Genomic DNA, 118818 nt, shown 5'->3' on the forward strand with positions numbered 1-118818 from the left:
GGATGCAGCAATTACAGGCCAGAAAAAGTAAGGTGGTAATAAGGAAAATGCCAACTTGTGATTCAAAAATGGTAAGTGTATCTAATTTACCATATTAAATTATGAGGATTGAAGAAAATAATAGATTTGAAAAGCTCTTGCATTAACTTTTTTTTAAAAAGTGATAAAATGCTAGTTATAGTATGAATATGTTATAAAGAAAAGAACTACAAAATTATAAAATTATGCAACCCTTCCAAATAGTAGCCACTGTTATCTCTCTTACCGAAGCTCACATTTTATGTATTAGTGAGACAGATAGGCCCTGAAAACCTTCATTATGACTTTAAAGGGTGGGAAAAAGCAAAAGCAGGATGGATCAGAATAAGGACAGTGTAAGAACTAGGACAGGACCAATCAGAACGTTACAGGCACAGCCAACCAGAAAACTTTCTGCACACCTAATTAGCATAGAAATTGAGCCATGCCCTGGAGAAAAATGGATAAAAACCTTAGATGACAGTCACTTCTCTGGCAACCCACTCTGGACCCACCCTTCCTGCGGGAGCTGCATTCTTTCCCTTAATAAGCACTCCTACCTCTGTGCTCACCCTCCCTTGTCTGCGAAGTTCATTCATCAGCTTTCCTTCTTCAGCTTTGTGAGAAAGGAGCCCAGAAAGCCAAACTCTCCCTCTGGCTAACACCTAAGCCAGCAAGGTTGAGTGGAGGCTTTCGGTCCTACGCAAATCTCCCATAACATTAGCGTGTACTCATTGCTGATGTCCAGGAGAACAGAGATGTAAAAGCAGTGGCTCATAGTGATTTTTATCCCTGTGCCCTCACCTTTCTGGGCTGGGTACACATAGAAAACAAGATGTAAACAGAAGGCATTCAGGAGCCTGGGTCTTGAGAGCCCAGGAACTGGGACATAAGAACCACACATAAGATCCAAGAACAGTATAAGTGGGGCTAGAAGAAAAAACAAGAGTTCAGTAGTCAGAGTATCCGAATGGAGAAGGGTGTCCGAAAGGGGAGAGTGGGGCTCTGTCCCTAGGAGCCAAAGCTGAAGGACCAGCCCTCATTCAGGAGCTGGGGAGAAGTCAGAGAGTATACAGCAGCCATTCCTAATCACTAACCCCCCCACCCCAACTTCCTTTGAGTTCTAAATTGGTTGGATAACAAAATTCAAACCTGAAGTTAAGAAGGATTGTGACTAGCTCACATACTAAATAAAAAGCAGTATCTAAACTGAAGAATAATTAATAAAGTAATACAAATTTCACAAGGTCTATTTCCAAGTGCATTTTACTTATCCAATACTCTTTCCTGCTTCTCCATCAACACACAGATCAAACCCTAATGTCCTTCATTCCCCCTTATGAACACGTGTGTCATGGTAGAAGCCTGACTATTGGATTCAAGCCCCACCTTCGCCACTTACTAGAAGTGTACTCGCCAACAGAGTGCTTCACCCACTATGACCCATTTGCTTCTTCTGAATAACGGGGAGTAGAGTGCTGACTTTATAGAGTTACCAGAAAGGTCAGGTAAGACAGGGAAATCACTTAGAGAGTGCAAATACATCATGATTGCATCATACACGGTGCTCTTCAAAGAGAAAACTAATGTTCCATTTTTAACTTTGTACTTTGCACATTCCTTAACACCATGGTTAAAAAAGTAATGAGATAGTCCTTTTTTTGGGCAATACTGGAGTTGAACTCAGGGCCTTATGCAAGGCAGGCACTCTACCACTTAAGCCATTCCGCTATCCCAGAGTCTTTTATTCACTGGACCTCCTCTGGGGAAATATTCTATATTTACTGGGGAAAAAATATTTTATCAGCTAATTGGGATTGAGGGTAAAATATCAAGGTCATGCTTCAGGTAAAAAAATGCTAAATTGAAATTCAAGAGTCAAGTTGAAAATGTGTGTGTGTGTGTGTGTGTGTCTTTTCCCGAGAGAGAAAGAAGAGAAGTAAAATGGGGAGGCAGGTAGAGAGGGAGAAAGAAAGAGGGAGAGAGAGAGAATATGAAAAGAGAGAGAGAAAGCAGAATTTTATGCCAGGTTACCTAGCCAGGCAAACATAGGAGAGCAGGTGTCAACAGTTGTTGTCTAAAGGATTTTTCTCTAAGTGTTCTCTTATTGTCCATTCTCTAGCCAACCAACACAGTATGTCTCCTGAAATACAGACAAGGCAATGTAGGCTTTGAAAGCATAGGGAGGGGAAAGACTTCCGGTTTGAAATACCCAGTTCCAGAGAGGGCTAATACATTTAAACTCAACGTTTCCCTTTCGTTTTGTTTCGTTCAGTCTCCCAACTGCCTATCACTTGAGGGAATGTAATGCAATTTCTGTCAACCCATAAAAGTTTTCTAGAGTAAGTTTGCTTGCTCTGCTGCCTTCCATCAGAAGGCAGTTTTCCATCCGGAATATTTACTTGATATGTGCCTGGTAAAACCATTTCTCTTGCCATACCAGTAAGGCCAGCTGGGAAAAATGAGCCTCTGTCAATTCGTATTTAAATGCATATATCTTTATATTTCTTTTCTGCCTAATATTATACCATTCAATTTTCCCATATCATTACATATTGTTTGCCTAGAAGAGTTTAATAGCGTGCATAATACTTAATTTTATGTACTTACAGTAACATAACTAACCCATGCAGTCAGTGATCACCTTTCTATGGCTTTGGTTACCATCTCACTCAAAATGTTTCCAGTGATAGATTCCTGAGCACACACCCAAAGAATCCTATATTCTAAACTTTCTTGACACATTGTTTTCTATTTTTCGTGTGAAAAAAAAAACCACTTCTTCATCATTTTGCATCTATCTTATTTTCTTTATTCAGTTAAGAATTGCTATTCGCCAGGCGTTGTTATATTTCCTGTACATACAACAGTAAGCAAAATATCTCCCTCCTGGAGTTTGTATACTGAATGGAAGGTGCAGAGACAAATCAAGAGCATGATATAATTTCAGGAAAGAAGAAGAGCTGAAGAGAAATAAAGGCAGGCAGAGGAGACAAGCGCTATTGGGCAAGCCTTTCCAGTAAGGTCACATCTGAGCAGAAGCCAGAAGAAAAGGGAGAGCAAAGTGGGAAAAGAGCACCCCAGATATATGGAAGGCAAGAGGAAAGAACCAGCTTGTGGTGGAGGGGCCTCAAGAAGACCAGTGAGCTGTGGGAAGTATGCGTAGGAGAAGTGGTGAGCCTGGACCAGGTCAAGTAGTGCATTGAGGACCGTGCAGATTGTGTTCTAAGTGGAATGACAAGCCAAGCCAGCTTTAAGTAGTAGAATAACTGATCTGATTGTAGATGATTCTAAAACAACAAGATGCAGTACACTGGATATAGTGTGATGCTATTGTATCAGGTCACGGGGTGTGAGGAGGGTGTTTGTTGCTTTGTTTTGTTTTTGCTCCCTTCTGTTTTCATTGCAGCAATAACCATTCAGACCTTTTAGAAAATTCAAGTGTGAGGAGGGGTCCCTCCAGAGCCAGCTGCTCTGGAGGCTGTGGGGAGGGGGCAGACATGTGCGTTTTGACCTTCCCACTCTCACTGCAGCTTGGACCCCCAGATGAGTTCCTGAGAATAATAAACTAGGTCAGGGTTTCCTAAGCCACCTTATGATCTTTGCCAGAATCAGCATCTTCTGTGTGTTACTCCTTCATTCATTTGTTGGTCCATTCAACCCGGATTTATGGTAGGCCCATCTGTGAGAGGAAAATTCCATCTAGAGACCCATACCCTCTGATGGTTTGGAGTCTGGTTCTTTTTATTATTATTATTATTATTTGTTTATTCACATGTGCATACATGTTTGGATCATTTCTCCCTCCTGCCCCTACCCTCTTCCTCTCCCCCCACTCCCCCTCGCTTCCAGGCAGAATCTGTTCTGCCTTTATCTCTAATTGCAGGTCTGTCCCTTCTGAGAATTAGGGCAAATTATTCAACTTTCCTTTGCTTCAACACCATTTCCTCCAAAAATGGAATTCAGCTCACAGGGTCATTGTGAAGAGTAAATGAAAGACTACATTCAAAGTGTTTAGTACCATGAGTACTGAGCACTTAGCACCAGCTGTTATTTTTCTCCTCTGTTTACTTTTTTGACTAAGTTATTTCTTTAGCCTCAGTCTAAGCTAAGAAGTTTAATAGTTTAATAGCTATTATATTTCTAATACACTTGAAGATATATGCACAACAATTTCACTTGAAAATGTTCCTCACACCCAAAGTCATTTTGGTGACAATACATGTGACACATTCCTTCCAGCATTCAACCCAGATTTATGGTAGGCCCATAATCTGTGCTCCAATGGAACAGAGTGTAAGACCTCATTTTCTTTATGCACAGCTATCATTCCTATTCACCTGAAGAAGACAATCATTAGATGCTTAATAACTACAGTGTTTCATATTCAGAAAACAGCAAGCACCCACTTCTTACCACAAGATCTAAGCCACACCTAGATCTTGCAGAGAGATGGACAAGTATAAAAAATCAGTGCATGGAAAGGTGACAAGACATTTATATGTCACATAAAGGTTGAATATCCCTTATCTGAAATGCTAGAGGTGAAAAGTGCTTCAGATTTCATGGGGAAGGGGCATTTTGGACATTTGCATATACATGATAAAATATCGTGGGAATGGAACCAAGTCTAAACATGAGTTCATTTGTTTTATTTACACCTTATACACACAGCCCAAAGGTAACTTTATACAATGCTTCCAGTGCACCTGTGTTTTGATTGTGACCCATAATGTGAGATCAGGTGTGGAATTTTCCACTTGTGATACCAATTCAATGCTCAAAATGTGTTAGAGCATTTCAAATCTCTGTTTTCAGATTGTAGGTGCTAAGAAGACAAGAGTGAAGCCTTGTGAAGGTGGTGTAGAAGCTCCTTCTTCAGACAGAGGCCTGTGGGCCCTTATGCACCAGGGAACCCTGGCCCCAGCCTTTGCTAGCCTCCTCCCTGCCCCTACATGTAAGCAGCCTTTTCTAAAAAGCCAAACCTTTCCTAGGGACTGCCTTTCCAACCACTTCCCCATCCACAACTGCACACACATATTTCATCACTGTGAGTTACTGCCAGTTATTAAAAACATGATATGGTCATCACACTGAGATGGAAAATCTCTGAAGTGAATGCAGAGGTTTTGTTGAGTGGCTATGGCTAGCCCTATAGGCAATTCAAGAACTCTCTGGACTTTTTGCTCCAACACTACACAGAAGCTACCACCCTCATTCCTTACTCACTTGCCATATATCCAGATTGGTAGACATTTTGGGGATAGGTCATAAGGCTGCATTGTAGTCTCTGCCACAGGCCAATTGTGTGACACTTGAACAAGTATCTCCTGTGTGACATTTTTCCTCTTTTGTAAAATGTTTGTTGGGTGGGACGTCTAAGGTCCCACCCAACCTTGAATCAGGTGTTCAACCTGATTCTAGCATCCTGTCTTCTCAGTGACAGCCTTTCCCATATTTAAGTGCAGCGTTCATGCCATCTCCTCCTCTGCAAATGTTTCCCTTCCCTGAAACATGTTCCTGTCGCTCCTGGTTTCCAGATCCCTCTCTGCTCTGATCATTGTCCCCTGGAAGAGGGCCAGTTCATCAACTCGGTTCAGATAAGGGGCACAGTGGAGCCTGCCTGGGCTTCCTCCAGAGTACCCGCTCATTGCCAGAACCAAAATGGTCTGGCTTAATTAGAGCATCTGGTCACCTTGCTTGTCCCCCGAACCCTTTGACACAACCACTGGCTTCACAGATCTAATGAGTTACATTTAAAATATTGGCTATTAAGAAAATATGAAAAAGCTACCTGCTAATGCATAACCTTATAGTTTCCAAGACACCAATTTAACAAAAAAGAAAAATCCTTGGGGGGGAGGGGCTCAGGGGCTGACATCTTTCATTCCAGCTACTCAGAAGGAAGAGATTGAGAGGACCTCAGCTGGAGGCCAGCCAAATAAAAAATTACTAAGACTCCCATCTCAACCAATAAACCAGGCAAGGTGGTATATACCTGTCACCCCAGCCACGTGGAAAAACTAAAACTCAAAAGAAAAAAGGGCAGTGAGCCTAGGGGCTTGGGTCAAGTGATACAGTGCCTGCCTAGCAAACATGAGGCCCTGATACCAACAAAGAACAAAAGGAAGGAAGGAAGGAAGGAAGGAAGGAAAGAAGGAAGGAAGGAAGGAAGGAAGGAGGGAGGGAGGGAGGGAGGGAGGGAGGGAGGGAGGGAGGGAAAGAGAGAGAGGGAGGGAGGGAAAGAGAGAGAAAGAAAAAGAAAGAGAGGGAGAAAGAAAGAAAGAAGGAAGGAAGGAAGGAAGGAAAGAGAAAGAAAGAAAAAGAAAGAAAGAAGGAAAGAAAGAAAGGCTGACTGCTGGAAATACCGTGATACAGCCCAGCTTCTTAAAGACAGACTCATTCTGAAGGCAGGAGGGGGAAGGAAACCATTTCTTCAGCAGCTAAAGGAAAAACACCCACTGCCAAGAAGATGGTGCTGCCACCGTGTGGCTGCAGTTGGTATAGTAGGTCTCTCTCTGTGGACAGAAAACTGCCATCTAATGGCTGAGAAAATACACCTTGGCAGCTTTTATCAGGAGTCCAGATACAGAGAATGTTGACGGAGACAGCAACCTGACAACAACATCCCAAGATCCCGTCCCCTTGCTCCATTCTTCTCTCTCAGACCACTCATGGCCACTTTAAGATCAAAAGCCACAAGTCCTTTGAACAAGGTGGGTCAGTGTAGCAAGGGTGGCGATCCCCGTCACTACCCACTGCTGACCATTTCTGAACCACACGTGGTGTCATGTAAAGAGTGTCAGGTGTGACTTCTACAACAGCATTACCTAGAGTTGTCCAGGCTGCATGGTGCCCCCGGGGGCAAGGCCACAGCTTCCTAGGGCTGGTTCTTCCAGATTTCAGCTCTGTGTACCTATGTCCATGCAGGTCAGTAGCACTGACTTCTCCTCTCACAACTGTGTCCCTTCTCTTTTGGGTGTCCTTCTGTGGGGCCACGGGGGGTAAGAAAACCTGTACAGGAGCAGGGGACCACAGATATCTGGTGTAGTGCTGTCCCCTGGGGAGGTGAGTTCAGGAAACTTGCCCAAATTGAAATAATTTATTGTCCCCATCACTTGTTCACAAATCCTACTAACTGAAAACAAGTGCAAAATAAGAATGTAGTAAGTGAAACCATAGTGCAAAAATACTAATTTAAGTTTCTACAGCACAAACTGGCATTTTCTTAAGTGCTTTTCCCAGGGAGGATACAAAAAAGAACCATTGGTTTCTTAAAGAGAGAAAAAGACCTACCTATTCTGGCCAAGAGAAAATGAAGGAAAATCATCTCTATAAGAGGGAGAGACACAAGAAACAGAAGCAAAAACAAGACACACTAAACACTCACCAGAAGAGGTGGAGCAGAGGGTGGAATCACCAGCATGTCACAAACCTAATGGGCGAAGAGGAGATTGAGAAACCAAACAGTGACCATTGAAGTTGTTCAGCCTCATACAAGATGCTAGCTTGTGTCACTGGGGAGCCTGGCCTTGTGAATGCCGCCACGCTGCATTGGTCACTCAGTGCAGGGGCGCAAATGGAAGTAAGACGCGGGTTAGATCCACCCCTGTGACAGTGGTTAGTTATCTTTAGGAGATAGAGGTGGGGTGGGGGAGGACTAGGCATAGAAAGGGGTGATTAATAAAAACATTGACTTGTGATATCTTTTTTCCAAAGGGATATATTTAATTACAACTTTTATAATTTTTAAGATACACTAACTGCAAAATCAAGCAGAAGCAGGAGAGACATGAGTTGCACACCCGGATCCAGGTGCCAAGTCTTCCTGTATGATATTAATGTCTGGCTTCTGAAGGTCACTAACACTTTGAGCCTCAGTTTCATCATACATAAAACAGAGGCATTGGCACGTAGCCCACAGGGTTGCTGTGTTGATTGAGACTATAACAGAAAGTCTGTGGAATATAGTTGGTCCTCAATAAATGTTTCAGGAAAGAGAGATTCTTCTCAGACCAGAGAAGATGCAGACTTACAAAGATGGTGGCAAAGGGAATGATGGGAGAAACATTTTACAGACATGACAGAAAATAAGGCACTTTGCCAACAAACCCAAGGCTTGCAATCCACAGCCTCCCTCCTAGATCCCCTCGCTATGCCTGGGCAGCCTTTTCTAGGCTTCAGAATGTTGCTGTTACATGAGAATACAAAGGAGGAAGAGACAAAAAATGGAACAGGGTGACTTCAGGATGAAATAAAGTTCACAGTGACACTTTTAAACATTTACATGTCCCAATTCCCAAATGGCTATTACATAAAGGAACTTGCAAATGCCCCTACTTTCTGTAAATGAGTAGGCGACCCCATCCTGGGAGTAGCCTTATAATAAATATATCTCCAGGGCCAGGCATGATAACAAACTGCTGTGGTTCCAGCTACTCAAAGTAGAAGAATCTCCTTCTGAGGCCACCAGGGCAAAAGCACGAGACATTATCTGAAAAACAAACTTAAAGCAAAAAAGATCAGGGGCCATGGCTCAAGTGGTAGAGCACTCAAGCATGAAGCTCTGAGTTCAATCCTCAGTACTGCCAAAATAACAATATATTTCATTATAATAGTTAATAGCTTACTTCTGTTTCTTCCTCTAAGCCATCCTCAATGGAAATAGTATCAATCCCAAGAAGACAAAAATTGGGTCATAGAAGATGAAAGATCTTACTCTTTAAATGTGTAAGGCACAGTTCCACGTATAGTACAGAGGGAGCATTAGAAAAACCTCTAAAAGAGCTCTTTCAGAAGGTGATATTGAAAAAAAATTTTTTTGAGAAACCTGTGTACTATAAGCACCTTTGGAACAGAGTCTGAATTCGCCTTCACTGTGGTACCCTCCACACCAAGCAGAGAGCCTGGATATTAGGGATTTGTAACAAAACACTGAGGGACAGAGGACAGAAATATTTGCACCCAGGCATCCATTTAGGGCTTCAAACAATGGAAATCATTCAATGGGCTTAAACAATAAACAGCTTGGACTAGCTTCCCTGGGAGTTTGGCAGTGGATGTAAGGTTATTGTTGATCTTGGCCCCTAAAAGGAACCTCAAGAAAAAGGACATCTTCTGGAAACTCCCCTGGACCTCCATGTGTTTCCCCTCTGTCTCATGCCTGACCTAGGTCATATGCTTTTCCAGAGGGTGAAATATCCCTGAGATCTTTTGATCCAGCCTAGAAAGTAGGAAGAGGTTGGCTTCCCCAGAGGCACAGACACTACCCAGTGGCAGGAACATAAATGAAGTCAGGGTTCTGTGAGGAAGGAGGAAGGAAGGGATGGACATAGGTCAGGAAGATTGTGGAGTCCACTTAGTTACTGCTCAGATGTCCCTGACCAGTTTTATTAACAGAAACAGGGGCTGAGCATGGCTCAAGTCATAGAGCACCTGTCTTGCAAGTACAAAAACCCTGAGTTCAAACTCCAGTACCACCAACATAAAACAGAGAGAGAAGAGAGAGAGAGAGAGAGAGAGAGGGAAATAGGTTTCTACATTTTTCACTCCATATTTCACTAGATCTTGATAAACAAACAATTTTTAATTTAGTTATTTTGATTACATTTTCTTTTGGCATGTGTCTTTTCATGGTATGTGCACATTTTATAATGTGCTTTGTTCTCTGATTTAAGCAATGTAAGAGATAGATAATATTGAGGTCCAGGCTATGGCACTTGGACACACTGAGAACTTTGAACTCAAATAACAGCCTCAGAACCAAAGTCTCTCTGTGTCCTCCCTCATGTGCTCTCCCCAACCCCTCTTCTCCACTAAAGTGCAAGGAGGGGCTTCCTATAAAATCCCCTACCTACCTAAAGGCCAGATACTCCAGAAAATCTACAAGTAAGAAAGAAGACTAGAGATGACACCACATCCAGAGTCCAGGTAAACTTTACCCTAGGCTGTTGTCTGCTCTCTAGGCCCATTCATCTCCCCTAAAAATTATTGACTCTTCCTCTAAAATTACCTCTATCCCCCACTTCTTCTCCCGTCAAGAGTGCATTTCACCTTCAGATCTCATTGAGTTTCACTGTCCTTTGAGTAAAACTCACAGGAAAAGGAGCTGGGATGAACTGCTGTGCCTTTTCTCCTTATTCCACATATTGACTATTTATCTCAGCAAACTCAGTTACCAAACCTTTGGAAGGGGAAGGGAAGTTCCCTTTGTAGCTATGATGGACGGATAGATGGATAGATAGATAGATAGATAGATAGATAGATAGATAGATAGACAGATGTGTGGCTATATTTTAAGATTTTTCTTGAGGCAGGAATATGGTATCAGAAAAGAAACTTGGATCAGAAAACTGGCAACAAGGCTATCACCTTAACTTTTCTGGGTTAAGTAGGTGACTTGAGACAAGTCCTTTCTTCTCTTTGAACTTCGGTGTTCTTACTTGTGAGATAAAGAAAAGATTATCAAAGTCCACATGACTTGATGTCTTGTGACAGATTTCTACTATATTATAGTTTATTTAGGTATATTGTGGATTTTTACTTGTTTATTTTGTTAAATATTTTGGTCCCTATTTGAAAATTTGAGCAGATGTAAGCTCTCAATTATTACGTTGTCTTGATAGGAAAATATAATCCATTTAACCACAAACCATGTCATATCACAGTTTCCAAGAGGGAATATTTGTACCAACAGAAGCAGCCTGTCAAATTCAGTTTTAAATGATTACATCCAATCTTTTGGATGGATATGTGGGTGGGTGGGTAGGCAAACAGAAAGAAAACTGAATGAATAAACATCCTTGCTATTTAGATTAGATATAATTCACCAAGGTGACACCAAGGAAATTAAGTGGCAGGTGTATGTCTTTCAGCAATTAAGGATGGCTGGACATTGTCCCAATTCCAATAATAGACCAATGGATGGGTCTGAAGCACGAGTCCAACATAAGCACACTCTATTTGACAACTTCCCAAAGGGCTCACTGGCATTTTCATTAGCTTTTCTGCTCTCTTTCTGTTGACACATCTGAATGGTATGTTGCCTTGCTAAGGGAGGCAAGAGGCAGCATTTAAGTCTGTAATGTCAAGGAAACTATCTGGTGGTAGATACATTTCCCTGGTCCCTTTTCCCCTATGGATCATGAAATTTATAGAATTCCCCTAACAAGTCAGAGTGTGTTTTCTTTTTTATACACTGGTCTACATAAAAATAAACTATTAAATCCATGACCACAAACACCACACATCTGGAGCCACTTGCAAAGGCAGTAAAATTTTGAGAGTCTTAAGATCAGTGATGAATTATCAATATTTCAAAGAAGAGATTTTCTCTAAAAGAACTTTTTAAAAGGTAGCTTTCTATTTGGGGGGCTAATAAATTAATACAATAAAATATCTGTTGTTTTCTTTTTTTTTTTCCAACTAATACAGAAAGCCCAAGTGACAAAATTCATTCTACTGCCCCAGACTCAGAAACTCCGGGCATGGTCACAGTCAACTGAAGACCTCCACTGCCCACCATATCATAACTGCTGCTTCAGCAGCCACTTCCTGCAGCTGTCATCTGGCTGATGAGAAGGAGGAAAGGCCCAGGGTGACAAGCCCTCAGAGCATTTCTCCAGCCCTTTAGGAAGCAGAAGGAAACACTGGGATTCTAATTAAAGACCCAGGAACCACTAAAAAATAGTTGAGGCAGCCTTAAAGGGAAGGGACTATGGTTCTGCAAGCTGATTGCTTCACGTGCCACATCCCACGTTCCCCATTGGCACCTCCCTTTCATTTGAACAGAGTCTCTGTTCTCATCTATTCTTTCTTTTAATTATAGGTCTGAGAGCCCAACCCACGGCCCCATTACTCAGAATTTCCCATCTGCACCAGGCCTCTTAGATCAGCGTTTGTGTCTATGAGGCTCCAGGAGTGGGGCTTTATAAATGCTGGGAATTCAAAGCCAAAGGCAAAATAAAATCTTGCCTTGAAAGTACTTAAAACAGTTGACTCGATACATCCTCTGCCCTGTGCTGATCTATTTCTTTGTCTGCGTCTCTCTCCAGCCCTTTTGTTTATTTTTGTTCAGTATATGCCAGTGGTTAATGATTTAGCCTCTGGGCCCAGACTGCATTTGAAATTCCAGCTCTGCTCCCATCCCTCCTTCTCCATGTTTCTTCCCCTCACTCACACGTTAAGCAACTTACTCATGATCGCACAGCTTTGAAGACCTGGAGCCAGGAAGGGGTAAAGCCATGGATTCCACCAGCTAGTCTGGCTTCTGATTTCATGCACTGAACCTCTAAATGATGCTGCTTCTCCAAAGCTGCATGTTCAAAGATACAACATAGCACTCGGTGTAGCTCAGTGACACAGCCAGTGCCTAACATGTAGGAGTCCCTGGGTTTGATGCCCAGCACTGAAAAAAAAAATGGATAACATATGTATTTCTTTCCCAGACCTTAATATCCATTCATATAATTATTTTAATAAATTAATTATCCTAGTAATATTCTATTTACTTATGTTCATACATCTATGTATGTAAGTGTACATTTATCTATTGTAGTATTTATTATTTATTTGTTTTAAATATGATTTATATCTTTAACCCATCCCCTATTATTGGAATTTAGTTTGTTAGTACTTTTCACTATTAAAATTAGTGGCCATCGTCCTTATAAACACAGATATGTCTATGCTCATTTATTTTCTCAGAATGGATACTTATAAAGAAAATGCTGGCTCAAAGACTCTTCACTCTTTAATACTTTTACTGGCTGACACCAGGATACCCCAGGATGGTCTAATAGTGGGTGTCTGTTCCCCACACCTGTCCAAACACTGGTAAAATTTTTTTTATCAGCTTAAGAAATAAACACTTTGCAAATATCTATTCCTATTGACGAATCACCAAACACATCTTTATTAATTAACTTCCACACATAACTCAATCCTTTGGAAAATGGCCTCTTCCTGTTATTTAATGGAGTTTTGAATTTTTTCTTTATGTGTTAAAACTAACCTTTTGTCCAATATAGTGTTGAAATATTTCCCATTTTGGGGAGAATGGTGGGACTGGTGCTTGAACTCAGGGTTTTGTATTTGCAAAACAGGAGCTCTACTGCTTGAGCCACACCTCCAGTCCATTTTGCTCTAATTTTTTTAGAGATGGGGTCTCATGAACTATTTGCTCAGGCTGGCCTTGAACCACAATCCTCCCGATCTCAGCCTCCCAAGTAGCTAGGATTACAGGTGTGGGTCACTGGCCCTCAGCTATTTCCCCAATTTTTAATGCAGAGGTTTTCACCCAATAAAAGTTAATCTGTGTATATCCATATTGATGGCTCTCTCAACTCCAAGAGTATAAATGTACTCATTTACATTTGCTTGTGGTCTGTTGTAGGCAGTCTCTATTTAAAAATTTTGATTTTCAGGCAAATTCAGGTTTTCATGCAAACTCATGGGTAAGACATAGCTGATATCAAAGGAAGGAAGGCACTGTAAGCAAACCAGATAAAGAAATGACTAAATTGAAGAATTTCTACTTTTTAAATCACAATTTTATAATTACATTTTATAAATAATTTTAAAGATTGGATAAAAGCAAAATATCAGACTGATGAAGAAACAATCCACAGATGAGGGTCAGAGTCTGGGGGTAGTTGAGTGACGTTGGAGGGGTCACAAACAGAAGGATTGACACAAACCATCTGGCTTCAGTCTGAGCTCTCCATCAACAGCTTCTCTGAAGCCAAGTCCTCCTCCATTCTACACCCCTGAGGCCTCTGTCTCCCACACCTGGATGACATCCTCATTGTCCCTTGCTGGCCATAAGGCTAAATCCACCTAGAAGCTGGAGCCAGTGCTGTGGGTGTAGGGAGGTGGCTTTACCTTGGGTGTTTTGATGACATTATTCATCAGTGTTGGTGGCCTCCAGTGCCCTGGCTCAGGCTGGCTACCTCATTTGCTGGGCCTGGTACAACATGAAAGTGTGAGACCCCTTGTTCACAAACCAGGAAACGGCTTTCTCTTCTTTCCCCACAGTTTTTCTCTTGCCCCATGCTGGTGTTTTGAATGCCACAGTCTCATGGGCACCAGGACACTTGCAGGTAAGTGCAGACCCTCAAAAGCACAGGAACCAAAGGTGCTGGGCACATGAAGCACTAGGCCCAGCAAAGAGAAGGTTGGCATTGGTGGGCCATCACTGACCTTGGGAGACAGGCAGGTGGTTGGAGGCCCCAAGGTACCAGCCTCTACTCCATTGTCCAATTTGGACTTCACCTAAAACACACAAACTCAAAGATAAATCACAATTGCAAGAGGACAACCACAGAAATTGGATTTCATGCTCCTTCTGGGTACGGGAACCCTGGGCCTGCTCTGGTCCCATGCTCAGGCAGGAGGCCCCCATCCTGGTTCCTCTCTGTCCATCTAAGCACCTCCTCCCTGTGCTTTGCTCTGTACGCACTGGGCCATAATTAACTTGTCCTAGCCACCCAGCCGGCTGCCCGCAACCACTGAGCCAGTTGAGATAAGGACAGCAAGCCACCATGTCTTTCCCTGTGAGGTCGGCAGGAGCCCAGAGTTCATTCCACTTAATTACCAGGAGAAATTCTCTAGGACTGCTTGGGATACTATTCCTAGGGCCAATTAGCCCTGAACCCTTCATTTAGATGCAGCTCAAAGATGCAAAAGCAAATAACTATGGGACTGTATGTTAGCAGCTTAAACAGCTCTTAGTGTCACTAAAGCAGAGGAGTAGCTTTGCAGAAACACACAGAAGAGCACTCTGGGCCTGACGTATGCAAAACAGCTGTGAAGTCACAAAGGAAGTATCATTTAGGTAGCATGTGCTAATGAGTTGTATTTCAGGAGGGAAAAAAAGTGTTAAAATAATGAAAGTCAGAGCCGAAGTAAAAGCTTCCCTATCTATTTTATTTTATGAATTAACAACTTGATTATCAGTTTGGACATAAATAGGATCTGTTCGGTATCAGCTGGAGCAGCCTCAGCACTTAATAAGGGAATGTATTTCACATCGCTTGCACTTCGCAGTTAGGTAGATGTCACATACATGAGGTTGTTCTACAATTGTGTAGCTAAAACAATAGCTTTTGCTTTCACAACAATACGAGTTAGCGAGCTACACATAAATTATTAAGGCCCCCTAGTTAGAAAGCAGAATTTTCTACACTTGATCTTACCCGAAGGACTGAGAGTGATAGAAAGCCCAAGCTCTACAGATAGGCAGGTGAGTGAGAGGCTTAATTACCTGAAGGCAGGTAAAAGCTATGCTAAAAAAATAGGAAACCAATTTTTGAACATTGTCTTCAATTTTGAAATTGCCTATTCAAAAGAACAACAGACCTTTGTGAACTTTGAATTCAAGCAAACCTTTTAAAAATTAATTCTGCTGTCTTACTTCCCATCTCATTCAAAGATAGTTTTTAAACATTAACTTAATTGATTTTCCACCCAGAGCCCAATCCTAACAAGGCTGATTTTGAATTGCATTCCTAACAATATAAATCCTACGGCAAATATTTCCCTGGGATCATACCGGTTTGCAGGTAAACAGACTGGTAGGAAACCTGGCCTACTTCTGAATGACGCTGGAAATGACCGCATGTATTACACACAAGATTAAGACACTTGGCAGTTTTGAAAGTGCAGAGAGACTCATACTCCAGTTGAAAGAGAACCTAACTTCATTATTCCAGCTCGGAGGACATTTTAATTTAACTAGGGAAGAGTAAACAGCATCTGTGCCTAAGTGGGGCTAATGACGGAAACCAGCACCACTGAAACAACCTGTCTACTCTCCAGCCTAAGTCCTCTCTCCTTCCAAATTGTACCCTTTCTTGACCTCTCTGTAAACCTGTCACTCTCATCTCAATCTTAGTTCCTTTCTTAATTGAGCCCCTAAATAAAAATCAGCCTCACCAACTATTATTTCACAAGTAAAATGCATTATTTTTAACCTACTTTGACTTGGTTTTCTGTATACAAGAAAAAAACAGTGGGTTCCACAGGAGCCCGGTACAGTCAACATGAAATGCACTTGTGTCATTACTTGTCCCCTATTTCTGTACTTGACTGCTGCTACCACTCCTCTCCCTGCATCATACTTCCAGTATCCTCCATCCCATCCTTCAAATCTATTCTCATCCCTTCTTCATTATGTCTGTCCTGCCCTACCTCAGAGGTCTTCAAGATGTACAGGTATTATTACAGAAATTGCTTCCCAGGTCCCTAGCATTCACACGAGCTTTTTATTAAAACCATCTACCCAAGGAAAAGTCTGTGGTCCAGATGTCCTGCTAGTTCTCTGTTCCCATCTCCTTTTTCACAGGCATCTCTCTCCTCCAGAAAAAAAAAGGAAAACATACATCTCACCTATCAGGACTTAACCATGGGGCTTTTTAAAAGTAGAGACACCTAAGATGAAATCAATGTGAAATCGTGATGTTGACAAAGAACAAGGACTCACTGCCTGTTTACAATACTGTGATACCAGGTTTTTGTAGAAAGCAAAAGCTTTTCTTTACTTTTTTTCAGTCTACCTGTAAGGAGGTCAGAGCAGCTAAAAACAAACAAAACAAGAAAAAAACCTTACATCTGCCTCCCAGATGGGTTGGGGAGGAGGATTTATAGGAAGGAAGAGGGAAGAAGGGGCTTACTGATTGACTGGCAAAGGCCGAGAGTTTTAGGGTTCTCTTGCACAGGTGTAAACAGTTGCCATACCTCTCACAGGTCATGTTTGTTTCCATGTTCTGTGAGGGGAATTTCAAATTTGTCATTGACCAGAGGTGCTGGCTTCTCAGCATGTCTGTTCTTGAAAAATCAGTTCCAAACCATCCTTGAGTGGATTCTGGGGTCTTTTCTGAATACAATTTTAAGAAGTTTGTTATGTAGAGAATTTATGTGCTGCTTTGTCCAGGCCTAAGCTGATTTCAATGCTAGTGTTGGGACCCTGAATGAGTCAAATGATGGAGTGACAAATCCTTTTGCAAATCAGGTGACTTCCAATTCTTTCGAAGGAAGAGTTGATAAACCATGTAAAGATCACCATGACTTTGTTAGGGTATGCACTCATGAATCACTTAAGGACAGGGATAGCTGAGAAATGTGGCTTCAGAAAATTTCATCCTTGTGTGAACTCTGTAGAGCGTCCTTATACAAATTAGTGTTAGAAACAAAGTCAGTGGTGGTCTATTTTCGAGGCATTTAACCCTAGCTACTTGCTTGGGTATCAGCTTGCAGATGTTGGGTGAGAGGCAACTGATAGGGGAACTTACACTGGGTAGGGTAAATCATGACAGAATGAGGAAATGGGTCCTGCCACAAAGGAAGGGAATGCCACTGAAAGCCCATCTCTAAAATTTGACCATTCCCAAGAGACATAGTTTACACAACCCAACAGGACATCTAGGCGACCTGGGGGAGGGGTTGAGAAATGTACACTCCATAGCCTTCAGCCAATGAGGAACCAGGGGAGGTGACAACAGAATGATTGTTGTTACTGTTTCTGGTATCTTTGCTCCGCCAGGCACCTGGTCTTGCAAGATCACCATTAAAGTCTCAGTTTCACTGTACTCCACACATCACTGAGTCCATTCTTTGAGTTTGGGCAGGTGAATATACTGCTCACACTAAGATGGCAACTGTGTCAGAAGGTGACATAATCTTATGGGACCACAGTACAGTCTGTCTTATGTCCTTATGTGATGCATAACTGTATCTTGGAGAGGTAAATAGCTTTCCTATAACAAAACTCTCCTCATTCCCATCTACTTATTTTAGTGAATAAAATTACTCAAACTTTACCTCTATTAACATGATGGGTAGGAGCAGAACTGGATCTACCCTATCTCCTTCTTCCCATGAGTAATATTCATCCAGGGGTCCATGAAATAACTTTAAATGCCTACCTGTCTCACCAAGAAATGCAATTCTAATTTTATTTTCATACTTAGTAACTATTAACATTTGTACTGTAATGATGTTAAGAACCGACTAAACTCTACTAGTAATTGTGATGATGACTCAATCCAAAAGACAATCTTTGAACACTTAGGGTCCTACAGTCAAGGAAATTATAAAATCAATCTCAGCTTATATTTTTTTTTCTTCCAGAAAAATTTTAAGGCTTTCAAGCATAAAAAACATGAAATAAAATTTTACTGAAGAGTGGAGTCAAACTATGATTTCAAAGAGTTTAAGGAAAAAGATAACATGAGCTTTCCTTCTCATGTATGCCCATGACTTCTTATCACTGATATTTAGGTTCCACTGAATACATTAAAAATGATATCTCAATTTTATTTCAAATAAAGCAAAGGTGGAAATTGTACATTTTGCAACTATATAAATTTAAGCTAAAGGTTTTTAGATAGCAATTTTTAAATATGCAAGAAATACACAGCTTTTAAAACAATTATTTCAGAGGATGCACAAACAGAAAAGTTTAGAGACATCCACAGCTCCATCTCATTCCCACCCACACCACTTCCAGTCCAGCTTCACCATCCAGAATGTTCTACTTTCAGCTGTGGGGCAGTTCAGGAGCTTGAGCTCTGGGATGAGGAGACCCTAAGTATAGTTTGGGTCTGAGGACCAGGGAAGCAAGTGCCAAGTGTGCAAATCTTGGGACCCTCATCTCAGCCTCAAGCACATGTCTACCCTGCATGTGCACGAACGGGAGCGTTTGCCTCCCTAAATTTTGGGCTCTCACCCTAGTCCTTCCTCGGGACCCCCACTCATAAAATAGGGAAAATAATACCACTGTTACAGAGTCTTAAGGAAGAATTAAAGTAGAGAAATGCAGAGCGCTTGGCAAAGTGCCTGCCTGGGATCACCAATCAATAAATGGCTGGTGCTTTATTCTGACATGGAGGAAAGTATCAATAAACCAATTCCTAATGAGGCAATAATCATAGAATCATAGACTCAATGGTTTTTCATTTCCAGAAAGTTTGATTTTATAAAACACTTAGAAAAACACTGTTTAGTCTCTCTTCTTCCCCCCTTTTTTGTTTTTTGTTTTTTTTGTTGCTTGTTTGGTGGAGCTGGGGTTTGAACTCAGGGCCTCATGGTAGCTCCACCATTTGAGCCACTCCACCAGCCCTTCTCTCTTCTCTTTATCTCTCTCATCTTGCTTTCTGCCAGGGTGTAGGAAAGAACAAGTAGTATCTTTTCCTCATTCATTGCAAGGCTAATGGTTGACTCCCAGACACCCCAATAACAAAAGACAGACTTACAAGAGAAAGTCATGATAAATTTATTTACCCCAAGTTTTACAACCCATGAAAATCCTCAGAAATGAAGGTCCAAAGACTCTCAGTGCCAGAGATCAAAGCGAGGGCCTTGCACATGCTAGGTAAGCGCTGTACTTCTGGAGCTGCACCCTGGCCCAAAACTGTGTGTTTTTATGCTTAGGTGTGGTGAAGAATGAACAGTCAAGTAGAAGTATGACTAGACAAGGGGTGTGACCTAAAGCTAGTCATCCAGGGGGCACTTAGCAAGGCCTTTTGTTAATATTCTTTTTGGCTTCCATATCCAGGAAGGACCCTTGTGGAGTAGAAGGCTAATGGCCTACTTTCAACCCAGGTAGGTCAGGAATTCTTGTTATTTATTTGGGGGAGGAAGGGGTACTAGGGTTTGAACTCAGGGCCACATGCTCACTAGGCAAGTGCTCTACCACTTGAGCCATGCCCTAGCCCCTAAGGTCAGGAAATTTTTATGACCATGCTTTAGAGGAGAAAGCCAAGAGTTATGGGTGACCTTGTGACCTTGCTTCTGCCATTTTCTCAATTGCCAGCATGTCAGATTTTGGGGTTTCATGTTCTGAACCCCCAACAATACTTTCCTTCTTTCCCCCTGTCTGTCTCTAGCTAGCCTCTGTTTACAGACACTGCCCTCTCTGTGCTCAGGAATGTCCCTGTCTTTTTGTTTGTTTGGCAGCACTGGGATTTGAACCCAGGGCTTCATTCCTGCAAAGCAGGTGCTCTACTGCTTGAACCAGACCTCCAGTCTATTTTGCTCTGGTTAGTTTGGAAATGGGGGTCTCACGAACTATTTGCCCAGGGTGACCTCAAACAGCCATCCTCCTGATCTCAGCCTCCCAAGTAGCTAGAATTAAAGGTGTGAGCCACTAAAGGTTCAAGTCTGGTACCAGCTTGAACTTTTGATCCTCCTGCCTAAGTCTCTCACGTGCTGGGATTCCAGGCACACATCACCACACCTGTTACTGAGGCATTACTAATAGTGATGCAAAAATGCATAGGGATGACTGGATCCAGCACACATGTGGTGGGTAATTCTGTGACTTATCTGGTGATTATTTCATAATCTCCTGCCCAGCTGTTAGGATGAACCTGCAAGACCTGTTTCTACCCTCAAACTTCCAGTTACCAAGCCCTGAGTGGAGATGACACAGGGCAGTACAGAATGCCAAGATGAAGAAACACAAGGCTCGCCTGCAGCAACTACCTTAATGCTGAGAGGATGTATGATTTCTTCTCTGGACTCTTTATTTTCTCTTTTCTTGTTTGTTGTTTGGTTTTGCAAGCCCAGAGTCACAGGGGTACTAAATGTCCATTCAGCCCATCTATCTAAGAGAATTTCACTCATTGAAATTTATTTAACAAATATTTCAGAGTACCTAGTCTATGTCAGGCAATTTTGCAAGTGCTGAGGAGACAGAGAAAACAAAATAGGAAAAATTAAAACTGCTGTTAAGATGGGGTGAAGGAAGTATCGCTCTTGATAAATTAAAACCCAACCTGTCTCTCTCCTGCCAACCTCCTACTCCTTGGGCTTCTCACCATCACCACCACCATTACTTCTGCTGATATTTTTCTGAGTCCGTTGGCTGGGAAGCTAGTCAGGCACCTTTAAGGACAAACTCCTATATTAATGCATTTTCCTTTATTTTAAACTAATGGTTTTTATGATGTAGGCTGAGCATGCCCAGGGACATTCCTGTCCACCATTGTAACCTTTCAGACGTGTCTCTGTGACCTTAAACCAAGCATCCTCTTACATTGTGGCTTCACATTGAGCATGCTGAACAATGTGCCTGCCCCTCAGTACTTCCCTCTGTGAGTGTGCAGAAGTCGCTAAATGAAATCCCCACACTTCCTTTTTTCCATTGCTTTGGAAATAACTCCTATGATCTTCTTGCCTGCTGCAGGTCATAAGTCTTTCTCCACTCTTTTATGTCATGACCATTCTTGTTTGGCTTTGTACTTACCAAGGTGTGAACCCAGTGCATCCAGTTACAGGCCCTTTAACTATCTATAACCTACCAAGGCCTGAGTCAAAGCCAGCCTATAGCCTGAGTTTGCAAATAAAGTTTTATTGATACCCAACCACACTCACTCATTTTTGTGTTGTCTGTGGCTGCTTTCTCTCTACAATAGCATATTTGAGTAGTAGTGACAGAAACATTGGGCCTGTGAAGCTTAAAATATTTACTATCTGATATTTTTATGGTAAAATACTGACTCCTACTGTAGAGGCCTAACCCAAGCCTGCCCCTTTCCTTGACTCCAATTAGCATATGTAAAAAGTCTCAAGCTTTCAAAAAGATTTTAATGAATATTACAGAAAACAAAATGAAAACAATTTCAGAGAATAAAATAAATGCCCAAACACGCTGACACTGGACTTTGGTATCTGGCCCTGTGAGAGCTGCCTTAGCCCAGCCTGTCTTTAGTCTCTGCCTTCCAATCCAGCCCAATGGCAGACCCCTCAACACCTGTGCTCCTGGCCTGATTCCATCTCACCCAATGTCTTGTGACCCTCTAGTCAAAACCCCAACAGACTCCCATTCCAAGGCCCTCCTAGGATTCTTCTTTTTTTAAGCACTTATAGGTTCACAGTGAAATGGAGAGGAAGGTACAGTGATTTCCCACATAGCCCCTGCCAGCCCCTCCCCCACCCTCATCAACTCCCCTAGCAGAGTGGTGCATTAGGTACCACATTGCAATGCAATGCAATGTAGGTGCATTAGGAACCTACATTGATATGACGGCATCACCAAACCCACAGTTTACATTAGTGTTCACTCAGTACTGAACATGTCATGGGTTTGAACACATATAAAATGACATATATCCACCATGAGAGTATCACAAAGAGTATTTTCATTGTTCCAAAAATCCTCTGTGCTCCACCTGCTATCCCTCCCACCCTCTTACCCCTGGCAACTACTGGTAATTTTTAGTGTCACCATAATTTCGCCTTTACCAGAATGTCTTATAGCTGGCACCATATAGTATGTAGACTTTCAGACTGGTTTCTTTCACTTCATAATATGCATTTAAGTTTCTTCCAGGTCTTTTCATGGCATATTGCTCTTTTTCAGTGTGAATGATATTCCATTGTCTGGGAATACTACAGTTTTTCCATCACTTACTGAAGGATATGTTTGTTGTTTCAAGTTTGGGCAATTACAGTAGAGCTGCAACACACATCTCTGTGCGGGCTTTTGTGTGGAGTACCTAAATACTCCACTCTCTTGGCTAAATACCCAGGAATGTGATTGCTAGATAGTATAATGAAAGCATGTTTCATTTTATAAGAAACAGCCACACTGTCTTCTAAGGTGGCTGTACCACTCCTCATTCCCACCAGCAATGAATGAGCTCCTGTTGGTCCACGTCCTCACCAGCACTGCGAGTTGTCAGCGTTCTGGATTTTCCCCCATTCTAACAGGTGCGCTGTGGTACCTCATTGTCTTCATTTCCGTGTTCCTGGTGACATATTACGTGGAGCATCTTCTCATATGCTTTTTCATCACCTGTAAGTTTTCTTTGATGAGGTGTGCATTCCATCTTTGGCACATTTTTTTATTGGGTTGCTTGTTTTTTATTGCTGAGTTTCAAGAGGTTTTTTTGTACATTTGGATAACTGTTCTTTAGAGATAAGTTTTTCAAAAATTGTCTCCCAATCAGTGGTTCATCGTTTCATTCTCTTGACATTGTCTTGCAGAACAGAGATTTTTAATTTTAATGAAGTCCAGTTTATCAAGTCTCTCTTTAGTGGATTATGTCTTTGGTGTCTCATCTAAAAGGTCATTATCAAACCCGAGGTCATTTAGGTTTTCTATTATGTTACTGTCTAGAAGTTGTATAGTTTTCACTTTATGTTTAAGACTGTGATCCATTTTGATTTGGTTTTTGTAAAGGATGTAAGGTCTGTGTCTAGATTCACTTTTCATTTTGAATGTGGCTATTCAGTAGTTGGAAAGAGTATCATTTCTATACCATATTGCTTTTGTTTCTTTGTGAAAGCTCAGTTGACTATGTAAGTCTATTTCTGAGCCTGCAATTCTGCTCAACTGATGTATTTCTTTACTCTTTTGCCAATACCACACTGTCTGATTACAGCATCTTTGCATATGTTTTAAAATAGAGTAACGTCAGTCCTCCAACTCTTCCTTCAACCTTTGTTGGTTATCCTGGGTCTTTTGCATCTCCATTTAAACTCTGGAATCAATTTGTTGATATCCACAAAATAACTTGCTACTGGGACTCTTTTTTCCTCGGTTTTCCATAAGCATCTAGTGCTATAATTTTGCCTCTAATGAACGGCCCAATCAATGGTCTTACCCTTCAGAAAAGGGCCTGTTCAGACTTCAAGGTCAATAATGTAAAAACTCCTGATAAATCACTATTCCAAAGAAAGGTTATCTTCATGTGGCAGTAGACAGTTGGTCCCATCACCTCTCAATCTCAGAAACTAATCACCTAGGAAATATATAAATGACCTGAGGAAATCAAACCTATTGATGAATACCACTCTGAGAAGAACTTGACAAGAGCTCACAAAGGGTCTAAAGGTAGCTGCTGAGGTTAGGGGATGAGAGAATGGTCAGAGGAGGATGAAGAAGAGGCAGGGGAGGTGAGGGAAGGAGATGGAAGTTGAATAAGTGCAGGATAGGAACTGCCAGGGAAGACCCAGGTTACTAAGAAGCTGTGCTATGGCTTTGCCACTCTCTATTGTCTCCTCTGCAGTATGTTCTCTCGTTTAAATCATCTCAGTAGCAATGGTATCAGCTGAGAGTGACTAGGGACCTAGCCACTGTAGAGGTGTTAATGTCTGTGTTTACTGGGGACAGAAAAGGAGGATTTGAAGAGATCTTAACTCTGGGGAAAAAATAAGCCTTGGTAATCAACCATAAAAGGGAATTTGTTCAAATAATTACTGTTTAATTCCCATTTTATTAGTAAAACACTAACTTAAAAATGGAGGAAGTCTCTGACTAAAGCTATATCTGTAAGAGGCTTTCTCTCACTTAGGCAAAATGAATTTTTATGATTATAAGGTAGCTGCTTACCAAACGGATTTCCACAAAAGGCACAAAATTTCCTCAGTGCCATGTTCCCCACCCAATGACATTTTTTAACTCAGTGCTTTTTCTTCCTCATATAGTCATGGAGTAAATATTCTTTTCCTTATAAATTAAGTGGATCTAGACTTTGATGTAAAATAACAATGAAGGAACTTATTAATAAAGATAAGATTAAGCTTAATCACTAGCCTTTGGGTTTTTATCTTGCACTTTGTATTATGTCTCTCAGAGAAAACAGATGGGGTCAAACACATTACACCCAGCACTTACTTTGCTTCAAAGGACAAAAAGTCTTAATTTGTGCAGGATTGTTGTGCCCTGGGCAGCATCAGTGTCTTGCTAATGGGCACTCTGTTCTCTGTTTTATAATTTTGATTCCGTGTATTTCACTTTGATGCATTTTGCAAAAAAAAGATTCAAATGACGTGTTGTTTCTTTTAAGGGTAATATTAAAATCCTACTCTGTGACTCTCTTCTAGGTACTTTATTAAAAATTTTAAAAAGTCATCAACTTTGTTCTAGCCATGAAGGTTTATGGGGGGAGAGGCTGGAGGAAGATGAAGGGAATGTTTTTGGGATAGAAAAGCTGCCAGGCATATGTAATGTGAACTTGTTTCAGAAGAATTCGAAGGAAAGAGTAATGGTGGGGAGGAGTCTAACTTTGTGGGAGGCAGACTCAAGAGATTGCTCATACTGACATGTTTCAGATCTTTTGACACGGTCACGCAAGCAACAGAAAGTTATATGGTTTTTAGTCTCCCAGGTAGCAGTTAAAATGATAATGTGGGTGGATCAGGAAAAAATGAACTTCTCCTCATTTTTTATTTAAATTACTTTTGAGCTAGTTCTAGACTGTGGAGGAGTTGATAAACCTCCAGCTCACACACACTCACACCACCTGACTCCTCCACAGCCCTGCCAGAGTTTCCCACAGACTTGCTGTAGCCAGACCATATTCACTAAAACTGTATTTATGCAGGCACTGATCCATGTGGACATTGTGTTTAGCCCCAGAAAAGATGAAAGAATGCATATTTCTTGCCTCTACTGAGAAAGTCAGACCAGTAAACAAAAAAGGACAAACATTGCAAGAAGTCTATGGGGATGGGTTGTGCAGAGAAAGACGACAGCCTTCCCAGTGGAGGTGACAGCTCTTCTGGCATTGAAAGATGGATGTGAGTTGTTCAGGAAAAGAAGGGACGTTTCTGACAATCTTGCCCATGTAGTTCTTAGATACAAAACGTGTCATTGAAAAGTTAGGCTTGGAAGAGAAAGCAGGGACAATCCCAACATGTCTTGGAGGCTTGGACTTTGATCTGAAGCAAAGGAGAAGCAATTAATAGAATAATAAAGAGGAGTCCTGTCATTTGCATTCACAGCAGCCATATTGTGCATATTGTCACTCTCCCCGCAAATGACTGCGACCAGGGCTAGCTGGCCATGATAAAGGGCAAGAACCAAAAGAATATGGACCAAGAAACACATGGGACTGAAAAGATATGTATAAGACTGACACCTACCAAATGTGTTGATGGGCTGGCTGCAGGGAGTGAGTGGGAGCTGAGACATAGCTGATTGTGCAGATCAGGGCTCCAGAGAGCAAGGGCCTCACAGGGGAGGAAGAAGCAGGGTAAGGGCATAGGTGGGCATAGCTTGGGTGTGATGAGTCACCTTAGTAGAAATATCCCGTGGGCAATTAGCTGTAAAGATTTGGAACTCAAGAGAGAGAGCAAGGGGGCCATTCATGGGTAGAAGTCACCGATGAAGAGGAACTGGTTAGGGAGAGATATGGAGCCCACCAGAATTTAAGGGCCCTTGAAAAAGAGACAGAGAAGGATAGAGCAGATGGACAGAATAAAGACCATGCAAACACAGTAAAAGCCCAGGAGAGAAAGGCATGTTAGGAATAGAGCGATCAACAGCAGCAAATGCCTCAGGGAAGTAAGAAGACCACACTAAAGAAGGGACTTGGCTTTTGTAAGCATGCCAGGCTTGAGGACATAGCAGAGTAATTTCAGCAGAGTGGAGAGGAAAGAACCCAGATCTCAGACTCAAGACTGAATGGAGATGGAAAAGGAAGAAACAGCCATGTAGACTCCAGCTTCAAGAGGCCTGATGCCAGAGACAAGTCAAGGGAGGAGTGGGGTGTGTGTGTGTGTGTGTGTGTGTGTGTGTGTGTGTGTGTGTGTGTGTAACTGAGAGAGAGAGACAGAGAGGAGTTTTCTCTTAAGAAAGATAGACACCTCTGGGCTGCGTACATAACTTAGTGGTAGCGCCCTTGCCCAATGTGAATGAAATGCTGATTTTGATCTCAGTACGGCAAAAATAAATAAAATATGCACGTGTGCATGTACTATCTCTCCCCCTTCTCTTCACTGTTCAGTCAGAATTCTGGCTTAAATGTAATTCTCTAAAAAAGAATGGTGTGTGTGGCTCAGGAATCAGTATTTATGGAATGTTGATCATGTATCAGAAATTCCATTATTTTTTCCCTTCCAACTTACAGGGATACTGAGTCAGGAAGTTTCTCTGGTTTGCCTAAAGCCTGCTGTCAGGATAACAGCAGAGCTGAAATTTGGTTCCAGGTCTATGGACTGAGGGGCCATGGTGCTGGGGATTGAACCCAGGGCCTTGCCTGTGCTAGGCAACTGCTCTACCATTGAGCTGCATCCGGGGCCCTCTAGTTCTTTAATTTAAGACACTGGTGCTCTGGGAGTGAGAGTCAGCTATACTCTAATAACTTCTCCTTGGGGACCTTTTTCCTTATCTGTGAGATGACAATGTTGGGTTAGAGGCCACAATCTCAGTCCAGACCCAAGTGTCCCACTGAGGAAGCTACCCAATGGTAACAGACCATATGAAAATCCATCTATTTGTCCTCTTGTCACTTTAACGCCCATCTACACACCTGAGCACACAATTCTATTATTTTCAAACCCTAATTTAAGTATAGGGGAAATTGGGTTAGCTTTAGAACCATGGCTGCTAGCTCAGCATGTTGAAGGCTAGTACATTAAACACAAATGCCATTCCTTGCCAGTTCCTGGTAAAGGGATTTTAGAAATTTCTTCTTTATATCAGTCTTCTTAATTACTTACATTTTAACTCTTTATTGATATGTAACATACATTCACAGCAATGAATGATCCTAAGTCTTTAGCTTGGTGAATTCACCAGATAAGCGAGCGCATCCATGTAACCAGCATCCAACTGGTTGACTCTTCTTGAAAATAATTTGTTCTTTGTTCCCACAGTTACAAAGCTTACTTGGTAACTCAACTCTACCTCAGAGTGAATTTAGAAGGGCTAGCTAATTATAGCTTTAAATGTAAAACACTCTGACAAACTTGAAGTAGAGAACTGCTTAAATTGATTATAATGTCACATGGTTTCTACTTAAATTATTTCACCTGGGAGAATGTCAAACTGTCCTCATTAGCAGATCACGAAAGAAATGTGTTTGAAATTCAATTTAATGGAGTCTTGTGAATTTTTTAAACTACTGGTGGCTTGTTACCTGAAATATTTCTATTTAGGTTCTCTGAGTCAGCCTAGTTCCCTTCCCATAACATCCTCTGAATTCCTTTTTCTCCAGCATTGGTAAACTCTGTTTGAAGGTAATAGTGGTCTTCCAGACCTCCATGTCTTACACACTAGTCATACGGCGGCGAGCTATTACTGGTCCCCAGCCTCAATTCTTGATTTCCAGGCACTATTAACAATGCTCTTTACAAAGTCACATTCAGAGCCTAACCTCTCCAGGCACAGGCAGCCTGGGCTTGTGCTAGGTTCTTTCTAGTCTGGAGGGGCATAGTCTAACACTGCCCAGGTGGACTCTTCCCAGAAGCAAAAGGCAACTGGTCCACTACTTTGCTGGGCAGCAGAGGGGAGAAGAAATGGGCCCTCTGTGACACATACTGATAGTGAGATCTAGGGCCAGGATAAACAGCAAGAAGGAAGACTCACTAAATGGTCAGGATTTCCACTCCCAAATCACAGGACAAATATGGAGAGGAAGAATCGTGTATGCTCCTCTGGCACATGAAAGGGGTCTCCTTAATATTTCTAGTGTTTAGTTCTACTGTTCATGTCTATTCATTCCCACATGTCCAGGAATTTCTGGAATGACTGGTTCCCTTTCCGATAGCTATTTTGACAAATCTAGTCATTTTATATGATCTTTGAGAAATTTACTTTTCTTCTACTTTTCATCTGAAAGAGTGTTGTTCACAATGTAGATCTGTATCCACTTGAAACAGATCGTGCTCATTCTTAAGTCATGGGCCTCCAGTCTTTCAGGTGCAGAGGTCTACGAAGGGAGTAGTATTTATTTATGTTGATTGATTGATTGATGGGCAAGTTTGAACTCAGGGCCTCATACTTACTTGGGTAGACACTCTATCACTTCAGCCATGCTCCCAGTCCTCTTTACTTTTATTTTTCAGGTAGGATCTCACTTTTCTTTTTTTACCCAGGGTGGCCTGGACTGTGATCCTCCTACTTATGCCACTCACACAGCTGGGATGACAGGCATGAGTCATCACACCAAGTTTTTTTTTGTTGAGGTGGGGTCTCACCGGCTTGAGCTAGTCTTGCACTTCAGTCTTTCCAGTATCTGCCTCTCAAGTAACTGGGATGACAGACACAAGCCACCATGCCTGGCTAAGTGGTGAGATTTAGCCCAGCTTTGGCAGCTATTAACTTTATTCTCTGCCTTGGATAAACAGCCAGAGTTTGCAAATGAAAGGTCTGCTGTTAGTGTTTTGTTTTGTGTTTGGTTTTGGCTTCTGTGCTATTTTGAGTGCTTAGATCATTTGCCATATACATATGTCCTATCTTTCCAAGGAGAATGTTAGTTCCCTTGAGAGAAAGAACTAAGTCTTCTCTGTATGTTCAAAGAATCTTCCACAACATTGCGCTAATAAATATTTAGGTGGTTGGTCAAGGAAAAATCCTCATAGGTCGTATGAATTTTTCATGTAAGAATATGCTACATTATTTTGAACTGTCATTGTAATGATATGAAACACAGACTTTTAAACTTAAACCACTATGCAAACAATAAGCAAACCATCAGAGGTTGATATTAGAGACAGCAGCACCTTTCCTTTCATAATTCTATTGATTGATAACTTCCTCATGAGAGGCCTATGGCCAGTTTTGACCTATCTTAGAAAAGGTCTTTTCCCCCAGGAGCAGCTAACAAAAGCATCACACACAAGCTAAATGCTTCCCTACAAAACTTCTTAGATTACATTCTTATTCCCAACTCTACCAACTTGTACCATCTCAGGAAAACACTTAACATGTCGGACAATGAAATCTATTTTCTTTGTAAAGTGCAATGCCCCTCTTAAACAATTCATGTGAGTGAAATGTACCTCAGGATATGTGAAAATTAACAATGTAGTGACTTCATTGACCTTCTCAGAGAAGACAGTCTTTAAAATCCTGAATAGTGGTATTATTAAGTACTTCAAATGCAAACTATGATTTATCTGTTTTGCTCATTAAGATGCCTGTTCAACCAAGTCTGCAGCACCTCATTTAAATAATTGTCTCATGAAGTATATTGCACTTGCATGTTGTATATTAAGGGTGTTCAATCAAGAGAAACTCCAGTCTGCTTAGGAATGTTTGTTAATTAAAAGATTTGGAGATTGAAATGGAGTACCTCCAGTTTTGGGAGATTCCTCAAAGTTAGGTCAATAAAAGATATTGCTTTTCCTGTTCATCTGGAACAAACAACACTCTCAGGCAGGCATTTAGTGGCATCCTTAACCACATAGAAGTAGCTCCATTGAAGGGGTCACTTTTAGAGTGCCACCTTTGCTATCCTTCCATAGCTGGGCTCTTCCTGTTTGTCAGCTTTGCTATGTCCCCAAGGAATATTTTTCCATTACTGAATCTGAAAATAAAGCAAAACAGCAAAAATTTTGTGTCCCTAACTGTCCAGCTTATGTAACAATGTCTTGCTCAGTTTTAAGGATAACCTAATTTGCCATAAAGAGATTAATAACCAATTTAATAGCAAGAGATGAAGCAATTAGATGTCTGGGCTGTAATTTGGTTTTAATATTTTGACAACAATCCAAAAGCAGAAAGGGTTTTGGATTTCCAATGAGTCTCCTTTTCATAAGGTCTGCGGTTGAAGGGTACCCATGTTGCTGGTGGTTTGTTCATTTTTCATGATGAATGTGAAATTTAGGTTATTTGGAAAAATAATGTTGATTAATCTAAAGATGTTTTCAGTTCAGCAGAGCAGATTCCTGCTTTGAGTCACCCCTTACTAAATGCCTACAACGTGCTAGAAATCAGAGTCACAGGAATACAAAGATGAACTAACCCAAGCTCTGCTCTGTGGCAGCTCAGGCTAGTGGGACACAAATACATAAACATAAATAAAAATGAAACAGAAGATGCAAGTCCTTTAGGCGTTGAATAGACCCATCTAGATAAGCTGAAGGGAGTTGGAGAAGCTCTTCAGAACTGCAGCACCAGCACCCTACTTAAAGGAATTGTGTTTAGAATCCTTCTACAAAGCATGTCATTAGACATGTTTGTTAGTTTTTCATGCATTCAGCTTCACAAAAGCAGTTGCAAGCTGGGATGTAACTCAGTGGTAGCGTGTTCACCTATCACACATGAGGCCCTGGATTCAATATCCAGCACCACAAAAGGAAAAAAGAAAAGAAACATTAAAAAAAAAGTAATTAGCAATTGAGGTATACTCATCATTTTATTAAAAAAGAAAAACCTATTCCCGAGGCTGTTTGATCCTCCCAGTTTTCAATATGAAGCTGAAGCTGAGGCCACCCAAGGTAAATCCAGAGATGTGCTACAAAGTTCCTGTTCCTGCATCCAGAACAGCTCTAACTTCCTGCTGACATAACTGAAGGCTTGGTGATATCCTATCTCTGCAAGTTATCAGTTGTCGTCTAAAGGGAAGAACATCCCAAACTTTTCTTGTAGAACCATTAAACTTTGTCATTTTTTTTTGGCTGTACTGAGGTTTGAACTCAGGGCCTCAAGATTACTAGACAGGTGCTCTACCATTAGAGTCATTCTACCAACACTAGAACCATTAAACTTACAAATCTCCTCAACCAAAACCAAATTGCCTACCATATGCACATTTTTGTTGCATTTGAGTTAATGACATTTTTTCCTTTGTCATTATTTTTAATCAGATGTCTCCTGGGTGTGACTTAGATCACACTCCATGGCACTAGTACCAGTAAAAGACATCATTGGCTTCATTGACTCACTTTTTGACTGTCCTTATAAAAGGGTCCCTTGCTTTCTGCAGACTCACCCTCTTGTATGGCCTTTTCTTCCCTCACACTCAGTTCACATTCTTGCCATCTCTTTGTTCTTAACATTCTCCTTAGACATTGCCTAGTTCTGCTTTAACAACTCAACACTTAGTAGCTGCTAACTGCTCTGTTAAGACCCATGTTTCTCCAACTTGGACATGCCCAACGGCTATACCAGCAAATCTTCTACTGTTAGAGCCCCACTAGGGAGGCTGCTGGCCTCCCGGAGGCCCAGTCTAGTCATTTCCTATTTATTAGTTATATTGATCACCACCCCCAGAGGAATGACAGAAACTCTGGCACAGATATTAACTCTAAAATACAGAACAAATTTCAGCTGCCAAGAGCTATTTCAAACACTGTTCAAAAGATTAAAGAAAGGCCAGAACAACTTCTCCATTTTTTGTCTGACCTATTTCTATCTTCCCTGTCTGAATTGTTAACAACGTTCTATATTATTTTTCAAGACAAGCATTCTAGCCAAAAGAAAAAGTTTCTTTATGAACATTTTTTATTGGATTGAGCCAGGGCAAGTCTCCTAAAATCTGACTGCAGGGAGTCCCTTGCAGTCAGGGGTTGCAGGGGCAGTGCTGGGCTAGGGCACTTCTTGCTGCTGAGCAGAACTCCAAACTCTGCACCAAGCCATCCTGCTCTTTTGCCTTTCAACAGACTGAGACACTGCTCAGTCTGTTCTTGCAACAGATTCAATTTATAGCATTTGATTTTCCAAGAATGGCACTATAGGCAAACCAGGCTTTCCTATTGGGTCATCTTAAAAGGAGCTTACAACCCACTGTAGTTCCCAACCGAATGAGAAAAATGAAGTTGTGCTTCCATTTCAAGACTTCAGTGTCTTTTGTCAGTGAGCCAGCTGATAGTTATTGAAAGCTAGACCAAGTCCTAAGCACAGTGTTGGGCACAGGAAGCACGAGAGCTGATAAGACAGCTGGAATGCTGCGTTTGGGAGATGTGCTGTCTCCCTTTCCACCATCATCTCTTCTTACGGTTACAGAGTTAAAAAGGATGATATTTGCTTACAAAGTCATTCATCAAATGAGAAAGGCGGGCCATCCTATGATTGCAGCAGTCCTCTGGAAGTCTTAGGTAATATTAAGCAAAGTGAATTTCCCTTTATATCGTGGCAATGACAGTAAGTGCCTACAGAAATGGCTGCTTACCAAGTCAGTAATAATGTTTATGAAATCTATTGCAGATTTTGGAAGACAGCCACTAGGTGAATTGCAAAATGAAAAACTTTTCGTTCTTTGCCTGCCCAATTCATCTGAAAACTGATCGTTCCTCCTTAAGGAAGAGCAGGAACTAGCAACTTGAAGTGGGTTGCTTATTGTGGGTTGCTGTAAGAGTAACTGGGCATAATTATTGATAAGGAAGGATGGTAGTCCTCCCTAGAGCTGGGCAATCAGTGGGAAAGCACTCTACGCACAGCCAGGACTATTGGATTTCAGTCATGACCTGCACTCACTGTGGCTGAGCCAGGGCAGGGTGTTACCCAGCAAAGATTTATAGCTGGTGGTGTTATATTAAACCACACAATAGATTAGCACTCTAGTCAGAACTGTACAGAAAGCCATCCCCAAGATCAACAGCACTTTTCATTCATTAAAGTGATTGATCTTTAATATAAGGAAACACTCAGAGACACAGACACACTCACACTACACACACGCACATTCACTGTCTACTCGAAGCCAAGTAGCAAAACAAAAAGCAACAAATTTGCTCTACTCTCCAGATATCCCTAAATTAGGCTTTTGGCATCAAGTACTCAAACCATAAAGATAAAAGGGTTTTTATACTTTTTCAATCAAGTGTTTTGGCATAAGATGATTAGAATCAAATTTTCTTTTTTCTATACACCAAAGAAAGTTGATCCAGGCGCAGGAAAGGATCAAGCATATTTGGAATTATTTCATGCAGACAGACAAAACCAAAGGTATGCTCTTTGCTGATAAGTAATCATTCTTTCTATGGCAGAAATCTTATTGTATAGATTATTTTTAGAGCATATCATAGAGGTTAATCCACCATTAGATTCCCAAAAAGTTCAAAGATCTACCAAATTCATTTACAATAAAGAGGGTTTGAGAAAAATGATGGTTTCTATTCTTTGGCTTACATGTGTTAAAACCTTTTCTGTAGTAACATAAAAGAATCAATGACAAACAGGCATGACTCACATGGGTTTTCTGATCTACTGGTATAGCTAATGGCAGAAGCCATGAACTAACTTCTATTTGAGTCACACTATAGAATATTTACTCATCTAAAATAGCTATTAATGCAATCAATGAAAAAATGAAATAGTAGTAGCTTACCTTTATACATAATGCTGTGCCTTCAGCAATTTGGTAAATTAAAAGTAAAATTCTGTAGAGCTACAGGAAATGTGGGTTGCTGGGGGCATTACTGATGACAAGCTGAGAGTGGTCAGTAGGAGGGAGGGAAGGGGCTATGGTTTGAACATGGTTTGTCTCTTCTGAAACTCATGGTGAAATTTGATTGTCATTGTGGTGGTGTTGAGAGGTGAATCCTTTAAGAAGTAATTAGGACCAGTGTCTCATATCTGTAATCCTAGCTACTCAGGAGACAAAGATCAGGATGATCACAGTTCCCAAGGCCAGCCCAGGCAAAAAGGGAGACCTATCTCAAAAATTCCCAACACACAGAAGGGCTGATGGAGTTCCTTTAAAGGTAGAGTGTCTACTTAGCAATCTTGAGGCCCTGAGTAAAAGAAGCGATTGGGTGCTCTGCCCTCAAGAATGGATGAGTTCATGCATGGGTTAATGGCTTAGCAGGTTATTTTTTATTTTAAAACATTTTATTAGCATATATTATCAGATGTATTAGTTGTACAGAGGGGGTTCATTGTGACATTTCCATATATAGTTACAATGTTCCTTGGTTGGGTTCATTCCCACCATCATTCTCCCTCATTCCTCTCCCTCTTACTTTAATTGATTTCGATAGGTTTCATTGTTCTAGTTTCATACAAGTAAATAAAGTACATTGACCATATTCACCCTCCTTTAACCACTCTTCACTCTCCCTCCCAGTATTCCCCAGCCCCTAACGACCTGTCCTTCATTTTTTAAGCGTATATTCATTGTTCAAAGGGGTTTCACCAAGTTATTTCACCTGTGAATATATTGTATATTGTGACCTCCTCTATTACTCTCCCTTGCCCTTCTCCCCTACTCCTTGTTATTCAACAGCTTTCAGTGTGTTTTATTATGTCATCTTGCTACACAGATGGAATGTACTTCAGTATTATTCACTAACATTCTCTTTTCCTCTCCCTTCTCCTCCGAGTCCCCTCAAACAGTGCCACTATTTGCAAACATGTTCTCTCTATTTATGTGTATATGATCATGTTTGTATTTGTGTACATTTATCTTTTGGGTCTATCTTCACATAGGAGAGAAAACATGCAAACTTTGTCTTTCTAAACCTGGCTTATTTCACATAGCATGATGATTTCCAGTTCCATCCTTAATGGGTATTCTGTCACAAGAGCAATTCTGAATAGCTTACTCCGTCTCACCACGTGATGCCCTGTGCCAAGTTATGATGTAGCAAGAAGGTCTTGAAGATATTAACGCCATGCCTTAGACTTCCCAGCCTCTAAAATGATGAGCTAAGTAAACCTCTAGACTTTATTGATTACCTATTTTGGGTATTTTGTTACAACAGTAGAGTTGAGGCAAAAGAAGCCTCAATTAGTGTCTTTTGTTTCTCAAAATCATTGTCTTTTTCATTAAGAGAATTGGGGTGACAGGAAACTGGTTAGAATACTGGTTAAACTGCTGAACTGAAAAGAACCTATATCCTAAAGCTCCAAGACAAGAGTGTATTTTCCTTCATTATAGTCTGAAAGTAAGCTAAGGGTAGATTGGTAGAAGGCCTTATTTATAGGACCTCTTAGGACACTGGTTTCATCCTGATTTTCCTCTGGTGTCCGCTAGAGCTTTTTCATGACTGTGTTAGTGTCAGTACCATTTCCACCATTGAGCTGTGGGACCAGAAAGGATGGAAAAGACAAGCAGATATATTTTTAAAAAATTTAATATCTTTATTAACATATTCACATACCATACAATTCACCTTTTAAAGTGTACAAGTCCATGAGTGTCCTGCATTATTAAATTGTCATTTTAACCATTTTTAAGTACATAATTCAGTAACACTAGTTACATTCACAATATTGCCACCATCACTATCTACTTCCAAATAAGCAAATTTATTTTAAATTTTCCCTGAACCTTCCATTGCTGAGATTAGTTACATGGCTACAGTTAATATAGGGTGATTTAGAGAGTGCTCCTCCCTGGTTGGAATCCAGGTGCCTACAGCGTGTGCTCCAGAACAAGGAGGAAGAAGAGAGAAGGAGTGCCTAGGGCAAACTGCGGTTCCACCATATTTATCCCAATCAAAATCTTGTAGGTCACAATCAATGTTTTGAATTATTTTCTAGAAATTTATTTATCCTCTCTACTTTGGGTAGATTATTAAGGAGCCACCATCCAGTCTTTGATGTCTTTCTTATCAGGTTCATTTCTATTCAGCAGCAGCAAATAAGCAGTAAAATTTCATTAAGAACCATGTGTCCCAGTCCATTTTGGGCTGGCTCAAGAGCGTAGCACTGGCCTCTGCTCAGTTTTAATGAGGGCCTCATGCAGATGGCATCAAAATGATGGGAGCATTTGCAAGAGAGATCGTATGGCAAGACAGGAAGCAAGAGACCAAGGAGGAGCCAAGCTCGTTCTTTTATTACAACCCACTCTTATAGGAACCAGCCCACTCCCTAAGATCAGCATTAATCCCTTCCAAAGATGATGCCCCATGGCCTAATTACCTTCCACTAGGCCTCACCTTTTAAAGATCTTGCCATCTCTTACTTAACACTACCCCTTGGGGACCATACTTCCAGAAAACGATACTTTGGGAGACACACTCAAACCATATCCAAACCATAACACCGTGGAAGGAGGATTTTGTAGATAAACACATCTTACTCTTCTCATAGTGGGAGGTAACCATCTTTTTAAATTATTTTTTTGAAATTGAGTACATAATTTACAGGACATAAAATCCAAAAATGACCAAGAAGTACCACGTGTCACACTCCAAGCCCCATATCACAGCCACTGGCTGTCTTTCTGTAGTGACAAACATTATTGCCAGTTTCTTGTGCAGTCTTCCAGAGATATTATTCTATGCATATGGTAATATAGCATTTCTCTTTGTGAACAGGTAATTGCATACATATGTGTTTTTCTCTGCCATACACGTTTTCTTAACATCCCTAAACAGAATGTTGCCTTTCCTTTTAAAAGGATAGAGACATTCTATTGTTTGGTCATATCATGAATTATCTAACCAGTAGTTTTTAGATAGAAATTAAAGGTTATTTTGCATTTTGATTGGCAAACAATGGTTTGGTCTTGAACATGCATTATAAAATACCTAGACTGAATCACTGAGTGAAATTGTAGGTTTACTGCTGATTACCACACTTTTCCCCTACAGGTCACACCAACATGCCTGCTCCTGAATAAGTCACAAGTGTTAAAGTCCCTCAGCCACCCTCCCTCTAAAGCTGTTCTCACTGTAGCTTAATCGGCTTCGCTCCAACCTAAATGAGGTTAAGGATCTTCTCATGTGTACAAGATCACTTGATTTCCTTTGCTAAGAAAGTTTCTGTTCATTTCTTTGCCTACTTTTGGAAGATTTCTTGTTCTTTGTGTATGGGGAGGAAGTCTGGGGAATGAATTCAGGGCGGCATGCTTGCAAAGCAGGTGCTCTAATACTTCAGCTACACCTCCAGTCCACTTTTGCTCTAGATTATGTTGGAGATGGAGTCTCTCAAAGTATTTACCAGGGCTGGCTTTGAACCACAGTCCTCCCAATCTCAGTCTCCCAAGTAGCTAGGATTATAGGCCTGAGTCACTGGTTCTCAGCTTCTGGTTCCTTTTTTTAATGCTCTTGGTGAATACTGGAATTGTCCAGCTCCATCTTCCAGATAAACTTAGAAGAAAGCCTTAAAGTTTGCATTGCATTGCATTGCGAAACTAGTGCTTCTCATCAAACTTGTCCTTTAGGGGGTAAATTTTGTACATTTAAAATCACTAATTACATTTACTATGAAGATTGTTTTTGAAGTGGAGCTGTGAGCACATGCTTTGCATGTAAGTGGTGGATGTGTGGGTGGGAGCAGATGGATGGGTAGATGAAAACTACGGTGTCACAATGGGAACAAAGTTTTGCTTTTCAAGTATATTTTCTTTTTGAAACAAGGACATTACAGGAGGTGGAAGTCTCTAATGCCTCAGACATGACATGGACCCCAACTTCTAGCCACACTACCACAAAACCTTGCAACTGAGAGGCCCGTTTGCCTCAGTTCCTATTAGTCAGTATATCATCTGACTTTCAATAACAAGAAAATTTTTAGGCACACTAAATGCTAGGGGAAAATAGGGTGAAAGAGACAAAGCAAACATCCGAACCAGACTCAGATATGATTCAGAGTTTGGAGTTATATGACAGGAAATTTAAATAACTGATTAATACGTTAAGGGCTCTTGTGCAAAAGGCAAATGACAAGCAAGAACAGATTGGATAACATAAGCAGGGAGGTAGAAACTATAAGAAAGCAACAAAAGGAAATACTAGAAAAATTTAAAAACAAAAAACAGTGTGACTGAATGAACAGTTCCTTTGATGGACTCATCCACAGACCGAGCCTAGTCAAAGAAGGAGTCCATGAACTTTGAAAATGGGTTTACAAAAAATTTCCCAAACTGAAATGCAAGAAAGTCTTCAGTGAAGGACTTGTAAGTTTACCCCGCTTTTGCCTTCCATGTATTACTATTAATCACCTGAAGAATTGGACTCTGTGCCAAGAGACAGCTTTTGCTGGTCTTCTGGTTTTGTAGGAGTTCGATCACTGCTCAGCAGAGCTCAGTATCCTCCAGTGTGCCCCACGGCTCATCCGTGCAGTTCTAGGCCCATAAAGCTAACTGATCCACGCCACGGTTACTAGTAGAGGACTAGATAGCAACTAGAGGGAGGTGCCAGCAGCACAGCTATACTAAAGTCTATCTGACATCATGACTGTGGTCCAGAGACTGGTTCCAGCTGAAAAGTGACAGGTGAGCCTGAGGCAGAGCCTCCATCCTGAAGAACCAATGGGAACAGGTTGTCACAGCAAGGGCCCAAATTGGGTACACAGTGAGGAGGTTATCTCAGAACCAAGGGATCCAAGTGATCAGAAATGGGGCACCAAGACTGGATCAGCCAAGAAAGAATGGTGAGTGACTTCCAGTGGGTTCTATCCACAGTGGTGCTCTGCTGCTTGCCCAACACAAAGTCTTGCCAGAGTGCAGATGTCAGGGTGTGCTGGAGTCCATCCATGGTCTGATGAGATGCTGACAGTGGAGAATGGCTGAGAAGCCAAGACTGCTGCCACCTGCTTGTACCTTCTGTGAAGGAGCCCAAGCTTGGCTCACAGTCCACCCTGGGACTTACATTCTTGCTCTATGTGGAGAACCCCAAGTTTTGTCCAAATAAAAGGGTGTGGCAGAACTCCCACTGTTCATCTCTTGGGTGCTTTTTTTTATCCTGTCACCACACTGCCTCCTGTCCCCTCACACTGTAAGTGTCTGAGACAGTTGCTTTCATGTGTCAGCTTGGCTAGGCTGTAGTGCCTAGCTGCTTGGTTAAATAGCAGTCGACAGACTGCTCTGGGGACTTTTTTTTTTTTTTGGTGGTTTGGGGTTTGAACTCAGGGCCTCATACTTGCTAGGCAGACCCTTTAGCAACTGAGCCACTTCTCCAGCCTTTGTTTGTATTGGATATTTTTGAGATAGGGTCTAATTTTTTGTCTGGGCTGGCCTTGGAACCACAAGCCTCCTGATTTCCACCTCCCGAATAGCTAGCATTATAGGCATGAGCCACCAGCACCCAGCTTGAGAACATTTTTAAGATTCGATTAACAGGGCTGGCAGAGTGGCTCAAGTGGTAGAGCACCTGCCTAGCAAGCTTGAAGCCCTGAGTTCAAACCTCAGTACCACAAAAAAAAAAGATTCAATTAACATTTATAATGAGTAGATTTTGAATAAAGCATATTACCCTCTATAACATGGATGAGCCTCGTCCAATCACTTGAAGCCCTTAGGGGCAAAGAATGAGGTTCCCAGAAGAAGGAATTATGCCTCAAGACTACAGCATAGGGCCCCTGCCAGAATGTCCTACCTTATAGACTTACCAACCTCCACAATATCACTAACGTCTTAAAATCTCTCTCTCTCTCTCTCTCACACACACACACACACACACACACACACACACACACGTTCTGTTTCTCTGGAGAATTCAAATACAGAGCCTCTACAAGTTTGTTGGCAGGAAAGAGTTTAACCTTTTTGCAATAAATGCAAACTCACATTTGTAACCAAAGGGGAATTTCGTTCAGCAAAAAGCAATCATTCTATCCACTTATCTGACAGTGATATTAAAAATAGACTCTGTTCAACTTTGCTGCTTTCCGTTAATTTTCAGTGTCACGTTGTTGCAGCAGGGCATAGCCCTCCAGCATGTCAATGTCAAAATCAATGGTTATCTTAAAAAAAAAAAGCTGTTCTAATTCTGGCCACTTCTAACTGCTGCACTGCGAGGGCCCTGAAGAGGCCCCAGTGGAAGCCTCTTCACCGGGACCAACCACATAGCACACTTCACTTGCTCACCAGCTTATGGGGCCAAACTGATGGATCCAAAACTTCAGGTTTGCTTCTGTTTTGATTTTTGGAAAAGAAAGAAAACTATAAAACACCATCATCTGAGAGTCCCAGGAATGTGCCAGCAAATGACAGCAGCATGGTTGTCAAAGTACCTCTCCCGAAGGAGCTGACAGAGGCCTCTCCTTTGGTGGATACCACTATTTATTTATTTTGTCTCAACTTCCCTGTGAACTGACTTCCGGTATGGATGGCTTTTATACTTGCACGTAAGAAGAAATGTGGGTTTTTTTGTTGTTGTTGTTTAAAACCAAAGTACCATGTTAATTTAGAAAGTTCCCAGAGGTTTGGCACCTGAACACCAGACACTACACACCACATGTGGAAGGCAAACCCAAACTCTATGGCATAAATAGAACATAAATGTGTTTAAAACCACTTTCTGACAATGTATCTTTTAACAGATAGACATACTTTATTTTGACAAATTTGAGATAGAAAAATATCACAATGTGAATATAGCTGTTGTTCTTTTGGTAGCACAGTTTGGAGTGTGCAGTGCAATTTAGGATTGGGTTACAGGATGGTCTGTCTCTTTTCTGGCTGGACTGCAGTCAGTACTGAATTATTCAGCCACTGAATTTGCTTGAAATAATATTACATAGTAAAACTGATTTTTAAAAAGGTTATGGCATTCAATACTAAATATTATGAAGCAAGAACCAAAACAACTCAAGATATTTTTACAATTACAAAAAGCAAACTCTTACACTTCACAATTAAACCTAAGAATTTCTATTTTCAAAATAGCTTAACATTTCCTCCCAATATATAATAGAACAACAGAACATTTACTTTAAAAAAAGTGAATTAAAATTAGAGTAAACATGATATTGCATTTGACTCTAAACAGTAAACAATTCAGTGTATTTATAGATGTCATTTCAACAATCTACTCTGCCCAGCTGGAAATAAAAACCGGTTCCTACTATCATCAAAAGTGTGCCCCTGAAGATAATCTTTGAAATTATCAAGTGCTGCCATCATTCCTTCACTTATATCTGGAGAGGGGTGGCTGAGGGACTCGGTGCATGCATATATTTGTTTATGGCTCGAAAGACAACAAAATAAATGAGCCAGGAGTCTGAAGCTGAATTCAACTATCTGACTGTGCTAAGCACCTTCACCATATTTTTTCTCTCTGATCCCTCAGGTAAATAATTCACACGGGTGCTAACTTTGTGGGCTATTAGTTCCTTTCAGCTTCTTTCTTTGCTTCCCTTCCCCACTCCTCAAAGAATAAAACTGGGAGGCCCATCATTAAAATGTTACTTCTAACATATAAAATAACTGTATGTACATATGCACATACACGCATGTCCTTTTCAAGGACTGGGTAACTCTTCATTTTCTATCAAATAATCCTTTTTCATGTATTTGGTTCCTCTAACTAACCTCCATACTTCCAGGTAAGCATCTTTCAAGGACCTCTTATTTCCTTCTTCAGAGCAGTCTGAGATTGGGGAGCTCCTGGCCACCAGCGGGACCCCTCGGGGGCTGCCCCTGGACTCTTGCCCACTCTGTTGAGCGGAGCCACCTGCTCCCTCCCCACCCTCTGACACCCCATTTCCACCCTTCCCGGGCAGCTCCTCCATCACGAAAGGCAGCTGGGCTCCACTTGGCTGCCTTTCATATTCCGCGGGCTGCGACTCCTCCAAGTCTTCGTAGTTGCTTTGCCTTCTGGTCTCCATGAATTTGGCCACGCAGTAAATGATGGAGCCCAGGGTATTCACCACGACGCCGGCAATGAACAGAGAGGTCGGCTCCACATCGTTGAAGGCCACCATGCCCACCGTGATGGTGGCAATGCTCTTCACCACGCCCACGAAGCTGGTGGTCACCGCTGAGTTGATGTAGGTACAGTGCAGCGTGGTGAAGTTCATAGCGCAGCCGATTACGATGCAAGCCACAAAGATGCAGACCATGGCCGGGTCCTTCCAGCCCGGAAAGGCCCAGGCGTGGATGGAGTCGGTGCTGGCGAAGGAGCAGATGACCAGCAGCGGGGTGGCGGAGACGGCGATGACATACTGGGCTGTGAGCGGCCCGTGCTCGGTGTCGGCGCTCGCTTTCTGGATGAGCACCAGGTAGGCGGCGTGCACCAGCACCGCCAGCACGCCCGTGACGTACCCAATGGGGTCGCCGGTCAGGTCGCCGGCTCCTGGAGCGCGGGAGGAGGGCGGCCGAGCCAGCACGGGAAGAAAAAAGAGAGAAGACACGGAGTTGGCGTGGGTGGGTATCCACAGGGGTGACGCGTCGCATTGGAAGTAGACGGGGTTCTCGCTCCAGCTCTGCCCACCAACTTCCTGAGTGCCCAACCGCGACAGCCAAGCTCAGTCAATGCATGGTGCGCACCAGGACAGGTGTCTTCCCTGACTTGTCTCCAAGTCACCCATGACAAAGGCCAACGGACAGCGCAGATGCCCTCGGGGTAGGCGCTGTGGCTTCCCTGAGTTGGCACCGAGGTCACCTAGGCGCGCGGTACCTCTATCCCCCGCCCCGTGGGGCACTAGAAGGAAGAGGGAGCTCCAGCTAGTGACCTCAAATCCCGAGCGGGCCAGGCGCGGGGCGAAGGTCGCTTCTCCTACCTGGCCTCGGAATGAGGGCTTACGATGCTCGCGACTGCATATCGCTCAGCCCGGCCCGCACCTAAGTCACAGGCTGGCGCCCCTGCCTAGCGCCTGCAGCACCCCCGCGCGGCGCCGATCACCCCAAACTAGCGGGGGAAGCCCAAGCTTCGCGCCCACCCCTCCCCCATCCCAGCCCCGCGGAATCCAAGGAAGTTCACGGCCCCCCTCCTTCCGGCTCAGTCCCAGCCTAGACCACAGCCTCGGCTCCTTTGGCACTCCCACCCCTCCCGGTGGAAAGGGTTGAGAGGGGAAGAACAGGGTGGGGGCGGCGGGAAGGGCGTTACGCGGTGCCACAGGGGCGGGGGTCGGAAGCCTGGACACTTGGTGGGGTGCCGCGAGGGAGGAGGCCATAGCGCCGAGCAAGGCTCTGCTGAGTCTCAGAAGAAAGTCCCTTTCGCAAGCCTCACGACCACTCTCAAAGCTCTCCGCCTCTCCCTGCCTCAGTCTCCCCAAATGGAAGTGATCTCTGCGGGCTCTGCCCGGTGGGGTGGGGTGGGGGTTTGGGCGCGGGTCCTGCTCACCTGCCAGGGCGGCGCCGCAGGTGGTGATGAGCACGGCCGCGAGCACCCCGGGCGAGGGCGCGCCGTTCTTGAGCACCAGGACGCCGATGAGCATGGTGACCAGGGGCAGGCAGCGTTTGAAGACCACGTACATGGGCAGGCTGAGGCCGCGCAGGGACCAGAGCGTGAGGCTGGACTGCAGCGTGGAGAGCACCGCGACCCCCGCGAAGGAGCGCGCCAGGCTCAGGCCGAAGGGGGGCACCGCGATGAGCCCGAGGCGCCGCAGCAGCTCCAGGCTCAGCGCCGCCGTGGAGCTGGTCAGGCACTGCACCAGGGTCAGGAAGGAAAACTGGTAGCGGCTGATGAGGAACTTGAGCAGGATATTGAGGGAACCCGAGAAGACCCCATGCGCGATGGCCACCGAGATGCCCAGCACGCGGCCCCGGCACAGCTGCCGCATCGCGCCGGCCCCGCCGCACCCGCGGTGGCGGAGCTCGGGGACCTGCGGGAAGAGAGCGCAGGGGAGTGGAGCGAGGGCGGCGGGGGCGCCAGCCCCGGGCGGCGGCGGAGGTCAGGGAGCGCGGGCTCGGCGGCACGGGGCAGCTCCTGCCGGGTGTCCTCGCCGTTCGGCAGCTCCGCGTCCGACTGCCCGGCAGCTCCGGGGAGGCAGGGGCGGGGGCGGGGGACTCCGAAAAGTGGCAGGGTGGGGGGACGGTCTGGAAGGAGTGGCGGGAATCCTAGCGACAGCGATTAGTAAGTGGGTGACGAGCCGCGATGGGCTGTGTCCCGCGCAGTTTCCCCGTCTGTCCGGGAAGCCCAGCGTAGGGAAGCGGGGCAACTGGGTTCACTGGTGCGGCTGGCACAGGGCAGGACCGGCCCGCGCCCCTCGGGTCTCCCGCGCCCACCCAGGGGCGCGGCTTCTTTTCTCTTCCAGCAGCGGCCAAGCCTAGGGGCGCGGGCTGGGGGACCTCGACACTGCTAAAGAGGATATTATAAACGACAGCGCTCGAGGAACGAGCACCATTTATTGGTCGCAACAAGTGACGACTGCCCAGCCCGGGTGCCCGCGTGCCGCAGCGGATTTCCACCCACGGTTTCTCCCAGCGCAGCAGCGGGAAGCGACACCCGTCGGTGCCGGAGGGCGGCGGAGCCCCTGACACTCAAGATGCAGGGCAGATCCCGGACATCGAAAGCGCCCCTGGCTTGGGGGTGCTTTAGAGCCCCCCTAAGCGCACCGAGATCTGCGCGCCTTCCAGGAAGGGTCTAGGGAAGTCACTCTGCTGGTGGCTTCGAAGGGCTGCGAATCCTGGGGTGGAGGCACGCATTTAAGTGAGGAGAAGATGTAAAATAAGCAAAAGGGCAGAAACTAAGTCCGTGGTGCAGGTAGTCACTACCAGTGCAGGAGAAGCGTGGAGGCGACGCTGCCTGAGCGATGGAAGAGGAGGCATTAGATGCCCCCAGGAACCGGGAGTGTGGGAGGAGACAGAGGTGAGGTGGGGACTGGAACCCCGGGCTCTCCACCCTGCAAGGAGCTCCGCGTAGCTTTCTTGGATTCCAGGGAACCGGTGGCAGCCTGCGGGACAGTCATGGGCCGCTTTGGGGAGCAGGACGATGAGAGATGTGGGTCCCACCTTCCTGGGCCCCGCGGGACTTGTGCATTGTGTACTTCCTGCATAGCAAAGAGTAAAAGGGCGCAAGCCCAGTGAGTATGATCTGAATTCACTTCCCAGGGAAGTCGTGCTCTGCCCCGCGAGAGCTCAGCAGCTGCTCAAGCGAGTTCCATGCTGAACGCCAGACACAGATACGTGAAATCTGTGGCCAAGGCCAAGGTTCATGGGTGCGAGGAAGTGAGATCACTGCACTCCTCCGCTTTTGGTCACTGGGAGCCACCAGTAGCAACCTCCTAACCCTTAACCGCCCCACCACCTTGCCTTGACACACGGGAGCCTTTTCTCTCTCAATTCTTCTTTCTGCTTACAGTCTCACCTCGGTGCGGATCACAGCCAGGTGTTTAGGCTGTAGTTATTAGCATCGCAGCAGGAAAAAGATGCAGCAGGGATTGCAGTCTCGCTGCAGTACTTCTTTCTGAACCAGCTTTGTCTGATGTGCGTGCTGATTTGGTTGAGTGGGAGCTCCGTCTTGACCAGTTCCTTAGCACACGTGCTCAGAGCCTAGTAGGGCCACCTGCCTGTCCTGCACAGGAAAAACGTATGTGAATGGCCCAGTCTGCTAGCTTTCCAGGAATAACGCTGGACAACATTATACAGAAAACCCATGCTTCCGGTTCTCCTGGTTGCTCTTGTTTTTATTGAAGTTGTGGTTACACACTACAGGCTATTTAAGGGACTTTTTTTTTTTTAAGGGTTTATGTTATTTCTTTAGGCAATAAAAAAGCATGAAGCAGCAGTCAAATTATGGTTTAAGCATACATTCAAAATATACACAGAGATAAAAACTGAAAAACAACTTTTTAAAGGCATCAAGAAATAGATTTCTGTTTCTAGGGACCATTTCAATTAAAGGCTGACTGCTGTAAGCCATCCTGAGTGAATATTACAAAGTGGCTGCACAGACCTAGTTTTGGAATGATTCATTTCTGCCAGCAGTTATAATTGCTTCCATTTGCCATCCTAACATCAGGTGGAAGATCAGAGGCTGACTCAGCTACCTTACCCTTCTCATTTAGGCAAGACTACTTAGCTTAATGTTTGAAACCTACAGTGGCAAGACACCCAACACATTTTCTCCACTTTATTGCATCTAGTTCTTTATTAGAGCTTTAAAATTTTGTAACCTCATCTCCCACAAAACCAGCTACTAGATAAGTTCCTATAGAAACTGTGGGTGGGGGGAGAAATAAGAATACTATGTTTAGCACTGTTAATGGAACAAGCTTGTAGATCTGAAGCCAAATAGCTATCTGACCAACTGGAATCAAGGTATCAACCATGCAGACGCAAGCTCTTTATCTTTAGAGCTACTCAATAAATATTAGTGGCATGAAATCAATCTTTCAGTTCATTCATTCAGCAAACACACAGAGCAAGTATTTTGCTAGGTAGTCTGTTAGCCAGGAGGGGGTCAAAGAGGAGCATTCAGTAGGTTCTTGGGTATCACAGATGGGGGTGAGGTAGCACACAGAAGCTAGTGGGACAGTGAAGTCGCTGCAGGAAACAGGGAAGCACCCAAGAGTAGCAGAGTCTGGCTAACAATCCAGTCAGCGTGACAGGTAGCAGAGAAGGCTTCCTAGAGAAAGAAATATGACCTTTTAAAATGTTTATTATTATTTTTTTTATTTTTGGCAGTGCTAGGGCTTAAACTCAAGGCTTCCAGCAGGTGCTTTACTACTTGAGCCACACACCCTTTTTGCTTTAGTTTGTTTTTAGATAGGATCTTTGCGTTTTGCCCTGCTGGCTTGAGACCAAGATCTTCCTACGTCCATTTCCTGAGTAGCTGGGATTACAAATGCACTTGGCCCCATTACTTCATTATTTTTTAAATTAGTGTATGCTAAGTTGTACATAGTAAGGGCTTTCATTATATGGAAATATGTGCATATGATGTACTTTGACCACCCCTGTATCACTCTTAGCACTCCTTTCTCCCCTACATTATTTTTAATTGTAAAAGTAACACATACTCATTCATTGTAGTACATAAAAGGAAAACAAACTTTATAAATAACATGTAAACATGCCATCTTCAGTGTTCCCCATCCTCCACCCCCACTGCACACAGCTGGCTACCTTTCAGTCTTCGTTGCATTGTATTTATACACGAATAGACTCCCTCTTTAAGAACTAAAATTAGGAGTTGGGGCATGGATCAATTGGTAGAGCACCTGCCTAACAAACATGAGGTCTTGAACTCAAATCCTAGTACCACCAAAAAAATCCAAATATCACACACATGCCATCTGTACTTTGCTATTTAAAAGCATACTGTGGTTATCAGCTTTCAATATAGTCCCTAATGACCCCGTTTCCTCATACTCAACTCTTGTTAGCTTCCCACACTGTAACAGGGTTGATCTTTGGGACCAACAGAACCTGACAGAAGTGAGGGTAAGTCACTCCTGAAATTCAGTCATAAAAGGCTGAGGATGCTATCTGGGAGGAAGCCAAAGGCCACACAGTGAGAACACCTTGGATAACCTGTGGGAAGTCCCTCGTGGTGAGTAGCAGAGTCTGGCTAACAATCATGTGACTGAAGGGAAGCCAATCCTGAGGCTGAAAGAGGCGGCTTACCCAAATGGCACAGAAATGCTGAGCCTGAGCAAATCAGCTAAGCTGCTTGTGGATTCCTGACCTACTAAAACTGTGAAGCAATGAATGTGCTTTAACTGCTAAGTTTTGAGACAATGTGTTATGTTGAAGTAGGTAATATGACCGTCATAGTCAGGATAGCTTATTCTTTTAAATGACTATTCTATAGTATAAACTTTCTCTTGTAGCCAGACATTTAGATTTTCCAAAACAATGAAATAATATGTACTCTTGGATATTTATTCTTACACATACTTCTTTGAGGATCTGGAAGTGGAACGGCTGGGTCAAGGGTAACTTATTGGCTTATTGCCAAATTGTCTACCCAAACTGTGTAACAGTGCTCTCATTTTAACTAAAACTGAATACTATCAATATTTTCAATGTTTGTCAAACTGTCGTATTAAAAAAAAGGGTTCAGTCTCATTTTAATTTGTAATTCTTTGTCAGCGTTGAGTCTAAATCTTTTTGGAGTATATTCACCATTTGCCTATTTCCCTGAACTGTCTATTGACATCCCTTGTTCACTTTTGTGTTTAGTTCTGTTGGTGATGTTTAAGAGCTCTATAAATTCTGGATTTAATAAAGCCTTCCATTACAGCCTCTCCCTCCATTAGCTTTGTTGATGGAGTGCTTTGCTATTTTAATTTGTATGTTGTCGATCTTTTTCTTTAGCCATTTCATGTCACTTTTAAATGATAGGAAAGAACTTGCCAGGCCCAGAACAGGGCAGCTGTACATAGTTGCTGATGTACATAGGTGAACTTTAGCATAGATAGGAAGACTGTATGATTTCCACAGGGCATTTGTGGGCACACTGGTGTTGCTTGAGAAGTGCAGCAGTGCCACAGAGAGAGGCAGGGACTAGCCCAGAGAACCCTGGTTGCCAGGTTAGTGAAGTTCTTCCTGTGGGTGACCCTACAAGCAGAGAAAGGCTTCACACTGAATTTGGGATGCTCAGATAGCATTGTAGATCAGAATCTGGCAGCTCTGTGGAGGAGGATGGCTGTGCGGGCACAGGACTAGTAACAGACACGCTGTTCAGGTAGCAACTGCAGCTGTCCAGAGGAAAGCTAACGATGGCTTCAACCAGGCAGCAGTTCAGGGGAAGGGACAGAATGGGTAAGTATTTTGGGGGTAAAAGGGCCAGGACCTAGGGACTAAATTGTGTACAGATGGGAATGGGGGAGGATGGCACTTAGGTCTTTAGTTTGACTTACTCTAGCATTTGGCTTGACTCTTCGACAACCAATGAAGAAGCATGTGCAGCAGGAGAAGCTGGTTTAGTGAACATGACTTTGGCTGGAACAAAATGAGTGCAAAGGCTGTGAAGCCCAGGTTGGGAAAGCCAGGTGTATTCAGCATTCCATATACATGTATAGAAGTAAAAAAAAAAAGGTTAAATCAAAAAGAATTAACCTAGAAGGTAACACACACGCACAGGAAATTAATGTGAGTCAACTCCCTGTATAGCTATCCTTATCTCACCCAGCAAAAACCCTTGTTCCTTCCTATTATTGCTTATATTCTCTCTACAACAAAATTAGAAATAAGGGCAAAATAGTTTCTGCTGGGTATTGAGGGGGTGGGGGGGGAGAGGGAGGGGGGTAGAGTGGGGGGGTAAGGGAGGGGGTGGGGGCAGGGGGGAGAAATGACCCAAGCCTCATATGCACATATGAATAATAAAATTAAAAAAAAGAAGTAAAAAAAATCATTTAAATGGACTAGCACATCCAAGAAGAGGCCTATTAAGAAATTGCTAAGAGCTCATTTTTTGAAAAGCTAAATTATTGCTAAGATGAACAATTAAGAAGTGCCAAAGACAAAAAGAACAGTTGGCCCTCAGCCTGGATATCCCTGGGAGTGATGGACTTAGCTTCTTAACTCTTTAGTCTTGGGAATTCCGTTTTGCCAGTTCTCTCAGGAATGATCAGGATCTAGTCATCAGAGTTTCACATCCTGACTCCTGCTCAGTAAGCCAATTTCTGCTATTCCTAAGGAAGCCATGTGGCAGCACCAAAGGATTGGATTCAGTCATTCCAGACTTCAAATCTGGTTTCATTACTTCCTGACTCCTGCAAACCTTGGCTTCCTTGTCTGGAGAACAGGGAGGACTGCCTTGCGGGGAGGTTATAAACATTAAAAGGAATAGCATGTTCTAAGCATCTCACTGCACCCCAGGCCTTTTTCCCTCCACCCACTCCTTGCTGCTCTTCTCACTGCAGGTGCAGGGGCAGCTTGGGAGGTGGACAGGATGAAAGCTAAGAGCCAGCAGCCAGGAGACCAATGCTGATTTTCCCAACCTGGAAGGAATGTCCAGAAGCTGCTGAGCTCATGAGCTACCAAGAACTAAAAAACTTTGCACATTTTCTTTTAGGAGAGAATCCAGCTCTGCTCTTTCTGGTTTTCCAATATTAGCTCCAGAACCAACTAGATAATCGGTCAGCAACATTCTTTCACACTGACAGATTCTGGAAGCTGAGTTAAGTATTAAAAAGTCAATGCTCTAAATATTTCTAACATCTCTGAAATATAGGAAGAAATGAAGCCAGGGAGACTTTGTTTTCTTCTGAGACAGGGTCTTGCTATGTAGCCCAGGCTAGTCTTGAGCTCGTAATTCTCCTGCCTCTTTCCCCTGACTGCTGGGCTTACAGGCGTGTCTATAAACTCCCTGAATTCAATCCCCAGTACAGAAAAAAAAAAAAAAAAACCCAAAAAACTTAAGAATTTCTAACATGTTTTAATATATAAAATGTTATGCAAAGTAGCTTTTATTTATTTATTAAAAAGATCAAAAGACCTGCTTTATGTAGTCAGCAACAATGAATTTTTCAAGGACCTTTAGGGTGGTAGCAAGGAGGGGTTTGTGTTACTTTCATGGGCAACAGCTAGAAGCCTTAGTAGGATCTAAGACTTTGTTTAGCCCAGGCTGGCCTTGAAGTCACAATCCTCCTGCCTCAGCCGCCTTAGAGCTGGGATTACAAGCATGTACCTCATGCTTGGCTAAAATTTTTGATTAGTAGAGAAGTGGACAGAGAAAAATATAGTCATGGGTAAAATATCTAAAAAGATTTGAATGAATGTTTTTAAAAGTAAGTTCTTAGTTCACAAAATTCCATGTTCTTTTTTTTTTTACTTTCCTTTTTTTTTGAGACAGGGTCTTGCTAGATAGCCAAACCTGGCCTTGAATTTGAGATCAACCTGCCTCAGCTTACCAAGTACTGTATTACAGACATGCACCACCACACCTGGCCCACTACCTGTTTTTAAAGCATGGCACTGTTCCTTGAGAGAACTTTATCAGGCTATATGTCAGACACATAGTAGATACTCAGTAAATTAAATCTATTTAGCGTCCGTAAATGAGGTACAGCTTTGGCTACATAGCATACAGTATTGTGTTCACACATGCAATATATTTTTAAAAGCACTCTTATTGGGAATGCCATAAAATGATAAGTGATCAAGAGAAGTTTATTTTGATTTATATCAACAGCAGTGATTATATTTTACATCAAAAATGAAAAATTAAAAATGAAACATATCACTATCCATATAATCTATATATCTCCCATATTTTAATCCATTTTACAATAGAGATTACATTTTTCCAAATATTACAAAATATACCTTAACATCAATGATTCCTTAGCATTTTAAGAGCTATGGCTTATTTTAAGAGGTATTAGGTTTACAGAGTGAGCCAAAGTATTTACTAGCTGCCTCAAAACTGATGCCAGGGTAAGTTTGAACAGCACATAAATGTATGTCTATGTTTTCAATAGTTGATTTATTTGCTGGTAAGTAGTTCTTCAACTAACATCCTTGTTTCTGAGCAGAACTATGCATTTCAAGCAGGAACAGCAAGACATGCAGGATCATATATCTTTATCGTTTCATCCCAAGAACAGTCAGCTACCTATAAAACAAAATGAATTAAGAAGAAACATGTTTAGGTGCACAAAGATTCAAAACAGGCAGCAAACATCCCCATCCCGTAGTGTGCAACAGTACCTCATCCACCAGTGAACATGTTTTTATGTAGGAAAAACCAGGGGCATGGTTCTGGTAAAAGGCCTAGTTTTCCTTTTCAAGATCCATTTTGGGGATTGGCTTCAATAGCTGAAATTGCCTACAAGGATTCCCTTCCTCACCAGAGAGCTACAAATTCCGTACCTCCTGACAAATGTTGAAAAGAATGACTGTGAACTAAGACTATTTTGCTTAATGGATGGTTTAAGATTTTTCTCATAGTAAAGAAGTAGAAAGAGAGAAATATTGCATCATGGGCACAGTATCTAAAAATATTTGAATGTCAGAAAATGTAAGCTGGAGACAAGGGGATGGGAAGGAAGATAAAGTACAGCTCTCCCCTTCACAAAACTGCTTATTCCAAGTTGAGTGTGGAACCTGTGCTAGAGACTCTCAGAGACAGGGATTGTCTGATTCCCTTGGGATCAGGGTTAACAGCCTTCACAATGCCACAGCCTTCACACTGGAGCAGCAGAGCCAGAATCAGCTAAGTGTCTCTACTAAAAGTAGTCCCTCATAAAAGGCAAACTGCCAATCTTCATTGTGTCCCAATTCACAGGGGACACAACGATGGTTGTGTTAATTTACCCCTAACTCATCTATGTGTATTTTTTCAGTATGTTAGTGTCAACTATGATGGAGAAGAGAATCAGAGAAATAAGACAGGCTTCTAATGCAAGGTATCTGTAAATTATGCTCCTGATCCAACTTTTCCACTCCAGTTTCTTATTTACTCAGGTCTTGTAACTGACAGATGTCAAGGGCCACTGAATTAGCGAATGTTCATGTACCTATACTTGATTAGTATACAAGAAAGTTCTAAAACTATAATGATATAGAACTATGAATATAGTGATTCAAATTAATGCAAATAACAAAGACATTTCTCTATTAGTTAAGTAATTAAATCCCATCTAGTTCTACAAATTTGAAGAAGTTTACAATAAAAATAATAAGGTAGAAAAAATATGCTTTCTGAACTAGTAAAGAGACTCCACAGCGGACCCTGGGAGGCCCCTCATAGAAAAGACACTGTACCACTGCCCTTTTGGGAGTCTCTTTTTAATTACCACCACTACCCCCAAAAGCCTCTGGCAGTACTGCCTTTCCTTTAATTCTAGGTCTTGGAGTCAATCAGGACTCTCTGAAGGCCACATATAGTTCCCAATTGCAGCCAGCCTAAAGGATATTAAAAAAAAAAAAGACTGTGCTAAAAATAAAGGATGATGAAAACACAAACATTAAAAAAGAAAGACTGCTAAAATAAAAAGTGTTAAACAAAAGAGAAAGCAATGGCATGACAGTAAGTAGAATCTTTCCCAGCTAACCTCTTGCTTCCTCATGACAAAAGTCCTCTTTCCTTCTCATCCCTACAAGGAAACACACTCCTAGCCTCCTTCAAGGCTAGACCCAGGGTAGCCTATGAGATGACAGGGTATCTTTGTGACACCTACCTATGATCCTCTTTCTCAGTTTCAGTCCCCTGTGTGAGGACTTGCCTCCTTTGCCTGTTACCCTGCTGTCAGACAACTGTGAAAGACTAAAACCAGCAACGAGATTACTAGGTGTCCTTTCAGTGAAGCACTGGTATAGACTTAGGGTCCTTCTGATTTTATAGGGGTCTATGCCTTTCAGTCTTTGACTGGTCTATTTTACAATTCTGTAAATTATAGAAAACTGTTCACAATGCAAATGATTCACATCCATAAAGGTTGCAATGAATAATGTCCTCTCCCAAGAGATGGCTTCAAATCTTACATTTTATTGTCCTGTAGATACTGACCAGTTTTGCACTTGTTAGTAAATACATTTCAGCATTTAGTGATTGCCTTTATGTGCCTGGTCTTTGGTTCCTTTGAGCTAGCTCTAAAATCTTACCTGAGTTACATAAGTGAGTTAAATAAAAACCTTTGACACATGTTTATACTATGTTTCTATGAGAGTCATGATCCTCATTTTAAAATTCATCCTTTAACATGTTTACATGGGATATATGTTAATCTGCCTTGACAGGGTAACCATTATCTCTATAGAACATAATAACTCTTGCTTTCTATTTTTTTAACCCTTGCTTTCTAATAGGACACAACACAGTAACAGAAAAAGATATTTCAGTATAAGAACAAACATCCTGAGATGGAGATAAGGGCTAGATTACACTAAAAAAAAGAGACTCATAATAACTGCTAAAATTAGGCATGAAATTAAAGGCAAATAATAATATAAGATACACAGATACCATGATTAATTTTCCAGTTTTAAAAGTTTTTCCTAGTACTTGAAATACATGCCTCCATTACAAAAATCATTCGATGTCAAAAGAGTGACTATAAAAGATAAAATGTCTTTCATCATATGTTGTTTTTAAAATCTCGGCCCTCAAATAGGCCAAGTTACAGGAAATGTAAACTGCAGTTTCCTGGAGGCGATGGTCCTCGAGTTTTAGTGTTCATCAGGATCACCTGGAGGTGACACATTGCTGGTCCCATTTTCCTAGCTCTGGTTCTCAGAGCGCGGTCTCAGCACCAGCATCTCTGGCATTACTTAGGGCTGACATGCAGCCTGTAGTCTTTAAACTAAGATCCACAGATGGGCTTCGGAAAGTTCATGAATGTAACACTGTGTGTGCACATACATTTTTTAGGGAGGAATTCATAATTTTCTTCAGCTTCTCAACCCCTGACCTCAAAAAATGTTAACCCAGAGCATTCTCAACTCAGCTGTGCATTATAAGTACATAGACAACTTCCTAATAAGCAGCTAGAATTGAGAACCTGATACAGAGCAGAATGTATCAATTTTCTTAATTGGGTTTTTTCATGTGTACTAAGATGGAGTTTTCTGAGAGTACTTTATATACAGGAATATTTTGTTATTGATTTAAAGAAATTCAAAATTTGGCAGGATTAAGATATTCTTAAGGAAAAATCCTCTTCCTTTCTTGATCAGAAAAAAGCCACAATGTAATGGAAAGCACCTTGTGCTATACTTTCACATTTTTATTTAAAATCTAAGTTTCAAATTTGGTGGGTTGATTTGTGGTAGCAAGAGAGAGCTGGGAGGAGAATTAAGAAAGAGGAAACCAGGTGCAGTGGTATATGCCTGTAATTCTAGTTTATCAGAAGGCTGAGGCAAGGAGGTCATGAGTTTGAGGTCAGCCTAGGCAAACTCAAATAGTGAGATCCCTTCTTAAGGGAGGGTGGGCGGGAGAAAGGGGAAGAGAGATAACATGACCAAGCTATATTCACATAACCCATGCCCTCCCTGGAGCATGGCTAAACCAAGTCTATGCAGCTTCCTGGTTTTGTTCTACATAATCCAAGATCCAGAATTTCTACTTAAAGACACGAGAAAACTCTATTAAGTTATTTAAGCTATAGCTAATAACAATATTGTTATTTACTTCACTTATCCCTGTTGAGTTCTAAATGGACTGAGGGGGTTTATAGATTAATCATCAAAGTCAAATAAAATAAAGATTAAAAGCCCCAGACCAACAAACCCGAAAATCTGCTCTGAAGGCAACTAAAGGAGCACAAGCTTTCAGAGCCAAGCACATCACAGTACTTGCACAACAGCTTCAGCCATATGCTTCATACAGCTAAAAGAAAATGGAAGCAAACTGGATAGTATTGTTGGTTTTCTAGTAACATCTACATATGGATGTAAACACTTCTATATAACTAAAGCCTATAGGATTTTTTTGTTTGTTTTTTAAGAGTCAGGGACGTGATCAAATCTACAAATCTATATTTTCTTCTATTTTGTACACAGTAAACCTTCACTAGATGCTTGTTGAATGAATGAATTAATGAATGAATGAATGAATGGATGGATGGATGGATCCATGTATGAGCCTGGTTTTCCTTCTGCTAAGATTTTAAGTAGACAGCCTTCACATAATGAAGAGCACTTAATCAGATGTGCAGTCAGAGATCTGGGCAAAATAAAACCAACAAATTTTATGGGATTTGGGGCATATATGGGATTTTTTAGTGTCATGAATATTATTTTGAGGAGTTTCTTTTATGTCCCAGGAGCTGCTAGTCAAATATTCATCTGTATTACAAAATATATAGAACATTAATTCATACATACCTATATTCATCCATTTATTCAACAAATATTTATTGAGAGCCTCCACTGTGTCAGAAGTATACCGAGATGACAACACAGCTCCCTGAGCCCAGTGGAGAGAATGGCACAATAGAGGAATCATGGGACCCAGTAAAAGCAGGACAGGGACAGGATGAACTGCTATCTAAGCTGCAGCTTAAAGGAGAGGGCCTTAACCCAAGAAGATGTGTTGTCATGTGTGGGAGAGGGGCACAATGGAGAAAGGGAAATGCTCAGGCAGGGTGTACGGAGACATGAAGAAGATCCAAGCGTTCCAGAATAAAGACATAAAGCAAATGAACAACTTTGTAATTCCTTTGGGGGGAAACCTTAATATTCTGAGAATACTTCTTTCTGAGTGTACTCTAGGGTTTCTTGAAGGCTGGCTGCCAAGGCATGTCTGGTTTGGTCTTCTTCCCTTCCAGTGTGAGTGTGCATGTTGACACTGAAGGGTAGGAGCCTCTAGGCTCCACTGCTTCTGCCCAAGGAATTCAAATGGAAAATTTATTCCGTAACCCAATAGCTGCATACATTCACCCCTATGCTCTTTTGAATTTCCTCTATCTTTAGACTAATGTGCAAACCATCTCATCACAACTCAAAATTAATATTAGCAACACTGTAGGCAAAATGGTAGCTTGTCAAAATATTACATTTCTGTACTTAATGTGAAGTTTGAAGAGAGACTCAATTTTCACCATTAGTTCTAAAAGCTGCTATCTTCTAGGGCAGTGAAAAATAACTAAACTTATAGAGAATAATGTCTGTACTCATATAAGTTTCATTTTTAATTAACTCATTTTTACTTTCATACAGATTTTTCTAAGGTATTTCTAAGTTTTAAGAAAGGCATATTAATTAGAATGTCAGTTTCCTTAAAACCACAATGAAGCATTCTTTAAAAACTGAATAGAAATTATTTCTAAATACAGCCATGGCACCTATATAATGACATCATCACAGACAGAATGCTTGAGGTCAACTCTATTAGACTAATATGTCAGCACTTCCTATTGTGCAAAGTACTGGTCTAGATACTATACAGATCCAACGATATTAATGAAACAAATACATTCAATAAGGAGTTTGTGATAAAAATGTATCATTGGCAGATCAAATCAAATATGTTAGAGGATACCTTTAATAATAATAGTCTTATAGATACAGCTTTTAGAGAATTATATATTAATAATGAAAATTCCAGACTCAATACATGTGAAATTTAGAAAATGGGACTTATATTCTCTAATTTTGTCAATTCCCTCCTCTTTATTAAAATGCTTATATGAGCCACTGATAAGGCAATTCATCTTAAATAGCTCGATGTGGCTGTTAACAAAGCAGTAAGACATGTAATTCATTGACAAGTCTTCCATTTCCTATGTATCATTGTACTCTTTTCTGTCAGTTTTGTGGTCAATTGCTTCTGCCCTTGAGAAACTTGCTCAATATGCTGCAAGATATAGGCTCTTAGCAAGAATGAACAGAAGAAATAGGCACAAAGATTTACAGAGAATGATTTTTGAAAATGATCTAATAATAAGTCTAAATCTTGAAAAAGAACGCCCATTATATTGCAGTATATAAAATTTGGAGCTGAAGAAAGAAAAATGCTTTACTTACTCAACTAGCTTACAACTGAAATTACTACAAGAGAGAATGTTAGGTTTACACAAAAGTAAGGAACGAGGTGACCCATTACCAAAAAACCCCTTTACATTTATTCATTTATTCCTTCAATATATTCTTAGTACATATGTATTAGGGATTAGGGACTACTGGTTAATTCATCAATTATCTTCTAGCATTCGAAATATTTAGTAAACACTCAAAATAAAAAATTTTAAATATAGTTTTAGAAATAAAATTTTAAAAAAGGAGGGGAGAAGGAAGAGAATTTGTCCTGGATTCTGAAAGGCTGAAATACACATTTATATAAAGCAGAGGTGGAGAAGAACAAGGGAAAATGGAAAAACAACAGAAATGACAAATAATAAGATGTAATTCGTCTGTAACAGAGGATTACAAAGAATGGTGAGAACTAAACTTAGAAAGGAACACAGATTAAACCCAGTATTCTAAGCAAGATTAAAAGTTCAGACTACCTTTAAGGTTCCTCATACTGCAACGTTTCCATACAGAGAAAATATAACAAAAGCAACAACTTAACAGTGCTGATTTGCAAATTAAAGCTAGTGTGTCACACAATACTACGATATGACAACTCCTAACATGCAGTGTGTCAGGAGTGAACAGTGATTATAAAGCATCACAGGAGTGCTGACTATGAACCTGAAAAAGAGCCCTGTTAGGAGGCAAAGTAGTATCGCTATTCAATGAGAAAGGCCTAAAAAATGGCAGTAGTAAGAAGAAAAATGTATTCTATTATACTTGGTGGCCTCTTAGCAAGAATGAACATGGTGATGTCTGGCAGTCTTTTTTTTTTTTTTTAACGTGATCTTTGGTATCAAATTCAGGGCCTTGTATGTGGTAGGCAAGGGTTTTACCTCTGAGCTTTATCCCTGGCCTATTCTAGTCTTTTTAAAGGTCTCTTAGTAAAGTGACATCATTGTCATCATCTAGGGTCCTACACATTTTAAATTTTTATTCCTTCATGAATTCTGTACATGCACATGAGTTACTATTACCACGTAAAAGTAATTTTTTGTTTTATTTTCTAATTGATGATTGCCGGCATATAGACAGATAGGCAGACAGATAGATAATAGATGGCATTTTGTATTTGCTTTTCCTGACCTTATTGTCTTATTTAATTAATTAATTTATTTATGTGGTACAGGAGACATGCTTGGCAAGAGCTCTACCATCACTTGAACCGTGTCCCTGTACCCTGACACCCTTTTGTTTTGAGACAGGGTCTCACTAGCTTTTCCTAGGCCCCTTTAACTCAAGAGCCTCCTGCCTCCACCTCCCAAGTAGTTGAGATTACAGGTGTGTAACAATCAAGCTGGCTCTCATTATTTTCAATGGGTTTAAAGTAGGTATACTTGGATTATTCAAGTTGATAATAATATTATAATGGGAACAGATACCTAAATATGCTCACAGCTGTAGTTTTAGGTTAGTTAAGTAACTAAATCATTTCACTAGCCAGTATGACTTAGCTCAATTGCTCAAATTTGATATTTCCTTTCTTTGCTTTTTTCCTTCCTCCTCCTATTCCCCCATGCTGGGGTACAGCCACCTTCTGGGCCATCACACTCCTTATCTTCAGGCCAGGGAGACTGGCATCAATTACCTACAGGATAAACCCCCAGAAGCTCAAAACTGGGCTTTCCCTTAAAAAACATTCCTTCCCTTGTGAAGGAATCTGTAATTCTTTGGAACATCTGTCTGCTGCAGTCTTTTATTTCCTAGAAAATGAATGAACCTGTATCTCCTTATCCCCCAAACCCTGCTCTCATTATTGTGAAGAGGCACTGAGTTCAGGGACTGAGCTTTCAGTATTAAAATAAAATGCAAGAAGTGGTGGTAATTCTCATCTCACCTCTGCCTTTTATGACACCAGTGATACCTTTCAGGTTAAGGACTAACAAAATCAGATTTACATTATAGGAACCTCTCCCTGGAAACACTGTTGAGAACCAATGAAACAACAGAAAGAGTTTAGAGACCAGTTCTGAGATTATTGCTGTAATCCATGGGAGAAGTAGAAGTAAGGTAAAAAGAGGCCTGTTCCAGATTTCAGAGATACTGAAGAGGAAAAAGCATAGACATGATGCCCACTTGAATCTGGGGACTGCAGAGAAACAGGTTTCTAGCCTGGCCCCACCATGCAATCAACTGAGCAGGTCAGGAATACAAGAAGGGAAAGCAAGACATCTAGTTAGATCACATAGTGAAGGCAACTGGATAAATGGGCCAAGCATCACTAGAATGAAATGTCAGCTTCAAGGAAACTTACACAAAAGTAAGAGCACTAAGGCTGAATACTGAAGAGTATCTACATTTGGAATGATGGTAAAAAAGAAAGTGGCAAAGAAAATAAACACATTTAAAGATGTAAGAAAGAAAAGGTTAGCATGGCAGCATTAAAATAATAGAGGAAGTTTTATGGGAAGACAGAAACGGGTTAAAAGAAAGTGTAGATTTTGAGAAACAAAAAACAACAGTTAAATCTACTCATTTTAGATGTTTAATAACAGAAGAGAAATAAAACTCAGTGGAGACAGGATAGTGGGTTCAAGTGATGATGGACTTACAGATCTTTGAAAATAAAGAGCTAACTACAGATTAAAAATTGTGAATCTAATTAAGATTCACAATAATTAAGATATATTGTAAGCACATATGTAAATGTCATAATGAAACCCCTCTGAAGAACCAAAAAATGCTAATTAAAAAAAAACTGTGGATAGGTAAGGAAGGAAAGACCTGGATGAGGGAGCCAGTGAGAAAATTAGGAACCCACTAGAAGGAAAGGAAAAAAGATAAAGAACATAAATGTTTTGAGGTGACAGAAATGGAAGAAGATACTCATTCTTGGGAACTCAATTTTTATAGTAAGGTCAAATATCTAGTTACAGAGTCTGAAAAAGTCTGAGAAAAGATACTGTGAAGAATGTGCCAACAAAGCAAAAAGAGGATTGGCTCAAGTGGTAGAGCATTGTTTACCACGTGCCACACTGGGTGGGGGGCATGAGGGGGTTGGAGGAGGTGTAAATTCAAAGGTAAATATAAGCTGCGTAGGACTGGAGTCCAAGTGAAGTTTTAAAAAGTAATTTGCAATGTGCCAAGTAGTGTATTTGCTTATTTTTTAGCAGTAATGCTCCATAGCTTAAAGAAAATAAAAAGGCTAGCATGTCACCAGTTATGGGAAGTGTCCTTGCAAGGGCTGCCCATGGAGTGCAGAGGACAGCAGACACAGGCCAACCCCATCTATCCTGGAGCACACTGAGTTCCTACAGAGCAGCACCTGGGGATGTTTCATGGCTAGGGAAAACAACAAGCACTTGCTATACAACTTTAAGCTAGAAAACTACACAATTATGAAAGCATCAAAAGGAAACAGCAGAGACTAATGCCTGAGGACACTGAATGCTTCTGGCCATGTTCTTTTCAACTCCAGAGCTAGTCTGTGACAGATGTAGAACATCACCTGAGATAAACGGTGGGAAGGACACAAACATCCTGACTACCAAAATGCTAAGTTCCTTCTAAAGTCTCAATTTCTCAGACTCGTATGGAGAATTTAAAAATATCTTTATCCACTGTCAACATTTAACCTGATATCTAAGATTATGGGGCTAGATTTGGAACTAAATATGAGCTAAATTTTTAAATGATATCTAATATTTTTAATTAAAAAAATCAGCAAAGCCAAAGACACTTTTAAAAACATATCAAAAGAACTAGTTTACATCATAAGCATCTTCCCCTGAACAAAGTGAAAATGCATAAGACTTCTTTGACCCTAGTTTCAGGCAAAGTCTCTAGAGTACCTGCATGTTGCTAACATGGACAGATAACGATACTGAACCTTAAAGATCATGCTTACCACACACATTTGGGAGTTCTAGAAGGTAAATTCACACATGTAGTATAACTACAACTTTGAAAAATATCCATACATAAAGAAAAAGACTGGAAGAGACTAGTTACTGTTGGGAAAGAGGGAGGGGTAAGATTTGGAAGGAAGCTTCTGGAATGTTGGCAGTGTTTTGTGTCTTAACCTGGATTGAGGCTACACAGGTGTAAAACTTGCTAAGCTGTACATTTAAAATAAGTGCATTTTTCAATATAAAGGTTACATTTCAATTAAAAGTTTTTTTTCTTTTTGTGGTACTGGGGATTGAACTCAGGGCCTCATGCATGCGAGGCAAACACTAAACCACTGAGCTATATCCCCAGCCCTGTCTTTTTTTTTTTTTTTTTAAAGGATTGAAAAGAAACATATAGTATGGGACCATCGATAACCACCTAAAGTTTAATTCCCCAAATTTCATCATGAGAAAAAAGTTAAACTTTATTAAATAAATGGAGTTGATATTTTGGGATAAACTGATAATGTCCCCTTTAAAATACATTAAGCAGAGAATTAATTAGGTACCAAAAGGAATGTATAATTATATGTGAACCAGTACTCGGCTTATAAACACTAAATATCAGTGAGTACTCAAAACAGCAGGATTGACACCTCAGGGCCTAAAGTCAGAAGTTCTAAAGAGAAATTAATACAGAAAAGAAAGTCCAATTATATAAATAGGTATATTACAGGTCTATCACAAGCCTAACATCAGAAAAGGGCTACCAATTTAGAAATAAGGATAAGGGAAATAGGAGAAAATGCTAGGACTGTATGAATCATGATCAGAGAGAAAAAAATCAAAGAAAATTTTTAAGTGAAAGGTAACTTTGGCCTAGTTAACAAGAGAGGGTGTGGAAGATTTCTCAGCAATTATCCTTAAAGAATGACCCTAGAAACTTATTTGTCAAATTTTAAACCTTTTAAAGACATGATCTTACATTCAGTCAAGAAGAAAGGTGGTATAATATAAAAATGCCTTTGGACATATTTTTTCAGATCTTTAAGAAGGGAGAGGCTAAAAAGAACAAGGATTATAAAAAAAATAAGGACTCAGATAAATCTCTTATAAGACAGAAAATATATTAAGAGAGAAACATGAGATAACACTAGCAAGATCTTCTAGCTGCCAAGATCACAGGAGACAATAGTCTTTTGAAAGCAGATGGAAAGATAGTAAGAGGTAAGAGAATAAAATATAACGAACGGTACAATTAAATTAATGTGCAATCAGTAAATCTGTTCACATGCTGTGAGGATAAAGGATTAATAAAATATGTCAAAAACAATTTAAACCTCAAGTATACCAACAAAGGTTAACATGGCAGTTTTTACACAGCTCAGGAGCTGGCATCCATGTCCCACTCTCTGGATTGTGGCTGACCACACGACTTGCTTTGCAACAGAAAGAATGGTGCACGTCTTCCAAGTCTAGTCCTTAAGAAATCTTGGAGCTTTGCTCTTGCACCCTTGAAAGCATACAATGTGTAAGCAAAATCTGGACTCAGGGCCCTTGTTCTATTTTTGCCATACATTTGTCCCCTGAGGTGAACAAGCCATTTCTAACCACTTACTAGACATCCCATTGAATATCTAACAGCAGGGATCTCAGACATATTCTTAATTGTTCCTGTTCCAGACCTCCCCCTCCTCCTCCTCCGGCTCACTAAATCAAACCATTGCCCATCCTCTTTCTTTCATGGCCCATTTCCAATGGGTCAGAAATTTCTACTGTTGCTAGCTTCAAAATGTTAGGTTCAACAGTATAAAAGTTGTAGCTACTTAATATGATTCAACTTAATGTATTTTGAATCTTCCATCTCTCCATCTCTAAGACATCTCATTATCCTTTCCCCAATTACTTTAAGAGACTCCAAGCTGGCCTCCAAACTTTGACTTACCTATAAGTTATTCTCCCATGACAACCAGAATAATCTTTAAAAGAAAAATCAGATTCTATCATTTTTGTGCTCTTAAGCCTACAATGACTTTAATATGCAATTAGTGTGAGAATCAAATACAGTATGGTCTACAAGGCCCTACAGTTTGGCCCCTACTTACTTCCTACCACTCTCCCTCGAATTCTCTAAAGTCCAGCAATATTAACCTTCTTGCCATCCCTTAATCATACCAAACCCACTAGCACCTCAAGGACCTAACATTTGCTGTTGTCTCTCTCTCTCTCTCTCTCTCTCTCTCTCTCTTTTTCCCTCCTTCCCTCCTTCCCTGGCTCTCCCTCCCTTCTTCTTTCCCCCTCTCCCTTGACCGCATGAAGACACAATGACAAGGTGGCCACCTAAAAGTCAGGAAGAGAGTCTTCGCCAGAAACTGACCCTGTCAGACCTTGATCTGGAACATCTAATCTCCAAAACTGTGAAAATAAATTTCTGTTGTTTAATGGGGTATTTTGTTATGACAGCCCAAGCAGATTGATATAGAGAAAAATATAAAATTTGGTCTATAATCTCAACATTTCATTTCTTAGAACATGACAAGTAAATCAACATAGATTTTAAACATTCTACCACTGAATACTATACTACAAACCCAGAAAACACATTCATTCTCAGGTATAGCCTGCTCCTCCATCACAGGGTCTGTGGCATACCACTGCCTTTGCCTGTGGATGATTTTTCTTCTGTCTGTTCATACCACTGACACCTGCTTACCCATAGATCTCAGATAAGCCTCACTTCCTATGGATCCTTCTAGGGATAGCTTACATAGGTCAAGTACCCATCCTGATTATGAACCCTCAAAGCACAATGCACTCTCCTTCATTGAGCTTGTAACATTTACATTCATTTGTGAGATAATCTGATTTAACACTGGACTAAAGGCTTTATGAACACAGGGGTCATGTTTATTTTTATTCCACCCTGAATCTCCAGTACCTACTACAGGTCTGGCATATGAAAATATTTGTTGAAAGAATAAATGAACGAGAGGGAGTACTCATATTTCTAGAATCCTCCAACCTCAAAATTACATTGATTATAAATAAGCTCAGAGATTTCTGGCACATTTGAACTATGCACTATGCTGCTGAGCCTCCTGCTTGTTTACAACTCAAAGACCCCCTACTTCTCCACTCCTTATTGCTCTCAACAGCAACTACTTCCTTAGTGCAAATGGAATTTGGTAATCCAACTGGAAGAGACAGATGGCAATCACCATGCTACAGACAAGATAGACTGCCTTACCATAAAATCTCTTATTTAAGGATATATGTCATTGATTAATAAATTCTCTGGTCACAAGATTCCTTTTAATAAGGTGGGTCTATGGAGGATTTTGAAAACACCTGGTATTCTTCAGACCTAGTGAGGAACTAACACAATTGAGGAAATGGAGGAGCTGTGGGAGCTACCACAGTCCCAGCCTGGGTTTCACAGAGCACAGGTAAGAAGAATATGTAAGAATGAATATTCAGTGTGTGTTTACATAGCATCCTTTGTTTGGTACTGCCATGTTTCAATGGGTACATTGAAACTTTTCAAAACTAGAATAGAAAACAGGTGCAATCAGCTTATAAATTATCAATAATGTAGTTCACTTAAAGCATACTGTGTTTATATAGAGATAATTTTATTTCACTTTTTCTTCTTACATGTTAAGTCATTTTTAAACAATTATTTTAATGTTAATGAGAATGTTCTAAAGTTTAAGACTATTTTATTTTCAACTTAGAATTATGTCATAAATTCCTAAAATGAAACCTATTTTATTTAAAGTATATAGTAATGTAAAATGGAATTTTTGTTTAATTCTAAAATATATAATAAAAGTGTAATTCCTTTATTGTACTCTAGAATTTCAATGTATTATTTTGTGTTTCATTGATAAGATTTTTTTTACACAGTTTGTGTTATAAAATGCCTTATAACCCAATATATTAGTGTTTTTGTCATGAATTTATAATTTTTGAAACAGCTTTAAAAAATCTGAAGAATATTTACAGTGTAAAACATTTATTCTCAAGTTTTCAAGAAAACAAAAGAGGGAAAATATAGTTTATTCATTATAACAGAAATTCTCCTCTTCTACTGTGTTCTCCCTTGGGGTATGCAGCCCAAGGCCACAGTTCAAAAGAGGGAAATGACCTGATCATGGTCTCAACTCTTAACAAGGAGTATAAGACTACAAACTCCTGGCTTTTACCCACCTCTGGGAACAGACTATCCTCATTCCTTCTTCCTTTTGTCACTCTGTCTACTGAGAGAAGCTGATGCAAAGCCTTAGGCATGCCGCCTCTTGGGAAGATTCCCTTTCCTCTCAGAGAAGTCAATCTTTTAAGAGGAGAGAGGCTTGCCAAATATCTAGATACCTTTTACTCCCACTATTTCAATGTGCTCAAACACTCAAGTTCATATCGCAAAGGAGACCAGGTTAATTAAGTAATACACTTAGCTCATCCTAAAGGCAACACATTCCACATACAGAGCTACTTGTAGACTGTGTACTAGAAGAAAACAACGTGAGATGATACCCATTACCTGAGTGGGGCTCTGAAGACTTAAATCTAAACCGCAAGTAAACTCTGTGTGATGCTCCACTGTATCAAGAAGAGGGTCAGGCTTTGAAAAGTTCCAGAATCTATGAAGATAAAAAAGAAAGACTTTAAGTGCTAAAACTGCACCCCAAAAATTTATATTAAGGAAAAAATATTTGACATAGAAAAGATTTTATCAAAATAGGCTCAACCGATTCATAAATGCATTACTGATCTACATTTATGCATTAAGTAATGCATAAATGCATTACTGATCTACATTAAGAAAAATGTGCACTCCATCCTCCTTGATCAAAACACAAAACAGAATTATCCATCAATCCACCCTTGTAAAAGATTATTATATTTCCATTAGCACACCTTGTAAGATGGAAGCTTAACACGTTTTTGTTTAGAAAAAAAACCCCAAAAAACGTGGAACTCTAAAAGGACATGTGAGATGAGGTACTTTGCCTTTGAAATGGTTTTTAAAAGCATTTATGCCCATAAAACAAGAATATTGGATTAGATGAACTCTTAACATTTTGTGATTTTAAATTCTACTTAATTTCTCAACAAATGACATGAAAAGATTTTAGGTTTAATTTACATTTCAACAGCAATTCAAATTCTTTAAATCTGTTCTCTTATGAAAATCTATTTAATTCTGAAACCTTTCTTTCTTTCTTTGAGGCACATCCTTTCTTAATTCCAGAGTCAAGAAATACAGAAATGTGTTTTCCTGGGCCAATACTATGCATTCTATTTCTTCTTTATAGACTGGAAGTGAAAATATTTACCATAATATAGCTCTGATTTCTACTGTTCATAGAATTTGGCTCTATTTTCAATATATAAAATAGTACTTTAGCTTCCTAAAGCTTTATCTGTTCATCATCTTTTATACTTGATTCTAAACATACTTTTTAAATGGCACATTCAGAATCAGAGTCATGGCCTAATTCAGCTTTTCTAATGATGTACAACATGGCACACTAAGGTTGGGCAGAGCGCTTCAAAAGAGTAAACACATAGAACCAACAGTCACAGTTTGTTTAACCTGGTGGTATTACTTCCCTAATAAACACAGGGTTGGCCCTATTAAGTTTTGAAAAGGACTGTTGCTATGGATAATCCACTGTGTGGGTACCAGAGAGACACTGAATAAGTAGCTCATTCATTAGGTTACTGAGATCTACAGAATATTTAGGAAAAGTATTTTACTTCTGAAAATGTGCCTTTTCAAATAAATGAGGGAACAAGCCATAGACCTTAGAATTCCTAATGGTAGTTTCCATTGTTTTTGCATATTTGTTAGTAGATAGTAAACTGTATCAAGATGAAATTTTCTGGATCTTGATAATGTTTATATTAGCAAAAGTAAACATGTAATTGTATAATTTCATTTATGAAATCTGGTTGTGTACTGATTTGAATTATTTGAAACAATAATCAAATGATTTTACATATATCCAGTACGTTCCAAAAAACTCAATAGTTTTAAAAACATGCAAATTAATATGGCAAAAAACAAGTTAAAGAAACATTAAGGGTAGGAAAGTTAGTTGGAAGCTTCAATGAAATTGGTAAAAAAAAAAAGATATCCCATGAGTCATATGTGCTTGACAAGGGAGAACTTCAAGATGCTAAAAGCTTTCTAATAGCCAAAGGAAAAAAAGACACAACAGGCCATGAACTCAGTATCTATAACCACATTGCTCCTAGGACACTCGAGGAAATCCTCCATTGGGAGTTTACAGAAACCCTATGCTTATGTAATGAAAACCATCATCAATACCACCTAAGTACACACAGAGATGATGTGTCACCAGCTGCCATTTGTCAGTCAATGGCATCACCTCAAAGGACAGGTTAGAAGAATAGTTCTATGGGGAGGTCAATTTGATGTAATCTAGGTATCAGCTTTCTGACTTCATTTGGGATTTAGATTTATTTCAGAAAGAATGAGCAGGCTAAATCCTCTTTAGGCAAACCATAAGAACTGAGTTCATTTTAAGGACAATAAACAGCAACAAGTTCCCGGAATGCAGTTTCTGTTAGTGTTGTTTTGAGCCAGTTAAGGAAAGGCTGCACCCATAAAAAGATAGGGGTCCTCGTGAAAATTAAGATGCTTAACAAGGACATGCATGTGAAGCCATCCAAATCCAGCCTCACAGAATTCTCAACCTCAGAGTCAGGGCCATCATCATTTTAACCTGGGAAAGACTATCAAGTGTCTAAGTGCATTCTGCAAAAAATCCATTAAAAAAAATGCAGGTTAATACATTAAGGAGATGCTGGTAGATGGAGTTAGTCCAATGAATGGAATAAGATTGCTATTGGTCATATACCACATCACATTTCTGACAGAAATTAGTGTACAGTGCAAAAATTATGGGGTTCATTTCCAATAGAATGGTCCATTAGGTACCCAGAAAAATTTAAAAACAAGCAAAGATCCTAGATAAGACATAAAATCAAACAACTACCATCACAAACATCACAAAAAGCATCCATGAGGAACACTCAAGTAAAAACTAAGTGAAGGGAATTAAAGACAGAAGGACTGTGGTTTGAAGCCAGACCAGGCAAAAAAAAACATCAGCAATACCCTGTCTCAGAAACAAAGCCAGGCCAGGCACAATGGTTCATGTCTGTAATTCCAGTTACTCTAGAGATCAGGAGGATCTCAGTTCAAGGCCAGCATGGGCAAAAAGTGAGTTAGACCTCATCTTGGTGTGGTAGGATGTGCCTGTCATCCCAGCTATGTGGGAGGCCTAAACAGGAATATCTTGGTCCAGGCTGGTCTGGAAATAGGGCCTTGGACCCTATCCCAAATATAACAAAAGCAAAACAGGACTGGGGGCATGGCTCAAGTGGTACAGCACAAGACCCTGAGTTCAAAACCCCAATAATGCCAAACTAATGAACAAAAAACAAAGTCAGGCATGTTGGTGCACATTGTAATCACAGCTATTTTGAAGGCAAAAGGAGGAACACAGTCCAAGGCCAGCCTGGGCAAAAGTGCAAGAAACACTAAAAGCAAAAGGACTGGGGATGTGGTTCAAGTGGTAGAAAGCAAACCCTGAGTTCAAGCCCCAGTAAGGCCAAAACAAATTTTTTTTAAATTGCGGGGGGAGGGGGGAAAATGACCCAAACATTGTACGCACATATGAATAAAAAAAAAATTAAGTGAAGACTAGTACCCAGAGCAGTAAATGGTTTAAGCTTTTTTCCTAGAAAGCATTTTCTAAACATGGAGACCTGAAGCTTCATAACCTCAAGGGGATCAGGAGCCAGGAAAATCAGAAAAATCCGTATTAATATGTATGATTTAAAATATCTTCACTAAACTAAAATATCTTATTAAAGTATCATTAGATACAGTAAATTACACAAGCTAAAAAAGTTGAGAAAACCAAAAATTAAATAGTATGTCACTCTACTGAAATTTATTTTCAATTCCAAATGAGTTTTTAAAAACAAAAGAAATACATGTTATTTCTTCCTTCTATTCTAATTGAACCACTGTTAACATATTGGTGCGTTCACTTCCAGAATGCTTCTGTACATCTCCATTGAAGTTCCACCGAGAAAGGATGAATTGTAAGGAGGAACTGGGCGCTTCTCCAGGTTTTCTCACTTTCCAGTGAAGTGAGTGAGTAAGATCTCTCCTTGAGCCTTCTAGATGCAACAGTCTCCTAAGAGCTATATAACAGAGGGCCTTCACACGCCTATCATGTACACAAGTAAAATGGGCTCTGATCTATGGAGAGAAGTCAGACTATGCGTATCATTAAGTGGGCAAATAAGGCATGTCATTTTTAAGTGACATGTTTGTTTTGGCATATATACAGCTTGGTAGCTTCTTGTCTCTTTGTTGATCAAATCTCTGACTATTTAAGCTCTCTCATAGGAATTCAATATACTGGACAGGCCTCCAGGGATTAAAAATATGACAGAACTGTAGGAACGTTTTTCATTCAAATTGGAGACTATAATACAATGTGCCTTCTGACTATGTAATTCTTTAACAAAGCAAGTATGCAATACTGTATTAAAATAAATAAATATTTTAAATGTAGGTATGAATAATGTGCACCAATTTAAAAACACTATTTCAAGAATTAAGCTGAAATTATTTTCTACTTCATGAAAGGTAATTTGAAATCTCACTTTTGATATTTAGCCAACAGACAAATTCAGCAGAAAGTTTAAGATATTTTAAAAAGCTCTTCCTTTTTCTCTTCCTGTTCTCAGCTTATGAGTTAGTCAATAATTCTTTGTGGCTCTTTGCTCACTACAAAAAAAAGATACGGAAATGTCTGGCTGTATGTATTTTGTGCATGTTGGAGAGAGGACTGGGGTTTGAATTCAGGGATTTGTGCTTGCAAAGCAGGCTCTCTGCTGCTTAAGCCACACCTCCAAGTCCATTTTGCTGTTGTTATTTTGGAGATTGGGTCTTGTGAACTATTTGCCAAGGCTGGCCTTGAACCACAATCCTTGTGATCTCAGCCTCCCAAATAACTAGGATTGCAGGCATAAGCCATGGGTTCCCAGCTTTGGCTCCTTTTCAATGCCTTAGATATATATTAATTTTAGTTGTAATTTAATAATTTTAAGTCAATTGCACCATTATAAACCCCTTCATTTGCACTGCTTGAGTCTCCAGTCTCTTAAGTTATGAGCAAAAATGTCACAATGCTTCTTTCCTCTTCACTTACCCATTCATCAACAATTTGTAAATCCTACCATGTCAGGTACTATACTAAATAGCATAACAAAAATGACATGGCCTCTGCTCTGCTCTCCTGAAGCTCACAGTTCAGTAGAAAGATTGAGTTAAAAAAAAAAAAAACACCAAAATTGGACTGGGTGGGGGAGATGTAGTTTGGAGATAGAGTATATGCTTCTCATGCATGAGGTCTAGGTTCAATCCCTAGAACTGCAAGAGATAAATAAATAAAAATGCAAAAACCACCAAAAAGACAAATTTAATCACAGTTGACAAGTGCTCTAAAAGACAATGTAGGAGAATATAAGAATGGTATATTGAGGGGGCTGGGCATGGTAGAGCACACCTCTAATCCCATCTATTTGGGAGGCAGTAGTAGGAAGATCCCAGTTTGAGTCCAGCCCAGGCAAAAGTGTGAGGTCCTATCTGAAAAACAAACTTGAAAAAAAAAAAAAAAAAGGGCTGGGGTGTGGCTGACCTAGTAGAGCAGCTCTTGCCTGGCAAGAGTGAGGCCCTAAGTTCCATCTCTAGTACTAAAAAAGAAACAAAAAGAATGACGTCTCTCTTTTTTTTTTTTTTGCAGTAGTGGGACTTGAACTCAGGGCCTACACCTTGAGCCACTCCATCAGCCCTTTTGTGTGACAGGTTTTTTTCAAGATAGGGTCTTATGAACTATTTGCCCTGGATGGCTTCGAACTGCGATCCTCCTGATCTCTGTGCCTCCTGAGTAGCTAGGATTACAGGCATGAGCCACTGGCACCCAGCTAAGAATGATGTCTTAAGAAAGTGGTATTTAGTTGAGATCTGAAGGCTGAGGAGTTATCCAGGTAGAAAACAGAAGAGTAGATCACCCCTGGTCAAGAAGAAGCCTGGCAATAGGTGATTGGGGCTAGAACAGGGAAAAGGTGCTAGCACAGGGAAAGGGGAGGAATGTCACTAGAGGGTAAGCAGGACCAAATCATGGGGGTCTTGCAGGTCATTTGGAAAGTTTGGATTTTTTCATAAAGTGAAACACACATGCACACACACAGAGCAAATTTGTATGGTCAGTTTTCCTAAAATTTTTTCAGACTACAGGCATAGCTCTCGTGGTAGAGCACTTGCCTAGCAAGCACAAGGCCCTGAGTATAATGCCCAGTACCATTCAATTTTTTTTCAATAAGCTTTTTTACTTTAGCAAAGTTTTAAATTTAAAGAATCATTGTGAAGATAGTACAGAGGGTTCCCATACACCCAAGCAGTTTATTTCCTCTATTCTTAAAATCTTTACTCAGTATGGTCAGCTTTGCCTTTAAAGGTGTCTCTGGCCACTGTGAGAAGAACAGACTTAATGGTCAAGAGTGATGACAGCAGCATGGACTTAAGAGTAGTGTTAGCAATGATGAGAAAGGCTGATGGGCTCGAGGTATATGTAGGTGGGAGAATTTCTAGGACCTGGTGATCAATGGAACAGGAGAATTCAGGAATGATTCCATGTTTCTGGCTCCTAGCATAGTCCTTATAATATTTCCATGCAGTTATTTATTTATGGATCTATCCTTCTCTGCAAGACACTAAGTTCCTTGAATTCAGGAACAGCATTATATTCTTCTTTGTGTTTCGTGCATGCACGTATAAATGTGTCTGACACATGGACACCCAAAGAATGCTCATGGATAAACAAACAAGCAAATAAACAAATGGCACATTAAATACAAGACAAATGATAAAAGTCAACCTCACAAATAAGGTAACTTTTTAATCACCTATAGACATAGTTCCCAAATAATGGACCAAGGATTCATTACATCAGACATTCAGAAAACAGAACATTTCTCACCCTGTGCCTGAAACTTCCAATTGAATAGATGTATGTGGGGTTTTCCCAGGTTGCTCCTTCTAGGGAATGCTGATGCTCAACCAGCTAGACTTGGGAACCACCACCTAAAGCAGTGCTTCTTAACCTTATCTCAATAGCTACAGATTTGATAAAATCCCATCAGCCCAATTAAAAAAGTCCCACTTCTGGCAATTCTGACTTAACTGCCCTGAGTTCTGCATGGGCATTAGGAGGTAATTATACAGCCAAGACTGAGAACTCTAACCTGGGCAGGTGGCATTCCCCACTAATTGAATCAATGATCTACACTAGTAGTTTTCAAACTTAAATTTGCTCAGTAAAAACAAACTCAGAAGGTCTAGAATTGCCCAAGAACTTGTATATGAAGCAGTTCCCAGGTGACACTGACGCTGGTGGTCCCAGGACAGCACTTTGACAACCACTGTCCTAGACAGTTGTTGCTGATAAGAATTTATTAATACACTAAGCATTACACCAGCACTGAGAGAAGATAACACCCTGGGGAGGTACCAAGAATAGGCAAGACTTTCACAGTATTATTTAATGTAATTTACCTCAGCAAACTAGATAGAAAAGGCTGCTATCTTTTACATTATTGATACAAAGAAAACCAAAAGGACAACACCATTAGCTCGTACTTACCAGTAATAAAGATGATGCAACACCGAGTTTCCCACTTTACTCAGTCTACCCTCAGCAAGAAAGAATTACACACTTAGCACTTCACAGTTTGGTGCTTTCACATTATAAAACTGTTTTTGATCATCACAAAAACTTTTGTGGTAGATATACAATAGGTATAATCTCATTTTAAAGATGAGGGGACTAAGCTCAAAGAAATCAAGCAATCCATGGTTATATAGCTAATAAATACCAGCCCTAAAAGCACACCTCTACTGACATCTGGCCCAGGACTTCTAACATGCTGGTACTTTCTCTATGCCTGGGCCATCTCAAGGAACTCAGAATATAGGTAGGCAGAAGAATCTGGGATTCTTCAGGCAATTTTGATTAACATGCTAAAAGTTCAAATGGGAGTGCATCAAGTCACTTTCCCCCTAGCTTCTCAAGCTAGATAGAAAATTTGATAAGCCAAAGCCCATGCCAGGTCTCTCCAAGTCAGAGAACTTACATTCAAAACCAATACCCTAAGGAGATCATGAGCCAGACTGAATGTGAACTCCTATGGCAAGGAGTTTAGGAATTCCTTTTCTCTTCTAATATTTTCTAATGCTTTCACTGCCTCCCTTTGTCTACCTTGCTGTCTTTTCCTAATTTATGTACCAGTCAGCTCCTTTAGTAACCAACCACAGATTCCCAGTCTTGAAATTTAGTGTGAAAGACTGTGCATCTATGTGGTTCTTAAAGGAGCTGATCAGTTGAGTGATATATAAAAGCTTGGCCTAAAACACATGGCTTATTATTTTACTGTCTGCATCACTTTTGGAGAGCTTAAAAATAAAAATTGTAGGCTAGCAAAACAATTTTGTGAAGAGTTAAACTTATTTTCAATCATTCACTCAATATTTAGAGTGCTCATTTATCTCCCTGACTGGATTACAGAACTGTTTCGTTTGTGGTTTTGAACTTAACAATAAAAATAAAGCTTAAAACAGAAAAGTTCTGTCTGGTAATAAAGAATAAATATATCATTCATTTTGAAAATCTGCTGAACAATTTTCAAAGATGACTTTTAGAATACTCAGTCACAAATGCCCAGAAACCACACCATAGTTACAAACTTTCAAGGTTAAATATAGTAAAATTCTAGACTTAGCTTCTCTATCAGAATGAATTAATTATAACATTTCAATTAAAACTGCAGTGAGATCAATATTTCAGAGGGGCAGGCTCTACTTCATCACAATAAACAGTAAGTCCAGGAATCACACAGCATAAAGTCTAGAGTACTTTGACAAATTAAAGAAAACCATTAGGCTGATGGAAGGCTTGCTCTGGGAGTATTTATGGCTGAAACCCACAGAAGTGCACATGATTTTTTTGAAGTATGTCACATCTCAACAAGAGTTAAAGAAAAAGAGAAAAACTCCAGTATGGTTGTTTATTGTTTACTGGTACAAATTTAAAGAATCATGGATTTTTGCAGTTTAATTCTGAATATTTGATTTGGAAAGAAAACAAAATTAGAAGAACTCTCTTCATAAAACAGTGTTATTAATATCTTGATAACAAGTATCAATAAGAACAGAATATGGACATTTGGACTGTAACTGGCACCAAAACGTGGCTACCTAGAGCTAAAAAGCATTTCAGAGAAGCACACATGGAATAATGTCAGGCAAGACTGCCTTAGAATGTCACACCTGATAGTGAAAACCATTGGGCTTGCAGCAGCAGCCTGTCTGCTTTGTTTCCTCATTAGCTACCTCACATGAAATGCTTAAGTAAACCCACTGGGGTCATCAGGTTGCGGAATTCTGCACGGCTTTACTTGACATCTCTCTCCTCAGCAGTGGATGGGTACAGAGACAAGGATGTCTTGGGAGGAGACAGATACTGACAAAGAAAGAGAGAGAACAACAAAGACTAAACCATTCTGTTTCTTTTCTTTTAAATACAAATGATAGCTTGAGGAAAATAAAGAGAAAAAAATCAGTCTACAGAAAGAGAACAATGAAGCAGGTATCCAGGGTAAAGCAGTTCCAGTACCTTCCTAGACCCTGTTGTGCTCCTGCCCCAGGGCACTGAGGGACCCAGCTCCTGAGAAAAGTCTCCCTTTTCCATTTAAGCTAGCTAAAAAGGATTTCTGTTTACACACATGCATATGAAGGCATAACACACACACCCCAAATAATACAAAGAGAAAGTTAAAGGATTCTGCTGAATGTTGTCTATGAATAATTATTGTTTTTAGTCTCTGTATAGTTCATTCCATTAAGTCGAATCTATATCCTAGACTGGAGTTTTGGGACAGGGTGAATTATTCAGCTCTGATTTCTCTGAGAACAGAGTAAACTATGACCAGGTGACTGGTAGTGCCCAGTTGATCTAAGTAAATAGGCTCACTGTCTATGTGCAAATAACTAAGACAAGGGAAGACCGAGGTTTTCTGCCCTATTATCTTTTTTCTTAAAAACTGTAATTGCACAGATTAGGCTTTTAACAGAACAGCAGCTTCCTGTAGCAACCTCTCAACCCTTCATCTCAGAGGCAACCACTTTAAATTCTTTTTATTTCTTCTGATATTTTATTCTACATTTCTAAATAATATGCTCATAGAATTCATTGATTTTTTTTTTCATTTTCAGATATTATCTTTTGATTTCCTACTATAAAAAATGAAGCAAAGCAACATCTATTTAAGAAAATACAAACATAAGCAACAAAATTCACTCAGTGGCCTTATTGAATCTACACAACAGAATTTTTTAAAATTATAATGCAAATTAAATGGCAAAAATCCATGAATTTTCTGTTGGAACTAATCAGCACAATTCAGAGTTTGAAGCACCAAGCTAAGGGTTTAACACTCCTCACTCTGCTTAGGCCTTTTATTCATGTGCTACACTAGTTTATGAATTAGACATGGGTCTGGCTTGATTCTTAAAGAAAAATGTTATTATTAAATAATTCTGAAAATGTTCTGCAGCTATAAATCAGGCTGTTTAAAGCCAAAAGTTTTACAAGTCCTTCTTAATTAATGTATGCTCTTTCATTTATAGGAAATTATTTTTTCACTTGGCATTTAACTTACAAAATTACATTTCACCTCATGAAAAGATCTTTCCAGTACAGTAACAACTGACACAAGAATTTTCTAATTTAAACAAGTCAAATGGAAAAAGTCTCTGAGGAAATATTTAAAAAGTTAACATAACAAACTTGGGAGTTACTGCTTCATATGTACAAAGATCTTACCCCAAAAGTATATGAAGGTTGAAGAGATTTATAAGTATATTGTCTACTACAGTTAATTATAGAAAAAAATTTAAATGTCTACTTGTAACTTTAGCTAACAATCACAATGCCAATGTAATTGTTCCAAGTTTGCTGAGCAGTAAAACTCTTATCTAGGCAGCAAGATTTCTCCTTGGAAAATATTTTATCATCTAAATAGGACTTTCCACATTAAATTCAGTTTATTAATGACTACTTCAAGCTTAACTAAAGTGAAAACATATTAAAATATAATTGTCGCAAGTTTTTATAAGCAGAGTGATCAAAAGGTATCATAGCCTTTCACCTAATTTAAATTCACTTACATTTGGAAATATTTATTCAGCATAGCCAAGTCCCCAGTGCTAGGGAAAAAACAACAAAACAGACCAGTTTCACTGTCTGTAACCAGGCAATGTGCTTTATTAACACAAAATATACTCATTACTAAAATATTCTTACAAAAATTAAACAAATATGGGAATGCAAATATTCTCCATCTTAAAAAGTACACCAAAGACAGCCACACTGAGGTGCCTTTCTAGCACAGCAGTGAAGTCTGGAGAACCTGTGCTGCAAAGTAAAATATGTGCTAGGGCTGAAGAGACGTTTATATTTGAGATATATGAAAGGTGTAGAGTATTAAACAAATCTTTGATCATTTTAAGAATTCAATCATAGTTCTCTAAATGTTAACAATCAGTATCAAGCACTAGCCACAAGACTTCTTGTGGTTTGATGGGAAAAGGTAGAGGAATTAAAAACAACTATCTTAAAAGATGAATCATTTGAAGGTATCTTGGAGCTCAGATTCAGCTACATTTATCTATTTACTTTGACTGACCTTTTTTTGTGGGTTAGGGGACTAGGTAAAGTTGAAACGAAAGGTTTGTGAGACAGAGTACATATTCAGCTATACTGTTTACTTTGGCTGACCTTTTTTATGGGGAAGGGGAAGAAAGAGAAGTATCTGCCTGTGGAAATCTCTGCTAATAAACACAAGGATCAAAAAAGCCCATCAACCCCACCAAAGTTAAGACACTGACTGTATAAAGGCAGATCCTACAAGAGTGAATGTGACAGAGAGAAAACATACTCTGCATCTGCTGTTTTGTTAAAATTCTAAGTTGCCTACAATCCAATTAAATATCACTTTCTTGCTTATGCAATATAATAATGTTATTTACCTTATGCTAAATTAAATATTAAGAATTGTACTATTAAAAGGCATTAAGAAACATTTTCAGTGCCTTATACAGTTTTTCTCATGTTTTTATTTTGAAAATTACCAATCCACATAAAAATTCAAAGAATAATACGAAGAACACCATATACCTTTTGTCTAGTTCACCAACTGTTAAAATTTTACACTTGTTTTATTCTTCTTTCTCTACACATACACATGTAAAATATTTTTGCTGAGTCATTTAAACATAACTCACAGACATTCTGCCTTGAGCATCTCTGTGATTCTGCTGTTTTTAAAAAACATTTTGCTCATAAATATAAGAACATACACTTATAGTAATATGGTACTAAATATTAAGAATACATATATATGGGAATGAAAAGAAGAAGGAAACTAAAATTTATTGAGTGCCTGACATAGGCCAGGCACTTTGTGAATAGCTTCCATATGTTGATATTTAAGTGTCATAAAATACATTTTAGGATGGAAACAAAGACTCAGAGATTAGTTGACTAATCTAAGAGATTAAATAATATAATTTAATTTTATATTAAAGCTAATATTTATTATACATAAATGTAAAATACAGCTGGTAATGGAAAAATCTCGGATTTTAAGCTCCACCTTTTTTATTATATCATGCTGCCTCCCTAAGAAATAATTTTTTAACAAATAGGTACTTAATATATAGTGACTTAGACTGAAATGAAGTGGCATGGTCACTTGGCTATGGATTTGAGCAAAATGCCCTAGGTATGTTCAACTTTCCATGGTATAACCATTGTTCTGGTTCCTGGTGGCTGCACCAGATTCACAGGTTGCTTCCCCTACCTCACATTCATAGTGCAATAAAAATTTCTACTCACAAAGCTTCTTAGTGGCTTTAAGAAATATAATTATCTCATTAATGTAATGCTAGGTAAGGCATGAATTATTAATACCTTAGCTCTCCCTGAGGTACTTACAGTTTAAAATAGGAAGCTTATTATTACTATTAGTATTCACATTTAAAGCATCTGCTATTTTTTAAGCACTAATTATGTGCCAAGAACATTTACATATACTACCTCATTGAATCCTCTGAACATCCCCACAAGGTAGGTATCACTTCCTCTATTTCAGGGCTTTAAATGGAGGAGGGAGCCTTCCATCTTAAGTCTTCTTGACTCAAGAGTCCACAGCTTCACTCTATTACATAAGAGATGTCTAACTGAGAGAATGTTCCCAAAGTTCTCTAAAGAGAAACGATAGGAAGGCTGATTCCTGAAAACTTCCTACCCCCACTGTGCACTTTTGCTAACTGGTTTAGCTGCAATAAAAAAGATTACTTCATTCTTGAAGACTAGAGCTAAAATGGGCCTCAAGCCCAAACAGATGGTCTTCTATCACCACCCATTCTTCCCATTAAGAGTGACAACACTAACAAACTTACACAGCACTTACTATGAGCCACACGCATGTATAAGAACCATCACAACAATTCTGCATTATACTCTTACCTCCATGAACCAAACGTTTTAGAATAACTTGCCCAAGCTTATATAGCTAGTAGAAGGCAGTCTGGTTCCATGATCTGTGACACCCAAGGATATGTTAACCCCTAAATAGTGCACTGAATATGTCTTCCATTACTCTACTCTATATTTGTAATTACATAGACTTTCACTACTCCAACAAAAACGGACAGGCTTGGGGTTCCCTTAAACTTGCTTCTACTTCTCTCCAAACCTTTATTTTAAATCACTTCTTCAGCAAGACATTCCAATTTGTCTCTTACAATGGATGGCAGAAAACATTCTAGGAATATACCTGAATTTTAAAGCAGTGTATAGATATATAATTTTGTAACTGAAAAGTAGTTTGAGTTGAAATATTAATATTGCTAGTAGAGGCTGAGAGAGACTCACATCATACAAATTGTGGATTGGTATCATTGAAATTAAAATTCTTTTATTTTTCTTGTCAAAATATAAGTTAGTCTTAAAAATTAAGTGTTTGGTTTGGTTTATTACTACCAAAGACCATGATAAAAATACTTTAAAGGTTAGAATATTTATGAAAATATCATGAACCTAAAGAGTGTTAATTCTGAGGCTAAATGGATGGTTTTGGCTTTATCAACATATGAAGGCTGTATCTTTAACTACTTGAGAAGTATTTGCTATAATATAGAAGAGAAAATGCTGCTGTTCCCAATGAAAACACTTATCTATGTAGCAGCTTTACTTTTGGTTGGTTGTCACACGTATCTGGTTTACTAGTTCTGTTTATGAGATGATCTACTTAGTATGAAACCAAAACCATGCTATCAAAACTCAAATCATCCCATGCATGTTGGAGTACGCTTGTAATCCCAGCTACTCAGGAAGTGGAGCTCAGAAGCATAGCAGTTGTACGCAGTCTGGGTCAAAAGTTAGTAAGATTCCCGCCGCCCCCCCCCCCCCCCCACAATCTCAACCAAAAAACCAGGTGTGGTAGCATGAACTTATGGTCCCAGCTACATAGGCACTGTTAGAAAGACTGAGGTTTGAGGCTAGCCACAGGCAAAAAATGTGACTCTACCTGAAAAATAACTAAAAGGCAAAAAAAGGCTGAGAGAATGGCTCAACTGATAGAGTCCTCCAGTAAGTACAAGGAGCTGAATTCAAACCCTAGTACTGCTAAAAACAAACAAACAAACAAACCCCCTCCAATTATAATTATGCATGGCTGGCACAGCAGACATGGATAGACAGGAAGAAGATGTTACCTAATGGAAATCATACCAGGAGAAAGACAATATGCTAAAATCTATATGATAATATTCATATACTATGAAACATTTTGGACTTGGAACTCTTTTTCCTTTCTGGCACTAAAATATCATCAATCCAGTACAAGTTTAACTCATATCACATGGGGTAAAAATTGACCAAGTACACCTTTCCTGACCCTTCAACCAGAGGTCATCAAATACAGATGATGAGCGGCTAGAGTCACACAAGTCATCATTAGTACAATTTGTCTTACCATCAATGTGCACTGAGAGTCAACCAGTGTATATACATTAAAGATGAGAGCTTTTCATGTGATTTTGTTTTCCTGTAATATTTATTTTCCTTTTATAAGGATGTTTTTGAAAATCCTATACTGGGGTATATAATTACTAGCCTCAAGTTACACTCAGTATGAAAGGGAATATAGCTACAATGTATGTTACAATTAAATTTTTATTTCTGAAAAATAATGTTCTCTAAATTGCCTGTGAAGCCCTTGGTTTAAGTTTTTTACTCCACACCAGGAAAATATTTATTAATTTTTCAGAAAAAAAAAGGAAAATTCCAGGTTTGGGTTTTCTGACTAGCAACAATATTCCCACTAACTGAATCAAAAGGAAGAAATGAAGGATTCATGTAAGATAATGCCTGTTGGAACATCAAGATGGATGCCTGTGAATGCCTGCAGAGCTGAGTGTGCTCTCAAGAGAAGTCGGAGCTGAAAGCAGGAGGGAGCAGGGGGAATTATCCCTCAGAATGAACTTGTGAAGGAGCACTAAGACAAATGCAGACCACCAAGTTCCAGAGGAGACTCCACGATGAAGCATAAGGACTAGAGGGCAAGAGGAAAAGCATACAAAACAAAAGCAACAAAAAGCCATGAGATTTCTGGGACAGGAAGTTTCCAGAAGGAAGGTTTGATCAACAGTGCACAACAGCAGCAAGGTCCAGCACAGTACATGCTGACAATAGACTGGATTTGTTACCAGGTCATTGGCGGCTTTGGCCAGAGCAGTTTCAGTGCAGAAGTGGGGCTGAAACCAGTGTGCATTTTGGAGCAAACAGAGACATAGCCATAAATGCCTAAGCCTAAAAGCTTTTACAGGCTTGATGCCTCAGAGCTGAGAAATTAAACATAATTTATTAAATTAACTGAATTTAAAATTAATAAGTTAAAAATATTAATTAATAAAGTTGGTCTTCAGAAACATTTCATTTTGAAAACAATTTCTCAGATTTTTTTTTTAACCTCACAAGAAATCCTGAGTGAGCACAATGATTGCCAGGAAATAATAATCAATCATAAATTAGACATTCTGCCAAAGCACTTCAAAAGCAAATCATAAAAACCTCTTCAATGTAATTCGCCCTGTTTAATCAGCGATGTAGATCCATTTTATAGGTTCAAAGTAGATTACTCTGGGACAATAAAGGTCCTGAAGTGGTCCTGCTGAATAGGCAAAGCTTTAGGGGACATGAACAGTTTGGCTAAGAAGGCAAGAGACATGTAAGAGAGGGATTAACAGAAGATACAGGAAAGGGTGAAGTAGTAAGCAGATCATCAGTAGACTGTTGAAAAGGAGGGAGAAGAGGTGTCTTTGTGGGATAAAGTCCTCAAAGAAACAGGAATAGAAAGGATCAAGAGCATCCGTGTCCAAAGGTTTCAAACAAGAAAGGTAGAATGGAGAGGGCCAGGTATTGTGGTGTACACTATGATCCCAGATACTCTAGAGGCAGAGGCAGGAGGATCAAGCTCCAAGTCCAGTCGAAGCAAAAGTGTGAGATTCTATTTACCGAGCAAACTAAAAGCAAAAGGACTTGGGGTGTGGCTCAAGTGGTAGTGCACTTGCCTAATAAACTCAAGGCCCTGAGTTTAATCCCCAGTACCACCAAGGTAAAAAAAAAAAATGTAGAAGGACAGCTTTAGATAAACCTGCAGGCATGGGTAAAAACTGAGACTTGTGCTAGAGGCTATTAAAAAAAAAAAAGAGGTAAGGTCTTTTGCTGAAAATGTAAGGAAAAGGGTTAGGAATGGTAACTAAGAATTAATGCAGGGCTGTCAGAGTGGTTCAAGCGGTAAAGGACCTGCCTAGCGGGCATGAGGCCTGAGTTCAAACCCCAGTACCACAAAACAACAACAACAACAAAAAAGAATGATCCCAGTATTTCGAGTACAACCTCTTATGTAATTTTTATAATCACCTTGGAGCTTAGTAATTTCCATACTACACATAAAGAAACCTGGATTCTAAGTTACATAGGGTAATCATTTATTCAAATATATTTTTCAACTAAATGTTAAAGATCTCTTATTATTCTACAATCTCCATTTTCCTACATGCTTACAACAATACACTTGTGACATTCTGATCTTGTAGCATGTCTACTTTTTAACCCAGGCCATCTGTCTTCAGAAACGCTAAACATCTCTCTCCCAACCTCTATCCTCCACAGGGTTCAAGAAAACTCCAAAGCCTAAGTCTTCAAAGCAGAGAGCACAGTGAGACTGGGAACCAAAAACTGTGATGCTTTCTGAGCATGGCTGGGTACTGATTACATCCAGGTTCACCAGTCCAGAAAACCAAGTTAGGGCATGTAATTTCTCTCATGGCATTGTTATAATCTGTTTTATCAGAAGCACATTTTACATAAAGAAAGTTATATATATATATATTTTGCCATATCAAATACTGAGAAATAAAGAGAGGTGTGGGTAGACAATAAATCAAAATGTTTACTGTGTCCTCACAAAAACCAAGACAGATTTAAAAGTACACTGGAACAAGGAGGTTGGTTTAAAAAGTTAGTATTTTAAGAGAAAAGAAGATTAAAAGGCAGGAAAGGTAATTTTAGTAGTGAAATCAATACAGTAGTTTTCAGAAAAGTTGCAAAGACGTACATGCTACTTGGCATTTTACAATGGAATACATTAAAATCCACCGTACCTCACAGTAAAATCATAGGAGCAGGAAGCCAGCACTGAAGCATGAAATGGTGAAAACTAAAAACAAAATTTGAAAGGTCAGCTATAATTATAACATGCTATTTCCTATGGTCATTACATGAACATTATAATACATTCACTCAGGACTGTCGCTTAAGATTATGCTTTCCCAACCTTATTTGCTTTGAGTCAAAATCTTTTGGCCCTCTAAGTATCCATTTATAGGAAAAACATTTATTTTTGCATTCTCCAAAGAAAATCATCCCTTGAGCTTTGTAGAGCTTATTTAGAGTAAGTATTCCCAGAAGGCTGCTGTTCTGAAAAAATTAAATACAACTTCTTACTGGCAATCCAAACAGAGTCTACAAAAATAAGGAATTTAAGTATGTGATAGTATATACATATATAAGAATTACAGAATTTATCAATTTTATGTATACATATTATGATTGCTATAAATAAACATCAAAATAAACATTTAAAAGTTTAAAACACCTTTAAGTTAAATTCTGTTATTTGAATATTACAGGTAATGAAAGATGACCTATCAAGTAACACTGTCAATTTAATAAATATAAAGACTGCCATTTGCAATTATATTCCTTCAGAGTTCATCTTACTAGAACTTTATTTATTAATTTAGTGTATTACTTATTTAGTTACTTACTTATTTAGTGTGTTTGGTGGTAGGGACCAAAGCCAGAGGGACTCATACATGGTAGGTACGTTTTCTACCACTAAGCTACACCCCAGCCCTAACAGCATTTTATAGTTATGTAACTGTACTTACAGTTTGCAAAGTATTTTCACATTATCCTATTTCATTCTCAGAATCATTCTAAAATACACACAGAAAATATTTTCCAACTAATAAAACCTGTCTCCATAAGAGCACCACTAAAAAATAAATGAAGCAAGAGATACAGTGTCTCATATGTTGTGTTGTAGCCAATAAAATTTAAGAAAGATTTAGAATTTTAAAAATAGGAATGTTGTATGATTATCTTATTGAAAAACTCAATATGCTATTTTTTAATCTTTAATGTTAAAAAAAAATTGGGAGATGTCACTTAATAAAGTGTTTTCCACAGAAATGTATCAAAACTTGCCATGCAAATTTCTCGGGAGCATCAATAAAATGTTACCTCATTCTCTGGTGTTCACAGAGTGGACCCCACACATTTGTGAATATTCATATATGTCATCATGTGAGAAAAAGAAGAGATTAACCATCTTTCTATTACAGCAGTTTCAAAAAAGTAAAGATTTTCCTATCAAATGGAAAATTATAAAGAATATAATACTAAAATTAAACTACTATAGTTAGAAAATAATTTTACAAGAAACAGTAGATTGAGGATCACAGGGTAAAAAAAATTTCTTATTAAATATCTTATGTATTTAATGTTTTCACTGTCTCAACTCATTCAATAATTATTCAAATATTTAGTCTAACTTTAGTTTTCAAAATTCATTACCACTTTTTGGGTGACAAAAACAAGTAAAAAAGAATCAGTAATCCCAGTACTTGGGAGCTAGAGGCAGGAGCATGGAAAGATGCAGGCCAGCCTGAGCTACATAGGAAGATCCTGTCTCAAAAACCAATGCTGGTGATGTAGCTCAGTGGTAGCTCACTTACCTTGCACCAATGTGCAAGGCCCTGAGTTCAATCTCCAACACAGAAAAAAATCAATAACCCTAACCCCAAACACAAAGGTGCACTTCTTTTATATATGCTTCATTGATTACAATTACATTAAAATTTCATTCTACATAAAAAAGAAAAGATAAAATCTTACTTTCACCCTCCTAATGGCATAGGTATGACCAAGAAGTTCAAACACTGGTTGTCGTACATTCCTTAAATCCCAGCCTCTCAAACTACAATCAACTGCTCCTGTCACCAGCAAGTTCTGAAAACAATTCAGAGAAAATCAAGCTATGACATCTTTGCAATTAAGCAGTGGATATGTTTTCCCACCAAGAACACTATCACTTACTCTAGTAATTATTTAGTATGGACCCAGGACCCATTCTTCGGAAGTTGTGTAACAAGTATAAAAAGGAATCAAAGTAGACATTACATACCAAAACAAATTCACATAACTCTAGTAGAAAGAAACTCAATATACTTTATGTATATGATGGAACACTACACACAGTATACATTTCACCTATGTTCTTCAAGGTCAACAAACAATTGTGGTACATAAGTAGTATGTTAACACACATTTAATCCATACCTATTTTTAATTCGTATACTTACGTGATTAATTAAAGCTTTGCAAAAAGTCACACATGGACCCTACTATCTTACAGAAACATGAAAATTAGGCTTAAGGAAGATAAAAGAGAAAATTTAAAAAACTGATAGACTGTCAAATTAAAAATCAAGTTAAAAATAGCTCAGTGTTCTGACTAGCAAAATGAAAAAGAAATTAAAGCAAAAGATGATACAAGGAGGCAGTGTTAAGAACAATCACACACATTAAATTACATAAATTATAAAGCCAGTCCCCAAAACAAAGAAAGGCTACACTTTTGAGACATTCTGTTTCTTATTTTGCATATTTTATGAGCACTTAAATCCAATTAATGCTAAGGCAGGTCAGTCACAATTATTAATTAGCAACGAAAGGGCCTGAATTTAGCTTAGTGGTCCCACAACACCAGCAAAGTCCACACAAACGAAGATCACAGAACTGATCATTTCACCACTTGGAAGAGCAGCAGCTCACCTCATTGTATTTACACCAGTCACAGCTCAAAATCTCTGCCTGGTGTGCTGGAACCACTATTCTGATACCTGCTGCTCTCCTATCCCAGATTCTCAGAGTCTGATCACCTGGTGAAAGAGGGAGATTTGATCACTTTCTATCACACAACTTGGGTGCTCTGTGACAGATGAGCTCATAGTGACAAATCATGTAAAATATTCCCACTGTTAGAGTATCACCATCTTTACATATTTTTAAAGGAAGAATTACTAAAAGTGAATGACTACAAAAAGTAACACACCACAATATTGCTTTTAGACCTATTCAAAGAGGAAAATTTGAATCTCACACTGAGATGGCCAAAGGGAGAATTTTCACTACCAGGTTGTTTGTTTGTTTGTTTGTTTTGGTGCCAGGGACTGAACTTAGGGCCTCAAAATGCTAAGACTTGCTATACCACAGAGCTGTCAGCCCCTACTATGTTTGCTTTGATATATACTAAATTTTAATGGACCAGTTAGTGGTAAATCTTTTCTCCTTGGGAAAAAACACCTCAAAAAATTTGAAGATTATACTTTGCATTATTACAAAAATGGTTTGCATTGCCTAACTGTATAAAGTCGCCCTGACTAAACGTTTTACATGCTGTTTGCCTTCAAAAAAAGACAGGATAAATAAAATCTAGAAATATATACATGTACCTCAAAGGTAAACTAAGAACAAATGATGGTGGCCAAAGCTATCTGGTATGATGAAGAACATGCAGTCTCTTGTGTGGAAACAGGTATGTGCTGGAATCCCATTTTGAAGTTGTTTGACCCTGCACAGTGAACACAACATCTGAAAATGATTCCTCATTCCTAAAACAGAAACAGAAAAGCCACACATGGTGGCACCTGCCTAAAATCCCAGCATTCAGGAGGCTGAGGCAGGAGGACCAAGGCCAGTCTGGGCTACATAATGAAACTCTGTATAAATAAGTAAATAAATACAGAATGCCTACTATTCAGGGCTGTGCTACAAGAATTTAATAGAATATAGGTTCTGTAAAGCAATGGTCTCTAGCACACAGTAGACACTATAATACATAAAATCTAAAAATTCTGAATTTAAAAACTGCCCTTGCTGGGCACGGGTGGCTCACACCTATAATCCTAGCTACTCAGGAAGCCAGGCCAGATAGTTCATGAGACCTTAATTTGAAAATACCCAACACAAAAAAGGGCTGGCTGAGTGACTCAAATGGTAGAATACTTGCCTAGCAAGTGTGAGGCCTTGAGTTCAAATCCAGGTACCACCAAAAAAATTGCCCTTTATTTACTTATATATATTTTCAATATATCTAATTCTAAATCATATCATAGGTTAATTTTAGCTAGTTTAGACAATTTTCTCCTTGATTTCTTTGGAAGTCACTTAAGAAACTAAAAGAGTTAAATAATTAAAGAATTTAATTAGTAAGAATTAAATTTGTTGATAGTAATGAACGCAGAAGTTAAGGACAGGGGCTTTGAGGTGAATATGGGTGATGTACTTCTTGTTCAAGAATGAATATAGAACTTTTAAACCTGTTAAAATCACCATAAGAAGGGGACAAATATAGAAAGGAGAAAAATAGAGGAGATACAACCAATTTGGGTTATAATACATAAATACATGGGCGTGTCACAAGGAAACTCCATGTAGAGCTATCTCAAACAAACAAAAAAGCCTTTTTTTTTTTTTTCAAAAACAGAACAGGAAGGTAAAACAGGTCTTGTCTGGGAGTTTGGACTGTGGAGAATATAAGGGTAAAGGAGGATAAAAGGAAATATTATGTACTCATGTATGAAAATGGAAAAATGAGACATGTTCAAACTATTCCAGGAATGGGGGGTAGAGGGGATAAAGGAGAATGATGGAGAGAGTGAATTCAACTATGATATATTGTAGGAACTTTTATAAAAGTCACATGTACCCCTAGCACAACAACAAAAAACAAAAAAAAGAGAGCAGGGTCTTTGGGTCTGGGATTTAGCTCAGTGGTAGAGCATCAGTCTAACATGCACCAGGTCTGGGGTTTGATCGCCAGAGCTGTAAGTAAATGGAGCAAACAAAAAAGATCAGGGGCTCTGAAGGTCCAGAGCTTGGTTCTAATCCAGCTGAATCATTTAGTAGTTGTTGACATTTAAACAAGTTACTTTACTGCTCCTCAGTTTCCTTATTTATGATAAAGTATCTAACAGGTTGAAATGAGATAAGGTAAAGGAGCTAAATGAAGCAACAAACATAGCCATGTTTAGAAGTCATTCCTGTCCCAACCAATAACAATAACATAAATGATAACTAATATTTACTGTATTTCTTACATGCCAATGGTATTCTATTTTATAAAACATCACAATAACTATATGAAGTAGGAATTTTGATAATATATAAAGAGCAATTGTTATAGTATTTTGCAAATGTGGAAACTGAGGCATATGGAATGAAATAACTTACCCAGGTACTAAGCAATGGAACCAGGACCAGGAATCAGAACCCAAGTGGTCTGGCTCCCTAGCAGGTATATTTTACAGTTACTCTGTGCTACCTGGTATTGCTGGAGGACAAATGCCACACAGTCAATGCTGTCTGATTCTTGAGGAATTTCTCTTTTATCTGTTACATTTTCTATAAATTGGGCCATATTCATTCTCTCTCTCTCTTGGAAACATTTTGTCAGATTTGCCTGGGTTATTTTAGGAAAACAACCCTTACCAACTATGGATAAAGTTAAAATCTCTCTTGTATTTCCAATCCCAGTTTCCATCCTCCCTGGCCTAGAGGCCACAACAGTCACGACTTGCATGCATTCCTTTAGTCTGTGTTTTGCAATAATTTTGTTACTTTTGGATCTACAAGTATATACTACTGCCTTTGTGTGTCAGATTTTTTTCTTTTCTAATTAAAAAAAAGTTCTGGTACTTTAGGTAAGGTTGAAAAACACTTTGATAGATAAAGTAACTAGCATTTTTGGATCTAAAGACTATAGGGATGAAAGGAAATGATGAGTCTGAATGCACCAAATAGAAATAGTTCTAAACTGATACAGGCTAGAGCTTTTAGGGCCCCCAAAATAATGACTGTCTTTTGGACAAGAGTTGGCAGAACTTGTCTCAGAACTCCAAGTGTCTTTGAGGGAATGACCTCTCCTGACTTTCCCTAGCCTTCGGTGTCTATAGGAGGTGTGTATAGGAGGTGTGTATAGGAGGTGTGTATAGGAGGTGTGTATAGGAGGTGTGTATAGGAGGTAGCGTGGACGTCAAGAGTCTGGTTCACCTGGCCAACATCCTTCTAGGAGCGGCACATCCCCACTCACCAAGTGATCCTAAAAAGACCCAGAGCTACGCACAGGCTCAGACCATAGCTGGCAGGTCAAAGGTGAGTACTTGGAATTTTTCTGAACTATAACTGAACATAATATATCAGTCCTTCTCTTACAGAGAATTTGCAAATCATAACCTTCAGGAGCCTCTGGTGACCATGTGTCTCAATGTTTGGAGCCTACCGAGTCAAGTCACCAAGCAAGAACAAGTCCAGATGAGAGGCACAGAATGTGTCCTGGAGCAATAGAAGCATCCCTTCTTTTTCTGGGGTACGCTTTTCAACAAATGTTACAAAGACGTAAGACAGTTCTAGTCTTATCACTTATAGGCAGGGGAGGTGCTTACCATCATGGAGGGAGTGCACGGTAATCTCTCCAAGTTTCTGCCTCTAAAAAAAGTCAAGCCTCTATTCATCATGAGGCTTCCACTAACACATAAAAAAATGCTCACGTGATTGTCACTGGCTTTCAAAAACTGGTACTTGGTCAGAAACTCTAAAGTCTGCCAGAGACATAACTAAAGCACTGTCTAAAGTCTAGTGAGCTTATTTATGTTCACCTGATAACTATTCACTATTCACACATGAGTATGTGAATTGATTTAAAGAGCCAACATGTTACAATGAGTGAAGACTAGGAAATTAAGAAGTAACCTATTTTAGCACTAATACAAATAAATCTCACAAGACATATGGTGAGCAAAAGAAAGCAGACACAAAAGTATACAAGGCAATGTTAATCTTTGCGATTAGAAGGAAGACACGGTCACCCTGAGTACAGAGGGTGGCAGGGAGGAGCAGTGACCTAAAGAACAGGACAGGGCTCTCTGGAGTAATACTGTTACTTTATTTCCTCCTAGTACGGGGTTTAAACTCAGGACCTCGCACTGGTTGGGCAGGCACTCTATCACTTGAACCACATCCCCAGCCATAATTCTGACTCTTGACCCAAGTGCTGTTTATACAGATGTGCTCATTTTGAAAATCCACCAAGTTGTACACTTAACGGTAGACACCTGTTACATACGTGTACAAAAGATAAAAAACAAAGGTTGGGTAGATGGTTACTCTAATTCTCTGACACGATACTTTAGTTCTGCAACACCACATTCAAGCAACGTTTTTTTTTTAAAGCCATGGCTTAGGTTTTTCCCCTCCTGCCACTAAATGGAGGGACACAAAACTGTGAGTAATGCTCTACCAGAGCTAGAAATTCCACTCCCTTGAAAGACACACACATTTGGAACTCTGCCCTCATCACCGTTTCCCAGGTAAGAGAGGGACCTTCTAGGCAAGTGTACAATGACTCATCTAACTCTTTCAACCACCAGCACATCTACATTTACGTTGCTTTTGTTTTTTCTTTTTTAAATCATATCTTCCAGACACCTGGCCTTTTCACTGTCAGCCAGATGTTTACTAGGGCCCTGTGATGGCGCCATGGCAGACCTACCATGGCAACATAACCCACTGAATAAGAAGTTCTGGCTGCTACTATGTCTAATTCCAAAATGCAGAAAACAAGAAGTTGGTAAGAACAATGAGAGTAAACAGAGTCTGAAATTGTGATGTTAAATGAGTACCAAAAGAGTACTTTGGGGCTCAAATAATTAATAGAATTGAAATGCCAGATGCCTGTCAGAAATAATGAGCTTCATACAATAGAATAAGGTTTATTTTAACTGCTGCTAGACCTCACACATTCAGGAATGGTTATAACTGGTGCAATTACATGGAGTCTGTAATAGCAGTAATTTAGTTTTCATGGTTCAAAAGAAAGTTTACTTCCTATTAAGCCCCTTTATATAAAAAGCTCACACAGTCTTCCTTTCTGTTTCATTAAGTAGACAAAACACAATGTCTTTTGGGAATTCTACTATAGGAGGCAAACCTAGATCTGCCTCTCTAGAAACTCCTCCTTTTTTTGGTCTTAAATTCACTAATAACAAATTTGCTTCTAGATATGTAAATACTATACAATCTTGCAGGTGACTAAATTCTAAATGCTATGTTTTCATATATTATCTTAAAATGCAAGTTGCTGTTAGGCAGCTTTTACAGAGAATTGGCTTGGCTAAGACCTTGGGTAGAGGGAGGAGAATATATAAATATAACCCATGTACTATATATAATACATAAGTTGCTCTAAGTAATTAAATGATTTAATTAAACTACAGTGTGACACAGGATTAAACATAAAAATACATCTTGGTTGCTTATCATGTAAGTTTTTCCTGTACCATTAAAAACAAGTATTTAATAACTTTGGGTTCCATAACCATGAGCAGCTTTGAAGTCGAGATTGTTTTTATGTGAAGACTATGGTATGTTTTATAGCAAGCCTTGTCTGTAAGCAAAGCAAGATAATTGTTAAAGACTCACTAACAAAACAGAGAGAAAATAATGTAAGGAGTTCTCAAACTAAAGTAACTACTTTCACTCTGAATTCAGAATGAAGCTACTCTGTGGATTTTTTAAAAACATATTATTATATTCCTATGAAAACAGAACATGGAAATTACCATAAACTATAATTTGGTATCTCAGACAGAGCTATTCTATAGACTAGTGCAACACTTTCCAAATCGGGCTGATCACTTGATTCAGCTGTGAAGAACAAATATTACCTCCCCAGGGGAATTTTGATTCAGCAGGACTAAGAGCCAGAATACTGCTGTTGCTGAGGCTCGCCAATGATTAGCAGCTTTTAGAAATACTGGGTAGTATGCTGTACTACACAAATGTGCATTCCGGAGTCTGTATAGAGCAAACTACTTAAAACATCTATTCCCAGTTTTAGTTCTCAGGTAAGTACTGTTTATTGTGACAGCACAGAGCTGTTAAATATGCTCTGTTCTCTCCACTTCTCACACCTTGCTTCCTACCTCTCAACTCCTAACTCTCACTTAGACACTATTTCCTCAGGGAAGCATACCTGAGGGCTGCCAATCCTGACACATTCCTTTATGTGTTTTCACAGAATTCATATTACAAAAGAGGTTAACATTTTTAGAGTCCTTACTCTATGTCAGGCAGTGTTCTAAATCCTTCATGTACATTAACTCAATCATTCTCAAAATTCTATGGTATGGATATTATTATTGCCCTTATTTTATCAATAATGGAAAGAGAGAGTTTAAATAGCATGACCAAAGTCACACAACCATGGGGGAAGTAGAACTCAATGCCAGGCACCCAGCTCCAGAGTCCATGTTACTAACTACTGTACTGCAGTAACTCTCCTTCAAAAGGAAGTCAGATCCCTTACCACCATATGCTTCTAGTTTTTCTCTTAGCATCTCTCTTTGTTCCTCTAGGAGGGTAGGAGCTCTGTTTTCCTCCTCACTGACCCTCCAGTACGCAGCAAATGGCAGGCATTCAATGAATATCTGACAATGTCCCTCTCAACAATCAAAATAAATGTTAGATGTGTTTCAAACATTTTAGTAAGACAGTACTCCCCTATCTCATGTGATATCACTCAAAAATGTGGTAGTATTCAGCTATGCAAGGTATTTAAATATATAAAAGAATGTACAATACTATAGAAAATATATGAAAACAAAACAAGAGAATCTGCCAAGTAGTTAATTTGCCTATTAATGCACTATACATGGTATGATAAGCAATTTTCTTGTCTCCCTTGAAATAGTTAAGGCATAATAAGAGTTTTAGAGTTACCTTAACTTTTTACTATAACATAGATCCATCTATCTTTGCAGAGTGAAAGAAATTTTAAATCTTTTCAAACCTATGAAGTACCTAATATTTGAAAATCATCAAGGAGTATTTTAAGAAAATGGAAAATGTTTGATAAATCAAGTTTTCAAGAATTCTATACAGTCTTTCTGTATCCAATTTCACAGGAAAAAATTAAGGTTCTTTTATTTTGTTTTAAGGAAGGACTTTATAACTAGCAGGTCCAGTGCTTGATTTGATTCATCAATTTCCTCTGATTTATTTTAAGCCTTATGTGTATAGAGACAATATAATGAATATTGGCCCCCTGGAATCTATCCACATAATCAAGATTCACTCTTTCCATCCTCAGCAGGTGTAGATAGGACATTCACCCTCTCCCAATTACAGGTGCTAAGCTTGGCCTAGATTAATCAAACTATCACATTTCTCTTCCGCAGGTACAATAATTAGTTCAGGAACAACCATAGGGACCCATCAGAACCAATAAGAAAATAAGGCTTTTCTAGATGTCTGAAAGGGAACCTCTTACTTTTCCTACCCGACAGAAACCAGAGAGAATGTAGGAGTTGAAGCTACTGCCATCTTGCCATCATTATGGTAACTGATACTGAAGCCACCACAACAGAAGAAAGAGCTCTTCATCCAGCTACGCCTCTAAGGCTATACTTAATTCTAGATTTGGCACCTATGTCAGCAAATAAATTTATCTTCTTCCTTAATGCAGTTTGGCACACAATTTTTTTCACTTTTAACAAAGAAGTCCTGGCTGATATGAACACTATATTTCTAACATAATACATGAAGATAATGTAATTAAACAGATGCTCTCTTCTATGAAAGCAAATGGTCATTCCACTAATAAAACACCACTTTTACATATAATCCACTTAGAATGTACAGTTTTAAAAATTGACTATTATGACACTTCTAGCTCTATAATTAATCTTTTCTGCTATTCAGTTTCATATACTGAATATTCTATATGCAATATCCAGATCCAGTACTGTATATGCATGCTATACAAAGGTCAATGTAAAAGGAAGAGCTATTTTGACACAGCCCAAATAAAGGACTAATACATATAATTCTGTCTGATTAAATAGATGCAGTTGTTCATGATTTTGTCACTAGATTTTATATTTGGCCATAGGCATAAAAAATGATTGCATATGCTTAGCTCTACAAGGTTCTAGGTTCAAATTCAAAATATAAAAAAGAAAGGAAGGGAGGAATGCAGGCAAATGAAGGCAATTTTAGAACCTTAAATAATATCAACAAAACGACATACAACAGCAAGATAAAAGAATTTTTTTTGGACAGTACTGGGGTTTGAACTCAGGGCCTCATGCTTGCTAGGCAGGTGCTCTACCACTTGAGCCCCATCCCCAGTCCAGTAAAAGAATCTTTTAAAACTGATCAGTAATTCAAGGACTTTTACTTACCAATACTTTTCCAAGTATGTAAAATTATACTTATTAAATTTAATTCATGTTGTAAATGTTGCCAACCAGGGTTCAGGCAGACATGCCTTCCCTGGAAGGGAAACACAAGCTATTCAACATCATTAATTACATCCAGGATTTGAAATGGATAACCCCTTTAAAACTATAGGATATAAGACCAAAGGGGATCCCTCTTTTAGAGGAAAATTATGCTAATGTGAATCTGATTTATACTTTTATAAAAATTTTAATTCTACTTGGACTAAGATTCTGCATTGGGCTTTTTACCAATGGAAAAAATATAAAATGATAAAATTAGAACTACTAAAGTGAACTGTGGCCATCTTAGAGACCTGACTAACTACAAGCGTAAAACAAGCATTTGCATTAAATTAAAACCATAAAAGATGATTAACTCTAGTTTTATATATATACATATGTGTGTGTGCATGTGTGTGTGTATATATATATTATATATATATGTTAAAGGGCTAATGTCAAATTAAGTATATTTATATTGCTACTATTTACTTAATACACATCCACCTTATGGTTAGCTGTGCCACAGAAAGATAAAGATCAAAAAAGAATTTAGCCTAAGAAAAAAAGATGTGACTAGGAAAATGTATTATTGGTCTCATCCCAAAAGACTTGATATTTTGGGAAAGATTAAATTTAGATTATGGACAATAAAACTATGAGCAAGACAATTTAGAATTTTAAAAGTAAGCGTGTTAATTTTTGACAGCATTTACTGTTCTTCATTTTAGAAAGTAATGCTGTTAATTCATATTAGAGAACAAAATGTTTCTTAAATTAACTATGCCTCCATACATAGATATCACCACTATTTACTAATAGGATCTCAAAAAGTTACATAATCTAAATGGATATATTTGTTTGTATATAATTTATTTGAAGATTTCCATTTGAGTGTCTTCAACATAATGATACTTGCAGAATTCAGGGACATTGGGTTATTTTTAATTTTTAGAATTATAAGAAAATAAATTGACAGAAAGGATTTCTGTGACATTTTATTTCCTTTGGAAGCCAGTCAATATAATTCAACTCAGGACACTGACAATTTATTAGAAAGAAAGGTACACTTGCCCTACCTAGTTCTTGCCTGTGTTTGGATGCTGAATAATTAAGTGAGGAGACAATACTAGAAGCACATTACCTTCTCCTCTAGCTATTGCCTCTCTCCTTCCCTAAATAACTAACTGTACAAAAGTTTCCAATTCTTTATCTTCCTTCAAGGTTCTATTCCAGGGATCAACAAACACTTGCTGTAAAGAGCCAAAGAGTAAATATTTTGGCTTTGTGGGTCATTAGGTCTCTATAGCAATTATTTAATTCTACAGTATGAAAGCAACCATAGACATGGTTGTGTTCCAATAAAGCTCTATTTACAAAAACTGTCAGTGAGTCATTTATCTAAGAACAATACTTTGCCCGCCTGTCCTATACCCTACAGTTTCTTCTATTTTATGTTTCCTACGTACACTGATTTACTGCAACAGCTTTAGTTACAATTATGAGCCAAGAACACAATTTTTATTCACAAGGCCAGATTTCTCAGCTCCAATCTCAACCTGCAAAAAGATCTTTTCTTTCAAATATACTTCTTATCTCAGTTGTGATATTACCATCCACAAATATGTCCTTACCAAAAAACTAGGAGTTACTCTTTGATTTGCTAAAAAGTAATTTAGGCCTCAGCTAATTCTTGGCAAGAGGTTGGTAAAGAATGAAAAGTCCTTAGAACACAAAAGAATAAGAGTACACCTCTGTTTTCTCTGAATCTATGGTACACAGTGCCACCTAATGGGAAAAACTAAGCCACCCTTCACTACAAGTAAGGCTTTTGGTAAATTCAGAATTATTTACCTGAGGCCGAAGCAAAACAACCAGGGATGTGTGGAGACCATATTGTGCTATAAATGACACTTTCATGGCCTCTAAAGGTACACAGAGACTTTCCCACAGTTGGGTCCCACTACAAATAAATGAAAAAAATCAATTAATAGATAAATTCATATATATGCTCTTATATATACTGAATACACAATATGCTATATATTTGCATGTACACATACAAATTACATACATATCTCAAGGATTTTAAAGATCTATTTTTGTATAAAGCAAGATGGTGTTTAAGGGGCCAAGTAATCAATGCTAAGCTAATTATTTGTTTATACCCAAAAGACTAGAAAAAATTTAAATTCTGATGTTTTAATGTGTATTTTTGAAAAGAAAATTAATTGTCCAATTGTAAAGCTACAGAAGAATACTCTGGAAAATAAAAAATTCAGTGGATGCTCTCAAAAGCAGTCTTTGTTTTAAATACAGTAATGCTAACGTACCACTTTGACAGTTCGATCCCAAGAGCCAGACACCACCAGCTGTTCACCTCTGGTTTGGCTCCAATCAACACTATACACCTAAAAACATTTTAAAGCATTCAGAAAACAAACAAGACAGCATCAAGTTCAATGTTACATTTTATAACAGTGATAGTCAGTTAGAACAAGTAATTTACTTAGTCAAAACATTAAATAAGTTGGAGCAGTGACTCAAGTAGTACAGCACCTGCCTAGCAAGCATGAGACCCTGAGTTCAAATCCTAGTACCACCAAAAACAAAAATCAAATAAAGTCCTACTCATCTCAATATGATATCTGATAAATGGAAAGAAATCTTGCCCATTCCTCTATACTTATGTCTTACATATAAGACTCCATTCTGCCTTAACTCATTTTACAGAATACTTCCAAACCTTCTTCTCTACAAATAATATACATATTTAAACCTACCAACAAATCACTGTTTTTAACACCATGAAGGAATGTCAAAGCAGATTAGAAAGCCAGCCATAGAAAAAAGCTTATCCAGTCAATGTTTATCAGAAAGCATTAAAATTCAATTAATTTCCTGATCTGGCCTTTCTTAGAAAAAGCTTATGGGAACCAGTTGATCTTTCAGATCTCGTGGTAAACAGGTTGAGTTATCCAATACTGCTACTCTAATTAATGTTTCTCTGCTGTCAGTGAACCATTTAAAATGAGCCAGTTGAAAATTTGTAGAAATAGTTTTCATTCTGTCATTTCACACAACAAATTATATACTACCATATCTACTATACAGATCACTACTGTAAGCTACATTCAACAAAATGTGTACATAATTATACTTTATGACGGCAGTGCTGACATAGACCTAAGCATATGTCATTAATGTGATCAGCCAGCACATTATTCTGAATCTTAAAACAACTCCTGCATACACGTAGGAAGTATGAGTGTACAGGATTTGCTGTGGCTTAAGCAAAGGTTACCTGCTCTCGATTACCAGTGCTATGCTGAGATGTTATAGTCTGCAGAGTACAAATCAGTAATACTGATCCTATCTTTATTTAAAATGTTGATGATTATCACTCAGATGTGGAATCCAAAAAAGCCAAACTTAAGAGAAACAGACTAGAATGGTGGTTTCCCAGAACTTAGAGGATAAAGGTGAAGGGGAGTCGGAAATAAGGAAATGCTGGTCAAAAGGTATAAATTTTCAGTTATAAGTAAAATAAGTTCTAGAGATACAATATACAGCATGGTAACTATAGTTAAAAATAATGCACTGTATACTTGAAATTTTCTAAGAGTCCTCAACACACACACACTCACACACAAATAGTAACTATGTCTGGTGACCAATAAGTTAATTAGTTTGATTGTGAAATCATTATTAAAGGCACACTTATTTTAAGACATTGTTTTACATCTTAAATATATACAATTTTTATTTGTCAATTATACTTCAGTAAGGCTGGACAAACTTAGCTTAGGCAGGGCATGGTGATACTCATCTGTAACTCCAGCACTCAGGAACTAAGGTAAAGGATCACGACTTTGAGGCCAGCCTTAGCTATAGGACAAGACCCTGCCTCTCCCCCACAAAAAAAGTTGAAAAAATTTTAAAATAAAATTATTAAGATTCTAGAAAAAATAAGAGTGAAGATTTTATATTTTGTACATCATGGAGTTTTTGCATTTTTTTATTTTTTAAAATACTGTACTAATAGATTATGGGGGCTCCCCTTAAATTGTGTACCAAGTGAATGCCTCACACACTGAACCCTAGTCCTGGCCCTCCTTCCACCCATATTCATGCTAGAGAAAAGAGCATTTGGAAAAGTAAGGGACCACAATCCAGCAGAAGAAAGCAGGCCGTGCAGTAAACAGCAGGGAGTGAAAGCTGGTGCTGCTGGGTCATGTGATAGTTAATGGATGGGGGAAAAGAGACAAGTTTGGAAGCAACCATCAACGATTGTGAGAGCTAAAGAATTCGATTTTATCCTCTAAACTTCTTCTAAAAGACCAAAGAGTAGATGGCAAATTTCTTTTATAAAGGGCCCTACATTAAATATTTTAGACTTTCTAAGGTTATTTAGTCACTACCATAACTACTAAACTCAGTCTTATAGCACACAAAAGCAGCCATTTCAATGAATGGGTGTGACTGCTTTCCAATAAAATTTTATTTACAAATCAAACATTGGGCTTGGTACAGGCTGCAGTTGGCCAACTCCTGCTCTAGGCTGATGTGAACAGTCAAAAATAACAATAAGCTTTTTTTGCTTTTTTCAGTACTGGGGCTTGAACTCAGGGCCTGCACCTTGAGCCACTCCACCAGCCCATTTTTGTGAAGGAACTTTTTTGAGGTGGGGTCTTGAGGACTATTTGCCTCGACTGACTTCAAACCATGATCCTCCTGATCTCTGCCTCCTGAGTAGCTAAGATTACAGGCAAAAGCCACTGGCGCCTACCTACAATAAACTTTAATAACAACAAAAATGTTTATTGAGCACTGCATGCCAGATATTCTCATCAGTACTTTATGCATTTTTTCTCATTTAATCTTCCATAAAGTAGAAATTACATGACAAGGTCCAGAGAGGGTAAGTAACTTGTACAAGTTCCCAAAGCTAGTAAGATGCAGAACTGAATTCTGAATCTAGGCATCGAACCAGGTCCTCAAGATTGCTAGGTGAATGCTTTACTACTGAGCCACATTCCCCGCCCCTCCAGAACTCAGAGTTAACTCATGCTGCTTGAGAGTACTGCTGAGTTAGAACTTCCTGGTTATCTTGAGTTCTGATATCCACGAACGATATCATTTTTACGTGCTATGTATATGTTAGATGTATAAAATATCTCTTAACAAATTTAAAAACAAATCTGGAATGTCTTTCCATTGATCTTAGCACAACAGCCAAACCTGCCCTTGCCAGTATCAACCTTCAGTGGAGTAACATTTGGGCCCAGACTGATTCCATTCTGTTTTCATGAATTATTTACATCCAAAAACTTACAGCCCCTGTCCACTTGTGAATTCCCATGGTTTCTCAAGGTGTGGCCACATTGCATCCTTTATGACCTGTGCCTCCGCTCACAAGCCCCACAGCGAGCCATTTACACCCCTCCATGTACTCTGCCAGTGACGTATAGTTACTTCTAATCCAGCATTTACCATATTTTACTAAAAGTAATGTTAAATAACTACTAGGCCCACTAGATTTTAGACACCCCCATGAACAAAATCATTGTGTCTTGAGTATATCTATGCTCATTATAATAAGACAAATGTTCAACAAATTGTTGGCTAAAATCATCTAACCAAATTTACCCTCACAACCTGCATCATTGCTAAGTACATACAGAAAACTACTAACTAAAGACTTAACAGCTCTAGCTCAGACTCCACAGCCTCTACACGCTTCCAGGGTGATACAAGAGTCAAAACCTCATGACTTCTCATCTCTTAACACTACAGGAGACTCCATGGGCTCAGAGAGAATACAGTGTAAAGAGAACAGCAGATGGGAGGTAAGAAAACTATGCCAAAGGCAATACTGCTGCCCACCATACATCTTACTCACCATACAACAAAGTGGCAAGCACGAAGTCTCTAGGACACACGTGGTTGTGAGATTAAAATGGGATAATAAAGGAGGAAATAAAGGTGACGCGATCAATAAATACTTTGTTTTGCTGTGTTTAAAATACTAGTGACATGGGAAAGGACGTAATAGGCTGGAAGAGCATGCTTAAAAAGATAAGGCTGGGCATGATGGTTCATACCTATAATCCCAGCTACTCTAGAGACAGAGATCAGGAGAATCAAAGCTCAAGGCCAGCCCAGGCAAAAAGTTAGTAAGACCCCACATCAACCAATAAAGCTGAGTGTGCTAGGGCATGCCTGTCATCCCAACCACATAAGACTCTTAAAATAGGAGGATTACAGTCCAGGCAAGCCAGAGCAAAAAAAAAAAAAAAAAAAAAAATGTGAGCCCCTATTTGAAAATAAGCAAAGCAAAAAGGGCTCACTTACTAAGCCCTACTACAGACTAGGCATGGAAGAAGGGGTGGTTAAAACATTTGACAAGACCAGTACTCATAGATCTTATATTTTAGATCTATAAATATATGTACAATTTCAAGTTGATATTTTAAAAAAACCACAAAGAAAAATAAAGCAGAGTAAGGAGAGTAAAACATAATAGCAAGGGTAGAGGGTTCCTTCCCAATACAATGATTAGGAAAGACCTCTGAGCAGAGACCTGAGTTCAACAAAAGACTAGATTCTGCAGATCTGAGAGAAAAGGCTTCAGGTAAAGAATAGAGCAAGACTTGCAGGGCAAAGAGTCAGGCAGGATAATACCCTAAAGGGCTGTGATTAAGAATACGTAAGCCCAAACTAGATGCCAGTGGCTCATGCCTCTGATCCTAGATACAAGGAGGTGGAAATCAAAGGATCATGATTCTAAGCCAACCCCAGGCAAAAAGTTCTCAAGGTCCCATCTCAATAGAAAAAGCTGGGCATGGTGGTGCATACCTGTCATCCAGCTGCAGCAGGAAGCATAGAGAACTGCAGTCCAGGCTGGCCCAATGAGAAAGCAAGACTTTATCTCCAAAATAACCAGAGCAAAAAGAACTGGATGTGTGGCTCAAGTGGCAGAGTGCTAGCCTAGCAAGCATGAAATCCTGCATTCAAACCCCAGTATTGCCAAAAAAAAAAAAAGTAAGCTGGGCCTATTCCTATAATCCTGGCTAATCAGGAGGCTTAATTAGGAGGATCACAATTTGAGGCCAACCCAGGCAAAAAAGTTCGCAAAACATCAACTCAAATGATAAAAAGTTGGGCATGGTGGCACCTGTCATCCAGCTACAAGAGAAGTATAAACAGGAGAACCACAGTCCAGAACAGCCCAGGCTTAAACATGAAAACAAGAGACCCTATTTGAAAAATACCTAAAGTAAAAAGGGCTGGGGTCATGGTTTAAGTGGTAGAGTGCCTGCAAAGTAAGTAAAAAGCCCTAAGTTCAAACCCTAGTATTACCAAATAGTCAGAGACTTCAACCATCAACTATAAGCAACCACTTAGATTTTAACATCCTTTAAACTGCTCTACCAATCCATTCTCGTTTTCTTTTAATTCATTATCTACATTGCATAAAAAATATTTTGTAATCCCAGCTACTGAAGAGGTAAAAATAGTGGTTTGAGGTCAGTCTACACAAAAAAGTTAGTGAGATCCTATCTTAAAAACAAACCAGAGGGCAAGGTATTGTAGTGCAAAGCCTGTGGTCCCAGTTACTCAGAAAACAGGTAGATGAATTGTGGTTGGAAGCTGGCCTGGGCAAAAGTGAGAGATCATATCTGAAAACAAACAAAAAGCAAGAGGACTGGGTAGAGTCCTTGTTAGCATGTGTGAGTCCCTTAATTCAATCCCCAGTATGACAATAATAATAATAATAATAATAATAATGGTATTTGTAAATGCAGATTAATGTCATTCTCCTATATAAAGTCTTTCAACATTTCATAGCTCCCGCAGTTCATCACCCTCACTCAGTGTTACATGAGGTTTTTTTAGGGTACAGCTCAAAAAGAGTGCTTACCACGAAGCCAGTACCCCAAACAAACAAAAACAATGTGCAATTCATTCATGTTGATTCATACTTGATCAAGGTCAAAATTATACAAAACTACAGGACTACATATATTTACATATGTTGTAAAACTAAAATACGTATGTGTTTAATATAATTAAAATAGTATAACTACATATATATGTAGTAAAACTAAAAAGAAAAGCAAAGAAAATATAAATACACAATTGAGGATATGATTGCTCCTGGAAAGAAGACAAAAAGGAAGAAAATGATTAGATAGAACAGATGTGCTGTTTTATGAAATCTGAACTTCATCAAAACCAGTTCTAGAAGACATTTTATTACTGAAACCAATTCCCAAAGAGCACGTTTTTAATCTACTGTACAGTAGTACCCTTTTACAAAGTTGATCTATTTAATTAAAAGCCGTAAAATAAAAACTATGTTCCCAATTTTCATATTTACTTGTATCATGCAAAAAGGGACACTAATGTTTAATTACTGAGTGATCAGAAAGGGCTACATATTTCTTTTAATGTGAAGCTTTAAATTTTTATTATGGAGATTTTAAAATATGTATAAAATTACAGAGAATAGTACAACAAACCCCAGGCACCATTACACACTTTCTGTATCTATAAACATTTGCCCATCTTCTTTCATCTGTCACGTTATCGGCCAATTGACTGACTGCTAGAGAATTTTAACATCGCATCATTTCACTCCTAAGTACTTCATCAGATTAAGACTTTTTTACATTAACTAAAGGTCACTTTCACCCCTAACAAGGCTAACAATGGACCCCTAATATCATCTAATACTTACCATCCATTCATATTTTCTTGATTATCACAAAAACATCTTTTTTACAATTGTTTTATTTGTATCGATAGCTAAATAAGAATTACATTTTACATTTAGCTGTTATGCCTCCTAAATCCCTTCTAATCCAGAACAACCCTTCTCCCCTTTTCACCCCTTGCCTTTTCTATCCCCATTCCCATGACATACATTTGTTGAAGAAACAAAGTTACTCATCCTGTAGAACATCCTACATTCTGGATGTGCCTAATGGTTTCCTCATGGTGGTATTTAACTTCTTCCTCTACCCTTCCTATTTCCTTTAAATTTGAAACTAGATCTGGAGGCTTAATCAGATTCAGTTCAAATTTTTTAGCTTCCTATTATATTAGCAGACATATAATTTCTGATTGACCCACTTTTAGTTATCCTTGATTGTTCAGAGAATGTTTCCATCTTAAATTAATGGTTTTAGCATCCACAGATGACCCTCACCAAGAATCATTATTTCATTAGGGGCTACTAAATGGTGATTTTTCTGTTATTCCTTCTACATATGTTAGGTAGGATTCTGTTATTAAGAATTTTTTAATTCACTTTTTGTTTACTCCACAATAAAATTTTATACAGAAAAGGCAAGGTAAGTGTTTTGTTTCCTTCCCTTAATTTGTTAATTTTCACAGTAGTGAGCTGATTATCCTATTAATCTTTAATGATTATCAGTTTTTTTCTAATTACAATTTCATGTAAGGAGTGAATATATATGTAGATATACACACCTATATATTAGTGTATGTCTGTGTGCATGTGTACATGTGTAGTGCTTCCATTCACTGCTATCATTCTTCATGCCCTTCAAATTGTCCCATCTTTGGCCAATGAGAACATCTTCAAGTTGTCTCTTCTAAGCTGTGGGCATGAATCCAATGTCCTCTCATAGCTTTCTTGCTTTCTCTCAGAAGATTCATCTTGTATACTTCCCACCTAGTCCTAGAATAAATGATTTCTCTAAAGACAACTGCTCCTTTAGAAGGAAATAGTATTTAGAAGCTATAACCTAGATACCAAGGATTAAGCACTGGTACAGAGTTGTCATTACTTCTGTCTTTACAGTACAAAGACCTAGGAAATGTGAAATGTGGAACTTGTTTAGACACAGAAAAAGAAATAATGAGTTTATATGGGCCATTCCAATTTAGAGATTAAGTGCTTCTACTTACCTACTTTATTCTCTTAGAAACTTTATTCATTAGAAACTTTTACATGATTATTGTTAAGTTTTACCCTACTATATATATAATATATATTATATATATATATAAAAGAGTTTTAAATGAATGCAGTTCAAATTTGCTTTCTAATTCTTTGCTTACCAGAACCATCCCACTAGGGGTGTACAATTACAATACTGTATTTTTAAGATCACTGAAGTAATTATTTTCAATACCCAGTTATGGTACCATTTCACGTGTCACTTTATCAGTTTCTGATTGTTTTCACTGTTAAGCACTGCTTTTTACTTTCTGATTTAAATTGTGATTTCTAACTCTGTAAAATATTTCAATGGCCCTAAGTAAAGAAATCTTAGTTCCATGTTTGTCCTCATTCTTCTGCTTTCTTCCTGTCTCTTCTCAAAGGTAACCCTTAAAGCTAACCATTTTTATTAGTTTTTGTATTGTCTTTGCATTATTTCTTTTTGAAATTTATGTATCTGTATATATAAACCACATATTTAGAACAAATATAAACAATGTGTCTGTATTCCTGTTTTTTAAAAAACATTTTATTAGTATATGATCCTGTCTTACATAAAACATAAATATATGCAGACATATTTAAATAGTTCTATCAATTAATCCACTTCATATGAACTTGCAACAAAACTAAAAATAATTGCTAGTTTCATATTTAAAATTATCAACACACCTATAATCCCAGCAGTGAGGAGGCTGAGGCAGGAGCCTCCAAAGTTCAAGGCCAGCCTGGGCTGCATAGCAAGTTCAAAACCAGCCCCCTATCCTCAGGATAGTGGCACCCTATCCTCAGAGTAAGAAAAAAAAAAATTGCATAATTTTCCTACATAGGTTTCCTAATGGATTCTAAAACAGGAGACACAGGGTTGTGATTCCTGCCTGTGGTTCACTCACTAGCTTGTTTGGAGACAGGCATAATGTTGACACCTACACCAAGTGTATGAGAGAGATGACAAATATAGTAGCAGCAATCATGCATGAAAGTCATCTACTTGAAACCACATTCTATTAGTTTTCACCTATTTAAAACTATTGTTCTCTTCTTTAAAAAATTTTAGAATAATGATTTTTCAAGATAAGTTTTTTTAATTTACATTTTGACTGTTATAATCCCAAAATATTAGACAACATACATATTGAGGTCATTAAAACTAAATGCCTGTGAGGTTAAAGCAGTGGCTTTCAAACACTACACATGGGAATCTTTCAGTAATCCCTTTCCCCAACCCCCAGACATTGTGACCTGGGCATGAAGATGTGTTAAAGCACCCCAAGCAATGCTTACTGTGCACCAAAGTTTGAAAAACACTCAGTTAAAACAAGAATTTGCACATCTTTCTTATTTTAAGTACTAAAATTTCAAGTGTGTGAATTATAGTCTACCATCTGACAGTTAACATTTGAAGAAGTAGATTATGTGGAAAATGGACAACACGTATCCATGTATCACCTGTCTTCTGCCTAGGGTGTGGCCCCAAATTTATACGATCCATTTTTCTCTTGTATTTCCAAAGCATAAACTTCAACTCTCTGGCCACACACTGGAGGCCCATCAGGAAATGATCCTTACGCACCTTCCATACCTCATCTCACACTAATCCACCATACATACTCTGTGCTTCAGTCACACTGTAACTGTAAGCCCTTTCACAGATCCTAATCTAGGCAGAGGCTCATCTCCATCAGACAAGATCTTCCCTTTGGGCTTTCTAGCAAACTATTAGCTGCCCATTCAGCTCAAATAGCACCTCTTTTGTGACAGTCCAGTTGCTCTGTGTACTTTCTACACATTTCAACACTGACCATATTATTTCCAATGGTTTGCTGCCATGGTTCAGAACTACTACTAGAGATGAGTATGTAAGTCTTATTCATGCCTGCACTTTAATGACTAACATATGCCTGGCACACAATATGTACTGCTAGTATAGGCAGGTTCAGCTCTTTTAATATAAATTCAATTTTTAAAATAGTAAACAATGCCAAAAAATGAATGCTTTTAAAGTTTAACAACTGAAAAGTGGAGACAGATATTATATGCTGTTGGCAGTAAAATCCAAAAAGGGAGAATTAACCCAACTGGTACCTAACAAAAAACCTTTTTTCTCTATAATCACAAAAACTTTAAACTGCTATTTTAAATGGTAATAAAATCTGACTGTAGTAACCTACTCTAAATGGCTGAGTGTATCTAAATATGCAAAAGGAAACAGATGATGTCCATTTGCTTCCTCTAATTATTGCAATTGTTTTAAAAAGAAAAAAAGGGAGTGAGGCTATAGTTTAATGATCTAGTGCTTACCCAGCACGCACCAGGTCCTGGGAAAGAAAGGAGAGAAAGAGCCAGAGGAAAGGGAGGGAGGGAGGGAGGAAAGGAGGGAGAAAAAGAGAAAGAAAGAGAAAAAGAGAAAGAAACAAAAAGAGAAAGATGAAAGAGGAAAAAAATTCCCTTTAGTTGTGCAGTTCTAAGCGTAATTACATATCTAAAGGGACCACGCTGGTATTAAATGAATGAATGAGTTATTCTATATTAATATTTTTATTGGCACTCATCATTATACACTTCTCAGCTTCTACCATTATCAAAGGGAAAATAATTAATTCATTTTTAAAGTAAATACTAAACCATATGGCATATTAGTACCACAAAATGTACAAAATACATTTTCTCTACAACAGGATACTAAGAATTGCATGCTTAGTTCAAAAATTAATTTTTATAAGAAATGTTCAAAACTTTAATGGACTACAAAACTTATTTTAAAAATTCCAACAAACTGATAAGCCAACTATTCAAATTGTAATAAGAAAACTGAAAATGAGAAACTGAAATATTAAATCAATTCCACAGCATCTTTAAAGATACTTTAACTCATTCTTGACAGCAATGCTTTAAGTAGGGGAGTAGAGAAACAAAATTTTCAGCTCACCCTCTTGCTCCTCTCTACTCACATGTGACTAACCACAGCAAGAATCAGATTCTTCCCTGTTGTTTAACTGGGGATTGCTGAGCCCAGTACATCTCTTTGAGCTGAGCCCATGAAATGCCTCTGGCTTAGCCTGCTGCTGAAATTTGTAACAGGAATGCAAAAACAGAAAAATATTACAAAGTGAATGAGCATAGACAGTTTCTATTTTTCATCAGTGTGTTCAGAGAAGCTTTATCATAAAATATGGAACAAGAAGCATGGGCTATTTTCTCCTGTGAGAGAGACTAACACTGACCCTCGATAAAACCTACTATTATGCTCAGTTTGCAAATGAAGAAACAAAAAAAAAGAAAGGAAACTTATCCAAGTGCACACAGCACTAAGTTACTGTAAGACTCACACCCACGGTTGGCTAAAACCATAATGTTCATCCTTATTATATACTTTTTCTGGGAAAAAATGCCCATTGTTTATTGTTCTTTCATAGTGCAGCTTCTCTGAACACACTGGTGAAAATAAAGAAACTGAGTATCTCATTCATTTGTTAACTTACTCAATAAATATTTGTTAACTCCTTAAACTCTCAATTGACCTGAAGCCCTTTTAAGTGTTCCTTAGTATCTGGTATATACAGTGGATTGAATCATCCCCCAGAAACTCACATGCTGAAGTACTAACCACCAATCTCATGCTAGTGGGAGGCATGGCCTTTGGGAGGTAATTAATTAAGTCATGAAGTGGAGTCTCATGCATGGGATTAGTGTCCTTATAAAGGGACTCCTTTCCACCATGCGATGATACAATGAGAAGACAACAACCTGCAGCCTGGAAAGTGCTCTCACCAGAACTTGGGCATGCAGGCACCCTGATCTTGGGACTTTCAGCTTCCAGAACTGTGACAAATTTCTGTTTATAAGGCACGCAGTTTATTGTACTTTGCTCTAGCAGCCCAAACTTTCTAAGAGAAGTCAGTATCAATAAATGAGGTACTGCTGTAATAAATGCCTGAAAAGGTAATCTTTATTATTTCACATAACCAAGCAAATTAATAAAATGTAATAATATTAACAGTATTCTAATTTTTTTTTTGCAGTGCTGCACATTGAACCCAGGGTCTTGCATATGCTAGGCAAGTGCTCTACTACTTTATATAAGCCCCCAGCCCTTTTGTTTTTCATTTGTTTTTGAGGCAGGTTCTCATTACTACCCTTTGCGTGGGCTGGCCTGGAACTTACAATCCTCCTGCCTTTGCTTCCTGAATAGCTGGGATTTGAGATGTGCACCACCATGTCTGGCTAATAATCTAATTGTTAAAGACACTTTTAATTGAGTTTTTTATTACACCAACAGACAACTGATATAAATGCTTATCAGAAATTGCATTTGAAAAGAAAATGAAGGACAATCTAGAATAGTAATCTGCAGAACAGATATAGAATAAAGTATGTCTTCAACTTAAAAAAACAGTTTCATAATTATAGAATATAAACCTGGTTTAACAACAGCAGTTCAAGTAATAAAAGATATAGGTACTTAGTAGTGAACTCAAAGTAACCCAGCCCTATAACAAGGCTGAGGAAAATGCATGACCATTTCAGAGAATACCAAAACTAGAGATTATGGTGGCAGTCTTATATAGCTCAGCACTGATAATCACATTTGTGGAATAGATTAAGTATACTACATTAAAAGAGACACTGAAAAACAGGAGAACATCAAAGGATGGTTACCAGGAGAGTGAAGATGTAGAGACCACATCATCTGAGGCCAGACTGAAGAAATGCCAAATGCACAGTCTGAAAGAGGGCAGACTGAAAGGAACATGGTGACTATTTTCAAGGCTTCTCCAGCATAAGAAGGGTGTACTTAGTCTTATCATTTCTGAGAAAACCATGTGAAACAACAGTTGGTTGCTAAAGAAGGTAGGCTTGGACATAAGAAAAGCATTGGAGCAAAAAAGAAAAAATACCCCAAAAACCAATCTAATACATTGCTGAGCCATTAGAGGAATCTAAAAGTGAAGCAAGTTATCTCCTAAGATAGTGAAATTCCTATTCACTGAGATGAAGTAAAGACTGAGGGATACCCAACAGGGACACTGCAGAACAGTACTTCCCAGAGAGCATGTACACACCACTGGTTGTACAAGAAATTATTTTAAATTCACACATGCATTTATGTTAGTCACTGTGTATTTATTTTTACATACATTAAAAACAAATGTGCACACTAAACTAGCTATCATTCTTATGATTTCATGAGCATTTTTATTTTAGAATAAATGAACAATTTAAAGTTGACTTAAAGGAAAACATTAAACCAATATAATATAACTAGTTATATTATTTTATGATCTATTAGTTCCATCATAGAATTTAAAAATAAAACAATGAAATGCAGAAAGTTTTTTAAGAAAAAGAACTTCTAAGAGGACAAATATTTTAAAAGAAAAGAAAAACATTATGACTGGATATGGTGGCACATACCTGTAATCCTAGCACTTGGGAGGATGGGGCAGGAAGATCTCAAGTTCTAAAGAAGCCTGGGTTACATAGTCTGAGGCCTGAGCTACACAGCAAGACTCTGGCTCAAAAAATACAAACAAAATGAATATATACAAATTAAGTCATTTGTAGTTCAACTGGTATAACACAGCAGAAATCATGAAGATTCCAAAAAATGTCTGAATCTTGGACACATTGCTCTGTGGGAATCTGTTCAATGAATAGCCTAAAACTAAAGTTCCTCCTTTGCCAAAGTTGTCTGATATGTAGTGATCCCTACATTTATTCAAACAGCCAACATGATTATAATAAGAGTAAAATTTTTCATTATATTTAGTACAAATCATAGAAATACTAATTTTTAATAGCTCTAACTATACCCAGAAACATTTTTGTCATTGGTTTGTTTGTTTTGCAGTGCTGGGGATTGAACCCATTCACATATGCTAGGCAAGTGCTCTACCATTGAGCTGCATCCCTAGCCCAATAGTTATAACTATAAAATGATAATTGGAACCCTCCATAGCTAGTCTTTTATCATAAAAGATTAACATTCTTACACATGATAAGTACTTATTGATGGCCTAGTATGAGACAGGTACTCTGGCAGATAAAAATTTGAAAGTAAATTTGCAAGTTTTCATTGGAAAGATCTATTGCTACCTTGAGGAAAAATTTAAAATATTTAAGGTAAGATGCCAAAAGAGAAAGTCTTCCTTATCATGTTCCTTTAAAATATGTATGTATTTTGGTATAACTAAAGCCCCAATTATTTCCTATGCTACACATACACACATAAAAATTAGACACACAAACCAGATGTAGATTTAAGTTTTCTATGGCACACTGACTCATGTTTAGTATTTGCTGCTGTTGCTCAAATATATTCTGAAAATGCTCAGGAATTTTGCTGAAGCCTAAGGACAATCCCATGGTATCTTTGTGCAAAGCCTGACCCCCGCTCCTGCCTTAAAGCTTGCATGGCAGGCATCTTCCCAAGTCATAATGAAAGCCATGGGCCTCTATGGAGGAAATGGTGCCACCTTCCACTACTGGAGGCACATTCATTGCCTGACAAGAAGCCTGACCTTTTCTTTTCTTTCCCAGCTCCTTAAGCTATCTATGCATGAATAATAACTGTAAGTGACATCTAATATGTATAAGAAACATTAAAGTTTAAACGTATCCATCTGCAAAGAGATTTCAACTAAAGTCTAAGAAAGAAAAACAGTCCCGAGAGATTCCCTTCCTACCTCCTGAGAGTGTTCTTTATAGACCTGTAGTGGTCCTGTGGCTTTGGCTGTGTCCCAGAGCTGCAATGAGCCATCACCACTACAGGTGACAAGGACATGTTCGTTGTTCTCACTCCAGGTCACGTCAAACAAACCATCGTTCCAGTCAAAGCTACACCAGAATAATTAAAAAGAAGAAGAAAGAGGAGGAAGTGGTGGAAGAGGAGAAGAATAAGAATTATATAAACAGCTGAACAATAAGAACAAAAAAGAATGAATAATCACAATTTTACAGTTATGGGGTCCTTTTCTTAGTTTATCATATATTTTAACACACATTATTCCATGTGGTCTTCACAATTGTGGGATATAAGTAAAGAATCAGAAATAATCAGAAAGCTGAAAGAATAGACCACGTAATACACAAAGAAAACTGCAATACTGGATTAAAATTGGATTTCCCAGGCAGGGCATGTGGCTCACACCTATAATCCCAGCTACTTGGGAGTTATAGATAGGAGGATCTCTGAGGCCCACTGGACAAAAAAACACAATACCTTACCTGGAAAAAAAAAAAAAAAACTAAACCAAAAAGGCCTAGCAAGCAAGTCCTTGAGTTCAATCCCCAATATGGCTAAAAAAATTTTTTTTTAAACTGGGTTTCCCAACTACCAATATGAAGTTATTTACATGAGGGCCTGCTGTCATACCTGTGACACTGCCTTCTGTGACCAGCACTTGAAAATACTAATTTAGAACAGAAATTTTAAACTTCCCCATAAATGTATCACCTGAGCTATATAACACTCATGCACTTCACCCGAGCTGTGAACATGTAGTTATTTTCTGACAGAATTTCCTTTCTTTGCTGTACCTTTGACTAATTCTGATAGAATTATTAATTAATTAATTATTAAGTCCAACAGTCACATAGGAAAAACAGGCACGGAAACAAAAGAGGAGAGGCTTGACAATCCACAAGGGGAGTAATTAGCTCCTGTCTGAGGAAAGAAAGACAGGCCATGTGCACTGTACACTAACTAGTTCACCATAAGTTTGAATTTTATCATTTAAAGTGAACACTAAAAAAACAAGCTTGAGAAGAAATGTGACATAATCACAACTTTATGTCAGAAATCATTTCTATACTATGTAAATGCTAAAGTTCCTTTTGTATTGAAAATTAAAACATCTTATTGAGCAGAAGATCTTATTGAGCAAAAAGATCTTAAACTAATTCTATTAAAGCTTTATAACAACAGAGAATATATTTAAGTTTAATATTAGAGCCACCTTACCTTCTAAAAATCCCAAGCCCTGATTCGTTTTGATCCAATATTAGCAGGGTTCCACAACCTAAAGAAAAGAAAAAAACAAAACAAAACACTAAGGTCATGCTGTTGAAGCTGCCAAGAGAACAGCCAAGACTGAAGAAGTTATGTGCCTCACTTTACTACCACAAATTTCCCAAGTTATTGGGACCACAGATACAAAAGGCTTAGAATTTCATATTGTGCTTTGATCATTAAATATTCAACTTACCATCTCGACCCTCTAGAATCCAGACCCAGCTCTACAAGGGAAGAAACACCTGAGGACCTACTCTGAGCTTGCCAGGTGCCAGGCACAAAAACCTTCCAAGTTGGTGTTATCACCCCTCCTAAGAGGCTCCTCAGGCTTACGGATATCCTCAGGCTGTGATCCTTCTACTAAACCGCCCTGCCTTGGCAGTAAGTGAAAAATATATGGAATACAGGAATTTAAAATGAAATGTAGAAGAGGAAATACCACACACTTGGCAACAAAATGTTAAAAACAGTATTAGTATTACTCATCTACCAGCAATAAATGATTTTGCTGAAGGACTAATGTATTTTAAAAGTTACATTTACAAGATGGGGAGGGAGGAGAGAACTCTTCTGTTTAAACATGACTGATTTTTAAAAAGACAACTCCTTTTAAGGAGATTTTGCAAAAGATTTAAAGTAGTATATTACAGGCTCATTAGTGTTCAACCTAACTGGTGGGCAAGCATTGTAAACCTGAAGGTGCAAGGGCTAAGAGCTACTAAAGAAAATATAAGGAAGGAGGTACCTCCCTGTGAGTTGTAGAAACCACATGTTTTCTATTATAGGACTAAACAAATATTATGGATTGCTTACATTAACAGTTTGCTACATATCCTTCCAGTGAGTAAACAGCCAGGGCATGAACTAGTCAGTAATTGCAAAAAATAAAATAGAAGCAACATTGAAGCCAAGTATGGTGGGTTTTCTTTCTTTTTTCTTTGTTAAACCCAGTAAATGGTTATTTAAAGTTGGTTTTAAAATACCAACTTTTTAGCCAGATTTGGTGGTATGCACCTATAAATCTGTAATCCCAGCTTCTAGGGAGGAAGATGGAGAATTCGAGGCCAGCCCAGGCAAAATTAGTAAGACCATGGCTCAAACAACAAAACACAAACAACAGGGCTGGGGGGACCCTGGCTCAAGTGGCAGAGGGCTTGCCTGAGTTCAGTCCCCAGGACTGAGAAATAACAAGCTATTAAACAAAGCACACTGATAATGGATCTTTGTCTCTCCACCTAGTCCACAGCTGAACAGAGCTTGAGCCTCTAACTGCTTGCAAATTTATGCATTCTGCGGGAGACAACAAAAGGTGAAGACACAACTTGCTACCCCTAACTTTTTTTTTAACAGAGTAGCCCAGGCTGGCCGCGAACTCATGATTCCCCTGCCTGAGTCCTCCGGGCGCTGGGAAGTACGTCCTCCTCAAGGGCTGACTGTGGGAGCCTGTGAACAGGAGGCAGCACTGGGGTGACCCACGATGTCCGGCAATCCCTGGCAGTCGGACCGCCACCCGCACAGGGCGTGCACCGCGTGGGCGTCGTCAGGGGGCTGTGGGGACCACACGGAGCCCCTGGCTTAGCCCGCGGGGAGAGCGGAGCGGCCGCTCCCTCTGCTGCCCCCTGGCGGCGGCGCCTCCCCACGAGCCCCAGCCCCGGCGGCGCGGCGCCCGGGCTCACCCGCTATGCCGTAGTGCTGCGCCGCGGCGCAGGCCAGGCGGCCCGCCAGGTACGGGGAGAACTCCGCGGCGTAGCCGTGGCGGCCCGGAACGCGCAGCGTCCGCGCCGCATTCATCCAGCCCACCGCCTTCGGCCTCGCCGCCCGGGAGGCCAGGTAGTCCCCAGGAGGAGGACGGTGGCGACTCACTGACAGAAGTTAGAAGTCCCGGAAGAGCAGGCGGAAGTGAGAAGGGCTGGGCTTTGAATCCTACGTTCCGATTGGTCGGCAGTGGAAAGGGCGGTGACTCCAAGGGAGACCATCTTTGTTTTGGGCAAAGCGAAATTCTGATTTGCGTTGGAGGAAAAGTTGCAATGCTAACTGGAGAGTGATTCAGGTTGGTTTTTTGTAGTTGCATCTCACTGCGAGGCTATCTGAGTTCTCTTTTATTAATCATCTGGAAGACTGGCATCCAGAAGTTTTCCTGATGATTAAAAATGCAACAAGCTACAGCAAGCTCTGAAACCATTTAACGAATCCAAAAGGTAGTGGAGTGCTGTGTTGCCTAAGGTAACTTGAAGCAACGTCAAGTCAGGCAACAGTGAAGTTAAGGGGAAAAGACCATCATAAGCAAACTAACTTTAAAAATAATCTCTAGGCAGGGCACATTGACTCGTGTCTGTAATCCCAGCTGCTTGAGAAAGAGATAGGAGAATGGAAGTTCGAAGGCAGCCAGGGCAAAAAGCCAGACCCTATCTCGGAGAAAAAGCCAGTCATGGTGGAAGTCTCAGGGAGGTGAAGGTAGGAGGATCACTGTCTGAGCCCACCTAGACCCTATCTGAAAAATAAAGCAAAAAGGGCTGGGGGTGTGGCTCAAGTGCGAGAGCACTTGCAGGAGGCCTTGAGTTCAAACTCTAGTACCGCCAGCAAAAAAAGAGAGAGAGAGAAAAAGAGAAACCTCTACACATAGTAAGATTATACACAATATAATACATATTATATATAATATAGTAATAAGTGCTCAGGCATCAGGACTAATTCATTCATTCATTCATTCATTCTTTCAAACATTTGCCAAGCGTGCATAAATATAATTTATCTGCCAAATCAAACACTTTTGAGTGTGAAAAAGGTTGTAGTTAATAACTAAACTGATCAACAGGTACAAACCAAGTCATGGATCACCTCAACTGGATACCAAGCACAGTGCAAAGCACTTAGGATTCATAGCTCTAAGGCATGGGCCATGCCATCGAGAGACTAGAGTCTTGTCAAGAGAAGACAGGTAAGCAGTTCAGTGTAATAAAAATACTGTAGGTGCTGTGAGAAACATGTGGGTGTTTAAAAAAGGAAATTGTCAGTGCTAGAAGTGGGAGGATGGCAGGAAAAGCCTCAGAAAGGAGGTAGTCTTTGTGAGGAGTGCATACAGATGAGTAGGTTTTGTTTTTTTTTTTAAATAAACCAGCATAATCCATAGGGACTCATGGCTACCAGGATTCAGCCTGGTCAGGTGGAAGGGGTGTGGTGAGGAGCATATGGGGTACAGGAACTAGAGTGTTGGACAGGAGCTGGATCATGAAGAGGAACTGGATATCTACTGTAGTTTAAATAATGAGGAAAGACAATTTTCCCATGTGTGACATTAAATGACTAAATTTTCTTTTTAAAAGATCTTCTGGCAACACTTATCTGAGGCTAGAGGTTGAAGATGGGGTTGCCCATTAGAGACCTATGCAAGAGTTCAAGCAAAAGATGGTGAGATCTTGAAAGGAGAGTCTTTGTTCATGAATTATGGTAATGGGCCCTGGATGTGGTGGTGCACACCTATAATTTCCAGCTCTCAAGAGGCTGAGGTAGGAGGATTGTGAATTTGAGGCCAGCCTAGGCTACATAGTAAGACCCTGACTCAAAATGAAATAGAAAGAATTGTGATAATTGGTGTGGAGAGTAAGGACCGGATGAGGTTTTAAGGCAGTAACTCATAGTACAGAAGGAAGAAGGAGGAGTCCAAATGGCTCCCAGGTTTCTACATAGGTTCCTACATAAATGCAGAGACTATTCACTGAAATAAGGACTGTGGAGGGAGAAGCAGGTTTGCAAACAAAATGAACTCCAGCTTAACATGTCGAGTGTCATTTCTTAAGGCTGTTGAATATGCCAGTCTAGAGCTCAGGCAGGAGTTCTTATTTGCATGTAGACCATATTTAATTCATGGTTATGATTCCCCTCGCTCAGGAAGAGAATGATATGAAAACAGAAGAAGGCCAACTGTAGGAGAACAGTAGGAGAAACAACAGTATGCAAGACCTGACAGAAGAAGAAAAAGTGGGGGGAGACCCACAAGATGGACCCTATAAATCCATTTCTTGTTTTGTTTTGTCTTTTGTACTGGAGTTTGAACTTAGGGCCTACACGTTAAGCCACTCCACCAGTCCTTTTACATGATGAATTTTTTTGAGATAGAGTCTCTTAAACTATTTGCTCGGGCTGGTTTCGAACTGTGATCCTTCTGATCTCTGCCTCCTGGTAATTAGGATTATAGGTAGGATTATAGGTGTGAGCCACAAGCGCTTGGCTAAATTTATTTCTTAATTGGCTTAAGAATACAGATCAAGTTGGAAGGATTTACACACTACTTTCTGATGAAGGCTTTGATAGACAGGTTAGTGAGTGGGTCTTTATGAAGCAAATGACTCAACAGTGTTAAAAGTACATAAAACATCTATCACAGTTCCTAGTACACAGTAGATACACACAAAAAATGACAACTGTTATTACTATGGTAGCAGACAAGAGTTAACTAGCACAAAGTCAAATAAAACATAAAGCATTCCTGTTTTTTCTTCAAGCAACTTAAAATCCATCTTCTTCCCTAACTCCCAGCTATTAGAAAGCTTGTTCTCATCTTGTTTTAGAGCTTCCTAGCACTTACAGGGCCTCATTTGAATCTGATACTAGAATATAAAATCCACAAAGGCAGGATCTGAGTTCTGTTGTTCCCTCTCACATGCCTAAAACACTGTCTGGCAAATGGTGACGAGTCTATAATCTGCAAATAGCTCCATGTGCAAGTCTGAATGGTGTGTGAATGTGCATTTCCATGTAATGCTTGAAAACAGGAAGAGTCACAGCTTCAGTGTGGGCATGGCTTTCACTTACCTAGGGCCCCAGGAAACCATTCCTGCCGGATAGCAAGGCCACGTCACTGTCACTATTCCATGTATCAGACTGTGTCCTCTCAAAACTTTCCTCCCTCACTGCCCTCACATAGTCATCTCCCCCCTCCTGCCCTCAGCCAGGAAACATCAAAACTGTGTTCAGTGAGTTTATATTCAAGGGGAAAGTTTTGTATGCTCGTTGGTTTGTGTGTTTATTCCAGGACCTTTGGTCTTGTATTAACCTGGAAACCCAATGCACTTGGTGTCACTTTGCTTACATCCCCCATGTGCTGTGTTTTCAAAGGTGAAGCAAGATGAGTTATGAGCTCCTGAATCAGTATCAACATGAAAACCACCAGCATTCAGTTTTGCAGGCACTGGCAAGATTAATTCCAGTTTAAACCACAATCCTAACTAGACAAAGGCAGAGTAGGAGTGCTGACATTCTTTGAACTCACAGTGACAGTGCAAGATCATACAGTCAAACAGGTACCCACCACACATGCCTACACCTGCAAATGAAAAGGAAACTGAGCCCCAAACTGTCCTTGTAGGAGGAGCCAGTATCCACAAAAAGACTGAGGAGGATGAGCACCTCCCCAAGATGGCCATTTTATTTAATGTTTCCATCACAATGAGATTTTCAACATTAAGTGGAATTAAATGAATACTTGCTTTATAAGCCTAAGAAAAGTTTCTGCTTCATTTAAAGATGTTAACACATAATAACAGAGCCTGAACTATGTGACTCTGCGAGAAAGAAAATACATAAAATAATGACAAAGACTGTCAAAAGGACAAAGAAACCTACTGGAGGAGGCTCCTTCTGGGTAAAACCAGGCCAATAGAATATGGATAGTTACAGATTATAGCCTACTGAAAAAGGTACAAGTCTGTAAGATCTTACTGATATGAGTAATGGGGCAGAAGGTAGTTTCTCCTTACAGTAGAATTCCTGTTAATAAAGGTAGAGGAAATAATGAAATTACAAGATAGTCTTTTGGAATTACTATAATAATAGTTTTGGTAGTCAAGAATCACTGATGAATGTGAAAACTGGTGGGAATATGGAGAGAAACAGGATTTATATATGCACTAGTATTAAAGGGTCTCTCCACAGGATTCGAATTAGTTACAAATGGAAAGATAGAAACTTTATGATAAAGAAACCTAGGCACCACCACCTTCACCAAGTGATTAAAAATCACCAGTAAAGGGACAAAACAGGGCCATGTGCTACTGATGTGATGATATACAAGGGAAAAACACAGCTTCACTTCCCTGATGTTTCCATCAAACTGCATGACCAGAGGAATACAAATCATGAGGAAATACCAG

General features: G+C 39.4%; 2 protein-coding genes across 3 annotated transcripts; both read right to left on the reverse strand.

Annotated features, from left to right (window-relative positions):
• Positions 1–40890: 40890 nt before the first annotated feature.
• Positions 40891–44147, reverse strand: Slc35d3 (solute carrier family 35 member D3). Its single transcript, XM_020180408.2, has 2 exons — positions 43648–44147; positions 40891–42657 (listed from the first exon to the last, which is right to left on the reverse strand). The coding sequence occupies exons 1-2, from the start codon at positions 44084–44086 to the stop codon at positions 41825–41827; spliced, it is 1272 nt and encodes a 423-aa protein (XP_020035997.1). The 5' UTR covers positions 44087–44147; the 3' UTR covers positions 40891–41824.
• A 7197-nt stretch (positions 44148–51344) lies between these two features.
• Pex7 (peroxisomal biogenesis factor 7) lies at positions 51345–114572 on the reverse strand. 2 transcript variants are annotated; one of them, XM_020180398.2, is made up of 11 exons: positions 114346–114572; positions 112619–112676; positions 111342–111492; positions 97016–97093; positions 96537–96645; positions 86176–86282; positions 85237–85350; positions 83439–83494; positions 76875–76913; positions 66081–66180; positions 51345–51810 (listed from the first exon to the last, which is right to left on the reverse strand). In XM_020180398.2, the coding sequence occupies exons 1-11, from the start codon at positions 114458–114460 to the stop codon at positions 51742–51744; spliced, it is 996 nt and encodes a 331-aa protein (XP_020035987.2). In that variant the 5' UTR covers positions 114461–114572; the 3' UTR covers positions 51345–51741. The 2 variants fall into 2 exon arrangements, with proteins under 2 accessions (XP_020035987.2, XP_020035988.2); XM_020180399.2 differs by lacking the exon at positions 76875–76913 and having other exon boundaries at positions 114346–114571.
• Positions 114573–118818: the final 4246 nt, after the last annotated feature.

This window comes from Castor canadensis, chromosome 1 (genome assembly GCF_047511655.1).
Source record: "Castor canadensis chromosome 1, mCasCan1.hap1v2, whole genome shotgun sequence".
In the NCBI taxonomy this organism is placed as follows: Eukaryota; Metazoa; Chordata; class Mammalia; order Rodentia; family Castoridae; genus Castor; species Castor canadensis.

Excerpts from the sequence above, each read along its gene's own strand:
- Slc35d3 (XM_020180408.2), bottom strand. The coding sequence starts at position 44,086 with ATGCGGCAGCTGTGCCGGGGCCGCGTGCTGGGCATCTCGGTGGCCATC. Across the intron at positions 42,658-43,647 it reads CTGCGGCGCCGCCCTGGCAG|GAGCCGGCGACCTGACCGGC; the intron begins GTGAGCAGGACC and ends CCCGCGCTCCAG.
- Pex7 (XM_020180398.2), bottom strand. The coding sequence starts at position 114,460 with ATGAATGCGGCGCGGACGCTGCGCGTTCCGGGCCGCCACGGCTACGCC. Across the intron at positions 111,493-112,618 it reads GGGCTTGGGATTTTTAGAAG|CTTTGACTGGAACGATGGTT; the intron begins GTAAGGTGGCTC and ends ATTCTGGTGTAG. Across the intron at positions 76,914-83,438 it reads TCCTATGATTTTACTGTGAG|CACTGGGGACTTGGCTATGC; the intron begins GTACGGTGGATT and ends TTTTTTCCCTAG.